Below are 121,896 nucleotides of genomic sequence, written 5' to 3'. Positions count from 1 at the left end.
CGACATCCAAGAAGAAGCGACGCTCGAAGCTGACTCACCACCTCAGAGGAGGAGGGGGGCGGGCGGCCCAAGGAAGGCCGCGCCTCCTTCGCGTGGGCCTTCCACCGCCCGCCTTCTGGGTGGAGCTGTTGTCTGGGCCCTCCTCGTCTTTCCCCGTCGCAGGTTTTCGAGCTCACGGGCTGCCTCGTCCTCTGAGCCGCGACGACGAGAGAGGTCAGCCCGGCAGAAGCGGCAAGCGGCTGGGTGAGTGGAGGTTGTTCTCCGTGTCTGGCGTAGCGGCAGGCTGGGTTCTGTTTATTCCGCCACCCGTCGCCAGACCGTCCCAGGCGGTTGCTCTGCATCCTGCCCTCCGGCCCGTTGGAGGCTGTCGCTTCGGGCTGCCTAGTAGAGTGAAACCGCTTCGCAGCAGGCTCGCTGGGACGCCTTTATTCATTTCTTAGAATGGTGCTGTGCTCCCAAGTGCAGGTGATCGGGAAAGGTTTTCTGTGCATTTAACCTGTGGTGTTCCTTAGGCCACGGATGGACATAAGTGCTCACTGATTGGTAAAAGCCATTTCATTGCACCTACAAAGTATATGCCGCAATAAAGGAATCACAAAAGTAAAGAATCCCTTTGCACAGTTTCCAAGAGGATTTCTAGCTCACTGTTGGATTAAAAACATATGAGACCAAGCACTTTCCTGGGAGCGTTTCCCATTTAATAATATGAGACTTACTGCATAGATCTGCTTAGGGGTTGCTCCCTTAACCAATTAACGGTGCAGTTCCATGCAGAGTTTCTCCAGTCTAAGACTGGAACAACGCCACACAGGGCTGCACATGAAGCTACCTTATAGTGAGGCAGACCATAATTTCTGGGGCTTGGTCACATGTGGAATTGTTTTCTCATTGATAAACAGTGCAGAGAGAAGAGAGTTGGCAAGAAATAGGAAGCATTGGCAATGGAAAAGATTTCTCTTTTGACTGGTTTGCTTGCTCACACCTGTACTCCAAACATTACATTTTGGCTTTAGTAGATCACCGAAAAGGATTTTAGTTTTAGCTCTGCTTCCTATATTGCAGTTGGAAAGACCTGTGACTCCTGTGGTGGAGGAAATGCTGAGTCTTTTTTAGTTCTGGAAGTCTTGAATGCTGGTCATTTTTACAACTGTAGTTGTCACGAATGTTTCTGATAGTCATAAACAAAGAAAAATCGTTTCCCCTTCTCACCAAGGTGCACTAGAAAAATAAAGTCTGCATCATGTGGCATTGAATAACTAATGCCCTTTTCTTTAGATGAGGACATGTCTGTTCTTTCTGGGCTGCAGAGCAAGTTTTTTTCTCTTCCCCCGCAGTAGCTGTGGGGTTACAAGCCAGTGGCAGCATTTTGCTACAATGAAGTTGCAGTCTCCAGAATTCCACTCTCTCTTCACACCAGGACTGAAGAGTGTAGCAGGTAAGAGCATCATTGCTTCATTTTTTCAGTCCTGAAAAAGCAGATTGCATAAAAATGACCGAATAAGAGAGAGTATTCGTATTAGCTGTGAATCTGAAAATATTTGTGTGTCTGCTCTGATGGGGGCTTAAAATCTGTATATGTTTGCATAGCTCTTTGCTTAGAAAATCTTTCAAACTCACTGCAATCGGGATGTTGGTTTTTATGTAGGTGAGACAATAGAATCCTCTAGCACAACATCTGATCCTCCTCTGAGCTGCTTACTGCAATGGATGCAGGCAGGATCCTGGGATCTGTGAAGGCCGCTGTTTGTGTATTAGATGCATGCCCATCCTGGATACTTAAAGCATATAAAGATCACATCAATCAGTCCCTTATGTCCATTTTAAATCAATTACTGAGCCAGGGTTTCTTGCCTCCTGCCCTAAAATAGGTGGTCATCTGTCCATTGCTAAACGAACGATTGCTAGAGAAGAATGATGAGGCCAGTTATTACCCTTCCTAGGCAAAATGATAGAAAAAGCAGTTGCAGAGCAACTTCACACCTTCCTGAATAAATCAGCTGCCCTAGACCCTTTTCAGTCTGATTTCAGACTATGGGATGGAGACAGTGCTGGTGGCTCCAGTGGATGAGCTATATCTAAATGTAGATATTCTCACTAGTCTTATTAGCAGCCTTTGATACAGTGGACTGTGTTATCCTGTTGCAGCACTTGGAGGCCGAAGTGGGCTGTGCTTTGAATTGCTTCAAAATATTCCTTACAGCAGGACTCAGAAGGTTCTACAGGCTTGTCCCCCGTGTTCTTTGGTTTCTATATAAATACTTCAGGAGAAATCATTTCTGGTGTTGGAATAGGGTGTCATCAGTCTGCTGATACCTAGCTCTACTTTCCTTATCCGAATCACTTAGTGATGCAGTAGAGACTCTCAACCAATGTCTGACTGCTTTAGTTAAATGACTAAAGGTAAACTAGTTAAAACTAAATCTTGACAAGATGGAGGTAATATTGGTTAGGAATGCTGAGATCCTGAAGGACTTAGTGCTCTCCACTGACTCGGTTAGATTTATTGCTGGAGAAGCAAGCTTGTGCAGCTGCAAAAAAAAAAAAGGCATTCTACCAACTCCACTTAGCTTGGAAGATGGGCCTCCTATCTTGACTCTGCTGACCTGGCCATGTGGATCCATAGTATAGTTACCTTGGAACTGGACTACTGTAATCCACTATATGTGGGTCTGTTCTTAAAGACAACTTGAAAACTACAGTTGGTACAGAATGTAGCAGCCCAGCAATTACCCAGTGCCAAGCAGAATTGGCATATCGCTCCCTTTCTGTAAACATTCCATTGGTTACCAATCAGTTGTTCAATTCAAGGCACTAGTTATCATCTGCAGAGCTCTTAAACGAACAGGTTCCACATACCTGCAGGACCATTTCTCCTATTAAATTCTGCTGCAACAGCTCTGCTCATCTGACCGAAGCCTTCTGAAGGTGCCACCCTACAAACAATCTGCAATTGCTCATTTATGCACGTTGCCTGTGATGGCTCTTGCATTGTGATCAGTATACTGGAGGCTATTAGGAAGGCCCTCACACTTCTGTGGTTTCACAAAATATATGAAACAGTATTGTTCAGGAGGGCATTCTTGTAGGAGTAAGCAAATCTGTATAAGGTTTAGTTCAGGAGGCAACTTTTATTAAGGATAAAGTCTTTCTTACACTGATTGTCTCATTCCCTTAAAGAGAGAAGTTTGTATGTGTTCTGGTATTCCCCCCCCCCCCTTTCCCACTGTTCTACCGTCCAAACCCAACAATATTATTTTGTCTGACTAGGTACCTTTTCTGTTAGATTTAGATATTTCCATACTTTCTGATTGACAGAAAGTTTTTTTATCATACTTGTAATCCATTTTAGTGAGAACTATACATGAAAATAATAAATAAATGGCTTCAATAGTAACCTCAACAGTAAAGTCACCTTGATAATTGTGGGCACACCAAAGGGAACCAGCGTAATTTCCTCCCTTCTGCGTTAGTATTGCAATAGTAGAGAAGAAATAGTTTCTTGCTAAACTAAATTGCTTCAGCAAAGGTGCACTTAATATATCTGGGTTTGTTAATCTGTTGCAGTAAATTTCTTGTGTAAATGTAATTTCTCTAGTGCAAGTTTGTCCATCTCAGTGAAAAGAATATGTGCTTCAACCAGGCTTAAAACTTCTGTATAGAGTAAAAGTTTCATGGATTATGAGCATTGTGTATCTGTTATGATGACTATACATGTAGAACTACTTTAATCATTTTCATCAAATGAAAAGGTAACTTTTCATTTGAAAAGTCAAATTAGATTCCTCTGTAAGTCTCATCTAAAAGACATTCTGTTAGTATTCTGGAAGCTCAGAAGGAATTTTGTGCGTATTTTTAAAAAGAAGTATCTTTTTAAGTCTCTGCCACAGACTGTGCTTCTTCCACTAAAACTTTTGTTTGTGCAAGATCAGTGGTTTTCAGTGGGCCCTTGTGCAAATTGAACTTTTGGAGGCGATATTGCTCTTGGATGGATAGGTAGAGAACTATGAACTTTTGCCTGTTTAAATATAATTTGGCCAATTATGTATGAAGCTGCTTTAATAATATCTATACTTATCAGACTTTGAACTGCATCCCGGGGTTTTAAATTCTGACACTACCTTGAAATAATAGGACATTCAAGTAAAAGTGTTGAACTTCGGAGCATTATCACTTTGGACCAATGTAGACTACAGAATCCATAGTAAATCATGCAAGAATGGACATTGCTGAATGTTTTCTAGGCTGCTTATTAATTTTCTAGCTTGGCTGTTCCTGCTAGAGGAAATTGATCAACTTTAATTGGTCTGAGGCTGTCCAAGTGAGCAGGGAGTTACTACTGGCACAAGAACCTTTAAAAGTTTCCTCTATAACTATTTTATTTTTGCCCTCTATCCTCCTGCCAGAATTATTTGACGAAGCAAAGCATGAATTAAGAATAGCAGGAGGTGCTGTAAGGGACTTGCTCAATGGGATGATGCCACAAGATGTTGACTTTGCCACCACTGCTACTCCGACTCAAATGAAAGAAATGTTCCAGAGTGCAGGTGTTCGTATGATCAACAACCGAGGAGAAAAACATGGAACCATTACTGCAAGGGTAAAAACGGTTTATAGGTTCCTTAAGCTGAGGGTAGCTGGTCGAAAAAGCATGCTGGAAAGTGTATCTTCCTCTATAGTATGCCCTCTTTGTTGTTGTTTAATGGAGTGGGAGTTTCAGGCCCACTGGCTGGAACCTACTTACAGTTCCAAATGCTTTTTTTCCCCTTTCCAGCATTATATTGCCTGCTCCATGCCTCAGAAACATAGAGGGAAACTCAGCCCAAAGATTAGGAAAGCAGCATATGTATGTAGCACACATTACAATATATAGTGGTGGTTCGGGTTTGACTTCTGGCTTCCTTGCCAAAGAAGTCATCCAGAGACAGAGAGGGCTATGTGCTGTTGGCAGAAAATGACATAAAGGTAGGACAGCAAACAGCTGGGCTGTTAAGTGAGAAAAGGTCTTAGGTAGTAGAGAAGCTGAAGGATAGGACAGAATAAGCAAAATGTGGATATGTGGATAATACAGAGGCTTAAGAATGTTAGGAATATTATCCTAAGAAAACCACCATGTAGGCCCTTCTGTGAATTTAATTGGGGGAATCTCCAGCCCAACTTGCTTTTCAATTGTGACCCAGGAATCGCCTAAAAAGGGGAGGAGGCATCGGTTACAGACCGTAGTGGCAAGAGGGGCTTTAGCATTTCCTCTCTTCCACTTTGTATGCTTTTACCACAATAAAGTGGCCTGCTGTTTGTTTTGCTACCAGTTCCACATATCTTCCAAGCATGGAAGGGAGGGAATGCTGAAGCCCCTCCTGCCGTTGTGCTGCACTATGGCACTAATTTGGCCCTCTACACTTTTTAAGGTGAGTCATAAGTCAAACATGAAACTCAAGGTGGGCTGAAGGTTCCCCCAACCCAAATAATATTTTATGTATCATGTAATGGGAGCCTTACTTTTAAGTCAGTGGGTGTCTTTTTAGGAGAAAGGTCAAATGAGCCAGTTTGGTGTAGAGGTTAAGAACGGCAGAACTCTAATCTGGAGAGCCGGGTTTGATTCCCCGCTCCTCTGCTTGAAGCCAGCTGGGTGATCTTGGGTCAATCACAGTTTCCTGGAGCTCTTTCAGCCCCACCCACCCCACAGGGTGATTACTTTGTAAACCACTATGAGTGGGTGTTAAGTTGTCCTGAAGGATGGTATATAAATCATATATTATTATTATCATTCAGTGGTAGAGCATTTGCTTTACATAGAGAAAGACTTTGGTTAATTCCCCAACATCTTCAGTTAAAAGGATCAGGTCAGGTAATAAGTGATCTGAAAGACCTCTAAGACCTGGGAACGCTACTACCAGTCAAGAGAACACAAAACTGACTTTTGATAAGGCAGCTTCATGTGTATATGAGGGGTGTGTGTGTTCTGGTTAATTATTATTTCTTTATTCTTTCTTTATGTAGCCAAGAGCTGTTTAAATGAAGAAGTCAGGCAGCCTCACATCAAGGAGTAAGCTGATCCCTGTTTGGGTTTAACTGTGACTGTCTGCAGACGGTCCTCTAGGTCTGCAGGGTAGTTTGCTGTTAAAGGAGGGGAAAGACCGGAGTGTCCCTTTGTGTGGCCAAGACAGGAACTTATTTTGATATATATGATATCTGCAAACAGTCTATACAAAAAATATATTGTCTTCCCAAACGAAGAAGAGTTATATTGTACAAAAACTCATTTAACAGTTTAAAAAACAAATCTTTTATAGCTCCATGAGCAGAACTTTGAAATTACCACACTGAGAATCGATCTGATTACCGATGGACGACATGCAGAAGTAGAGTTCACAACTGACTGGGGAAAAGATGCTGAGAGGAGAGATCTCACAATCAATTCAATGTTTCTTGGTAACTCTCCCCCCTCCCTGAAATTAAATAGTAACTGTTTAAATTCTAATGATTTGCATTCACTTGCATGTACCTTCATGTAATTTCAGTGCCCACAGTTAGTGTATATTGGTCTAGAGTATGTTGATGAAGCAGCAATCTTACTGAAGTCTAGCAGGTTGGGTGTGGTCGGTGCCTAGATGGAGAGATCTTGAACACACATACATGACAGCCTGCTCCCCAAAGAGGAAACAGAATATATGCCCCACATGTCTTCCATCATGGTGGTTGGGTTCATAAGTTTCCTAGGAAGTCCTGCATCTGGGTACTGGCTACACCCAAGACCACCTCATCTTCAGCACAGTTGCTGTATCATGTGCCTTCAGATCATATCCTGCTACCTGACATTGATTTCTGTTTGATCAGGAGGTATTTGACATGGATGTCACCATACTAGCTCATTCTAGTATTCTGTCCAGTACCAGGATACTTCACTAGGATTATAGTTAAAGTAAAGGTTATCACAATCCCTTTAGGAAGCATGCTTTTTTAAAAAAGTGACCGTTTCTCATTGTGGCTCTTCATTGGGCAGAAATTGTCTCCAGGTGCAATAGTAGAGGTTGTATCACTTGTCTTTTATGTTAATCACCTGAGCTGGAAACAATGGCTGCAAGAATCTCTCTCTTTCATGGGAATCTGTAATCTTTATGCAGAGATAAAATCTTTCCTCTTTAAATGTGTGTGCTTGTGATAGGGAAAGGATACTCAATAGCTCAGGAACCACATGTGGCTTTTCTGAGCTTAATTCTCCCATGTGGCAGTAGGCAGGGCTCTTGCCTAGTAGTACTGTGCTTGGTGGTTGGTTCCCACCTTGAAACAGCTGCCCCCAAAGGAATAGAAAGGTGCAGGCCTCACACTAATGATGTAAGTAAATGTTGTTCATTTGGTTGATGATAATTGTGAATATGACTCTCTGACCCATAGAGTGAGTACTACTGCATTAGGAGAACCTGAAAAGTCTTCTCTTCCTAAGGAGACTCACTATAATATATTTTGATTGTCACAAAAGATGTTTACCTTGAGGATGTCACATGTAAAAAATGTACACTTACTGATTGTTAATGGTTATTATAAAATAAAACTGAAATCTGCTTGTATCTTACCAAGTGTATGCTACGAAGTGAACCACTGTTGGAATAGATTTCAGGTTGGGTAAAGTGAATAGAACAAATTCATGGAATGTATCTTTCCTTTTCCCCCTGCAGCTTTCTGTGTCCCTCACCAGTGAAAAGCTGTTTCTAAGGGTTGAGTGCTACCTAGGGAATAGAGTAAGATTCAAAGCAAAGGGCCTACAGCAAGGGCATCAGAAGAAATAACCCTGTCACCATTTGTGCATGACCACTTGCTCTATTTGCAAAAGGTGTGCACATGTGTGTCAGAGAGTGATTTCTGCCAGTGTTTCACCTTGAGCAGTGTCCAATAGTTCCTGAAGGTTCCCTTATCACAGCAACATTTTTGAAGAGGCGGGATATATTCTTGTGAACTTGTTCTGTTCATAGATTGGTGGATCCAAACCATTGCACTTATATTTGCCTTGATCAAATGCTGAAGATAAACATGGGTGCATTTGCTGTGTTCTCAACAGGATTGGATGGCACACTTTATGATTATTTCAATGGCTATGATGATTTAAAAAACAAAAAAGTCAGATTTGTAGGACATGCAAACCAGAGAATACAAGAGGATTACTTACGAATTCTACGATACTTCAGGTAGTAACTTTGGATTACTAAATATTAAAGGTTCAAACTGACACTACATAGAGAGATTCCCTTCAGGTTCATTAGAACTCTGTATCTTCATGTCTCCCACAATGGTCTGTGCATGGAGAAGCACTGTGTCGGGGCATTCATGTATTCCCCCATCCATGCCAGCAGGTGAAGATTTTTTTGCTTTGTTTGTCATACCCCCAATACCTGTTATTGGTCCTCCTTCCTGTTTTTTGTGTTGCATGTTTGTGTGTCTGTTGAATTATTTTAAATATTGAATATTGTTTGTTTCAAATTTAAATTGTTTTAAACTGTTGTTTTACATTGTTTTTAGTGTTTTAGTGTTCATCACCTTGGGGTAGAAAGGTGACATACAAATGTTTTAAATAAAAAAATCTCTCCCTGATCACCTTGTTCAGATTAATCAGAATTCAGATCTGCTTTTGTTACTTTCATATCAAACATCAACGTTTTCAAACCAATGGCATTCACCATTCGTAAGTGCTATAAAATAAGTTGGTTCTGGCTACTAATGCTGAGAAATCTTCTTTAAGGTTTTATGGAAGGATAGCCGAGAAGCCTGGTGGTGACCATGACTGCAAAACATTGGAGGCAATCAGAGAAAATGCCAAAGGTTTGGCCGGAATATCAGGGGAGAGGATTTGGATGGAGCTGAAGAAAATTCTTGCTGGGAATCATGTTAATCATCTGGTTCGGCTGATGTATGAACTTGATGTGGCTGGCTATTTGGGTAAAGCTCAGTCATAGTATAAGATTAATTCTGGAAAACTTTAGCAAAGTAATTGGGCACTGTCACGGACACAATGCAGTGAATATCAGAATCCATTTACGTTTTGGGGAGGTAGATTCAGAAAAAGAACAATTTCTTCATATTATGCATAATAACCACTGGTCTTATCCAGCAGAGTTCCTCTTAGTTTTTTTCCACGTGGGGAGGATTTATGTGGTTTCCTTTTGCTGTTGTAATTGCCAATACAGCATAGGAGCAATGGGGCTTCCGTGTGGCAGCTTTTCCTAAATTTTTCCCACCCCAGCTCCCATTGCAGCCATTACACACCCATGCCATGAGGGGGAGGGGGGTCATTTAAATCTGCAGTTGGCATTGTTACAGCATTATAACAAACTTTCAGGTTCTCTGAAACTCCAGCTTTCATTTAGAAAAATGAAGGAAGTATTTCATTGCAGAACAAAATTTTAGTTTTTTCTAAATGAAAGTTGGGGATTTCAAGAATCTGATAATCAGCCTGTTATAATGTCCCTATGCTATAATGATATATCAATTGCCAATTTTTAAAAAAGCCTTTTGGTGACCGGGGGCGGGGGCGGGGCGTGATCCTACTGTGTAATGTTTAAGGGAACAGCACTGGGGTACCAGTACCAGTGGTGGCTCTGGTCCCAATGTTTGTGCAAGTGGGCCAGGTATGTTCTCAGACTAGAGTGGACATGTGATCCTGTTGTAGGTGCAGCAAGCTTGGAATGCAGAGTTGTTTCACGAATGTACTTAGTGCTTGATAGAGTGTCTCATAATGGCATTCTGATTTCTTGGTTACACTATTCTCATGTTCCTTTTTTTGTGTGTATCCCTCAGGATTACCTGTTAATGGGAACTTAAAGGAATTTGACACAGTCTGTAAAAATGTTCAGAATCACTTTCCAAAACCAATGACCGTTCTAACATCACTGTTCAAGGTTCCAGATGATGTCTTGAAACTGGATCTGAGGCTGAAAATTTCAAAAGATGAAAAAAATCTTGGGCTGTTTCTACTGAAGCACAGGAAGGATTTGGTCAAAGCATCCGATGCTGCCGCACCACTTAAACCGTATCAGGAGTTCATTATAGATGTAAGTACTATTTCACATTGCAACTTCATATTTTAAAGCTACTGAGCTTGATCGCTAAAAGCACTAGTTAACTTTACAATTGGGCTTGAGTCCACTGGTGATATCTGTGGACCCAAGAGATTTCTGGCTGGAGAGCTGGACTTTCCTGCCTCCTGCTGCGGCCTCAAATTGCCACTGTAATGTTATTCCTATTGGATTATATTATAAGAAAATTAGCAGTGATATCATTTGCCATGTGGCCTGTGTCATAGACTATTTTAAGGAATGCAAGGTTAATACGGAAAAACCATTTTATGTTATGAAAACGCTATATAAATCCTCAGTTGTTGTTATGTGACAGAGTTCAAATCTGTATTGTTTGGGGGTGGAGTAGAAGAGGCAATGTGAGGAACCAGACTGTTCGTTGAACTAAACTCGTATATTCAGATTTGTCAAGATATATCCATTTAAATACATGTTCACAGAATTGCATAGGTTTCTTAAGTAGGGTTTTGGTCACACTTAAAATTTTCTGAAGAGCGTGGGGTATGTTTCTTCTTTTTTAAAAAAGCTGTTAATAGAGGAAATGTTTTTAAACCTGAATTTCTGGTTACTTGTTAAATGTTATCTGGCATTCTAATTAGTCTGGAGCCTAAAAGTGAGGAAGGGGAGAGACTGCAGACCAAAAAGTTAGATTACTGCTTCACATCTCCCAGGAAAACAGAATCGTGCTAACTGAGGCTTGTTGGTATTTTAAAGAGACTAACTGTAAACACTACGTGCAAAATTGTCCGTTAACACAAAAGCAATTTTAGCAATGTTTCTGCCATGCAGTAAGCATTGCCTGCTATAACAGGACTTTTGAATTTGGCTTCTTGACATTTGACAGGCTTGAGGCAGCTGCTCCAAAATAGTAGATTAAACATATAATTCTAAGCAACCTTAGCAGATTGTAAATTGCATTGAACTTTTTGGTACTTAATTTATGGGAAAAAATACGTAGGATCAGGTTAAATTTATGACTTCAGTTTTTTGGCAAGTTGTTTGAAGCCAGCATAACTGTTTTCTAATAAACATTTAAAAAATAAGTACGCTTCCCCCACATTTAGTATGCTCATGTCCCTCTCCTTCAAGATCCTTTGATAGAGGCTGAGAAAAATACTAACTTGTATATGGAATAAGGAAATTGAACCAGGAATCACTGTGCTGTTGGTAATTTCTTTCATTTATGTTAGGTGGATAGCTGTGTTGGTCTGCAGTAGAACAGCAGGATTTTAGTCCAGTGGCGCCTTAGAGACCAACAAGATTTTCAGAGTATAAGCTTTTGAGAGTCAGAGCTCCTTTCTTCAGACACCCCTTGTTTCATTTATGTTGTATGTAGTGGTGTGCACTATAATTTGGCTTAGGTCTTTATGTTGTGGTATGTTTTTGTAAAGTCAAGGGAACCTGATGCAACATCCAAAATCTGTGAGCTTCTGAAGTACCAAGGTGAAGAACATCTTCTGAAAGAAATACAAGGCTGGTCTATACCCACTTTTCCAATAAGTGGTCATGACATAAGAAAAATGGGATTTTCTTCTGGGAAAGAAATTGGGACACTCTTACAACAACTGCGGGACCAGTGGAAAAAGAGTGGCTACCAAATGGATAAAGAAGAACTCTTAAGCTATATAAAGAAGGCATAAAACGAATTGGGGGTAAGGTGTAAAATAACACAATGCATAAAGTTATATCAAACTTTTTGTAAATATTTTACTCTTAGCCAATGTGGTAATTTGGTTTTGAGAGTATTCAGAAGAGTCATCTTTTTTTGTTTAACTAGCATATTATGTTCAAAAACAACCTTTATGTCCTCATAGTAATGTATGACTTTATTTTCCAGACTAAGGAATGTATTTTTGGTAATGTGGTATTTGTTTTCTAAAGTTCTCTCATAGTGGTAAATGCAAGCAGACATAACGGAGATCCACTAGTTTCTATTTTTACTTGAGAGTGCTTCAAATAAACACTTTTTCAGAGTTTGACTTCGGCTGGTGAAATTGACATCTAAGTCAGACTAATATCTGAAATGATTTTGAACTCAGAGCTGAGTAGCAGTGAAATTCTTATTTCGCCGATTCTCAAATAAGCTGTTGTATCTTGGATAACACTAGTAGGTCTTTTGCAAAGAAGTAACTGGGAATCTGCAAAAAAAAAAAAAAACCCTCCCCGAGCATCTTGACCCATAGATTGAACACAGCTGCTCTAAGTGCAAGCGTCCTGAGTCTTGGGATGGTGCACCTTGATTGATAGTTGCAAATCAGTGAACTTTTGCCCATTCAGTGTTGAAAAGCAGTAAGTAGGTATTCACCGCCACTGCATACTATTACAGGCTGCTCTAAATGTTTAATCTTCAGTATTGTCCCATTCCACCTTCCTCAGAGATCTTGACCTCTTTGTTCCTCCTTCCACAAAACTTATACATACCTTCCTGTCACCAGTCTGGCATATTGCTCCTGGATTTCTCTTTTGCTCCTTCTTTCTTCTCTGTTGGCTCTCATTTATTTTTCTGAGATTTTCTAGCGGAGCTCCAGAGACTTCATGCTGTCTCTGCTCTTTCATCTCCAAGCAAATTAGAATAAGAGAGGTGGTATGGTCGGAAGCAGCTCACAGGCAGAAAATGCTTGTTCAATTTGCACAATGATCCACTCTGCCCTGGTATGTGCCCATTGACTTAGGAGATGGACACATTGGTTAAGTTGTTTGGCTGCGAATCAGCACTCTACTGGTTTGAATCCCACTATTGCCATGAGCTCAGTAGGTGACCTTGGGTAAGCCACTCAGCCTCAGCTCCCCAGCTGTATTGTGGGGATAATAATAGCACTAATTTGTTCACTGCTCTGAGAAGAGTGGTATATAAGCGCTGTTGTTGTTGTTAAGTACAAAGTAAAATCACAATCACAACCCCGGCTATAGGATACAATATTTTAATTAAAAAAAAAAAAAGTACAAAGTAAAATTATCCAAAAGTATACTATCAAAAAAGAATTGTAATTTGTACTTGCATATTATAGCACTAGACTACCCACAATCTGCCTAATACTCGGTGCCCTGATTATTAGTGTTGATTACTGGCGTGGTCTCAAATAGTGTCCAAGTTGACTTGGTATTGTGTGTCTTTACATAGCGGGTTTAGTTCAAGTTTGGAGACCGATGGAGGATGGCTTCTGCCCACAAGATGGCAGCACAGCAGAGCCATTTATAGCAAGCAGCAGGAGACATGGTAAACCTTTGTGTTAATTGCCTGTGCAGTTGTTTTCAGCTGTCTAGTTCTTTTTCAGGGAAGGTAGAAGGGCGGAATCTTTTGGTTCCCTAGAGAAACATTCAGTAGGTGATGAAGTCTTTACGCTTCCAGAAATTATTCAGCCATTGGAGTTTTTCAGTACATTCCAGCTTTTAAACAAAATATGCAACCACAGTTTGTCTTCTCGATGTTTTCAATATCTCATGGAACTTAAACAGCTCTTTACGTTTTTAGTGTGTGATTTCCTGTAAGCCACTGACGTGCTCAGAGCTTGAATGTAAAGGATTTAATAAGGCAGCCAAACAAGCGCAGCTGTTCTTTTCACAGCAGTTTGCATTTCATTACTTCTCTTGTTGTTTCCTTTATGTGGCAAACAAGTTTGCTGAGAGCATTCTGGGGCTCTACTAGTTAAAAACATTTCCTTCTGCCATTTCCTTTTAGTAAATTCATTGTCAATGCAGTAGCTTTCTGATTGTGTTTCTTTGTATGCCTCAGTGTTGATTGGCATTATTTAATGTTCACTATTACAATAAATCATGAAACAAAGCTACCAGGTAAGTTGCAGACCCCACTTCTCAGTCTTGAAAGTGTGTGTTATTGTTTCATGGCAAAGCAGTGGACTCAGGCCAAAGGGACATTACAAGAATGGAAAGTAAAAGAAGACTCAACTACTTGTGTTCCCATACAACTCTTCTATATTTCAATGTACTTTTGAGGTGTCCCATTCTAATTATGAAGCATTAGAGACTTGCTTTCATAGAAAAGCTTTTTAAGGAAAGGCTGGGTTTCACTTTTGGTGCCCTGTTCTGTAGTACAGCTGTAGACATCTCTTCTGCCATAACCTCTGCATAAAGTAGCGTTGGCAAATTGGGAGCTGCATTGATTTAGTTTGTCTTAAATTGCATTCTGCTGAACTGTCCCCACCTACCTTCATATTCAGGAAGTGATAACCTTAGTACAAAACAAACAAGCCGGAGATATCACAAATTAAGGTCTGTGACAACCCAATTTATACAACTCTGTGTGGCATTCTGCACAGGATTCATATACATGAAGGCCAGGGGCAATATGCAGCTTGAAGAATTCTGGAAAACTCAAAAGCGTGTACTATTTTGTGTTACTTTGGTTCAGAAAAATCCCAATCTTTGCAAACTTGGATGAAGAGTGTGTTACAATACTAACTTCCTGATTGGTTTGGTTCTAATTGGATGTTACAGAAATGACACAGGACCACTAGAGGCTCAGAAGACCTATAAAAGTCAATGGAACTTACCTCCTTTAGTAAATGTAATCATAATGGGCAAAAGAAGGTGACTGCCTTTGTAAGGAATACCTTGAAGAACAAACAACTTATTAAATTTGCCTAACAATCTGCCAGTGAACAGAAGTTAACCCCATACCTAGATTTGTGATAGCTAATGTGCTCAAGCTGATCTGAAATGATACATAATCAATGTCTGTCACACATGGCCCCCATCTCCTGATTTCTATTACAGTACATCAAGAGGATATTTCTGTACTAAGAATGCAATAATGAAAATTTAGTATCTTCCTCTGAAGGTGGTAGGAATTCTGCGTGTACCCATGCAGTCTTCCTCAAGGTGAATAGCATTTCTCTTAATTAGCATTTGCATTCTTTTCTAGAATAAAGCATCAGGAAAAGAGGTTAATTTCAAGCAATTGCCTCATTTCTACACTCTGTTGATCATGAAAATGCACTTAGCTAGAGATGATTTTGTGGCTGAACAATCTTCAGCCAAGTGTCTTAGTGTAGCATAACTGGAGGGGGGGGGGGATTCAGCTACCATACCCCATGCTCGCACTATTCAGAACTGTTTAATACTGACAGCTCCACTTTGCTCACCTCTGTAAAAGGATGTGCAGATCAGAATGTCCACTGATGAAAGGGATTTCCATCACTATAACAAGTCTTCCTCACTGCCCCCTCCCTCCTGCTGTTCCAGATGCTTCTTGAGTTGCTGCTCCTGTGGCATATGGGACTACTCCCCAGGAACAGTATAAAGGAGGAGTTGGTAGGCTGCAGCAAGAGAGAAATCGAACTTCATTGTGGGTTTGGTAAAAGGGAAATAGATTTAACAGACAAAACCACTAGAGGGGCTAATAATTTTTGGATAAAATTGTACATGTGAAAGAGTGGACAAGAAAAGAGATTATTGTTGGACTCAATAGAACCTTAGTCTGCCTCCCATCCATATGTTCAGGCAGCACAACAAACCATTACAAACAATGGGTGGTTTGGGCCTGTCATAGGAATCCTCTTCCTGGACTGGAAACAGGCACATAGCATAACTGGATTATGCTGTGGTCTATGGATTATGCTATAGTCTATTCAAGTCTATTCAAGAATAAAAAGATTCCTTCTAGCTCACAGGATTTCAGTCAATGACTGAAAAAGTGGGCCTTCTGTTCTTCCAATCTCAGGAGCATTATCTGTGTTCCTAGAAGAGGACTGAGCAGCAAATATAAAGAGCTCTTGATTTATGAAAGCACTTCTGCACTGGCAACAAAAGGAGAGCACTTTTAAAAGACAAAGACAAATTGGTTGCCTTTATATAAAAAATGATTACTCTTAAAAACCTAATTTACTGACACAGAGATCCTATTCACCATGGGCTCACAGAGCACAATGGTTATATTTCAGGCGATGCTCCTAAAATAAATTTGACAACCAAATATTTCTAATTTGACTGCCTGTCAATAAAGAGTATTGTGTGTAAATTAACTGAACTTTCTCTTGGGTGTCAGCAGTTAGTTCCTTTTGGTTTAAAGAGCAAGATTCATGCAGCCGTTAAGGTCATGTGTGTATGTATAGGTATCTGCATATTATACTGGATTTTGAAAGACATTCCTGTGTTCTTCAGCCTAAGAAATTGAAAAGGTGGTTGTGCTGGACCTGTTGAAAGGTCCAACATTAAGGATGGTTAGAATGGCTAGAGAAGGAACAAGGGGCTTGGAGCCACAACCTTTTCATGGGCAAGGAAGTCATACTCCATGGAGAGAAATCCTTTCAGCTATAGGAATGCTTAGGTGGATTCCAAAACAGGAATCTTTCAGAAGAGATTCAGACATCCTGTAATATTGCCTGAGGAGATGGATCATTTTGTTTCTTGCTTACATAGTGCATTGGAAGACTTGGGTGATTCCTCCATCTTGCTTTTCTTTAGCAGATGGATACTGTAGCAGATAGTAGTTACTAAATTGCTACTTAATCTTCTTATTGTGTCTTTGAGATTACATGATTTTTGTGTTTTGGATAGAATTTTATAGTTTTAGCAAGTGTTATGTCACTATTTTTTTATTTTTGAAGAGGCAGCTGAAAATACTCAGGGAACAGTCCCTTCACACCATCAACAGCTGGCAAGGAAAAAAGCCCTCTTCCAGCTCAGAACTTTAGATCATGCCGTTCTTCTGATAGAGACCAAAACTGGAACCCCAAGCAGATATCTATCTTTGCACCACCCCATCAGATGTGTTTTATACATGTCTTGTTGATTTGTGTCAGCCAGTTGACGTTTCGTATGATTTCAATAAATACTTTGTCATACGTGTAGCGGTATGATTTTGCACAGCTCATTTTCTTGACTCAAATGAAAGAGCAGGAATTAGTTTTATGCTGTGTGTGTTTAAGGTGGCAAACTGTCCATTGTGACTGCAGTAAGGCACAATAATCCAAAGTGATATTTTTCTGTACTTTACTTATAATGTGATGAGACCACTGCTTTGTCTCAAATTTAATTCTCTTTTCTGCCTTGAACGTACTACACCTCTACTTCCTAGAGTGTTTTTTACAAATGCGGGGAAAATACCTCTGCCTGCTCTGAACTCTCACAGCTGTGAACATGCTGAGGTTTTTTTTATATATAACAGCATTAGGATACTTGTTTCAGTAGTTTCTCATTACTGTGCTTCAGGAAAACACACAGTTGTACTTACCTGTATCTGATGTTCATCAAGCTATCATCACGGTTAGCCCACATGGGGAAGTGTGCATGCATTGGCTAGCTGCTGGCCTGCCCATACACAGTTCCACTTAAGACCAGAAAGAGCATGAAGCTTCCTGGGGCTGAAGATCAGCAATAGCTGTCCCTGACAAACATGTTGGCTGAAGTTTGTAAGTGTTGGGGGAGCCACGGGAGCACTGTAAATATAGTCTAGAGCAAAGTTAGATGTGTATTATTTTGTTCATAATTACATTCATTCATATTAATTATCCTCATTTTTTAAAAAAAAATCTGGATTTTCCTTTGCTTCAGTGGGAAACAGTTCAGGATGTGCTTCACATTCCCAGGGATTGTGCATCTCACCTATGGATCTTCTGTGCCCCATTTTTTTCATAGACAGGAAAAAGGTGACCCTATTTTACAGGCAATCAACATTTCCATTTATTAAAATGTTAGAATGCATATGAAGACATTCGACAAGCCAAAAAGTGGCCAGTATGAAAGAGTGGACAACTGGGATTTCTAAGACTGGTTTGATCCCACTTCCAGAAAGAGGCAGGCAACCCAACGAGAAGGAAGTGACTCCCCATTACATAATTGATCTGCAGTATTCAACCTTTAACATCATCAAAATTATGCACATGGTACTAATACATTTTAATAGTAATCTATTGATCTAGCTGAACAAAGCTTTAGACTACAGGGTTTCAAAAAAAAAGTTCTACCTGTGCAGTTCTACTGCGCAATTTCCATTTATTTCAATGGGTCTTGTGTGGTAGTCTTACAAAGCCATGTTGAATACAGTGATTGCTATTCATCAAGCACAGAATATTTTTGATGTTCCTTTTAAAAAGAGGGCACTTTAGCATTATTTTAATCATCTGCAGATGTTCAGCAATTTAAGAAATAAAAATTCAAAATCACTTATAGAACCTTTTTAGAACAAACCAGGATTTTTTTGTAATAACTCCAATTTCATGTTTCCCTCAAAGCACTTCAGTTGTCTTTAATGTGCCATTAACAACACAGCCAAGATAATTTCCAATCAAAATGAAGCTTACTTAATTTGGAGACAAAGTATTTTGCAGATATTTTTAACTTCCAAGATGGAAAAAAGAAGAGGGCTGTCCACCTTAGCGTGCTTTAAAGCAAAGGACTTTTGGACATATGAAAACCAAATAAAGAAATACTCATTTTGATTTCTCTCTCTCTCTCTCTCTGAAAGAGAACAATGATTACTCCTACAGAAGTTTAAAAAACCACAACAAATTTAGACCTAGAGTTCTTGACTAAAGGTTAAGATCTATAGGTACACTTTACAAAAATATAATACCACAAAACTCTTTGGCAAAGTAAAGTGTTGGAGATTAAAAGTACAATATAGAAAACTTGTAAAGTAGATCAGAGTCTAAATGTGGACAAGAAGTGGTGCTGTTCAAAAATGTTACTAATTTGGAACAAATGTTACTAGTTTGGAACAGAGCAAATGTGATGCATTTAAGACATGTAAAATTATATAATCTACCCATGTTTGGCACGATTAGGCCCTATCTAAGGTAAAGTTTATATTAAGAATTCTGAAAGGCTCAGTGTAACTGAAAAAATCAGATTATTCTGGCATAATTTGCTTTTGGAATGCTAGAAAATTAAAGTAGAAGTTTAAAAGCTGGGGGCCTGCAAGAAATCACAGGATGGGGGGACTTCCTGTTTGGGATCCATGGAGGTCTAACGCAGCTCCACTTGCGGAGCTGACCGGACTGCCGTTTTAACCGGCCGGCGGGGTGAAAATAGCCCGCGGCCGACTGCTCTCAGGCGGGGAGCAGGCAAAGAACGCTCAAGACCCTAGGGTGAGCTAGATCTCGGACGAGGGGGGGCTCTATACAACGAGTCTCCCCCCGATCCTTGAGGTCCCACCTTGCGACGGGTCGGCTATAATCTCTGCGGCAGTTTTGGGGCCAATTCGGCTGGCATAAGACCTACATACCCAAGCATCGATTGGGGGAAGAAGCTGAGAGGGGAACTTAAAATCGAAACAGCGATTACAACCCGAGAAAAGTGAAGAGAAGGTAAAGATCATTATCTTCTGAGACGGGACAGATTGATAAAAACAGAGAGGAAAAAAAGTAGATTTTTAAACTGCAACAGACTAGTGAAAAGGAGGGGAAGACTCGGCAGGAATCGAATTTAAAAAGAGACTAAGTTTAAAGAAGTTATTAAAGAAATTGGACTATTGTTTTGAATACCTGTGGCTTTGGAGCTGTGAGAAAAAGACACCATCGCGAGATCTGCTGTGGGAAGACGGGAGACAGGAAGTGCGTAATAACAATAGAGTGGCTGGAGAGAAGCGGCCCTTGCTGGAGGGCAGGAAGTAGGGAATCGCCATTTTTGAAAGGGGAAGGGTCGCGGCTTCAGCGGAAGAGGAAGTAGGCCATCTTGGATTACAAAATCATAGAGAAACCATAGAGAAAAGACGCCCGACATTTTGGACTCTTTAAAATTTAATTTCTATAAGAAGACCGGGACATTTAAAATAGAAAAACGTTAAATTTTACGCCACGGAGTTAAGGAAGAGAGCGGATTCGTGGGAGCGAGCTAAAGCAAGCCCCACGATGTCAAAAAAAGAGTGGCAATCGGCAATAGAAAACCTGGATAAAAACCTGGACAAAAAACTTTTAGATATGATTAAAGAACTTAAGGACACGAAATTGGAGCTGATAAAAGAGGTTAAAGAGGTTACACAGACAGTAAAATCGGAGCTGTCAGAAGTGAAAAAAGGTATGGAAACAATACGAAGTGAATTACAAGGAACGCAGCAGAGAGTTAAAACAGTAGAAGACGCGATGGAGAATTTAGCAGACACGCAACAAACAGAGATGAGATTGGTGAAGGGGAGAATGTCAGTTGCAGAAACTAAACATATGGAGAAGCAGCTACGTTTTCGTGGCTTGCCAGAAGTGGAAGGAAAGTCAGCGCAAGAACAGATGACTGAGGTGTTGGCTGAGTACCTGGGGAAGGAGGAGGAGGAAGTTGTGGCTATCCTAGATGTGGCATACCGTGTGAATTCGAGAATAGCAACCCAGAGGAAACTACCAAGAGATGTGATTGTGCAGTTTACAACACGAAATATGAAAGAGAGGATTGTGACAAAACAGTTTCAAGATCCATTGGAGATTGATGGCAAGACGATTATTATAATGAAGGAACTGCCCAGATCAGTGTTACTGGACCGGAAAAAATATAAAGTGCTAATTCAGATTTTGAAGGACATGAAAATCAGGTACAGATGGGAGTTACCGGAAGGAGTGTCCTTTGAGTTTGGAGGGGCCAAAAAACGCATCAGATCTGAGCGAGAGATGGAGCGATTTATTAAGGACAATGAAAAAGACTTACCAACAAGATCATGAGTATGGAGTGTAAAGTATTATCTTGGAATGTAAATGGACTAAACTCACCGAATAAGAGGAAAAATACTTTTCACTGGCTACTAAAACAAAAATGTGACATTGTTTGTTTGCAAGAGACCCATATCAGAAAGCAGGATGCAAAATATTTAAAATCTGGAAAATTGGGCAAAGAATATGTAGCGGCCTCCAACAAGAAAAAAAGAGGAGTGGTGTTGTACATAAAAGAGGAGCTACAGCCAAAATTTGTTATGAGAGATGTGGAAGCTAGATTTGTAGCAGTGGAATGTATTTGGAATTTAAAGAGAGTGTTGGTAGTCGGACTTTATGCACCTAACGGTGCAAAAGAAAGCTTCTTTGAGGATTTAAGGAAGCATTTAGACGATCTTGCATACGACCAGATAATTCTTGCTGGAGACTTCAATGGAGTGACAGACTTGGAACTAGACAAAAAGACTACAACGGCACAAAAGAAAAGAGGACTATTACCAAAGCTTTTTTTTGAGTTGATTCAACAAGAGACTCTTGAAGATGTATGGAGGAGAGAATATCCTAAAAGCAGACAGTTTACTTTTTATTCTGCAAGGCATTCTACATTATCAAGAATTGATATGATCTGGGCCTCAAAAGACTTAGCATTATGGACTAAGGAGGTAGAAATAATGCCTATGGTAGGCTCAGATCACAACCCAATTATGTGGAAATTTGGAAAAAAGAGAAAAAGGAAAGCATGGAGAATAAATGAGGACTTGTTACAGGAAAGAGAGAATATGGAAATACTGAGAAGAGAGACAAAGTTTTTTATACAATACAACGTGAATAAAGAAGTACCAACCAATAAAGTTTGGGATGCTTACAAGGCGGTTGTAAGGGGCATACTAATGGACTTAAATGGTAGAGCAAGAAAGAAGAAAGAGGAGAAAAGACAAGAGATTGAGGAGAAAATAAAAGCCAAAGAAATACAGCTAAAAAAGAGACCAGGGAAAAAGAAGGTATACCAGGAAATTAAAATACTTCAAGAACAGCTAACAGCAATGAGCAATAAAGAATTGGAGTGGAATCTCAAAAGACTGAATCAAAAAGCGTTTGAGGGTGCTAATAAACCTGGGAAGTACCTGGCATGGCAATTGAAGAAGAAAAGGGAAAAGAAGATAATAAATAAAATTTGCGAAGATAACAAAACGTATTTGGAGCAGGCTACCATTAGTAGAGCCTTTTATAAATTTTACGCTAAACTGTATAATAAAAAAGAAGTAAACAAAGAATCAATAGCGTCATATTTGGAGAAAACCAAACTTCCAGAAATCTCGGAAGCTTGGAGAAATAAGTTGAATAGTGAAGTAACTGACGAGGAAATAAGTAAGGCAATACAATCTGCAAATCTAGGAAAGGCGCCAGGGCCAGATGGACTTACAGCTAAATTCTATAAGACAATGGCTAATGAACTGGCACCATTCCTAAAAAAGGTGATGAATGGGGTTTTAAGGGATCAAAGGATTCCAGAAACTTGGAGTGAAGCGAATATATCATTGATCCCAAAAGAGGGCCAAGACCTGACTAATGTGAAAAATTATAGACCTATATCGCTACTCAACAATGACTATAAAATTTTTGCGAAGATATTGGCGGAGAGATTGAAGGGGTGGCTCTCGGAAGTCATAGAGGAGGAACAAGCAGGCTTTTTGCCAGACAGACAAATAAGAGACAACTTAAGGACAGTGATCAATGCTATTGAATATTATGACAAGCGTTGTGACAAAGAGGTTGGTTTCTTCTTTGTTGACGCTGAAAAAGCGTTTGACAATTTAAACTGGGACTTTATGTTTGCCACTATGGAAAAGCTACAATTGGGAGAAAGATTCATCAGAGCAATTAAGGAAATTTATAGAGACCAGACTGCAGCAATTGTGGTGAATGATGAATTGACCAAGAAATTGACGATAAGTAAAGGAACAAGACAAGGTTGCCCGTTATCTCCATTGTTGTTCATTTTAGTATTGGAGATTCTGATGATACAAATACGTCAAGATGATGAAATTCGTGGAATAAAAATAAAGGACTATTCATACAAGGTCAGAGCATTTGCGGATGACATAATGTTAATTGTAGAGGACCCATTGGAGAACATGCCAAGAGTGATAGATAAGATCAAGGAGTTTGGAGACTTGGCAGGTTTCTTCATTAACAAAAAGAAGTCAAAGATATTATGCAAAAATATGACTAAGCAGAAACAACAATTGTTAATGGAAACAACGGATTGTGAAGTAACAAGTAAAGTGAAATATTTGGGAGTCGAATTAACTGCAAAGAACATAGATCTATTCAAAAACAATTATGAAAAACTATGGACTCAGATAGAGAGAGACTTGATTAAATGGAATAGATTGAATTTGTCATGGTTGGGCAGGATTGCAGCAGTTAAGATGAATGTGTTACCAAGAGTAATGTTTTTGCTACAGACAATACCAATCATCAGAGACTCCAAACAATTTGAAAAATGGCAGAGGAAAATATCAGATTTTGTTTGGGCAGGCAAGAAGCCTCGAGTGAAAGTGAAAGTTTTACAAGATGCAAAGGAAAGAGGCGGAATGCAACTGCCCAATCTGAGACTTTATCATGATGCAATCTGCCTAGTTTGGTTGAAAGAATGGATGACATTAAAGAACAAGAAACTATTAGCCCTAGAGGGATATAAAAAAATATTTGGATGGCACGCATATTTATGGCATGACAAAGTAAAGGTCAACTCGATGTTCCTGCATCACTTTGTTCGGAGAAGTCTATACATAATCTGGAAGAAGTACAGAATTTATCTACAAGAAGGAACCCCTTTGTGGGTGGTTCCATATGAGGTGATAGACCCGAGAGCTGTTGATAATGAACAACAATGTTTAACGTATAAAGAAATAACTAAAACTGAAGCATCCAAACTTAGAATAAAGACACAAGAGGAACTATCACCTAACTACGATTGGTTCCAGTATGGACAGATCAGAGACTTATATAATTCGGACTCTGTAAAGGGAGGTATACGAATAGAGAATTCGGAACTAGAGCAGACCCTTCTTAAAGAAGATAAGAAAAGAATATCCAAGGTATACCAAGTACTGTTGAAGTGGTATACCGAGGATGAGATAGTTAAAACACAAATGGTGAAATGGGCTATAAACTTTAATAAAGAAATAACAATGGAGGCATGGGAATACTTGTGGAAAACTACAATGAAGACAACGACATGTATTAATATCAAAGAGAACATTTATAAAATGATCTATCGTTGGTACATGACACCAAAGAAGATTGCGCTAGGGAATTTGAATACTTCTAATAAATGCTGGAAATGTAAGAAGCATGAGGGCTCCCTCTATCATATGTGGTGGTCGTGTGAGGTAGCCAGGCAGTACTGGGGGGAAATAATAAGAGAAATGAGTGAAATTTTACAATTTCAAATTAATAAGAACCCAGAACTCCTGCTACTGAACTTGGGAATGGAGGGAATTCCAGCCCAACACAGGACGTTGATATTTTATATGACAGCAGCAGCTAGACTTTTGTATGCGCAAAAATGGAAAGTACAAGAAGTGCCAACTATTGAAGATTGGACTTACAAATTGCTGTATATGGCTGAAATGGACAAGATGACAAGAAAATTGAGAGATCTGGACTCAGGGCAGTTCAACACAGACTGGGAGAAGCTGAAACAATACCTGGAGAAGAAATGGGAGGTGGGAGGAAAACTGTGGCAGTTTGAGAACTACTGAAGTATTGAAGTAGAGGGGGGAGACTTTACCGGGGGGAGAAGAGATAAATGTGAATTAATAAGCAGTCAGATTAATAGATTGACATATATATAGATATATATAGGTTAACAAACAGAACATAGAGAAAATAATTAATTATAAGGACTAAATATAAGGAGCGATTAACTAACAATATTTTCTTTTTTTTCTGACAAGTTTTGTACCAAACTGAATGTCTGAAGATATAGATGGGTCAAATTGATTGACTACGTGAGGAGAGATATATAGAACTATTATAAAAAGATAGAATGAGTAATATATATAGAGAATAAGTCAAATTGTTTGATATAAACGAATGTATGATCTATATGGTTTATGATATATAGAAATACCTGAAATTGAAAAATTGGGATAAATTGTTTATCTAAGATGGAAACAAAGGCTTACAGTTTGGGCATATAATGTTAAAAATAGTTAAGGATGTATTGCTTAGAATAATGGAGAATATATATTTGTTTTAGATAGAGGAAGCTAATAAAAGTAAGGGAAAGGGGACAAAGGGTTGGAAAGCTGTTGGAAGTCAACAAAAAGGGGGGGGAAAGGGAGGGGGTTAGAGATGAAAAAATTGGGGAAAATTGAATGTAAATGTGGAAATAATGGATTCTAACCCAATAAAAATTTTTCAAAAAAAAAAAAAGAAATCACAGGATGGGGGAACAATTTGGTAAGTCCTCCTCACTGCCTAGGATTCCATAATGTCACAAAAGTTTAGCTGAGCTAATACCCTGCTCCCTTCATTAATACTCAATTGCTCTCAATGCCACTGGAACATAATTCTGTTCTCATCAGGCCCTTTGGTGGTAGGGGTTTTTCACCTTTTTGTATGATTAATTTGCAGTTATTGAGATGGAGTCTACCTGTCCTTGACAAAGTACGCCACCTCTTCTGTCAGAGGACAACTTTTCACTTAGTTGACCGGAGAAACAATCCAACCTTTTAATCCTTCTTACGAGGGGATTCCTCCTAGTATGAAGAGGCCCCAACTGTATATTCTTAATATATTGCAAATAAACTTGACCTTAGATAGGGCCTAATTGTACCAAACATGGATAGATTATATAATTTTACATATCTTAAATGCATCACATTTCTCTGTTCCAAACTAGTAACATTTGTTCCAAATTTGCTGATTTGTGATTGGCACCAGAGGCATCCAGTTTACCATTAGATGTAGCATCTCAAAGATAGGATTTGTTTCCAAAAATATACTGGGAGACCCTAGGTAATTCTCCAATTCAGATCATCCAGTCCGAGTCTCCAATCCAAATCCAATACTAATAGGGGTTGATGTAACCATTTGGAAGTTAAAAGTTATGTCTATGATCCTCTGGACTAAAAGAAAAACATTAAGGAAACTGATACTGATGTATTGTCGAAGGCTTTCACGGCCGGAGAACGATGGTTGTTGTTGTGGGTTTTCCGGGCTGTATTGCCGTGGTCTTGGCATTGTAGTTCCTGACGTTTCGCCAGCAGCTGTGGCTGGCGAAACGTCAGGAACTACAATGCCAAGACCACGGCAATACAGCCCGGAAAACCCACAACAACAACCATCGAAACTGATACTGTTTCAGAAAGTCAGGAGGCAAGTAAAAACTTTCCAACAAACTCAAAAGTTCTCTTGTAACAGATAATATTTTTCCTCCTTCAAAAGCCCATACCAGAGTAGGCTATCAAAAACATTAACAATGGGTACTGGTTTATTAACAATTAAAATATATTCTCACTTATATAATATGTCAGCATAAAAATAAGCTCAGTACCAGCATTGTTAATAGAGAACAAATCAGGAAAGGTCATACACAATAGAAAGGCCAGCACTGGTTGCTTGTTCCCTTACCTCTTAGCAGAAGTCAACAGCTGATATTTTCAATGTAGGAATCTAGCTGAGCTTTAAAGCAGACCTATTTACTTAAATCAAGCCATCTGCTTTGGTTCTTTTTCTGTTCTCCACAACAAGTTTCTAGTTCTCCTGTTGGCATTTTAGATCTGTGCTGGGCCCTCAGGAGTGACACGATTGCCAAGATAGGAGGGCACCTATGTCCAAGAAAGGGGCAGTGCACGTTCCCCCTTAGTGCTTGTGAATACAATATATTTTCAAAGACATGGAAGCACCCCTCTTGTTGATCATGCTTTCTGTAATGGACAAATATTTTCCAGGGGTGGAGGGGACTGGCCTCTCAAAAGTTGTTTAGTCTTAAAGGTGCTACTGGACTCTTTACTGTTTTGTTACTACAGACTAACATGGTTAACTCTTGTGGATTTTTGATCAAGAAGCACTATGTGATTTTTTTGCTTAACTTTCAGTAACTTCTGTCAATTTGATAACTCATCCCACCCCCAACTCAATGACAGTGACCTTAACCCAGGATTGTCTACCTTCCATAGGATGCCTGTCTCTCAAGTAAGGTACAAGTTTTCCCAGCACCTTGGAAACTGCTTCCTGATGACTTGAACTATGCATTCTTTGGGTGCACGCCATAGTTCGAACAGGACCTGGATGCTATTGGTATTTCAGTTTCATTTATACCCTGCCTTTCTCCTCAGCAGGGACCCAAAGCAGCTTTTATCATTCTTCTCTCCATTTTATCCTCACAACACCCTTCTGAGGTAGGTTAGGCTGAGAGTGTGTGACTGGTCCAAGATCACCTCAGTTTCCATGGCGGAATGGGAATTCGAACCTGGGTCTCCCAGCTCCTAGTCCAACACTGACAATTATTACCACTGGTAATAATTCCATGGCTTTCCATGGTGTGAAGCCATGGAAGAGAAAGTTAAAACGCAAATGGATCTGATAAAAACTAGATAACATAGGTTCCCAGAAACCAATGGGAAAATAGGAAATAATAATTTTTTACTGAACTAATTGACCTTTTTAAGCCTTTCTTGGTAACAGCAAAGCCTATGGGGCAGGGCATACCCAACAGAAATAACTCGTATGATTCTGACTATAAGGCAATAAAAAGATAAATTAGAAGCCTTTATAGAAATTTTAAAAAATTCAAACAGAACAAACATATTGCTAAGTATTTTGAAATTGAAAAAAAGAATATAAAAGAATATTGAAATTTAAAACGTTTGAGGCCTGGAAAAGCAAATGGGAATGTTTATTTTGCACTGTAAAAGCAAAAACTGAAAAAAAATTCTGGACTCTTAATAGCAAAAGAATTAAACACAAGGTTCCCTGTACCTTGACACATTTCTGCAGCTGTTTGGGAAGCTTTTTTAACTTCTACTTTTGCAAATAGAAATAGAGATAGATATACCAGGTGGCAGACAGAAGCTGCCACCAGGCTTGAAGGGATGGATGGCCCCCAGTAATGGCCAGTGAGGACATGATCTTAATCAAGCAACATACAAAAAAAAGGAAAAGCACCTGCCCTGACCTAATAACAGTGGAATTATTTAAAATTGACCCAGATTGGTGGGCACAGATTCTGGCTTCAGTTTTTACTGACATAAATACGACAGGAAATATGCCCAAAGTCTGGCGCAGTGCAATAATCATCCTGATCTATAAAAAGGGGGGTCCGATGGACCTGACAAATTATCATCCAGTAAGTTTGTTATCCACCATAGGAAAACTTTATGCGTCAATGCTTTTTGAAAAGCTTAGATCCTGGGTCAAAGGAAATAATATTCAGGGAAAGGAGCAAGTACCATCAATCATTGCCACACACTTTAATTTCTCCAGTGGGACATCCCAAAAGTTGATAGGGAATTGGATAAAGTATACAGAGTCTCTACCAGGTATGTGATACAGAACAAGCTATCAAAGATATCATAGTTTATTTTGTCAAAAAGTTGATAAAAGATCAAGTTTTACAACAACATAAGAACAAATTGAGAATACAGAAAATTGGAGTTATTAATTTAAAGGAGATACCACTCAGAATCTTGAGGAAACAAAGAGACTATGTATTTTAAACTGAAAAACTGATATAGAAAAAAATCCCATTCAGATGGGACAAGTTAGAAGGAGTGGTTTTTACTTTCAAACAGACTGAATTTGGTTCCAAAAGCAAGAGATTTTTTTGAAAAATACAAGATTTAGAAGAGTTTTCAGAAGATCCACAACAGTCCTCATTGGAACAGAAAGATAAGGAAGAACAAGATATGGACTCTGATAATAATTAAAACCCAAGTATGGATTACAAATGCATAACATGGAATAAAAATGGGGTGAATGCTCCTCAAAAACGATGGGAAATATTTCATTATTTTAAAAAAATGAGAGCTGCTATCATTGACTTACAAGAAACTCATATGAGAGAAAAGGACATCAAGTCTTTGGATTACAAACTTTTGGGAGGGGGATTTAACTCTTCAGATAATAAAAAGAAAAATGGGGTGGTATTGAATCTAAAACAGCACTGAATCCAGAACTTGCAATATCTGACAATCATGACAGATTTGTGGGGGTGGACGTGACATTAAATGGAAGCAAAATTTTGGTGGTGGGAATCTGCATCAAATGAGGAAAGGGTGTGGTTCTACAAATATCTTTTGGAAAAATTGGTGGATTTGTCCTATGAAAATTTTTGGTTGATGGGTGATTGGAATGGTGTAGTTTCTCCAGAAATAGATAGGTGCTCTGAGAAAAACATAAAAGATATGCAAGGCAAATTGCCAAAGGTTTATTTTTACATGACTGATAATATGGGTTTGGTGGATGTTTGGAGACAAAAAAATGGGGATTCAAGAGAATATACATTCTTTTCTGAGATGCATAAATCTTTGTCACGTATAGATATGGTCTGGGTATCGAAAAATTTGGTAACCAAAATTGTGGAGATATTGCCAAAGTCCTTTTTAGATTATAATCCTATAAGTTTTAGAATCAAATCTAATACATTTAGGTGGCAACTAAATGACTCTTTACTACAGAAAGAGGCAATTGTAGAGGACTGTAAAAAAAAGGCTAAAAGAATTTTTTGAATTAAATTTGAACAAGGGTACAGGTTTGAGAATGGTCTTGGATGCAAGCAAAGCATTTATAAGAGGCCACTTCATACATCATAACTTGGAATTAGAGGAGGGGGAAGCAGGAAAAAATGCAAGGAATCCTGCAAGAAATTTTTTAAAAGGAAAAAGAATTAAAAACGGTGCCAGGGAATGTTAAGGTGCAACAAGAAATAAAATGCTTGCAACAACGGCTATCAGTGTTAACAGTAAGAAATTTAGAGAAAAAACTGAAATATGCTAAGCAGAGAAATTTTGAATTTGCTAATAAACTGGGAAGGTCGTTGGCGTATAGACTGATAAAAGAGAGAAAAATGATCTTAAAATTGCAAGATGAGAATACTATATAAAAAAAAGGTAGTCCCCTGTGCAAGCACCAAGTCATTACTGACCCATGGGGGACGTTGCATCACAACATTTTCTTGGCAGACTTTTTACAGGGTGGTTTGTCATTGCCTTCCCCAGTCATCTACACTTTACCCCCAGGAAACTGGGTACTCATTTTACCGACCTTGGAAGGATGAAAGGCTGAGTCAACCTTGAGCCAGCTACCTGAACCTGGCTTCCGCCAGGATCAAACTCAGGTCATGAGTAGAGCTTGGATTACAATACTGCAGCTTACAACTCTGCACCACGGGGCTCTCTACGCTAACAGAAAAGGGAGCCATCTTAAAGACCCTTTTTAAGTATTATTCAAACTAGGGGTATGTGATTTGAGTTTCCAATTCGGGAAAAATAACCGTATCAGAACCGATTCACAAAGATTGGGGATTTCCAAAACAGCTCCGAAGCAGGAAATCTAAATTATTTATTTATTTATTTATTTTATTCGATTTATACCCCGCCCTCCCCACAGATGGGCTCAGGGCGGCTTGCATACCCCTAATTCAAACTTGTACAGAAGACAGGATATTTCTTTAAAGAAATTGAATGATTATTTATCAAAACAGAAGCGACCTAAAATTATGGAGGAATAACAACATGATGAACAACCCAATAATGATTCAAGAAGTGGTAGAAGCAATTAAAAAGATAAAAACTGGGATGTCACCAGGTCTTAATGGACTATTTGGTCGCTATTATAAATGCTTTGAAGATGAGATCTTAGTACCCTTGCAAAATGCAATGAATTCAATTTTATTGGGAGGAAAGATACTAACATTACACTGATGCCCAAAGACGGGCAAGCTTTGATGCTAGCAAAAAACTATAGACCTATATCGTTGCTGACTAATGACTACAAACTATTTACCATGATTTTAGCAAAAAGACTCAAGTATATTCTCAAAGAGTTTATTCATGAAGGTCAAAGTGGTTTCTTACCCAAAAGAGAGATGAAAGACGATGTCAGAATTGTATTAGATATAGTGGAATTGTGGCAAAACGGGGCCTTTCCTCCCACTGGTAGACCCCGCTCTGCCTACCCCTCCCTTTTCCGCCTCTGGCCAGGCACCTGAAGGGGCTGTCTCCCTTTCCTGTCTCCGGGTAGTTGCTGTCACCACTGTCCCTGTGTGGGGTCCTGGTTAGGCAGGACAACCTCCTAACCTCCCTCCTCTGCTAGTGGGCCCAAGCAGTTGGGGGACTATGTGGAAGAGAACAGATTTCTTCCTTCATAAATTCCAAAAATCATTTATTTAACTTCTAACTATACACAGGCAAATATACAGTGAACAGAAGGAATAATAAAACGTAAACAGAAACCCCTACTCTCTCTCCCTCTGCTTCCCTATACTCATGCCCTAATTAGATGTAGTGTAGGGCAGGCCTGATACTTTGATACCTGGGGTTACATTAGATCTACATCTCCCCTCAGAGCCATCTCTCCCTCAACTCTTCAGCCACTGTCAACTTCCAACTCCCCTCTACCAACTGACTCGCTCTCCCTCCAATCACATTCTACTCCAGAACTGGCCCCTCTCCTCTGCAGCCCATAGAAAGTTAACTCCACAAACATAATGGTGTTTCTCCACAGGAATATTTGGATAAACCCAATGAATAACAAGCAGCTCTAATTTTCTTGGATGGTGAGAAGGCCTTTGACAATTTGAACTGGATTTTCCTGTTTGAAGTTTTAGAAAAGATGAATTTTTGGGAAAATTTTATAAAATGGGTGAAATCAATCTACACTTAACAGAATGCTAAAGTTATTGTTAATGAAGAATTAACTAAGCCATGTGAGATTCAAAAAGGAACACATCAAGGATGTCCGTTATTGCTCCTTTTCATGTTAGTGTTTGAGGTTTTGAATAGAGACATTAGACAGGAGGAAAGGACTAGAGCTGTTAAAATTAAAAAAAAAGTCATACAAATTAAGAGCCTTCGCAGATGATTTGGTTATAATCCTGGAAGACCTGGAATCCTGAGTATTACTGTAACTCTGAAGGCTTGTCTATTAATGTAGTAAAATGCCAAAGTCATGATATTTAATAAAAGGAAAAGGGGAAAAATCTTCAGATGTCAAACAAATGGTGGAAATGTGAGCAGCATGAAGGAGCATTTAATCATCTTTTGTGGACTTGCCCTAAAGCAAAAAATTTTGGTCACAAATTCATATCTTAATACAAAAAATGTTGAAGATCAAAATACAATTTAAACCAGAAGCCTTTTTGTTGGGACTAATGGATAAATAGTTGGAAAATAAACATGGCATCTTACTTCTATATACCACGGCAGCTAGGCTTTTATATGCACAAAAATGAAAAAGTACAGTATTGCCTTCAATCAAGGACTAGATTGTGAAAATGATAGTTAGTGGAGATGGCTAAAACTTACAGCCTTGATCAGAGATAAAACATTGTCTACCTTGATGGTTAACAGGAAATGTTTGTTAAAATATAGGTGCTGTAGAGAAAAATGGAAAATGGTTGTTATTTTCAATCTTTGGGCCTTTTCTCACTGATAAAATACTGAGTATTACTGTAACTCTGAAGGCTTGTGTATTAATGTAGTAAAATGCCAAAGACATTATATTTAGTAAAAGGAAAAGGGGAAAAATCTTCAGATGGTATATAGTAGGTCCATCTATGGAACAGGTTAACCAATTTAAATACCTGATAATCCATTTTGAAGCATCCCTTGCATGGAAAAAACATTTGGATTTGGTGAGGAATATTGCCTTGAGAGTAGGGAGGACAATTTTAAAATACTTTTATACAGTGGGAGGTGAATTTGTCTCCTTGGCCTTAAAGGTATATAATACCAAAGTTTTAAATCAATTTGTGTGTGGTATGGAAATCTGGATTCTGAGAGAATGGATTACATTCAGTATGATTTTTTCCAGCACTTATTGACTACTCCCAGATGTGTTTCAGAAATAGCTCTTAGAGCCAAATTGGGTGAAATACCAACAGAAGCTAAGGCATGGATAAAGTAAAGATTTTAAAATCTGAGGAACAGCCCACTCTATTGGACTCATCTGGGCAGATAAATATAATAGTCCATGGGATCAACTATTGGGAAAGAAAATGAAATGCCAAGGAATAATGAACAATATGGTCAAGAAGACTACAGAGAACAAAATATAATTAGGCAAATAAAATTATGTGTCAGGGAGTTGGACATTACTAGTACATCTGTTACGGCTCGGAGGGTATGTTCAACTCTTTACTTAGGTATTGCCCTCCTGATGCAACTGATGAAGTATTTTTATCATTTGACAGTACCAAAGCTTAGAAGAGCTTTTATTCTGGCAAGAATGAATGCTCTTCCCTCTGCGATTTTGGAGGGTAGATATAAGAAACTACCATATGCTAACAGAACATGCAGATACCTATATGATAAAACTGAAATCATTGAACATATGGTTATAGAGTGTCCCATATTTAATGAAATGAGGGCTAGCTAAATTACCCCTCTACTTAAAAGAATGGAAGCATCTAATATGAGAGCGCAGGTGACATGGTTCCTTTTGGATACAAATGATACCATTACTCTTTATATGGCAAAATATATAAGGGCTAAAATTAAATATCATATAAATATTACGTTTCCCATTTTAATTTCTGCTCAAGGTGATAGTCATATGTGCTGGTAGAGAGGGGGGGCACGGGCAATGACATGAGAGCAGGAGCGACCCCCCACTGGTAATAATTTAGATGGCTTTGGTAATCTCTATGTTGTACTCAAGGTATTAACATAACAACTGTGGTTGCCCTCACTTGTCTGTCTCCAGTGCTGGCCCACAAACCACTGATAACAAATACTTTAATAAGATTCCATGGGAAGCTACAATACCAAATACTACTGCTTAATTAGCCTTTGAGCCTCTTCAGACTGCATAGATAATCACTGTACTTTCTCCACATATGAACTAGTCTTCCTATGGCTGCATGACAATATGAACAGAAAATGCTGCAGAACAAAACCAACTCTGCTCCTTTCTTTTCTTCCATCAGTCAAAAACCAAACCTTGTTTTGAAATATAGCAGAAAGTTTTTTATTCTTCACAACGTTTTTCCAATGGAAAACAGAATTATTTCAAACAGCAGACAAAGCAGCAGTTTAAAGCACAGTGTATTTTTCTAACTGCAGCTTTCACAAGCAGTCTGAACAACTGTCAGGTAAAAGGAGCCCAACACTGGTGTAACAAAGTTTTTCCCATTCAATAACAGCACTACAGGATGATATGCATGTGGATGCTCTCAAAACAATAGTGATAAGCAATAGGAAAAGTTTGTAAGATTATTTGTGTGAAACTTTTAAAAAAGTTTAGCAATCCAATGATATTTAGACTAACTTCCTAGCTTAAATTTATATGAACGGACATGGTTTAAACTCATTTCCGATTAAGTGGTTATAATGGCCATGCTGATTTCTGCATTTTAGTGTCTGCCCCATCACTAAGTTATTCAGCTTAATGCCCAGGATGCTTCTCTTTCTCACTATTGCAAGTACAACCCACATTGTGTAGGCAAAGGAAAATCAAGCCAGACAACATGGAAGCAATAATGGTTGTATATTGGTACTATAAACCATAAACTCTACATAATGGTTTTTTCACTGATGGTACTTTTAACAGCCAGTTGCACAACAGGAAGATATACTGTCTTTGCAATTATTTAAAATTATACTACTTGGGGAGTTAGAAAATTTTACGAATTTGGTAATCTCAAAGCAATAAAACAGACTGGAGCAACTGGGGAAGCAACAGTAACTATGAAATTAAAGGAACACTTGCTTTTTGCTAATCTCATTTGAGAATGATTCTATTGACTTCTCCACACCTTATTTCCAACTTTGTTTTTGTTTCTCATTCACACCAAATCAAAAATAGGCATAATTCATGCCTTCCTTTTCATCTGAGGCAACTGAATAGCAGAGTTGTAGTACAAACATAAGCATAGTTATACTCTTCTAAGGCTATCCAAGTAATTGGGTTCAGAAGGGTGTTAACTTTGCTCAAGATTGCACTTGTAGTCAAACATGTTAGGGATCAGTTCATCAAGCACAGCTGATACAAAACCTCCTTTGTTTTCAAGGGTCCTGGGGGAAAAAGCAGTGGATTTAAAAGTGGTAGTTTCTTTAGGCAAAAACTGTTAGAAGAAGCCTAATTAGACACTACTTCTGCCACTTCAGATTCATGGCACAGCAAGATTTAAGAGCAGTTTGTTATCTCCTACACTTCATTTATCCCATGTGAAATTAAAAATTGAGCCAGCGTGTTTTCTTACTTGTGGGACCGCCCTGATCATGTAGTATAATGATACTAACGGGTGGGTGTTGAGTGGAGGTAGAGAAAAGATTCCATATTCAAAAAGTGGGATCCCTCAACACAACTGCTTTCTACGTACATTAAGGAGATCAAATGTGTGACCGTGAGACACTCTTCCTGATTTCATCATCCTTGAATTAGTACTAATCACAAAGCCTGTTTAAATGCCACTTTTGGTCCTCTCAGATCAAAGAGCACATTTATCACATGGAAGTTTAATTTCAATGTCTGCAATATATTAGAATGGATTAAAAACTTATCTCAAACACCACAACCATCCCAGCCTCTTGTGCAGTCATTTTCCATGAAATTTGAAAAATGAGGCCTTCCTGACATCCTAGATATCTGCAAATCCCACTAATGAGAATGAAAACCACTGGAGTCTAGGCCCTTCAAAAACTGACAGCACAGTACTTTTATTATACATATTTTACTCATTTAAGAAAAAAGCTCTCTAGGTTTCTGAATGAGTTTCGTACAGGATAACTTTCACTTTTCCTGTGCTTTCAACAATATAGCTTCATATTGCAAGCTAGAAAAATCTAAAATGCTTTTTTCTAATAAAATGGCCTATATGTCATTCCATTTGATCAAAATGAAGTTTCAGCTAATATTGCTTTTCACAGCTCAATGAAAGGACAAAGTTGGAGCACAAACCAAGGTAAACAGCAACCGTGGCTGGGGTAACAATGAAAAAGTTGGTAACAAAGAGGTAGATGTCAAGGAACAACATGAACTATAAGGATTTTTGCCTGCATATAAATTTTTCAGTATTAAATATCACTTTCTCCCAGAAATTAATTTCTACCTGCAAAATGCAGAAACCATGGTGTTATAACTGAAGGCTAGATTTACTGAGGTTATAAAACAATCTCTCATGGACTAGATAAATACATTGGTATTTACAAAACCACTGATTTTTACAGTGTTTTACTTCAACAAAATTATTATTAACATTTAACAAGATCTCTACAATGTACAATGAACAGATGAAGAGGGAAAGAAACAGTGCTGGGGGCAACCATAATCATATATCTGCAAGAAAGACCTGCCATTTGCAAACACTGTCAAAGTGCATTCTGGGAAAATAAATCAGCAAAAAAAAATACTATTTTGGCAACCTTTTTCATAGCATGGACAATGTTAGAAGATAGTTAAGACAGCTGCTTTCTTCCAATGCCAAACATATGTTATTGAGCAGCAACTCTACCAAGGGCTCCACAAATCTTAAGCATGTATACAAAGACACATAATGCCTCGGGTATGAGTGATCAAGTGGAAATATTTATGACTGACTGAAATGCACTAAATGTATTAATAAACAAAACCCATGTACTTTATCCTGGGGTCTTGGATTAATAACTTGTATTTCCATTTTTTTTTTAAATTAATACATCAAAACATGTCAACCAAGTGGAATCAGATAAAAGGATAGAACAAGAACAATTCTATAGCAATTCTTTACAAAGGAGTTGCATATAATAGCTCCTTCAGCAGGTGGTTTCAGCACTTGCTTTTCAAGTAACATCCATCTGAGTCAAATGTTACTATCCCATGAGCCCCAAAAGGAGGTTTAGATCTCACCATTATTTAAGGCTTATTCAGGCAGAACCCTAACACCTGTAAGCTATTTCACTCCATTAGGAAATGGGGATTCATATACATTCACTACGTTCTATAAGCAAATACCTCAGAACAGCAGGCAATCGGGCATGTCTATCATTATACACAAGTTGAATTACACATTGTCCTCACTCCCAATCAAGAAATTTTAAACAGTCTTATCTCCTCATCAGCAATTTGTGTCTTCTTACATAATTACAGAGCAGGTATAAGCTGCCCAATCGTCAACGCCTGCCAGAAATTCTGAAAGCTATCTGCTTTTCTTGTATGTACTCTCACATTTAGTGCTTTTTTCATTCAGAAGTCCAAATTCAAATATTAAACTTTTCATTGCCTTTGGAAACAATAGTATCTTTCCGCTGCTGAAGCTCAAATATACTGATTTTTTTAAATATATAATCAAACATATGCAGCACTTAGCAGATTAATTTAGGAGACGTCATCTGCTTCTAGTTCATCCAAAAATACGGAGTCATAAGCAAAGCAAGGGTGATTTTTCTTGGCCTGATTCATCTTCTGTTTCTGGAATCCTTGGCACCAGGGCAGAACGGGTCAGTCCCCAGAATCTTTGAGGTGACATATCCTTCCTTGTTGCAGTAAACTTCCAACCAATATGGCTTCTACAGATCCTACACTGGGCAATTGTCCACGCATACCTACAAGATGACACCATCATGTTAGCTTTTATGAATGGCACATACACAGTCACTCAGGAAAAACAACGCACACTCACTCTTAAGGTCACTAAAACAGTAAAACCATTGCAATAAGAGGATACACATGTACAGAGCATGAACTATAACAATCTAAAAGTGTAGTTAGTGACCTAAGAGCATTTGTTATCAAGACTCGCTTAGAAGGCTCAAACGGCTAAATACTTCTCCCTGACACATAAGCGTTCCACATGCAAAGTGATTTTGGCATGGGAGTCCTTCTACACATAAATACCATAGAATATAATCTGGAGTGGTACGTTTGCATGAAGGGCTTTAATCATATGCTCCCTAGACATCTCAGCTTGTCAAGGCCCATACATACCATGTGCAATAGCAGCTGCAGTAAAAAACAAAGCACTGATATGGCATGTTACCTGCTAGTATTAACAAGAAACATTTCATTACCCAGGAAACCAGCTGTGTTCTGTGGAAGATCTGCCACTCAGATTCAGGTTGCAGGCTTTGTATACAGTAAGGGTCTCATGCACGTAGCCATGTGGATTCACATATGCAGCCATAGGTCCACACAAGGACAAACTGTAACAAATAATTGCAATGTCAATTAAGAAGATACAGGATCCAAGAGAGATCCAACACAAACTGGCAACAATCCAGCTATCCATAAATATATGCAGGCTCAGCAGTGCGTTCTCCATGTCGATTCATTATCCCCTCTCGTTCCAACTGACCTAATTTATACCCTAGGCTAGTTGTTTCTACAGAGAGCTCTCAAGCTATCTCAGAAATGGAAGCAGATAAGGACATTTCTGCTTTGAATGTGTGCCAGCAAAATCCATGTAGTGACAAAAAGCCATATTCTTACAGAGCTACCCATTTAACATGTAGATACTATTTGAGTCCACTAACAAACAATTACTTACGGAAGTATAATGCATGACATTTATTTGCTATATTTATAGACCACCTCTTAATCTTAAAAGCTCCTGATAAAAATAAATTGTATTTTTAGATCTGAACAGCAATTCATCGAAAAAACCAATATGCAAAATATATAACCAGACACCAGGACACTACAAATATTGTTGGAGTAAGCAAGAAAATGCAAAAACAAATGTAATTTATGTAATTGTAGAAGACAGTGGAAAAACTGAATTTTCACTCCCCTCTAAAAGAGGAGATTATGCCTACCACAGTGTAAGGATGCCAGGCAACCCTCAAGAGACTTCATGAGTAAAAGTTCTCTATTGATAAGATGCCAGTATCATGCATTTATGTCATCCGTGCTAGGATTGGCGGCTACAGCCATGTATCAAGCAGAAATAGGTTCCCAAGGCTACTCCTAATCCCCTACCCTTTCTCCTAACAGTCCTCTAATTCTGCAGACAGGAAAACAGGTTGTGTGATTCATGGACTGCTTAAGGTCAAGTAGGCTCTCAGGCTCGGGAGAGATTACAACAGGAACAAATACTTCCCGTTCTCATCCTAATTTCAAGCAACAGAATCACCCCAACAGCATCACCTTCAGCTGCAGAAGGGTATTGTATATGACAGGTGATCCTGAGCAGCTGATACACAGGGGCTCCAAGGGGAAAGAGTTTCAGAGAACAGAAGCAACCCCAGGGGAAAAAAAAACCCAGCTCCTTGGGGATTCTCTAGCATCTACAACAGATGGTAAATGCTTCATTAGCAGGTTTGTATGGAAAAAGTCAGTCCCCAAAATACTTGACACTCATTGTTTAAGGATGAATGCCATTTGGAAGCAAAGATGACACACATGTATCTGTTCTATGGATACATTCAGATGTCACAAACCCCAGTTCTATTAAACCATAGTTAGTTGTGATGTCCAAATGCAGACAAACAAACCAGAGTTGTTGCTGACCTCTAAGAACAAGGGTTAACTAAAGCCTGTAACTAATTTATTATCCATAGCCTATAGCAATTGCCAGAATGCATAACTCCCAATTTGATTAACAGTGCTTTCCCTCAAGGCTAGCAGCACTGACGGCCTGAAAAACTGAGCTGCTCAAGCACCATTCAGCTTTTGCTGCTGGCTTCTCAGGCCACATCTTCCATCTGCCTACAAAGCAAACTTCATAATCACTCAGCCTGACTGGATGAATTTGAGCCACTCACTCTCCTTCAGCCTAACCTACCTCACAGGGTTGTTGAGAGAATAAAATGGAGGAACTGAGAACTATGTAAGATACCTTAAGCTCTTTGGATAAAAAGGGTGGGATAGAAGTTCCCAGAGGAGAGACAAGGACAACAGGACAAAATTCAATTATATGGTTTTAGTCACACCTACTAGAAATTGCTCCAAAAGAAAACTGTATAATCACAAGTATCTCCCCTAGTGAGATAACAGGTTTTATTTGGATTGTAACAGGAATATAATTTTTGGAGGGAGGGAGAAAAACAAATACCAATTATTCTGCAATTTGCCACTTTTATAAGCACAAAGAATTTACAACTCCCTATCTGGGATCTTTTGCACCCCATAAACCATTTTTTTCTGCACAAGAAATAATTGGTGGCCAGGGCAGGGGGTGGGGGAGAATCAAGGATAAAAAGAACAATTTTAAAGTTTTGCAAAATCATCACTACTTCACAATCACCACAGCATGACATCTTACTTCCATGGAAGCAGATGCTGTGTTATGGCTACACCTGAAGTGTAGTGGAAACGGGAGAAGAGAGAAAGCAAACACGACCAGTTGCTTAAACAGAAATTACCTGTCCAACCTGAAGACAGGCATCTTACCAGAAGTCATTCAGAAGGCTTCCTTTATGAGAGTGAAATTGCAGTGCTGCTTTGTCTTGGATCCAATGGAAGATTTCCACAAAGGGAAGGGGGACAATTTTTGCCAATTGCCCCCTTGTGCAGCAGAGTTCCAATTCCCCTGTCAAGCAGTTCCTGGAGGCTTCCAATCCTCCAAGGGGAATTTTAGGTTGCTTCAGAAACTAACTAGCACTGGCTACTAGCACTAGTTACAAACCTACCTGGGTTTGTACAAACACTGCTATACCATGACACTGGAACACTGCCCAGGTCAAAAGCTTAAGATGTAATCAATTATAAACTCACCTGAATATTTCATTTTTTGTTGTTATTTCTGTGTCCAGACAGCTCTTACAACATAGGGATGTACACTATAACAAAGCAAACAATGAGAAAAGCTTAACTTAAGCTTTCAGCCAAACTATGTACAAAAAACATTTTGATCATTACTTTTAAAAACGTTAAATTATGGCTATTTGGCTTCCATTTTTCTATGCCTTTTTGGGGACCACAGGCAAGTATATTTTCAGAAAAGGCACCAAAAAAACAGAAGCCAAACAGCCTACTACCATTTTGAAATCGGAGACACGTGAAGAGGAAAAGCTGGCAGTGTTCGGTGAGTGGGCTATCTCTTTAAGAACGTGTGGAAATGGCCCATATTTAATCAGGATTTGGTCCTAATTATATTCTACTATGTTGAATACTCTGATCATATAAATGGAATTACTTTCCATATAAGTTGCACAATAACACTCTTCATAACAGGGATATCAGGCTGAAATACCTATATAATTCTTGCAAGTGCTCTAGTGGGGGAAATGCTATTACTGTAATATATGCGTAACACTATATTGAAACTAAGCTCATTTAATACATTTAAAACTAAGCTCATTTAATACATGCAAAGATTTACTTTTGAAGTTGGGTAAAAGTGGACTTTATTTTCCTTTCAAAGGGTGTTTTGAGACAGAAAAATGTATTAATTCTCTCATCAAATGATGAACCAATAAAGTAACAATACATTACCAACCTCTCCCCCCCCCCCCAATAATGTATCAGTTACCATTTTTGGAAAATATAAAAAGAATCACCACCACAGCACAGAAGAGAAACATTTCAAGTCATTATATTCAACTTGAAACTCGTCTGAATGCATAAGAGGCAAAATAAACTAACTACTTTAGGAATTGTCAGTTTTAAAGAGTTAGAACAACAGAATGACTTGGAATCATATTAAATGAAACTGCACCTTCAAGCAATATGGGAATTCTACCTCACCATTTAGAGTCTCAAATATTATATATTTGGCCTTAGAAAATTGTGTAGAATCACATTTCTTTCAAATGTTTTTTATTCCATATTCATTTACAGATTGATTAAGATTTCAGTTTACATTTTTACATTTTTTAAAATGTATTTTTAAACACAATACATCCCCTGAAGCCAAATATATGAGGACAATATAAAGTCGGGTCCTAAGCACTATGAGTTGCCACTGTGTTCATGGAACAGAATTTTCCTATAATCTTTAAGATTATAAACTCATAGGGGGTGAATCAAAAGGGACAGGGGGTGAATCAAAGGAAGTCCTGCACCAGCAGAAAGAAGCTTAAGATCTATAGAATTCCAGGCACCCGTTTTACTGGACAGTTAATTAATATATTCTAGTTTTAAAAATAATCACATTTGTAATTATCAAGGGGCATACTCTTCCATCTCATCTCTAAATATTAGCAAAGTTTATGCCAGAAAACCTGATTCTTGAATATAAAATGGGAGGGGGATGCATAGGAGAAAGCATGTTAATGATTTTACTTGTCTGAAAATACCAAAATCACTGATGAATACTGAATGGATTCAGCTTAATAAAGTTGTTTAGTATACTTACTTTGTTCATAATATCTAGCTCACATCGAAGTCGTTGAATAGCACTACCAATTTTAAGGAGCTGAATTCGTAATGCATCATCAATGGGCAGACAAGCTGCAACCCTGTATGAAAAATCTGGGGAGAGAGAAGGCACCTCAACTTACAATTTTTTAAAAAATTCAAAATGCTGAATCAGATTCTTGATACTAGATCAATTTTATCTTGCTATTAATCAGTGCATATTTTAAATTAATGTACCAACAGTCAACAGTTGCTGTGTGGCAACTCTAGTGTAAAAGATGGGGGGAGGGGTAATAGATATGTCTTATGTGCTTTTAGTATGTGTTCATAAGTTGAGCTCTCATGCAGTTTACCTTTAGAGTTTTTGTCTTATAATGACATTTGTGACATGGCAAAGGATGCTTCTCTATGTTATTTGGGGTGGAGACACCCTGGAACTGGTTTCAAAAGAGTGACAATATTACTATGAAAAGAGCAAGTGTCCAGTAGCACCTATAAGACCAACAAAATTTGTGGTAGGGTAGTCACAGCTCACTTCTTCAGTTACCACCAGTATTGCTATGCTGAATACTGCTATGCTGACACATGACCTCTGGCTGCATTACACAAATGACAGGAACAAGGTGAGCAAGAAACAACTACACTCAGCACAGAGGCAGCGCTCCACTTTTGCCTCTCCCCCTGGCTTTTTCCCCACCCACTTAGTTGTACAACAGCTTTGGAACTGCAGTGTGACAAAGATTTACCATAGCATTGCCTGAAGGATCTGATGATAGTGGTGGGGTGATCTCATTAGATGGCAAAAATTCACATAGCAAGTTGTATGGAGTAAGGACCACATAAAAGCCCTTTCCAGTATCTTCCATATAAGGCCTCTCTATGCAAAGGGGCCCAACTGCTATAGATGTACAGACAAGAGCAGTGTACATCTTAAAAGCAAATGATCTGCTCTGGCACTTTGAAGAGTAACATACTGTAGTGAAGAAACAACCAATTTATACAGCTCCTACCATTGGACCACTACTGGCGAAGAAGCAAGGTGATGCATAGAGTGATATATGAAGGAATTTTCTGAATTTAGTTAAGTATCTTAGAGTACCTATTGGATTTGATGGAAGCGATTCATCTTTAAGATTTTCATCCCACTCGTGCAGTTGCTGTTTGACTCTCTCCATCAAGGTTTCCTTGTGTTAGAAGAAAAACCTAATTTAAACATAAAAACTTCTTTTTTCTTTATTAAAGAAGAAGAATGAAGAATAAGCATAAGCAAACCTCCTTTGATGATTGTTTTATTACAGAGGCAAAAATGTAATATTCTGAACAGGGCAAGGATATTCCCTAGGCATCTGCCTTTACACAAATGAAAATAAAGTAAACTTTGAGCAAAACAGAAACACAATTTACTATGCTTGTACCAAAGATATGTATGTCAGCTAAATAGCTGTAAGAGGCTAAAGAAAGAATAAAGGAATATATATATATATATATATCATATTTCAGTAGTTAAACTGATCAAAGCCACCCCATTTCTACAACAAACTCAGTAGGTAACATTATCTCTTCATCTCCAATCTGCAATATGGGATAGTATCACTGGTCTACTTATTGCAAGACAACAATGTGTGTGAACAATATTGCAAGTGCTGTATAAATATTACTACTCAATGTCATTTGCAGACATCAGTCAACAGTCACTTCACAGGCTTAGGCTATCAGAATACTAACTTTTACATTTAATTTAATTTATTGTATTTATATTCCGCCCTCCCCGCTTTCGCAGGCTCAGGGCGGATAACAGAATACAAATATACACATCATTAAAAACACCTTAAAAACACAATCATCTCATCTACATCTATTACATATAAATAATTTAAAAAAATTTTTTAAAGCAGCACATAGCAAAAGTTTAGTGTATTTACCAAACAAGCAACTACCTATAATACATAAACCTAGTAATTCTCTGTCGTGCAGGAAAGGAAATGGTTCTGCATTCACAACATAACTCTTAATTTAGCTTTCTTTATTGTTAATGTAAGCTTACATAAGCATAACAGGAGTGAAGCATGAACATATGAGACATATCAAACCTAGTTCTGCTAAAGACAAATATATTAATTGAAATTATTCTATACTAGCAATTAAGAAAAGTGCTGTGGGCAGCATACTAAAAAGGAAACTAAATGGTAGAAGTATTAAAATAAAAAAATAAAGAAAATACTATTTTCACTGCACTCGGGGTCCAAATGAGCACAATACTAGTACACAAGTTATTCAAAATCATCATACCAATGTAAGTTCAAAGCTTATCAGTAGATCAGTTATTAAAATTGTGGCAAATTAAAATATACATTTGTGTAGCTCATGAGATGCTAAAAATGTATTTTAAGATCATGTTAGTTAATTCAAAACAAAGTCAGCAAGAGAACTTCTTGAAGTACAAAGACAATTAGATTAAAAATAAGAGCAGGTCATAATTAATCCACAGGAGACTATACCAACTTTGTGGGAGGAATACAGCAATGATTCATTAGTAGGACAAAAGAAAACAGTCCAAGCTATGGAAAGCACATTGTGTTGGATTCCATGTTTCTTTCTACTAAGAAAACAACAGCCTTCCTTGTTTAGCAGAAGGGAGTTATAAGATCTATTTGTTATTTATTTAAAAAATATAAAATAAAATGTTTTTGAAGACTAACAAACCATTAAGGTGTATGAATTTAAATGTAATAAAATTTAAGATCTTAATAATACTCACCGCATCATATAAGGAATACAGCCAAGGTGGCCAAGAAGTCAGACTAGCACAGTGGAACTTGCGCTGGAAACACAAATATATTTTCATTTTTACTTCAGAATAAGCTAGTTTTTATTTACAAAATTTATATCCTACCTTTCTTCTTTGATCAGGGTCACCAAGGCAGGATAATACTATTAGGAAGTACTGGCTTATTTAAAAATATTTAATCAATGACCCCATTCCAGCACCCCACTCCATCCTGTATTTGTATCACTGTTCTTTTCAGTCCCTCATACTAAGTGTAATGCTTTGCATCTAAGGAGTTTAGATTTTATTTCTGTTTGCTAATGTGGGATTTAAAAAAAAATTGTTACTGTTGGTTTAAATACAGGACTCTGAGGAAAGGGGAAAGGGGGCTGGATGGGTGAATGGCATCTGCTCTGACTGGATGGTAACAATACCCCAGGGGGTGAAGAGAACTGCAGTTCTTAGTCAGTGAGCTGAGAGAAAGTGTTCTAGTTGAGTCAGACACACTGTGCATAGCTTGAGAGACAAGAGTGTTTCTGAAAGAAAGTTAATCAGCCAGGAGATTCTGGCTAAGTCAGAGAAAGGATTCTGACTACAGCAGCCAAACTGTGTGGAAGCCCGAGAGCCTAAGTCAGGCAAACTGTGTGAGTGCCTGAGTCAATCTGATTGAGAAATTATTCTATCTAGGTCAGGGAAGCTATGTGGGAATTATGTCTGTGGGAATGAGATGAGAGCTTAGCCTTTTAGTGAAGATCTGCATGGAAAACTATTCTGTGTGACTGAGTCTATGGATATACTTTTAAGAAGATAATTGTTTTTGAAATTATCAAGCTTAAGAACTGTTCTGAATAACTTTTGTTTAAACAAGAAAGATCCTTTTATTCCATCATAACTACCTTCACATGCTGACCATTCAGTCATTGATAGCTGACAGCTTTGCTCAGGTCTTGCAATCTAAAGGCCTTCCTATATTTCCAGTTAAGCTAAGGAGGTGACAGCAAAATCCTTTTGGCTGGGTCAGGGAGCCAGCAATATAAAGGTCACACAAACACAAAAGGGAAGGTGTTCTCAAGGTAAAAGCTTACATAAAGTAGTGAACCCCTAAAGCTCTATGCAAGTGGAAATAAAAAGGATGTGACCAGAGCCCTCTTGAAGTACAAGTTTAAGGTAAAGTAAGGAGGAGCTGGATTAAAGGTCCAAAGGCAAAGGTTTAAAAACCAACAGCAAATCATTACACTAAGGAATACAAAATTCCTTTGGAACCTCAGGATATCTGATGATGAAACAAAAGCAACAAGGACTCACATTTCTGAACACTGACTCGAGCTCCATAGAGGAACGTGTCGGGTAGAAAGGATAAAATGTAACTAACACATGTTGTCATTTGCATTTGTGTGCTTGAAATGGCCCATTCAAATTGGAAATCGCTTGTCCCATGAAGCTGATCTTATGCTGCTGTACATTAAGCAGTTTACTGTACAACATAGCATGCAAATAAACCTGGTCACTGTTGTATCGTTTTTAGGACTTCGTTTATTCTTTATTGAAGCTATTAAACTGAAATACAATACCTTTGACGAAAATTAAGCCTAAATGAAGAAAGGGGCAGGGAAGGAAAGAAAGCTGGAGACAGAGGGGTAAATAAGTTCACTGGTGGGTGGGAAGGATAAAAGGAAACAGGAAAAGGGAAGAAGATACGGGGGGGGGGCTTTTGGGGAAAGGAAAAAGGAAATAGTGAAAATGGAATGCTCCCCCTCCCACAAGTTCTTTCAGGTCCCTCACTTGTAGTGGGCCACAGATTATATGATCACTACATCTGCAAAATGGTGCTAGGGACAGACTGGGGGGACTGCTCTATAAACCTCAAGGTTGCAGATTTGCAGAAAGATTTGAAATTAAAAAAAACTTTGGAAGGATTAAAAGGCCCCCCCAATAATAGAAGCGCACATGCAGCTTTAAGCAGAGAATGTCCAGTGAGGTCTCAGCAGCCATTTGGGGGGGCTGCAAGGCAGCCACAACACTTGCTCAGTGTCCCAAGCCTTAGTTTTTGTAAAGCACAGATGTGGGGGTGGGGTAGATGGACTGGGAAGCCAAGCTCAGCCCTGGAAAAAGTCCCATCTTCTCCCTGGTATCCTCTGAGAGAGGAGCTGGACCCAGTGGCCACTGTGCAAACTGTGCAACTTAGCCATACTTTTCCTGAGGGAAAGTAAGCTAGAGAGAGGCAAAGAGTGAATGCTAACATTGGGAGGAGGGGAGCAGCCAGTGGGTGGGAAAGAGAAATATAGCAGAATAGGAAAGGCTATAAGGGCTGGAGAGGAAAAGAAAAATTGTGAGAGGGGGAGAAACAGATTAAAATGAGATATCTACCTGCAAATCCTTACGGGTCCCCTGCTTGCAAAACACCTAACATATCTCAGGTGCTTTTGGAAATGAGCAATAACTGATAATGACACCTAATCAGATCAATTTCATTTTCTCTAAAATAGAGATGGCGCCGTAATGAACTTAATACGCCCTGTCTTTTAACAAGGTCATATTTAACCTCCTATTAGCCATTTTCTCCCAGCGACCCTGACTTGCACATGAACTCCCTTTCAGCCTGAACAATGGCTACAGTTACATGGGCAATAGACTACAGCTAACAGTAACCAGGTTTTGAACCTTGAATTAGTGTTAAACTTGGTTATGGCTCGCATTGAACTAATTCTGTGTGGAATGATAAGACTGAAAGGGTGGGGGTTGGGGAGAAGAAGGTTTGAAAAAATGTGCATTGGGACTGGTTGCAAAATGTGCTACACTACAGTTTGGTCCTTTCACCAAGATTAAACAATTAGGAAGGACAGAATTTAAGAATTTATAATCTGCACTTTCTATTAAAGAAGAAGAATCCTAGTTCAGATGGTTCCCACAGCAAAGACCAATCAGCTCTGATTCATTGGACTTCCACACTAAAACACCTGTAAGTATACAGGCCAAAAAGATGAAAAGGTAAAAGTATGATAAAGACTGTAAACTATAGGAGTACACAGATAATCCCAGATACAAGAGAGTATGTTAATAGTACAAGACTCTATCCAGAACTCCTGATCCAATTATTCTGTGAACACAAAGTGGTGACTTTGGCTGAACTTGCACTAGAAAACCTTCAGTACGAATGGCACTTTAATTGTGTAAATCCACACGTTACACTCTCATAAGAGAACGAGGCAAGAAGGTCAAAGATTAAAAGAATAAGATTTAGGTCCAGTAGCATCCACCTAAAACTATCTTTAAATATTAAAGGCAGCACCATCTACTAGCCTGCCCACAAATCTACCCATACAATCCATATGGAGGAAATCACATACTGCATTTAGGTAAAAATCTTGCACAGCCAAACTGACCTAAACTAAACTTTTCTCAAGGTTAACATTACAAACAACAAAATGGATGCCTAAGCTTGACCTGACTACTGACTGTGCCTATTACATCTCTACATGGATGTAAGCCTGACCTACTTCTAGAAGGCAGAGGAACTAAAGCATTTACCTTCATAGGCATACAGACTTTGGCCTTTCAGCTTGGTCTCTATTCCCCTCCCTTCTCAACCAAGAGCAGTCAACAGGTAATTAGAATCAGCTGTGACTTATCTAACAAACTTGCAGCTTCCCATTGCAATGAACTGATAAGCCACCAAAACAAACAGCAGCAATAGAAAGAGTCTGACAGATACCATCCCAGTTTGCACATCTCTTTTTAAAAAAAGACAGATGGGATTTATATTGATTTTTGAAATGTCATATAAAAATACAATTAACTTCTGACCTTTTGATATTTCTGTCGCCATTGATGTACATGCTGATCCTGCCACGCTGTAGGCTTGGAAGAAGGGAATATGTGGCATCTGTTGCGAGATTCCAGCTGCACTGCCAACATCGTTGAAGGCAGTACTCGCTCAGGAAGGATTTGTACTTTTGCCTGCTGGATTCTGATAAAAAGATTTTATATAGGTATGAAAATCACACCCATCTGGCTTTTATGGATTGAATAAATATGGCTATTTATTCAGCCCCTTTATCCATGTAAACAAGACATCTCAAAGAAAGCATAACACAAAAGTTTAAGCTATTTCACATTATTTTCTGCATTTTATTTTTACGGTTTATGAATACTCCCTCATCCATTTTTGACATCATTGATGGTCAAATATTCCATTTCTATCATGGCTATGTTTTAGTTAACTCAATTTTGTAAGGTACCTTGACATTTAAAAAGGAGGAAATGATATTAAAACCAAACACAAGCTTACACTCTTTTCTGCCATCACAGCAAAATTCAAAACTGGATTTGGAATTTTTGAATATAATTATTTTCTCTAACAGAAAGCTTCATAGCAATGCTATGGCACTCTTTGCTATATGACTCTTGTTGGGAGTGAAAGAGGTACTATAGATGAACTGCCCCACAACTCTGTACAGATGGGTGGAAGGGGTAAGTAAAGTACAAGTTGCTTATATGCCCTTCAAAAAAAAAAAAGCTCTGTAGGAGCTATCTTTGAACTTCACAGACAAGATTGTTTTAAAAGATCCACTTTCAGCAATGCTGAGCTACATATGACAATCTCTCCACATTATTGATGGTAGTAAGTAAGCCCCCTGCCCTTAGCACCACAGAAGACTAGCAGAGAAGGATCAGGCGCTGGATCAGTGGGCTCTCAGCCGAGAGACAAGCGCCCACTGCCAGAACTGCACAGTCAAAAACAATCCCCGTATTATCAATCAGTAGAGTGGTGGGCACAGGGAGGGCACAGCAAACCAACTGGATGGGGCAGGTAATGTGTTCTGTGGCTCGAATGAGGCTCACATCCCACCACACCACCCAAATGCTTTGGGAGACTGGGAGGCATGTTTTGCCCCCACCCTCCCACTCCAGTATCACCAATCAGCTGTGTAGTGGGGCAGTGATGTTCAACAGCATGGGATCCCACAAACCGCTGGAAGGGACTTTGAGCCCGTTGTCACTGCCTGCTCTACCTAGAGAACAGAGAGTGGCAGCTAGCATGCCAGTTAACCGAGCCCCAACTAACACATTTTTTACTGTACATATGCATCTATTTAGTAAATCTATAGTCTGTCCTGCTTCATCTTACTTCACAATATGAATATCACACTGAAAATCTGTATAAGAATAAACAGAATTGCAAGCCCTTTATAATGAAGTACTGAATTGACTGCAACAATTCACTGGAAATGAAGCCAAGCTCAAGTCCTATTTAGGTAATTAATAACCAGGTTGTTTATTTTTCCAGCTACACAGTGATGTTCTTTATGTAAATGTAATTATTTTTGTATTGTTTTAGACTATACTCTCAACAAGTATTCAAGATGACTTGCAGAAGAAGAAATTTATACCCTAATTTATAACATTCAATAAAACCTATTACAAAAAAGCAGAACAAATATGTATAACATTCAATAAATTAGCACTGTAATAAAAATGGATTAATAATTGCTTAGAAATAAAATCAGTGAACTATTAAATGCAAAAATTAAATTATGAAAAGATGCAAACAAAACAAAAACCCAGCCTGCTAAACAAACATCAACAGTCCACAGCTGCCTAGGTAAAAAGGAAAAAAAATAACCTGGTGCAAAAAGGCTAGCTTTTCTGACACTAGGTGCCAGGATCATTATAGATATTACAAAGGTCATGACAAAAGTTTTTTAAAGAACAAATCAGTCTTTCATTGTATCAAAATATTTTTACAGATGCAACAGCTGCTGGCCTTAACATGTGCTGCCATCTTGTGTTCAAATACCTAAAAGTCCAGATAATTTGTTTTATTATTGAAGATGGAGCCCTAACCTGGATAGTCTGGGCAAGCCTAGTCTCTTCATATCTTAGAAGCAAAGCAGGGTCAGCCTTGGTTAGTAATTGGATGGGAGACCTCCAACAAAGATCAGGATTGCAGAGACAGGCAACAGCAAACTACTTCTGTTAATCTCTTGCCATAAAACCCCCATCAGGGGGTCGCCCTAAGCAGGGGCGGCGGGCCTATTGAGGCCAGGTAGGCGGTGGCCGCAGGCGCGGGGTGCCGGACGGAGCGCCGGAGGAGGTGCGGCGCACGGGAGCGCGCGCACCACAAAGCACCAGCCTCCTATCCCTCCCACCCCGCGCCGCTGCCGCCGCCAGCACAAGCCCCCGGCCAGGCGCAGCCACCGCGGGCAGGCATCTGCGGCGGCGCAGGCAACCGAGCGGGAGAGCTCGGAGGCCGCCCGCCACAGCAATCGGGCCGGCGGCGGCGCGTGCGCTCCCGTGATGACGTCACACGTGATGTCATCACGCAGGCTGGTGCGCACGCATGCAGGGGTGCCCGGCCAGCCAGCCGGCCGCGAGCGTGGTAAACCCTTGTGCCGCCCCTGGCCCTAAGTCAGCTACAACGTGAAAGCACTCTCCATCACTGAAGATGAAAGAGAACTGCCAAGACTTTTTTATTACATGCAACTGAACTCTCAGACAGACATCCCGCCCACCTGCGTCCCTTCCAAAGTGTGCCTCATGTTGACTCTCATACCAAATCCTCAAATTTCTTTTTGAGTAAAAATCTGAAAGATCAGAGACAGAGATGCAGAAAGAAAGAGAGAAACAGAGAAGAGCCTCAAAGGATATGGAAAGGAAAAAAGTGAAAAATGGAAAAGATTCTTAAAAACTTTAAGAATACAAAGCTATATTTGTAAACAATTTTGAACAAGAGATCTGAAGTGCTAGTAAAATAACTAAAAAAGGAAACCTGTTAAAAAAGGTTAAAAATAAAACGTTATTCTGTTTTCAAAAAGCTATCTAGAAAATATCAATACCTTACGCTGATTTCTGTTATGCATCTAGTTATGCTCTATAATAAGATTTTTCCATTCATAAAACTAGTTCTTTCTTTTAAAATAATAAAAATAATGTCTGATTTATATACCACCCTTCAGGAGAACTTAACACCCACTCAGAGCAGTTTACATAGTGTGTTATTATTATCCTCATGACAATCTCCCTGTGAGATGGATGGAGGTGAGAGAGCGCCAAGAAGCTGTGACTGACCCAAGGTCACCCAGCCGGCTTCAAGAGGAGGAGTAAGGAACAAACCTGGTTCTCCAGATTAGAATCCTGCCGCTCTTAACCGCTATACCAAACTGGTTCTCTTTAATGAAATCTAAAGATGAAAGTGTCTTCCAAACAACATGCCATAAAATCATAAAATCCCAAGTTCAGTTTACTCTAATATTAAACACCTAATGAAGTCACGTCAACTACGTTGTGCAATGTGAGTTATAATAACTTTAGTAAATAATTCCCTGAATAGACATATTACAACTTATTCCCTTCTTTAAACTAACTTGTCACAACTCATTCCAGCCTACAGTGGGGAGATACATGGAATGGGTACTGTTCATGGCAGGACTGTCTAGAGAACTCACCAGATACATGATACAAAGAATCTTAAGAAGATAAACACTCAAAAAAGTGAGTTTCAGGTGGCTAGCCACGTTGGTCTGCAGCAGAAGAGCAAAATTCAAGTTCAATAACACGTTAAAAACCAGCAAGATTCCCAAGGTATAAAATTTTGAGAGTCAAAGCTCCCTTCAAAAGAGTTTTGACTCTCGAAAGCTTATACCCCAGAAATCTTGTTGGTCTTTAAAGGAGCTGCTGGACTTCAATCTTGCTCAAAAAAGTGAGGTGACTGGACATGCAAGATTTCCTTGTTTCACATGGAATGCTATTTTTTCTGGGATAGTTTTGGTTTCTGAATCTAGAGTGCAACTTTAGCATGTCATGTTTTAATTATTCTAAGTTATTCATCGTTTAAATTACAGTTCATTGCTCTGAATCTTTCAGACAGAGAATGGCAACAAAGTTAATCCCCAGTCACATTTTCTAACTTCTATAAATGTCCTTTATAGAGTGCTACCATCAATATTCTTCCACACTAGATTTTGTTGTTTGTTTAAATCAATTCCTGGATAGGACAACTTGGAAATATTCTCTAGTTATCCTTCCCTCAGTGTTTAGGAAGGGAAGTGTGTGAGCACAAGGACATAATTTAAGCATCAATAAATAATATTTTGAGTTCTCTTGCCAGAAACTTCCACAAGTTGTTCACACATTTATATATGTAGGAGGCTTCTCCATAATCAGGAAAAAAGTAAATTTTCAAGTTCCTAGAAATAAAACTAATGCAAGTCAAGTACAAATAGTAGTATAAGCCAAGTAGACTGATCAGCTACCGGCAGTCTAATTTTACCAGGGGTTCCCAGCTTTGATGAACCTATGGGTACTTTTGGAATTCTGAACAGGTAGTAGTTGCAACAACAAAATGGCTGCCATAGGGGGGCAGATCCAATCATAAAGTGGCTTTCCTGGCAGCTGGGACCAATCACAAAAGATTAGGAATTTCCACAAAACATTAAGAGTTTCAAAGTCAAGTATCTTACTATGACACAGGCAGCCATTTCCAAATAGATGCTCCCTGCACTCACAAAAGTGGGGCCTCCTGAGTCTTCTAAAGTCCATCATACGCAAATGATTGGAATAAACCAGCATTTGCTTTGGAGACTAAGGGCCAGAAAACACAGCAGCAGGCATCATGGTGTCCAAAGGAATCATTGTGCTGCACCATCACAAACTACACTTTTATAGCTCGCTTCTAATTTGAGAAATCATATTTAAAAATGAAGCTGGCACATTTATGTGGATCACTACTGGCCAACGATTTGGTACTTTTGTGTTATGTATTTTACAGGACATAGCTATCAGTGATTTCTAGACTTTGTACCTGGTTTGTGAATAGCAATTTTAAAATATACCTGCAAAAAGGACAGCTGACAGTTTGTACGGACAAGATTATAAAAACCTGTTATCTATAACTGGTTTCCTCATTCACCAATGGAATATACATATTTTCTTACCCATCTGATTGAGTTCTTATTTCGAGCACCTTGAACCTCTGTCTTCCTATTGCTTTTACTTTAACAGTTTCAATTCCATACTCCCGTTCCTCACAGTAGGCATAAATTTCAGCAGTTGTTCCAAAATGTGCTTCTCTTTCAAGTACATTGCTTAGAAAGACAAAATAGTTATTTTTAACTACCTTCTCAACCATTTCCTTTTATCAACAATTTTCTACCAATTTTTCCATAAAATAAAATTCCAGCCTATTTTACAATCTAAAAAAATAGTAAATCTGGTAAAAGAAATATAAAAATTCATTTTATGACATTCTAGATTTGATAATGTAGACACAAAAACAATGTGTCAAACATTCAAACCAATATCAAAGATGAGGCTGATACATCATGGGATAGGCTTCCACCTTCCCCATGAATCAACTTCCGTAAGATGACGACCACTAATTTCACAGTAAGGAGCTTTAAGATGCAACCCCATGAAAATAATCACAACAGACATACATGCATGTCCTCCCACTGTATACCACTATCTTCAACACACTTTGGCTCCATTTGTCTTCTCTGTCTCAAGTTTTAGACAGTAACCTTCTAGGGATGAGGAGCCCCTCATTCTTGTACTCTGTAAAGCACCATGTATGGTGCTACATAAACAATAATAACCAAAAAACTCCTTCTCTTATATTGAAGAGAGCATATTTGTGGTTCCCTGTTTCAGCTGTTTGAGCACCAAACTAAGGGCTCTGTATGAGGATGGATTCTAACTCACTCAGGGGCTGGTAAAAAGTTTTATGTTTATAATCCACTGGGGGTTTAAATCATTTTTGATACTGAAGCATACAGAGTAACTCTTGCTCACATGGCAGAGAGTACACTGCAGCCACCAAAGAGCTTTGGACTGCAGTCAGTGAATCCTGTACCACCAATAATCTTCCATTTCCTGTTTCCCCAAATGTAGCATCAATCCCACACATCTACAAATCCTTTGAACTCTTTTACCTGTATGCAAGAACAGCAAAGGTTCTGTCTTTCTGTATTAAATTCCGCACCATGCTGACCTCTTGTGGGTGAAACAGCTGCAGAGGCAACGTCTGTCCAGGAATCAACATCACCATCACATGGGGCAAGACTGGAATCGTCTGGCAACTGTCATCATCATGAACAGTCCTCCCATGAAACTCTTCCATGTTAGATCCTAAATACTTTCAAAATTTAAAAATTAAAATGGAAATATTAAAATACAAAAAGAGAAGTCTGGGATTTGTTAACATTTTATAAATGTAAGCATTTAAGACAACAGACATAGGATGAAGAAAATAGCTAATGCTGTTCCACAAACATCTAAAAAAATACTTGTGGAAGTTTCTACAGGCCTATAATATGCAAGACTGATATGCATTCTACAGCTTGTGCTACTGCTTGGCAAAGTGTAGTTCAAAGAAGTCCAAAAAGCAGAAGAGCACCTTCCTACTTGGGTTTCATTTTTCTGCACAAGGCATAGAACTGACCCTCTATAAGTGGAAGGGTACCTCTGGCCCAACCTTGAATTATAACCATCTACAATTATAGTAACATATTCAGAATATTTAATGAAGAACCAGGCTAGAGGAAGATATGACAGGAATTTTCAAATGTGTAATGTACATTTAAGATATAGAGATAGTTAGATACAGACCACTCTTCTACATAATTTGAGGCTTGAGAAGTACTAGTACTACTAAGTTTCTGGGGAAACTGTGGGTAAATGGGAAGGTGCTATTGCCTATACCTTGCAACCTGAAAGAAGTCAGATTGTGGTAGTATAGAGCACAGAGTAACCCAAGATGCTAGGGATTATGTTCCCTACCTAATCATGAATGCTAGTACAGTCAAATTATCCAGAAGAAGCTCTTCTGGAGGGAATAAAAGCTATTAGCAGACATAAGGTTAAGTAAGTTAGACACTAAACAGAGGCTGGCTGAATTATTAGGAAAATGGTATTTAAAATATATTAAAAAGCCAGTGCTCGGCTCTTGAGGCCCTTTCTTATGGCCCCAGGAAGATACTGATTGTCTCTTTGGGGTCAGGAAGAAATTTTCCTCCAGGCCAGATTGGCCAGGTTTTTTTCACTTCCTCTGGGCATTGGGCAGGGGTCACTGGGGGACTGTAGGGGGTATAGCTGTGAATGTCCTCTATTGTGTAGGGAAATGGAGTAGATGGCCCTTGGGGTCCCTTCCAGGTCTATGTTTCTAAATTTATTTAGCAATACAAATTTGGGTGAGTTGGTCCCAGTACAGTGTTTTTCATATCAGCCCCAGATCACTGACATTTACAACCCTGCCACAGATAACAATGATGTTAATAAAAGGGTAATGCTGCAGTGCACATACCACGTGTGACGTTGGCAGACTAGTGTCAAAATTAATGATGTTTGGCTTTTCAGCGTCAGTGCTGTCTGGATCTTCAACTTCCATGTCAATATCATCTTCTTCCTCACTCTCTGCTAGAAAGGCAAAATAGAATTCATATATTTGTGTAATAAAAAAAGAAGCATTTAGCTGCCTGAAATGGTCAACACAAGTACTTTGCAGGGAAAGATAGCAAATTTCCTGCCTGCGTAGTTACTGTGATGAGTTAGGTTTTCAGTTTTTCTTCTGATAGAATATAAATAGCTCCCTTATACCAATAATATTCCTAAACTAATTGTTTATATTGGCTAAAGAAAACATTTTAACTAGAAATCTTTTGAACTAGAAATTCCTAGGGCTGAGCATGCAACTTTACTCCAAAGCACGCATAACTGAGTTTATAGCCTGTTGATTCCTCACAGTGGGTATCATCCATGGGCATTTTTATTTGCACGTTGAGCCTTTTCCTTTTAAGAGAAAATGACAAGGATTGCTGTGTACAACAGGACCCTAATAAAACAACTGGGATCTTGACACAAGCCATCCTGGCATACAGGCTCAAAATGCCATGGCTAAGACCTTTAAAAAAAAAAAGCCTAAATTAAGATTTTTAACTTTCATAAATTCAAAATTCATCAACATTTTTCAAAGTTTTCTACACAAGGGAAGCAATATCAGAACATAAGGCTGAATACAAAATGTATCTACTACTTTTTGAGATTTGTTAAAAATATCAATATATCTAATTCTCAACATGGCAAAATCTGTGAAAATGGACCAAGAACAGACAAAGCAGCTCGTTCTACGTCAGGTTTGCAGAAAAATCTGCCCCCGAATGATAGAAGTGGCACCTGCAGCTTTAAGAAACAAGTACCCTCAGTGGTCACTACTAGGCAACTATACAATATTGCAAGCCTTTAAGTCTTGGTTTCTGTCAGCAAATGGCAAGGGGAGGAAGCAGCCCTTTCCAGGGCTGTTTTTACCTTTGAAGGAGAACTTGGTGAGAATAGGGCCACCAGCAACCATTGGATTACTCACTACCACCTGACGCATAACTCACACAGGCCCAGCAGCTTGCTAACTATTCCATAGCATCTCCCACCCACACAAAATCAGTATGTATAGTGGTTAGAGTTTCAGAATAGAATATGGGAGATCCAGGTTGAAATACCCACTCTTTTGTGGAAGCTCACTGGGTTACCTTGGGCCAGCCATACATTCAGTCTTAATGTACCTCACAGGATTGTTGTGAGGAAAAAGGAGAGGAGAATGAGGTCAGCTCCTTTGGGCTCCATAGTGGAGAAAGGTGGGATATAAATGAAATAATAAATACAGCAGAAGATGGGGGGCAGACAAAAGTTTGGTTAGTGGTTGGGCAAGGAGATGGAAGCATGGAAAGGTGAGGAATAGTGTGGGGAGGAAAACACAGGGAAAAGTGAGGTAACCTCCCCCCACATGTCCTTGTGGGTTTCCCACCATGTAACAGGACCTGGCTGCCGGGAAGAATGAAGGAGGGAATGTTGAAGGGGGGGAGGAGATAAAGGTAGGTTGGCTGGTGGGTAACAAGGAAGCAGGAAAAGGAAAGAAGCTATGGGGATTTTCAGTGGAAGAAACAGACAAAATACTGGGGGAGGGGGAAATAAGTTATCCCCCGCAAGCCCTTAAATGTCCCCCACTTGCAGATGTAAACTGAAAGTAGCCTCTATAAGGATTGTTCAAAAAGTTTTGCAGAATCTATTTGAAAACATGTAAAACTGTGAACAATACAAATTAACATTTACTTTAGTCATTCTGCGAAGTCTCATTTTCTTACCCTTCAAAATTTTCTCTTTGTAGAAGTCATTTTTTTGGCCTTAAACCATATTTCATCAGCTTTCAGAGTCTCATTCTCATCATAAAAATACTTGTTATGCAGATGAGCTTTTAATTTTCTGGGCCTGTACAACTACGATGGTGCCAAGTCAGATGAATAAGGTAGATGTAGCAAGGTGTATTCATTTTGACAGCAATTGCAGTTTGAATTGCCAATCCCCTTGTAGCGATTTTCTGTTCTATTGCCGTGGAACAGAAAATCACTAACACATACAAGGGAACATTTAACAATGTTCTCCTTTTGTAATCTTCCTGCAACTATAGGTTCTTTTTAAAAAACAATAATAAAACCTTGTATATTTGTCCACCCCTATATGTACCATTCTCAGACAATCTCTTGACCTTGCATTTTTTTTGTTGGGGTGAGTCAGCATTGTTACACTCCATATTGAGTTCATCTTTGAATTACAGTGATGAACCTAGCATTCTTTCATACTAGTGATTTTGCTAAAAAATAATCTGAATATTTTGCAGCCTGTTTCATAACAGATGTCTTGTTGGTTGTTGTGGATTTTCCAGGCTGTATAGCTGTGGTCTTGGCATTGTAGTTCCTGACATTTCACCAGCATAGCATCCAGACAAGAATAAAAGAACATGAAAGACACTGCAGACTTGGCCATCTGGAAAAATCAGCAGTGGCTGAACATAGCCTAACTTAAACAGGACACAATATCCTATTCCAGGACACTAAAATACTGGACAACACTTCCAACTACTTCATCAAATTGCACAGGGAAGCCATTGAAATTCATAAGCACAATTTCAACAGGAAAGAAGAGACTTTAAGAATGAATAGAGCATGGTTTCCAGTCCTCAAAAACACCAGACTAACAAAATACTCTACATCCAACAATAGCCCTGCAGAGATTAGCATATCAAGCACCAATCCATATGCAAAAGAACCTCCTCAGGATACAGTGAAGCCTCCCTCCATTAGCATGCCACACCCTGGGAAACTCTTACAAGATGACTCAGCCCAAACCCACCTTCCTGAGTAGATATAAATTACCTGTCAACAACATCTCCACACTGTGAAACTGAGAGATCTCTGTCTTTTGGTGCTACAGCTCTGAAGATGCCAGTCACAGCTGCTGGTGAAACATCAGGAACTACAATGCCAAGACCATGGCTATACAGCCCGGAAAATCCACAACCACCATTGTTCTCCGGCCGTGAAAGCCTTTGACAATATATAGATGTCTTGTTGCACTCATTTTTATTGGTGTGTGCATTTGGAAACCCAGTGAGTTTACGCCTTACTTTTGAGAAGCTAGTCATGTAAAATTGAAACAACAGAACCAAGTCTAATGAACTCTATGTAAAAACAGAAAGTTGGTGAATCCATTCCACAGCATCATCACCATCACCATCTATTTTTGCCGCCACTGTTTCAGTTTGGGAAGCTGCAGGCCTATTCCTTCTTGGATCATCTTCAATACTATTCCTGCCAAATCAACTTCCCATCATTCATCTATCCAGCACAATAAATGATACAGCAGGTTGTAGTATATGTCTCTTATATTTAAACTTTTATAAAAATGCTTTTGACTTTTCTTTAAATGTTATTTTTTAAATTTCAGCTTCTTTCACATTAGAATTAATACAATGAAATATTATAGGAATATTTTAAAGAGATGTGCCATTTAAGAGATGTGCCAATATACCTATAATATGTATTGTGCTACCACCAGAGAAATTAGCATTGCAACAAAGCTCTTTGGCTAACACCACGTGACCTATTCTTAGTGTGGACCAGTGTTTCCCAACCTTTTTGGTCTGAAGTAACCCCTAAATTAATTTGTCAAATCCTGAGGAACCCCTACCTATAAAAATGTTTACAGGCCAGAAAAAGTTGATGTAGGGAACACAATTCAATTACTGCTAAATTATTGTCAAGAAAATGTACTGGTAAAGAATTGCTATACATATTTTGGTTTACATCGTAAGAAAAAAGTGAAGCATTTTCTTTTTTGTATTATCTATTTTGTATTATTTATTCTTTTGAAGTATCAAAATAAAGTATACTTAAACATCAAGTGAAAGTTCACATACAAAAATAAATATAACTAGAAGTTGCTTCCATTCCCTAGTATTCATTTTTTAGTTTGTCCTCTCTCATTTGCCCTGGTTTGTTACATCCATGCCCCACAAAACAAACAAAAACAAAAAACAAAAACAAAACTACACTGGAAGCAAGATGTGTCTGTGGTTACTGGGAAGAGCCATTTTTTCCATTTGATGGCATGTTAGTGTCCATGTTCTTTGATAGGTAGGTGCCACTATAAATATTCTGGCAAAAAAAATCATCTAGTTATTGTACTAGGCATAAAAGAAGAGTTACCCAAGATTAATCAATCAACTATATCAGCAGTGACTTGCCAGGTTCTGGGTCCCACGATCAAACTATAAGTACATGAACTACTGTGTTATTTGGTGACCTGTGAATATGTTTCCCCAACAACTCTTTCTTTATAGAGAAAAGTAGTATTTCTTAAGTTCATAAAAGGATAATAAATTCAGTTATAAGGAATCCCATGCCTGAATTAAGTTCAGATTAAATTTAAACCAGATGGTTTTTTTAAAAAAGAGAACATTTTTGATATAAATAAGAAAGATTTTTATTTATTTTAAAAAAATATGTCACTTCTGTTAAAGCAGTTTACAACTAAAGCATGAACAATTATCCCAAAGTCAGTGCATGCAACAAACACTAAAATGACATAATCCTCAGGCCAGAAGCAGATCATAAAACCCTAAAAGACAGAACCTTTAGTTAAAAGCCTAGGGAAAAACAAATGTTTTGGCCTGCCATAAAGGAAAGTAAAGCAGGCACCAGGTGAGTCTGCCTCCCTAGGCACCAGGGGGAGGAAATACCAAAGGCAAAGCACCACCACTGAAAAAGCCCCATCTCTAGTTGCCACCTGCCTCAACTCTGAAGGCAAAGGCACAGAGAACAGGAATTGAAAGGCAGATTTTAACAGGTGGACTGTATAGTATGGGAGGAGATGGTCATTCTGGTACCCAGGTCCCAAGCTATTCCAGTTCTTAAAGGTAAGAACCAGTGTTCTGAACTGTGCCCAGAGCCAGATGGAGAGCCAGTACAGATCTTTCAGCCCAAGGATGACATGATCCCACTATAATAACCTTGGCCTCCCTACTAAGATATGACACTTTTCAATTTGAAATATCTTGTTTTGGATTAAAGAAAAATTGCCCACTGTCTGTGTGGATGTACACACACACATACACAGAGTACTACTGGGGCTTGCTTTCACTTAACAAGGTTCAGGCAACCAATTGCTTTTGAATTACATACTTCAACAGCACAATGACCGCTGTAACAGCTGTAACTCTGCCCACACTGTAGTTCACTGCAATTACATCACAAAATATATATGGACCTTTTAAATTAAGGTAGGCACACTTTTTTCATTACATGACACAGTTCTATCACTGCTTGAAATGGCAGTCCTGCAACAGTCACTTGTCCCTTCTGCCAAGGCTCTCCACCACTGACCTCAAGAGATTTTCTAACCCATGATGATGCTTAACTTGCTTTGGTACCTCTCTATCTATAAACATGAATGGTATTAGCACACAGCAGGATATACTGTATTTGGTTTAAAGAATTACAACAATCAAACTGACATTTCTTTACTATCCTGCTACAACTACATTCCTAGTTCTCCTTCGGTTTCTATAAATGCTCTTCTAATACAATCTGGATAGTGTTTTTCATAGGAGTTACAATACAGCTGATCATTATCAGTTTTTCACTTTCCCATGAATATTTTATCAAGCTGTGTCAGCTTTTACTACATTTTCTTGCACAATGTCCACTTAGAGGCAGAAATCTTGTTCTATTTTACCTACAATCAATTGTAAAGCTTTTTTTCCCTCTCTCTCTCCATTACCTATTTTTTTAAAAAATAGCTGTTATTTACTTTTAGCACTAGCCTTCATTTTTAAGTCCAACTCATGACTACTCCATTTTCACTTATTTCTGCAAGAAAAGAAAACAGCCAAACTGTGCTGAATGTTGGTTGAGAGAGCCTAAAAGCCGTGAAGAGTGATGACTCATTTTACTGCAGTGGCACAATGGAAAAAACCAAGAGACCATTGTTCTAGTCTTATTAATCCGCGATACAAATACATATTGAGAAAGCCATAACATACTTTTCCCATTTGAAGATGGAAATTGCATACATTTGTGGTTTCTTAATTCAAAGCAACCATACAAAATAATGCATTTTATTTACATTTGTCACATTTATCTTTTCAGGCCAAGGAATTCATTAGCTGACATTCTAGCAATACGAAAGTGCTATAATAATAAAGTCTTTCATTTACATTCTTTACTGGACGTATATGATAACCTTGACTTAAAGCCAGGACCATTAATGAATGGCATTAAATTAACATTCTAGTTTTCTAGTCTATAGTCATGTCATGGTTTTGTCTGAGAGAGAGCAAAAAGTTTTTGTCCAGTCCAGTGGCTTTCAGTTTGGGGGGTTCTAATCTTTAACTGGGATGCATACCTAAAATAAGTAACACTAACACTATCATTTGCTTTCTTTTTTTTAAAAGAAAGGAAAAACAAACGAACATGGGAAAGAGAAGGGAGAAAAATAAAGAGATGGAGGTGCGGGGAGGAAAACTTAAAAATGGTTTCCATTGATTGCTATGAATCTAGTACAGCTCTATGCCCCAAGACTGAATCCATCCACATATTTACTCCACACAGATTGACTTGAACAATTTAACAATCAGCAGTGAGATAACAAAGTGCACGTCACATAAGGTGATTGCAAGCAAAACATAACACAAGACTGAAAAATAAACTCAGTAAGAAAGGGAGATTATAAAATAAATAAATAAAACAATCCAGAGAAAGCCAGCCTCCCACATCCCTTACTCCCATCCAAATGGATTTATAAAATCATGTTATTTAATAAAGGTACATGAACATTTCTTCTAAATCATTACACCAATATTAAGGAGTTTCACTTTACATAAATCCTGACTTAACCTGCTAGCATTTTACAAGAAAATGTTTGCAGTTGCCATCTTATTTCTTTCAGTTTCCCTCAGGATCCCTTATCCCACAGTATCTATGCAAGTCAGCCTACTGCTGTTGATTAAAGAGTTAACACAAAATCCATTCATCCTGCTCATTTCATCTCCAATTTCCCTTTCAATAAACAGAGGCCAGCCATTTCTAATCTATAATGCTTGCAGTCACCAAAATAGCTAGTTCACAATTTTGTCTGAACCACTCCTATATACTGGAAAATTGATCATAGAATATATTATCGCTAACTCCGATAAACATGCAGTAAGGCATTGTTCTGAGAAGCAGACACTTGATTTTCAACCTAATCATGTTATTTTAACTTCTGGGAGTATTTTGATCTACATTTTTAATTTAATTACATCAGATAATCCATTAAGGCGTTATAACTCTGCAATACATAGGTAAGCATATTTATCATGTGTTTTAAGGAGGAGAACAAACAAGGTGTTATGTCAAAAGACAAATATGCCCTTAAGTGCTAAGGAATGAACAATGATTTGTTTTTGCAGTTTTAAGTGAGAAAACAAAGGATGATCCAAAAACACTTACAACAGAGGCATTATCACAGTGACCCTGCTGTAGATCCACAGCCAACTATGGCATAACACGGGTGATGCTTTCTGAAGAAAGTTGGCAGAACAAGCAAAGCAAAAAAAGTCAGGAGACAGCCCTGCCCAAGAGCAGCTGCAAATCCCACACAGATTGTATCAAACGTATTTTATTTATTTACATCCCACTTTTCTCCCCAAAGGGGATGCAAAACCGCTTTCATAAATATCCTTGCCTTCATTTTATGCTCACAACAACCCTGTGAGCTTTCATGGCAGAGTGAAGGTTCAAACCTGGATCTCTCAGATCCTATCCCAACACTCTAACCACTACACCACAAGGGCTTTCAATTATAGTATATATTCTTGTCTTAACAAAGATAATTTGTTCAGGCATTCAAATACATGAATTCCACTTCTTTTCCAACAGCCATACTCTACCATATTTGTATAAACAGATAATGCTCTATTTTCCAATTAGAGGCAGACAAAACCATCTATTTGCCCCATTTCCTATTCTGAATGATGCAAGAATCTAGCTTATCCCTATTTTTTATCTGCATTCATTTTTTTAGCTGCCCCATGTTCAAAAAACACCCACTACTCTATAGCTCCATAGGACACCATTTGTTCTGTGCCACTACAAGGTTCTGTACATATAACTGAATACCCTATTTTATATAAAAGGCCAATTTTAGCAAATTTACACATTCTTTTCCTTCTGTGTCCTATTCTCAAGTCTACTTTGACTGCCTAGAAACCTTTTGTGAGGCTACAGTTTAACTGTAGAGACTGAACAGTTATCAGTGAACCACCAAGACAAACAATCACCAAAGAATTACCACTGCTTCCATTAAATTAAATATGGCCATTGCTTGACATGATTAATGTTATTATATAATTGAGTGTGAGTAGCGAGTTCCATAAAAGGCAGGCGGGGGGTGTTTGTCCACACTCTCACCTTGCTTCTTGCAATAACCAGACAGAGGCCATCAGGTATAACTGTAGCAGTATTTAATTCACAAGACAACTCAGCTGATAGAGAGAATTTCCCAGCTTGTTTGGTTTTCACTCAGTCATCCCCCCTTCTGCCTCACTTTATGCCCCTTTTATCTGCTAGCTTTGCCGACAGGCTGAGATTGCCCTATCCTTCAACAACCATGCCCTATCCTCTGAGAAGGCGGGGCTCCTCTTCCCACTCTCACACCTGTGAATCCTCAGCAGCCTTAGTCTGCCTGATTTCATGGCTACCTGTTAGCTTTCCCTTGCTCCAGAGTGTGAATTAATTCTTTAGACTCTCTTGCTGATACAGACTCCCTTCCCACTGATGATATTCCATCTGGGGTCCTGATGGCTTTGCTAATCCTGTTCCCCTCTGCCAGCCTCTCTGCTATACTGAGAAAAAACAAAGTTACCTCCACAGGAAAGAAATAATCACAGCTTTAAACTTTATTTTCTTCCCACTATTTATTTACAGGACCCCATCTGCTCTAGTATCTGTAGATACATTGTTTTCATTGTTGAGTGGTCCTGTATCGCAAACCAATCATTTCCTACCATGAAAAATCAATAATCCCTTTTAATGTTATATATTGAAACACTTCCCAATGCATGGATTTTTTTTCAAAGTGCAGCAAGATGTTGCTATTGAAAGGATAGCTCAAGGCATAAGTATAAAAAACTGTACTATCTGGTTATATACAAAGAGTGTTGGATAGTGGTTACAGTGTCAGATTAAGATCTGGGAGACTCAAATTCAAATCACCACTCTGTCAAGAAAGCTTGCTGGATGTTCTTGGGCCAGTCACACACACTCAGTCTGATTTAGCTCACAGAGCTGTGAGGATAAACTGCAGGAGAGGATAATAATGTAAGGAGAAACAGTATAAATAAAATGAAGGAAAGAGAACAATGGTTGTTGTGGGTTTTCCGGGCTGTATTGCCGTGGTCTTGGCATTGTAGTTCCTGACGTTTTGCCAGCAGCTGTGGCTGGCATCTTCAGAGGGGTAGCACCAAAAGACAGAGATCTTTCAGTGTCACCTCTGAGAGACACTGAGAGATCTCTGTCTTTTGGTGCTACCCCTCTGAAGATGCCAGCCACAGCTGCTGGCGAAACGTCAGGAACTACAATGCCAAGACCACGGCAATACAGCCCGGAAAACCCACAACAACCATCGTTCTCCGGCCGTGAAAGCCTTCGACAATACATCGAAAGAGAACAATGTAAGCCATTTTGGGTATATAAGGTATGCCATCAACACAGCAGAGGAAGAAATTCCATTGGCAAAGCCTTCCCATCACCACATTTCCATTCTAGGATGAGATGTCATTTTCCCAAGTGCTGATAAATACCTAGGATCCATGCCCCAAAAGTGGCAATGCTTGCTAATTCCCCTAGAATTTGTGCTGCTGTCCATATTCAACTTCCTTTTCTTATCTGTCCTGCTTTTGTCGTCGGTATGCCATGTTCCAGTGACATTCACCACAAATCCTAGTCCTTGTTTTTCTCCCACTCCATGCCTTTAATGTTCCACGTTCCCGACATACCCTTTCTGACGGGTTGTAATGTATGTACCATCCATGCCCCTATTGTGGAACAATACGTGATCCACTGTTCCCACAAATGCCTCCCTTCCCTACCGTTTTTGTTTCTTGTCAAATATCACTCCCCCATCTCCCGGGCCCCTCTGCCCCCATTCGCTTCTCTCCCTTTGCCCCACAGCCCACCTCATCACCATAACTCCCCGGTCCTGTCAACCTAACTCCGTTCCCATTTCTCCCGCCTACCCCTCCCCTTCCTCAGGAGCCCCATTTCTTTCTCGGCGCCTCGCCACAGCGCGGCCGGTCCACCAGACGGGGCCCCTCCGCCTTTCAGCTCCTGCTTCTTGCCAGCCCCCCATGTGCCTGCCCGGTTCTCTTAATGTCATCCATTCGCCTCTCCGGTTGCGCCTTCAGGTCGCCTCTTCGTTGGTCGAGAGGCTGCGTAGGAGCGGCCATTACCGGGAATAAGCTGCAAGTGGTTCCCCATGTTGTTCTCCTGTTCTCCGCCTCCTTCGTCTGCGGCCATCGCTGTTTACCCGGAGAGGAGCCTGGGAAGGCGCCGCCGGGGGAGGGAAAAGGAGGTGCCACTTTGAAGAGACTCTCAGCCGGCCGAGGCTGCTACCCCGCAGCGGCTTCTAGTGGCCAGAGAGACAGCTCCACATCGGTCCTTCCTGGGACATGACAGAAGAAAAGTTTCTTGCTCATTCTTCTGCGCTTTTAATAGCTGCCTCACAGGCGAAGAAATGTAACTAGGGAAGCCTTCCCTCCCGCCTGCCCGTGAATTCCGACAATCGCACGCGTCTCTCAGAAGGCACTGAAGCCTTCTTAACCGTTGGTGATATTTGGGATTTCTAGTCCCCACCCCCTTCCTCTCGTTACTTTCTATACAACTTCTGAAGCGCACAAAGTGAGTTATAAATTAGGGTTCTAGTTCCAGGTTGGAAAATTCTTGGAGATTTGGGGTAGAGCCTGGGTTTGGGGAAGGGGTAATGCCCTAGAGTTCATATTCCAAAGTTGCCATTTTCTCCAGGGGAACTGATCTCTGTAGTTTAGAGAACCTCAGACCCCACTTGGAGGATGATAACCCTACAACCAGTGCCATCGCCGGCTGGGACTGGTGGTCAATAGGTGGCTCCAACCTTGAAAAAGTTATTGCTAGAGGGACTGGAGATCGAGTAAGCTGTTAGCCTCCCTAAGGTGTGTGTCTCATGCTGGGGTGGAAGTAAAGGGCCCGACCTTTCAGTCAACCCTCCACCCTTCTCTGCAACCTCCTTGCTCTCATCCCACTACATGTGCAACTGTCAGGAAGAGACCAAGCTGTATGTGCAGAAATGACTGAAACTATCACCATTACAGCTACCAAGAAGAAGAGCAAGCTGGCCATATTGGGGTGGAGGGTTGTTTCTCCCTAACCAGCTTATTCTTCTCCAGGAGCTGTCAGACTCTGATATCAGCCTGGGCCGCTGTTAACTATGCTGGAGGGAGAGCAAGAAGGCAGAGAGGTGTGCCCTTCCCATCACTCCAGATACTCTAGGACTGGTTAAGGTTCAACTGTGGTGGGAAGGAGAACTCTCCATGCTCAGAAGTAATCTTAATATGTTATTTTAAAAGGTTATAGTTATATATTTAATGCCAATAGTATATTTTTCTGTTATTGTATGTGGGTGTTTTGAGGGAAGGCACACAGGACATGCAGTACTCGTGTGGTACTTCGGGGCTGATTGTAACTGCCAATGTGGCTCTCCACTTAATAAAATGGAATAAACTGAATTTATCATGGCTGGGAAAAATTGCAGCAGTAAAAATGAATGTCTTACCACATGTGATGTTCTTGTTGCAAACTATACCAATTATCCGAGACTCCAAACAATTTGATAAATGGCAAAGGAAAATTTCAGATTTTGTGTGGGCAGGCAAGAAACCACGAGTGAAAATGAAGGTTTTACAAGATGCAAAAGAAAGAGGAGGCTTGCAACTGCCCAACATAAGACTGTACCATGAGGCAGTATGTCTTGTATGGCTGAAAGACTGGATAACGCTAAAAAATCGCAAGTTGCTGGCCCTGGAGGGACATAAAAGAATATTTGGATGGCATGCATACATGTGGTATGACAAAGTGAAAGCGGACTCTATGTTCTTGCATTATTATATTCGGAGAAGCCTCTTCACGGTCTGGAAAAAATATAAGGTGTACATGGAAGATGGAATTCCTTCATGGGTGGTTCCGTATGAAGTAATAGATCCGAGAACTGTTGATAACGAACAGCAATGCCTAACTTACAAGGAGATTACACAAATACAATATTCAAAGCTGAGAATAAAGACAGAAGAAGAATTGTCTCCTTGTTATGGATGGTTTCAGTATAGACAGATCAGAGATCTTTACAATGCGGACTGCCTGAGAGGAGGTATAAGACTAGAAAATTGGGAGTTAGAGGAAGTGATATTACAAGAAGGCAAGAAAGAAATATCTAAGATTTACAAATTACTTTTAAAATGGTTTCCAGTGGACGAAACAGTAAAAGTCCAGATGGTGAAGTGGGCAATAAATTTTCATAAAGAAATAACAATGGAGGCATGGGAGTACTTATGGAAAAATACAGTGAAGATTTCAACTTGTACGAACATTAAAGAAAATGTGTACAAAATGATTTACAGATGGTATTTAACACCAAAGAAAATTGCGCTAGGCAATACTAATATGTCAGACAAATGCTGGAAATGTAAAAAGCATGAAGGATCATTATATCATATGTGGTGGACATGTGAGGTAGCCAAACAGTACTGGGGTGAAATAATTGTTGCAATTAATGAGATTTTACAAATACAAATAAACCAGAACCCAGAACTGTTGTTACTGAACTTGGGAATGGAGGCAGTTCCAGCGCAGTATAGGACATTGTTATTTTACATGACTGTAGCGGCAAGACTTTTGTATGTGCAGAAATGGAAGACACAAGAAATACCAACTGTAGAAGATTGGATCTATAAATTGCTGTACATGGCGGAAATGGACAAATTGACAAGGAAACTTAAAGATCTTGACCTAGGACAATATATTGTTGACTGGGGGAAATTGAAACAATTTTGGGGGGGAAAAAGGGATATAAAAGGAGAACTGTGGCAGTTTGAAATTTTTTAAAAGAATAATGTTGTAATGGGAAGAGAGAAGGGATCTTACCACTTAGGGGGAATGTAATTATAATCTAAGCAAATATAATATTTAAGGGAATTTTACATTGAACATATGGGACAACGAAAATGGTTAAACAGATATATTAATGTGGTATACAGTGCGTAGTATATAGTATAAAACAATAAGGTAGCGTATCAGACATAATATTATAATATATTATGTGGTTGGGTTATATTGGGTTGTGTGCTGTGCTACATTGGTGGCATAGCATACAATCTAAGTTTTGTGATATATACTATATTGATAGTATATATATATATTTTTTTACTATTTATTTTTCATTTTACAGTTTACAATATTCATAAATACATATAACAATAATACAAGAAACAAACCTTGGAACGGTCAATAACAATAACAAAGCCAATGTAATAGACTACAAAAACAGTGCAAGGGGGAACAGTGAGGAGATATTCTCATAATATAGCTAAGAAGCTAAAAGTATTGATGTCAGCATTAGGCAGTTGATTAGTATTGTATAAGTAATTCAAAAAGGGCAACCATTGCGTAAAGAATGATGACTGATACTGTGGTTTATCAATAGAATGAAGGTGGTCTGCTATTTTTTCCATAATAAAAATATCCCATACTTTCTGAACCCACTGTTGTAGCTTCGGAAGCTTGTCTGATTTCCAGTGTGCTGCTAGAAGCATTTTTGCAGCAGCAAGTAACATAAATATTAAATTTTTCCGCACCTTTGGTATGACAGGGTCTTCCCAAAGACCCAGCAAAATTGATTCTGGAGTCATGAGCAGTTCATAATCTGTAATCTCCTTAATTTTCCTTGAAATTAAGTCCCAGAATGATTGGATCTTGGGGCAAGACCACCACAAATGGATATAGTCACCAATTTGACCACACTTTTTCCAACAGAGCGGTGTTAAATTGGGATTAATTTGGTGTAGTAATTGAGGAGTCATGTACCATCTCGACAACAATTTAAAAGAAGACATTTTGATATTGATTGCGTTCGAATTTAGGGTCTTGCCAGACCATATTGTGGACCATTGCTCCTCTGTTAAGGGGGTACTGCAGTCCGTATTCCATTTCAATTGGTACCTTAATGAGGATTGATCATTCTGTGAGTTTAAATTAGAATAGATGCTAGTTATGAGGCTTTTACGATGAGGTTCTATTTTTTTAATAAACGTTCAAAATATGTAAACTCCCGTTTCCAGGAGTCGACAAATAATTGGCTGCCTATAAGGTGAGATAATTGTAAGTATTGATACCAAGGGACCACAACCTCTGTATCCCCTTCTATTTGCTCCTTAGTTAGGATGGCCCCATGTTTGGTGATGTCAATGATCCTAGATTTCTTAATTACCTTCCATTGCTGAAATGAAATTAAATCCTGACCTGGTGGAAACCACGATTGGTCCAGGAAGGATGATAGTGGTGACGGTGTAGGAGCTAGATAGTTTCTTACCCTGTCCCATACAGATATAGTAGATTTCAAAAATGGATTGGCAAGAGTTTGGGTAGGCCTGTGTTTAGGGTCTGTCCAAATTATATCCTTTATATCATGGGGAAGAAGATGTGCAGTTTCAGCATATGTCCAGTCTGAACTATCTGAGGAATGCAAAAGAAGCACTATGTTTGCTAGCTGTGCTGCCATATAATAACATTTTAGGTCTGGAATAGCCAAGCCACCTTTTTTGGTTGAACGTTTCATGGTTGAAAAATTAAGTCTAGGACGTTTATTAGCCCAAATAAATTTATTTATAAGAGTTTGCCACTTTTAGATATCTTGATCAGTGAGATTAATAGGCAGCATACGAAAATTAAATAAGAAAAGTGGTAAAATCATGGTTTTGACCAGTTGTATTCTTTCAGCCCAGGATAAAGTCAACTTGCTCCATTCTTTAAATTCACCTATAACTTTGAGTTCTAGGGTTTTAAAATTAGATTCCTTTAAATTTGCTAGGTTGACAGGGATCGTGATTCCTAAATAGACCCAGTTCTTGCTGATCCATTGGTATTCATAATTGGAGGCTATCTGAGCTTGTGTGTCTGGGGATAAATTAATAGGATAAATTTCAGATTTAGATTTATTAATTTTAAGACCTGATAGTTGACCAAAGGTATGTAACTTGTCTTCCAAGGGAGGTAATGAAGCAGAAGGGTGAGAGATATACAGAACCATATCATCAGCAAAGAGAGAAATTTTATATTCATGACTTTTTATTCTAATGCCTTTGATCTCAGCTGATTGTCTTATGGATTCCGCCAGAGGTTCTATAGCAAGGGCGAACAGTAGTGGTGACAAGGGGCAGCCCTGCCTGGTCCCTCTTGTAAGTTTAATATCCTTTGAGTTTATACCATTTATTTTTAACCGGGCCGTAGGGTTGGCATAAAGTAAGCTGATTGATCGTATAAAAGTTTGGCCAAAACCCATTTTTGACAGGAGTCTCAGAAGGTAATTAGTTTCCAAGCTGTCAAACGCTTTTTCTGCATCAAGTGACAACAAGAGAGCCTCCATTTGATAGGTAATGCAATGATTGATTATATTAAGAGATTTACGCACATTGTCTGCCATGTTTCTGTGTGGAATGAAGCCGGTTTGGTCAGGGTGAACGTAATGATTAATGATTTTGTTTAATCCGTTGGCCAATATAGCTGTAAAGATTTTAGCATCCTGATTCAGCAAAGAAATCGGACGATAGGATGATGGGAGGGTGACATCTTTACCTTTTTTGGGGATCACAATGACCGAGGCTTCATTCCATGACTGAGGGAAGATGCCCTGGGTAAGAATTGCATTGCAAGTCAGCTTGAGTGGTTCTGCTAAGCTATGTGTGAAGCTTTTATAAAATTCGGCAGGAAAACCGTCCCTGCCGGGAGTTTTGTTAAGTTTAAGCTTCTTGATAATCTCTGTGATTTCTTGGAGAGAAATGGGCGACTCCAAGAATTCCCTATGCGCTGGCGTAAGACTTTTTAGGGAGGTGCAGGATGCTAAGAAGTTGTCAATATCAGATATAAATGGGTTTGTGGTTCTATAGAGCTTAGAGTAGAAGTTGTAAAATACTTCCAACATTTCCCTGTTATTGGATGTATAATCCTTATTGCCTTTTTTAATCAGATTAATTTGGTGGGCTGAGATCTTTTTTTTCACTTTCCAAGCAAGCAAGCGAAGTGTTCCAGGACCTCTGTGCCAAAATTTCTGTTTTAAGAAAAGTAAGTTCTTCTTGATTTTAGAGGACTCTAGAGATTCCAACTTCTTTCTTTCAAGCAGAAGTTGTTTGTAAACTTTTTTATTATTAAATTTTTTATGCTTAATTTCTAGTGCTTGGATTTTGCTTAAAATGTCCAATCTGAATTTCTCTCTTTCTTTCTTGTAGAAGGAGGCTACTGAGATGATTTTCCCTCTGACCACTGCCTTCATAGCATCCCAAATTGTTGCCTGGGAGACCTCCCCTGCAACGTTCTCTTTAAAATAATTTTCAAGTACTTTCTCTATTTCTTTATGTATAGATGGGTTTAATAAAAGAGATTTATTTAATAGCCAATGAGTTTCATGGTTTATTTTATCATCTAAATTCAAGTGACTTTCCACCCAGGCATGATCTGACCAGATTTTACTCCCAATATTAGAAGAAATTAAATTTTGATAAAGTTTACTGGAGGCCAGAATAAAATCGATTCTGGTATGAACTTGATGCCGGGCTGAAAAATAAGTGAAATCTTTCTCTACTCCATGGTGAGCTCGCCAGACATCCTTAAAAGCAAATTTATCGAACAACATTTGTAGTTTCAGTTGACGTGGTATTTTCTTGCAATGTCTCCCATCCCTCTGGGACCGATCCAGATTTAAATCAGCTATACAATTAAAGTCCCCCCCAATCAGAATCTCACCTTCAGCAAACATACATAGGTTGGAAAAGGTTTCATGCAAAAAATCAAGTTGCTTATCATTAGGCACATAAATCGAAGCTAGGGTTACCCTTGTCCCCTCCAGGTTCCCTTTGATAAATATGAACCTTCCTCTAGGGTCCACTTCAGAGTCTACCCATTGAAATTTGATATTTTTCGAAAATACAATTGCAACCCCCCTTGCGTTTGAGGAGCCAGGAGCTTGGAACTGCAAATTAAATCTATTAGATTTCAGTATCTGAGGCATTTCCTTTTTATAATGGGTCTCCTGTAAAAATAATATATCTGCATTCTGCTGTGCTAAAGCTGTGGAAACACGTTTGAGCTTAATGGGGTTATTTAAGCCTCTGCAGTTGAAAGTAACAATTTTAATTTTCCCTGTCATGACCTAACATTGTGAAGAGGCTAAGCTGATGCAGAGTACAAGTAATAAACTCAGACAAAAGAAATACAGCTCTAGAATGAAGAATTGCTTCTTCCTTTACCTTGCACGGCTTACCATAGGAAGCTAAGAATGACCAGACCTTCCAGGGGAAAACATTAACAGTACCAACTAACCCAAAACACCCCCCAACCAGTAACAACTTAGACATAACTAACCTAAACTATAGCTCCTTGAAACCAAAGAGCTAACCCCTCCAGAAGCACAGAAAGAAATTTCCTGTACTACTAATAGGGAGGAAAGAAATCTTTACCTCCCTATATCTGGAGGTCCCTAAGAAATTTGGGAACTAGAATGAAAAACAGGTAACTCCCACTCCCCCCCCCCGACCACAGATTGGCAAGAAAAAGATGAAATAGCTGGAGATGAAAGGGTGAAGGGCAGCGAGAGAAAGAAAGAAAAAAGATAAGGGTAGCGACAGAAGAGAACAGTCAGTTCTCAGACAAAAAAGAAACAAGCCAAAATTTCCCCCCTCTTTTCCTTCCCCCCCTCCCCCACCCCCCTTATTCCTTGCAAGCTCTTCGCATCAAAAGCCGAGTCAAACAGGAGACATTGGTGAACAATCTCTAGCTCAAGAAGATGATTTCGTGGGGATTGTGATCCATCTCTCTTGAGTGGGAAGGTTTTGAGCCGAGATGTTTTCTGCTGGGTTGACGATCAAGTCTTGGGTTGGCAAGTTCAAATCGGTGAGAAGTTTCAGGCCAGAGACTATATCCACTGCATGAAGAACTCTGCCTTGATGTGCAACCTGTAGCTTAGTCGATGACACCCACTTGTATCTGATATTTGCTTTAGTTAGCGTTGAGGTGACAGGCTTAAGCTCTTTCCTATGCAGCAGCGTTTCATTCGACAGGTCCTGGAAGACTTGTATTTTTTCCCTTGAAAAGAAAACGTGCCTCTTTTCCTTGCTTCTTGAATGATTTTTTCTTTGGTACGGGAATCCAAAAAGCGGACAACAATGTCTCTGTTAGCATTTGCTCTCAGATTTCGAGGGGAACCCAGCCTGTAAGCAGACAATATGGTTGGTGCCACCCCCTTCTCCAACTGCAGCTCATGAGCAAGCCAGCCTGATAAGAACGCAGTTAAATCTGCTGTGCCTTCGTCTGACTCTGTAAATCCGCGGAATTTCAAATTATTGTATTTTATTTTATTCTCTAGATCCATGATTTTATTTTTCAGCCAGTATTCATTTGCTTGCATTATGCGCGCGTCTTTTTGCAAAGACAGGCTGAGGTCTAACGCTGAGTCAGCTGTTTTAGTAACTTGCTGAAGAGTTTCATTAATGAGGGTTAGCTGCTCATTCATAGGCGTAAGCAACTTTTCCATCCGATTAGCAAATTTCTCCTCAAGTTGATCTAGTTTAAGATTAATATGAGCTTCCAGTACCTGGATTTCTTTGTAATCTGCCTTCTGACTGGCAGGGGCAGCAGCCATCTTGGTTGCAGCATGCAGCTCCATCTCAGCCCCGTTCTTTGATTCAGATGGTGAGAAAAAGGTTTTAACCGTTTGTACGGTCAATTCTGAAGTCTTATTTTTATTACCTCCTGTTTTGCCCATGATTTGTTATGAAGAGCTCGGGTTAAAAGCTGATTAAATCAGTCGGGAGGGAGTTTGAGTCAGGAGCCTGAACTTCACGCGTCTGGCATGCACGCTCACGACGCCCCGCCCCCCGATAGTATATTTGATGGAATATATATTTAAAAGAAGAGAAATAGAAAATGTCTAAAGTAAGAGACACTGAGAATCTGGCTATATATTATACCATACTGTTGTGTTATATTGTTATGATATATACTATATTGATAGTATGCTTGATAGAATTTATGTAAAAAAATAAGAATGTGCTTAGAGTAAGAGATATTATGATCTAGAGGTGGTAGGAAAATATAAATGAATTAGATTTAATCAATAAGAAGGGTTAAGGGTTGGAAAGCTGTTGGAAGTCAATAGGGAGGGGGGAGGAAAAGGGTGGGGGGATAGAGCAAGGGGAATAATGAGATTATATGTGTCAAACTTGGGAAAAATTTCTTTTGTTTATTCGCTCACCAATAAAATTTTATTTAAAAAAAAAAGCAAATGTGGCTCTCCATGAACTGTAGAGTGAGTTCCACTACTATAAGATAATAGTGCTTGTCTGTGGCAGAAAACCAAACAGGAATCTTGTGGAACCTTAAAAAAACATTTTTATTGTAGCATAAGTTTTTTTATGGTTTTTAGGCCAATTAAATAACAAGAGTCATGCTAGATAAGACCGATGATCCAATGATCCAGATGGACTAGCATCTTGAGAGCCGGTTTGGTGTAATGGTTAAGAGCGTGGGACTCTAATCTGGAGAGTCGGGTTTGATTCCCCACTCCTACACTTGAAGCCAGCTGGGTGACCTTGGGCTAGTCATAGTTCTCTGGAGCTCTCTCAGCCCCACTCACCTCACAGGGTGTTTTGTTGTGGGGATAATAATGGCATGCTTTGTAAACTGCTCTGAGTGGGCATTAAGTTGTCCTGAAGGGCGGTATATAAATCGAATGTTATTATTATTATTGTTTTCGCATTGCTAATCACCAAATACCCTGGAAGGCCCACAGGCCGAAACTTCCCTCTCTTGATTCTTGTTAAGGTAGGAAGGGGGAAAGGTGACTTGCTAGGAATTCCTTGCTAGGTATCTCCCTTAGACCAAGAGTTCCTTGGAAAGCACCCTGGTCATTTATTGCCACCACTCAGGTACACCCTATGTGTCAGAATGCCTGGGCACTACATAGTTCTCTGTAAAGTATTTTGCATGGTTTCCACCCAGTTCCTTTGTTATTGTGCTAGGACTGAGCTGGAAGGGCACCTTCTCAGCAGTTTGTCAGTTACTGAGCCCAATTCAGAGTATTGGCTATCATCTACAAAATTCTCTATGGCCTTGGTCCATCATATACAGGACTACCTCTCTCCCTATATTCCATCACAGCAACTTTGCTCATCTGAACAGGGCCTTCTGCAGGTGCCACCCTTCACATGGACAAAATCAACAGCTGCCTGTACACCTTCTTGAACAATTAGGTTGTGCCAGAATGGTTTACTGCTTTTTAAAGGTGTGCAGTAGATCTGAATTGAAATGCAGCATTTCATTCTAGATCCAATCCTGTATAATGGTTAACAGAAGAGTTAAAAGAAAAGAAATAGGGTGCATATTCCTTTGGAATACTGTAGGCTGCACCACCTAAAAAAATGGTATAAAGAATCTGCAGAATAAACAAAAAAAAGCCATTACAATGTTGAGAGCTCTGTGTGTGTATAAGACATAAAGGAAGTCATACATAGATAAGATGTTCTTGCTTTTAAAAATAATGACTGAGGTAGACATGGCAGCAATTGATAAAATAATGTCCTGTGGAAAGAAAAATGAGAAAAGCATACCGTTGCACAATAGCATAATAGGGAGCAAGTTTAAGATGAATGAAATGAAACATTTCTTTATATAACCCATTATAATAGCAATAACAACATTATCAATACTACTAGAAAGAAGTACTTCTTTGAATAATGCATAATTAACTTATGGTACACACGATGTAGCTTAGACGGTTCTGGAAGGATTTTGACACAGGAGCCCCCCACCCCACCCCCCACCCACGGTGGCTGACGCATGGAGGAGTTCTAAATGAGACAGGTTCAACAAAATCTCTGTTCACCTTTGAATACCAATTCCTGCGAGACAAACTCAGGGGAGATTTTGACCTCTATGCTGCTGCTTGTGGTTCTTCTGGAGTATCTGAGGACCATACTACATGTTTGTGTTTTTAAAAAGTTGGGTCTGAGTTTCCTGGACCCAACGTGGGTTCCCTGCAGCCCCACAGCAGCTGCGAGGACTGGCTTAAAAAATAAAGGAGAGTCCAGATAGGCTTGTAACATGGTTACGAGGGGAGGAAGAACTGTCTTCCCCGCCCCAGCCAATTTCCCATGCTGAAATAGTGTTGGGGAAAGTTATTTCCCTGCTTTTGCTGCTCCACATAAATAACTCCATCTGTGCTCTTCTAGTGTGGGGAAAAGCTTGAGGGGAAAGACAGGAGCCCTCACCTCACTCTCATAGTGGCTGCTTTGAGAAACCAGATTCCGGGTTATATGATCTATTAATGTTATCCAGCAGGCTTCCTGTGTTCTTATGTAATAAAATGTAGTGGTAGTAATAGCAGTGGTAGCAATGCTAATCATATTTTACAGCACCATCAATGCAAACAGCCCACTGGACGATAAGCAAAAAAAAACAAGCCAAAACAAACAAAAAGATCAGATTGCTGCACCAAGTGAAGAAAACAACAGAGCAACACTTAGTCGCTATCCTAAGTCCTTCGGAGATGGGGCTTAGAATGTTGCTCTAAGACAACTATGCTTTCATATAAATATGCCAAAATATATATGCTAATTATGCCAAATGGCATATTTTATGTTGTTAAGTCTAGGCTTGATAAGAAAGTAAGTATTATTTATATTTCATTTTTATATTTTATATTTCATTTTTCTCTCAAAATTTCTGGTTGTTTCTCCCTTCCTCACAAACGAAAAATAACCCGTCTTAGAAATCTATCACCTACTATGCAACTCATTGCATTTTCTTTGTTTTTAAGCCATGATGTTTTCTGAGGCATTACCACAAAATAGTCATCCTATGCCCCTGATAATGTGGCAGCATCTTTGGCATGTGGATTTGGATCGTGATTTTTAAAAAAATACTTCATTTCTTGTACACTTATCTCATTGAGACTTCAGCAGTGGAACTCCAGTGGTGTCGGCTATGCTCTCTGTTTCTTCCATGATGATTTCTCCCCCCCCCCCCATCTTTCACTGCCAGGAGTGCATAGGATGCCAGCTAAAGGAAGTACTTTTTTACACACTGTGTAATTAAATTGTGAATTCACTGCCACAGGACATAGTGATGGCTGCCAATTTGGAAGGCAGAATGGAAAAATTCATGGAGGACCGGGCTATAAATGGCTACTAGTCATGATGGATATCTACTTGTCCACTGTGAACAGAATGCTGGATTGGATGGGCCTTTGGTCTGATCCAGCATGTTTGTTCTTATGATCTTAGACAATGCTAATATTACAGCAGTGGGCTGCTTGTGTAGGATTGCTCTGTAAATATAAAATGAGCTGGTTATCTGAGTTCACTTAGAGGTAAAGGGATTCTCTGGTACTTTTAAATCAAAAAGAGTCCAGTAGCACCTTTAAGACTAACCAACTTTATTGTAGCATAAGTTTATGCCACAATAAAGTTGGTTAGTCTTAAAGGTGCTACTGGACTCTTTTTGATTTTGCTACTACAGACTAACACGGCTAACTCCTCTGCATCTGGTACATTTACCATTTCTATCACATATTGAGGACACATGTTGTTATAGAAAAAGAGATGAAGAGGTAAATCCTTCTTGATTTCTCCAAAATTTAGCACTGTGTTCAAGAACAGAGGAGAAAAAATGTATTATATATTCTGACAATATAACTTCTACGAATAAAAAGGTACAGTTTCATAACCGTTCCATTTTTTTTTCTTTCCTACTCAGAAGGAAACAGATTTATAAGTTGCTTAAGCAGGATGTGAAAGAAAAATGATGAGACCATATTTTTTTATCTTTAAAAAAATAAAGAATTGTTTTATAGCTGAACAAAGATGCTATTGAATCTAATAAAGCTTGCACCAAAATGTGATAAAGCCATGAACTAGTTTTTTTATTTTTAAGTTTTAAAGCTCTCAAGAGCCCCAGATTTGATGATGGCATAAGGAATAGGGTTTTGCCATCCCCTTTTCCCAACCATGTGTGTGAAGCGCTGTCAAGTTGCAATCAATTTATGGTGACCCCAGCAAAAGGCTTTCAAGGCAAGTGAGTAGCAGAGATGGTTTGCCATTGCCTTCCTCTGCAGTCTTCCTTGGTGGTCTCCCATCCAAGTATCAACTCTGCTTAGCTTCGTTCTGAGATCTGTTGCCTTCCCTCCCTTCCAGCCATATTGATACTATTTAACCCTTATGTATCACCAACAGTGCAGCTGTGTGCTGATAGGGCTGGTTGTGAACTAGATTTAACCCTTATGTATCTGTCCTTGCTGATTGTTAATTGCTGCTAAATTGTTTTTTTGTCTCCTGTTGATTGTAAATTGTTGTTAGGGTTAGACTGATTGGGTATAGGGTTTTTCCATGTTTAAATTTGTCAGTGGTGGTGGTTACTCTAGGAATAGTCCTGTTACTGTTGGGTAGATAAGCCACCCTGATGTGGGATTTTTTTGGCAGTTCAGATTATATTGTTTAGATTTAAAGGGGCAGGAGATTTGGATAGTCAACCTGCTATGCTAGGGATTGTTGTTTTATGCTCTTGGACTGCAGCGTGGCTGTTCTTGGGGTGGCTATCATGGATAGTTGGCATGGCATCGGCGATCCCAGTGCTTATGGGTCATGGGAAGTATGGCAGTGGGTCTAGGTTTTGTAAGTGAAGGAACTCATGATATAGATATGCTCGAGTTCCTTTCAACCTATGCCCCATCCTGAGAGGCAGGTCCATAAATATATAAATATGCCAGGTCCATAAATAGTAAGACCGTGATCCTCCAGCAATACTTTACAATAGAGAGGATGGGCCTGGCATGCATGACTGAGACCTGGGTGCAGGATGGTGAAACAGTTACTTTGAATGAGCTAACCTCCTGGGTTTCTCTGTCCTCCATTTATAAATTTGATATAGCCTGTTTTATGTATGGTGCCTATCTAGTATTTGCATTATATTTTACTGATCTTAAATATGGGTTTTAGAAGATTGATGATGATTTTAATGTTTTCTTGTTGTTAGCCACCCTGACCCCACTTGTGGGGAGGGCGGGTATAAATGTGATATATAAATAAATAAATAAATTTGGCTCACTAATCTGTTGTCAACAAGAGGACTGTATGATTTGTTTGCCAGTTTTCTGTACCGTGTAAGTTTAGCCAGCTCTAACACTGGAAAAAACAACAGCTAAGAGCCCAGGGTGATGTGAGTGTAAAGTAGACATTCAGAGGTGGTTTGCTGTTGCCTGCCTCTGTTTAGTGACCCTGGACTTCCTTGGTGGTCTCCCATCCAAGTACTAAGCAGGGCCAACCCAGCTAAAGCTTGTACCTCTAAGAGCCAAGCTACAAGTGACGCCTGACACAGGTTGGACACTTGTCAGCTTCCCTCAAGTTTTGATGGGAAATGTAGGTGTCCCAGTCTTTTAGCTTGGCTCTCCATTTAATTGAAGTTTACAGAGCGGCAGTCTATGGGAGGCAGAAGATGTGGTCAGGAGGGGAGTGCAGGCATCAGGATCTTCTCCGCTGGGTATGGGCGGGTTCTGTAAACTTCAATTAAATTGAGAGCCAAGCTATAAGACCAGGATGCCTACATTTCCCATCAAAATTTGAGGTAAGATGACAAGTGTCTAACCTGTGTCAGGTGTCACTTGTAGCTTGGCTCTAAGATCTGATGAGACTGGGCAAGCCTGGGCTATTCAGGTCAAGGCAGTGTTGTATAGTGGTTAGCATTTTGATAACAGTTTAGAGAGACCTGGCTTCAAATCCCTACTCTGCCATGAACATCTCTGGGTGACCTTGAGCCAGGTGTTCTTTTTTAGACCATCCTACTTCACAGAGTTATTGTGAGGGAAAACTATAGTAAATCCCTTTAAATTCCTTGGGATTAAGAGTGGGATTGTATAGAGACATGCACCTCATGTTGCCAACATAGTCTGAATAACACCTGCTAGGGAAGACAGCAGTGCCTTGTGTAATAATACAGTTTGGAGTAAAATGATGGTGTTTAAAGCTTCTCAACATTTATAGCCTTGTGTACAAGTTAAATCTCTAGGAAGGAGATTATTGGCAGTTTGATTCAGAATAACAATATTTCTTCATTTATTACATGTATAGCTTACCTTTCTTAATCATAAGACTTTCTAAACAGGGGAGCTCCCACCTAAACACTGACCAGCCCCAGACCTCATTACCTTCAGCAACGATGCTGCATCATGTCCTTTCCAACCATGCCCATTGACCCATGTGCAGTAATTGTCACTCAGAGCTTAGCCAAGAAAATAATTCTTCTATGAAAGGATAAAGGCTGTCGCTCGGGGGCCAAAAAGAATGAAGAGCTGCTTTATATCCCAGTGGAAAAGTCCGCTTAATTGGTGGTGAAACAGAAATTCACAACAGGTTGTGACTGGCTCTGCTCGATTGCTCACATGGTCCCTGAACAAATTTTTGTCAATGGAACCAATCCAAAACCTGCTGGGCCTGAGAAAGAAAATGTCATGGTTCGTATATTCTAGAGCAATGGAGAAGTCAATGTACAGTTCCTCAGTGGGCTGACCTTTATGTAATGATGTAACGTTTTCTATGATGAGTTTAACAGGATAATAGCAATATATGATTAGTAAAGCATTTATCTGGCTGTTGGCCCAGCTTTCATTCCTGACAGGAGGATTTTTCTTCTTTCTTTTTTGACTGAAACCATGCTGTCAATTGCCACTTGAAAGATAGCTTTGCATCCTTTTTCGAAAATAGCATGGATAGAAATAACTCATTAGCATGTGTCATCATTTTCTGTTGGCCACAGACATCAATGGGAGGGTTTCTGGCCAACAGATAAATATATCAGCATTTTGCACACATAACTGCCTGGCCAAACAGCAGCTAGATCTGTAGCTCTGTTGATGTGAGCAGGAATGTGATGTCTGATCATTGGTATTTTCAGATCACTGTAATTTCTGAATGGATTTATGTGCATATTTCCAGGGGTATAGTGTTGTTTCTGCTAAGCAGTAACTGGAGGATGTCACTGGTACAAATGTGGTGTGAACACACGTGAACAAAGGAAACTGCCTTATGCGAAGTTCAGACCAGACCAAACCATAGATAGTCCAAGAACATTGGCTTTGTCTACTCTGCTAAATACCTTCCAGTATCCAGGACAGCCTCTTCAAAACCTACTTTCCCCCAATACAGTTACATCTTCTGTGTTTGATTTATAGAGAAAATGGGTATTCTATATAATTAGTCAGCAGGAATAATTCTAGTACCCTAGTCAAAGGCTTTTGCTTGAAAAGAGTACAGGAATGGTGAGCTAGGTTCCTTTCTTACACCGCACTGCTGGCAGGATGTCTTTTGTCTCTGAACTGAAAACCTGGAACTAGATTTGATCATTTTCTGATCCTTTGTCTAGTTCAGAGGTCCCCAACGTTTTTAAGCCTGTAAGCACCTTTGAAACTCTGAGAAAGGATGGTGGGCACAAGTACAAAATGGTTGCCTCAAGAGGTGGAGCCAATAACAAAATGGCTGCTATGGGAGATGGAGCCACACACACAGGAAGCCCAAGAGCAGGGAAGAAGGGGAGTAATTTAAAATATACTGGAAAGAGGAGTGAGAGGAAATAAAATCAGCACTGTGGTGGCAGCTGCAGCTGGAAAACATGTTATTTTATTTTGCACAACCAATCAGATCTCTAGTGGCCAGAACCCCAGCAGGGCAAATAATACCATCAAAGCCCTTTTGGACTGGGAAAATGGCACAGGAGGGAGGCTGAAACACACATACACCCTTCCCATGCTGTGGTCCTGATCTGAATCAGGGCTTTGTGTGCTTAGGAAATTAGTTCCCAGCAGCATGATGTGTGATGGACTGGTTGGGGCAACCCCAACAGAGTAAGTCAAATAGTGTAATGTGTGGTTTGGCCCTTCATACATGAAGTTTAGATGTTCATTCAACATCCATTTTCTTTTAGTAATAAATCAGTTATCACTGCAAAGAAAATATGCCTTGCTCATAATTAGCAATTATAGTTTTTGTGTGTGCATGTATACAAACACCAAACAAATTATAACAGTAAATAGATCTAAAGATAACAGATAGTATTATAAGACAGAAGGTATCCCTAAAGCTTTGCTGTCTAATTTATAAATGTGTAACAAAGCTCCCAAATTTGTTAATGCTTTTCTTTGTGGCTAGATTAGATGATAGGCATGTTTATAATGTAACTAATTACAGAAAAGCTCAACAATGCTGTTCTACAGAAGCACTGAAGTGAATTATTGTAATGCATCCCCACAGGTCACATTAGTTGAAACTGCTGATCACATTTTAAGAGAGAGAACAAAACTGAGAACAGAGCAAATTCACACACACTTCATGCTTGAGGTGACCTAATCTGGGCCGATTCCAGACGGCCAGAAATAGCGTTTTTTTCCGTGGGAATAATCACTTACCGGCCACGCGTGTATTTTCGCCTCCATCCACTTTGTCTTGTCTCCATCCGCTTTGTGCCGTGCCGTCCCGCTTCCGGATGTTCGCACGGCCAACTGAGGGACCCGGGATTGGTTCTTTCCTCCCCGCCACAACTGACGTCGGGGGCCTTCATTGGTTCACATCTCAGGGGGGGGGTTGGTCTTTTTTCTTGTTTTGCGCAAATGCGCATGTGTGCGAAAACGCGGCGTCGACGATGCTCTTGATGATTGGTCGGGAGCTTCTTGCGAGGTACATTGGTTGACGATGTGGCCCCTCTCAGCCATCTGCCTCTAGATTTTTTGGAAGTAGTCCAGGTTCCTATGGGTGCTTCGGAGAGCTTCCTGTATCTTCTCCTCCCCCCAAAAGTGTAGCAGATCCATTATCTCTCTATGCCGCCAGGACACCCCCCGCTTCCCAGCCACTTCCCCTCCGCCGGCCATGCTGCTCCTGACAAGCCGATATTGCACGAGCACAAGCGTGTGTGCCTGTGCTTGCGTGCTGTGATTTCTCGGCAACCGAGATTGCCCCCCCCCAAACGCCCCTGCAATCGGCACACAAGTCTGCAGGGCAAAGGTCAGCGATACATCTCAGGGTTGGATTCTCTGAGGGTGACAAAATGGCGGCCGATAGTAAAGCCTCAAGTGCGCATTTCAGGAGGGCCACACCAATGCAATTGCGTACATGCGGAAAATGGATCGAAAAAAAACTTGGCCACGCGTCCTGATGCTGATTATGGATCTGTGCGCATTTGCGCAGTTCTATGTTCACAGACGCGCGAGTGCGCAAATGGCGCCTGTTTTTTTTTTTTTTTTAAAGGCGATATTGTGGCCGGCCACCCGGCAAAGGTCTGGAAAGGGGAGTGCCTCTCCGCCGCAATGAATCGTCATGAAGTGGCCAAACCCGCCATTCCATGTTCACACCGTCCGCTTTTATAGCGCGACTGAGTGCCATGGACCGCAGGTAAGCCGGGACGGGAAATTGTGGGTTTTTACGAGTGCTGTTGCTTGAAAAGCGAAAGCACTCACTTTATTTGTGCCCGTCTGGAATCGGCCCTGCTTTCTGTCCATCCACCAAATGGCTCACAGAGGCACTAGCCATGCAAGCAACCAGTTGGGCTACAAAAACAAAATACATTAAATGGTGACATGCAACCAGGGCCTAAACAATTTTTTTCAGACCCAGTACAAATATGGTCTACATGTTGGTTCTCATAAATTCTGGAATAATAATATTTAATAATTACAGTATTATGGCTGTTCAAAGCACTTCACATATGTTATCTCAGTAATCTCCACAACGACCCTGTAAATCAGGTCACTGTTATTATCCCCATATTTTAAACAGAAGATGGAGGGGGTCAGTTGAGGCTGAATGTATAATGGTTTGCCTAGTGAGTTAATGGCTTACACAAAAGGCAAACCAGGGATTTCCCATCTCATACTTTTTGCTACTGCTCTGCACTGCACAATCTTTTCAGACTCGTGTGATACTCTAGGAATTTCCCAAATCTCTATGGTAAAAGCCACAGAGCTTGGGAAATTTCCAGAGCACCGCATGACACCATGATGTCACTTCAAGGAATGAAACTGGAAGTGACATTGTGGTATCACTATTTTCCCTCCTTATTTTGCTCCCACTTGTCTATGCAATAGCAGTAGGAGCCCAGAGTCCATGGCAGGAGGTTTTTTGAGAGCCAACTAGAAACTTTTCAGGCAGCACATTAGTGAGTTTTGTGGCATACCATTAGAGCCTACAGAACAGAGAAACAAGAGGCTGCATTGTCTCTCAAGTCCCAGCATTGCACCTCTCCCAAGTAACCCATCAATTCTTTTTGATTTACAGTCTCCTCCTGCCTCTCATATGCATAGTCTGTTTTTACAGTTTCACCATCAGCACAAGAACCAGCCAATTTACTAGTGGTGCAGCACCAGCAATTGGAGAAAGGGAAATATTGTACCCTGGTCATGAGGAAGCGAGAGAAGGCACAGAGTTATTTGGTATCATAAAATCTAAAATGCTATTGAACATGTCATCTAAAATTGCAAGATGGGGGGATTCGGTTTCGCTTTCTCAGCCATGCCGGACGCTCCTCTCGGCAGGTCCGGGAGGAAACGACCGGGCACCCTGACCGGGCGGCTGATCTGCAAGGATTAGCCCCCAGGACTCCCAGTTAGGGAGGCAGGGTCCGGGACGCTGCGGGAAGAACCTCCCGGAATCAATGCGGGGGGGGAATTTCCCGTTTGTCCCTATGGAGGCCGGCAGACGTGCGCGGCGCCTTGAGTGCCGCCGGGCAACGAGAAACGGCAAATAAAAGAAACGGGCGGAAGCCTGTAAACAAGCGAATCCCTTCTGTTCTACAAGCGTTTGTGAAGGAGAGGTTGATCTGAAGAAGACTCGCTCTTCCCCTTCGGTGAGTTCCAGGATCTGGCTGGTGCCCCCCCCCCCCAAAATGGCAGCAAAGAAGCAAAGTCCCGCTCTCGGTAAGTCAATCTCGGCTACCTTACAGAAGGGAGAGTCGCTCGAAGAGTTGGTGCGCAGGGCGGTGGTGGAAGCCATAAAACCCTTTGTTGACAAGCTGAACGAAACTGATCAAAGGGTGGGCTCAATTGAAAGCGAAGTGAAAACATTAAGGAAGTAGCGGGGGGGGCAGAGAAGTCTGCTCTGGAAAGTGCGTCACTTGTGAAGGCTACGAAAAAAGAGCTGAAGTTGGTGGAGAACCAGCTGATCGGGCTACAGGTGGAACGAATGCAGACAACTTTGCGTCTCCAAAATGTGAAAGAGGAGGAAAATGAGGATCTGTGGGATTTGGTCTCGGAACTACTGGCGACACCCGCGAGGACAACTAAAGAAGAGGTTAAAAGCGCCATTTTGGAGGTCCGTCGGGCTTCTTCAAAATATGCAACAAAGCAACAGTTGCCTCGCGAGATCATTATTGACTTTTCATTTAAAAAGATTCGGGACACTATCCTATATAACTCATACAATGCGGATTTGGACTTTATGGGTCTTAAAGTCAAGATTTTAAAGGACGTTCCATTTCTAGTCCGGAAAAGACGTTTTAAGTACAAAAAGTTCGCAGCTCTTCTGAGGGACCATGGAATAAAGTATAAATGGTTACTTCCAGAAGGAATATGGTTTAGACATAAAGATCAAGCCTATAAGATACTATTAGAAGATCAACTAAAGGATTTTGAGGATAAAAACCCGGAATTCCAGTGTACCAAGAACGAAGAAAAGGAGAAGCCTGAGGGGCGGGGGGAGGAGGAGAGCACCGCAGCTGCGGTTGCACAGAGAGAATTGCGTCCGGGACCCAGAAGGGGGAGGAAAGTTTAATTAGAATTTGAAATGTGTAATCTGTATGATTAACCACCCCATCATCATTTTATTGAGCTATTTTTTTCTATTATGGCAGTATGAAGGGAAAACATTGAAGTGTAGTGTTGAATGTAGTTTATCCTTCCCTTTATGTCCCCTTTTCCCCGCCCCTTCCCTTTCTCTTCATCCTTTTCCTTTCCTTGTGATAGTCTTGTGTAGTGTTATTGTAGTGTTGTGTAGTATACTGAAAAAAAAATAAAATAAAATTGCAAGATGGGCAACCTTTGGTTCAAGTTGAGGAATGTCCAGGAGTTCTGTATCCAAAGTTAATAATAATAATTGCACTTATATAACACTCTTCTAGACAGATTAGTGCCCCACTCAGAGAGGTGAACAAAGTCATTATTATTATTCCCACAATGAAGTTGTGAGCTGGGGCTGAGAGGAGTGAATTACCCTAGGCCACTTGCTGAGCTCATGGCAGTAGTGGGATTCAAACCAGCGGACTGCCCATCCACTTAACCACAATATTACAGCAGCTCGGGAATTCATATTCCCAATTAAGCATTGTCTAAAAATAACTGCTAGAAGCAAGTTAAGTCTATAGAAGCCAAGTATAATTTTTTTTAAAAAAATGCAGTGGTTTCTGTGTTATTGATTCAAACTGGAGTGATTAAAGCCCAATTATGAGTATAATAAAACTGTATTAAATGCCATCTTCCACCTTCTTGTGAGCCAATGCAACTCAAAAATATTGATTTCTTTAAAAGTTCCTAACATTTCAAGATGTATTGATTTTTTACTTATGTATTATTTGTTGTAATCCTCCACAGATTTTACAGTAAATCTTATTATGTCATATATTAAACATCTTAGGGTTGAGATATTTCCTGTACTTCTTTTCCATGATAGATCAGCGCTGGCAATTTTATCTGTCAGCATTTTGTAGAACAACAATGAGAGAAGCTACAATAGGTAAACACACACAAACACACGCACACAGAATCGTTTAATTCTGTGATACCTTTTAGAGTCCAGTCTTGTGTCAGAAATTTTGCAGAATCCTGATGCACCATAGAGAATAACACATTTGTTATGGCATGAACATTCAAAGGCAAGAGAACTCTGTTTCATGGAGTATACAATAAAAGTGAGCAACCCATGCCTATGAAGCCAGAGTATCAAGACATTTTCCTGATGGGGAAGGTAGATATGTGAACATCAATGTTTAGCCCTAGGATGTGTTTTCGGTAGATATGATACAGAAATTAGGGACAGCCAGTGTTATACAGTGAGGGTTGTGTTTTGTAAGAAACTTAAATGCACATCTCTGCTTAGTCATGAAGCTCATTGGATGCTCTTTAACTAGTACTGATAGTGATGCTGACTTATCCGTCTGCCACACCAGTATAACATCCCAGCTTCCCAAGCGCATTGCCTTATTCAAGCTAGTTACTCTCAACGTACCCTAATTCAGAGCAGATTGTGAGGATAAAAGGAAAAGTTTGTCTATGGTGTCTGAGGGAGGGATGGGGGTTAGGAAGATACAAGTGTGAAAAAAATTAAGTGACAGATTTCTTCATTTTTTATCTATTGTAGCCCTTCCAAAATATAATGAATGTAACATTCTCTTCAATGAAGTGGTTAATTTTACATTTTATGTCTATTGCTGCAGTCTAGATGTAGTTGTGAGTCTGCTCACATTTATATACAAATGAGTAGCAGGGGAGCATGTCATTTCCCCCTCAACCACTATTACCTGTTTCTCTTCCCTCCTCACCCATCAGCCAACCTACCTTTATCTGCCCCTGATTTCAACTTTTTCTCCTTCCCTCCTTGTGGCAGCCTCTCCCTGGGCTGCCTGTACAGTTCCAGGCCTAAATGCATGGTACAGAACTAGGGTTGCCAAGGGCATGGGGGGCACTTACATTGTGCATGGTCTGAAGCTCCCCACATTGCACCAGGAATAGGGTTGCCAGGTCCCCTTACCCCCCCCAACCGTGTGAGGGGGGGTCACAGCACTCACCTTTTCCCTTGCCTTCACATGTGTGCGAAGCACATGCATGCTCCCGGGGCAGCTCAATGATGTCACTTATGGGAGAGATGTCATTGCACAAGCCCCAGGAGCACTCCTGCACTTCTCACTGGGTCAATCTGGGTCCCAAATAGGCCCAATTTAGCCCGTTTGGGGCCAAAATCAGCCTGGTGCAAAGTGCAGGAGCACTCCTGGGAAGCCTGTTCCCCTACCTTTTCCCCAGCCAAGTGAGTGGTTGCAGGGGGGGGGAGGTGGGAGTAGGTGATCCCCCACTCCCATCAGGCAATCTGGCAGCCCTATCCAGGAATGACATTGTTCCTGGCATGACATGGAAGTAATGGGTTGTACCAGTGGCTGACTGAATAAAAATTGGCCCTAAACACTAAATTGGGGGCTGATTTTTACTCAGTTGGCCCTTGGTGCAACTCATTACTCCAGTTAAGACATAATTCCAGGCACAACATGGGGCTCATGAGGGCACTCAGGAGCATGTGAGAGCACACTTTGTCGTCGTCCCCCCAGCATTCCTATAGCTTCTATCCCCTTGCGAGCCAGGTGAGATGTGGCAGGGGGTGGAGGCTGGAGGCGGGGAATCCTCTAACCCCACCAGGGAAATGACAAGATCTATGATGGGGACACCTCACTTTCTACTATATTTCCCAATCCACATTATTTCCTCTTTTCTTCCTCCTGGATATTGGAATAGAGGTGACTCAGCATGCCTGGACACTAGGGTTGCTAACCCCCCAGTGGGGCCTGGGAATTGGAATTACAACTGATCTCATGACTATAGATTCCTCTGGAGAAAATAGCTGCTTTGGAGGATGGACTCTATTGCATTATACCCTGCTGAGTTCCTTCTCCTCCCCAAACATGCCTTTCCCAAACTCCGGTTCCCAAATCTCCAGGAATTTTCCAGTTAACAACCGTACTGGCACTGTGAAAATGGGTGGAGCTTCTCTTTGTCTGAGCCAGAAGTTAGTTTCTGACTCCTCTTTCTCTTTCAGTGCCTTTTGTTCTCTCTCTCCTTATGATCTTGCAAGACGCAAGTTATGACTGCAGACCTCTCTTGAGCAAGGCTCACCCATAATCTCATACTCCACCCACTTGCAGCTGAATTAGCTAGCCATTTGTAACAGGGAATACTGTTATTTAGATATTTGTTTGTTTCTTCTTCTACTGCAAAAATGGAAGTGAATGTGAATCAGCTCCAATAAAAGTAAGTTTTATCTATTGCAATATAATGCAAGACTGTTTCACCAAATGATCACATGCTTTCCTGACCGTATAACTTTGTTAGATTAGCTAACAAATATCCCCAGTACTAGCAACCCCCATATCCTCACCTTTCCATGTTTCCTTTTTCCTTCCTACTCAATCACCAATCTTTTATCTTCAGCTATATTTATTATTTATTTCACTGACACCCCACCTTTCTCCACAATGGAGACTCAAAGCAGCTTACAGCATTTTCCTTTCCACCATTTTATCCTCACAACAACTCTGTGAGGTAGATTAGTCTTAGAATGTGTAACTGGCCCAAGGTCAGCCAATGAGCTTCCATGGCAGAATGGTCCAAAACTCTAACCACTACACCACTGACTTTTGTGGGGTGGCTGCTGTTGCACAGTAGCAAACAGCTGGGCCTGGGTGAGTCATGCAAGTTGCATGGTAGCATATTGTCTTCTTACTGCTACCAGGCCTGGCCCTGATGAGTCCTCCCTTAGAGGCCAAAACACCCTGAAAACGGCCCTGCTCTCTACCCCTGCCTGTTACTGACAGAGATCCACGTTTCAGGTGGCAATATTGTTGTGGTTACCTAGCAACAGCCACTGTGGGTATTTGTTTCTTAAAGCTACTAGCCCTGCTTCTATCATTTTGTAGAGGTTTAAACTTCTCAATGCATTTTTTTTTTTTAGAGTTCAGGTTTTTCTGCAACCCTGGAGCTTTTTCAGTTTTGTAGAAAGATCTGTCTTGTCTGCCCATAGTTCCAGTCTCCAGATTTAAGTATCCCTAGAGGGGGCCACATTGAGAATTAGATAGATTGATGGCTGATGATGGCAGAAAGTGCTGTCAACTTGCAGCCAACTTATGATGACCACTGATGGGGTTTTCAAGGCGAGAGGATAACAGAGGTGGTTTGCCTTTGCCTGCCTCTGCATAGCAATCCTGGTCTTCCTTGATGGTCTTCCCATTCAATTACTAACCAAGGATAACCTGCTTAGCTTCCTAGATCTGACAAGATTGGGCTAGCCTAGGCTATCTACCTCTCACTTATTTCAGTGGAGCATGTGACGGTAGGCAGAATAAAATCTTAGAATGTTAAGACTTGCCATACTTCAATGGCAAGATTTTGAGTTGAAAGCCAACTACAAGATGCGGCTGATGCTGTGTATAGAAGCTGAGTCACATTTTTCCTACCAAACAACAATAAAACCAATAAAAATGCATCCCATATAACACAAAGACCCAAACTAAGAATTGAAGCACTTCATTCTAAGAATAATAACAATAACATTGAATTTATATACCGCCCTTCAGGACAACTTAACAGCCACTCAGAGTGGCTTACAAAGTATATTATTATTATCCCCACAACAGTCACCCTGTGAGGTGGGTGGAGCTGAGAGAGCTCTGGAAGAGCTATGACTGTTTTAAAACAATGCACAGTCTGTAATTACTCTGTCTTGCAAGACAGCATTTTCAAACTGCAGCAGAAACAAGCATACAATGAAGGGGATACATAGATATTCCCCTTAGAGATCTATGTTCTATTATTATTACTATCTCAATATTGTAAAGACCAAAATGTGAAACAAAGCTTTATCAGTGGATATTAATAACTGGAGAGGGGCTTTTTTTCTGGGAAAAGAGGTGGTGGAATTCAGTGGTGGAACTCAAGACCGCACTATGACTTCACTTTGGGTCAGCTGGAACAAAGGGGGAGTTTTTAAAGTTTAAATTGCCCTCGGCGAAAATGATCACATGGCTGGTGGCCCCACCCCCTGATCTCCAGAGTGGCGCAGAGGGCAATCTAAACTCCCCTCTGTCTGGAGATCAGGGGGCGGGGCCACCGGCCATGTGACCATTTTAAGAGGTGCCACCATGTTCCAGCTGAAAAAAAGCCCTGGTAGTGAGTAAGTGGCAACCCACACAACTTATATTGGCAAAATATAGACACCTGAAATAATAGGACACATGAAATAATAGGCCATTCTTGGGAAAGGTTACAACACAATAAACCAATTACTTTTTCAACTATATCTTTTTTGTTATTACAGACTAATATAGCCCTTCATATGCATTTAACATACTTTCTTGCAAATAATTATATCTCTGTGCAGCTGAAGAAGAGAAAATGCTGTGATTATGACCATTTTTCAAATAGCAGATATTATCTTGGGCTGTTAAACTCAAAAACCGAAGTGACTTGTGCTCTTTTGGTCTTCTTTTAATATGTAAAATACAGTACATTTGCACATTCCTTTGTGATTCAGAAATTAAAAAAAAGAATTTCTCTGAATTAACAACAATATTAAATCAAATAAATTGAAAGTTGTCTTCATGAGTAAGCCATAAGCCATGATGACTTAGTAAAATCTAAGGTATCAAATGATGTTTTTGAGTAAATAAAAGTTAAGTAGAATTTGGACTCAACTGTGGAAAATGGAAACAGCTTATCTTGGCTATAATTCCAGCCCAAGTGCTTCTGCAAATTAGTTTGCTCTTGAATCACAGCAAGATTCTTACCGCAGCTTCATTTATTGAGTGGTGTCTTTTTTAAATATCTTGGAAGATATTTTAAATATGGCAATTTCAATCACTTTTTATCTTAGAACACTTGATAATTTTTGAATTTTTCAAAGTAATTGCATAGAGATTATAGCTATGGCAACTTGGAGATTGACTGCAGTAGCTGTTGTTGCACAGCTCAAGAGTAACAAGTAATAGGACAGGCAGTTGCAATAACTTGGAAAGATCAACAGGAGCAGTACAGACCCCATCCACGATACTGAAATTACACAATAATAAAAAAGCAAAAAATTGCTCCTGAAAACGTAACGGGAAGAATAGAAAAACTGCAGATAGCTACTGACAGCATCCAGAACTACCATTTTAACTGGTTTTTAATGTTGTTTGGGAAACTATTGACTAGTATGAAGTACACCCGAAGCAAACTCTCTCAAAACACACTTGACTGGGTAAGGTCAGGCCTCATCTTATGCCTCATCAAGCAGCTGCTTTATACGCCTTCAGTGAGGTCCATTTTCCCCTTTGAGAATTATGGTGAATGCTGGAGCATGTTGCTTGTCAGTCGTTTTTACAGTCAGAATAAAAACAAAGTGGGGATACATTTGTGATACAATATGTTTGGCAAACAGAGCAATTAATTGTTGCATCATTCCAGGTAGAAGAGGTGTTCCTGCAATCCAGGTGTCTACTGGGATTGTCTAGAAGGGGCCTGAGCCTGAATGGCAGCAGAAGGTAGAGAATAAATACATTCAATGAAACAGTGACAGTTTTGGGGAGGAATTAGTCAAACATGTTTTGGCTCTGCTGTACCATGCTTAAACAAAAGAAGCAATGGGAGGAAAAGTAGGATGGAGATGTGGGAAAGTTATGCATTTGAATGTTAGGTTTACCTCCACCCACTCTGCCACTTGTCTCTCTGTCAGCCTCACCTGTTTGGGTTTTCTGTAGACATCAGGTTGCCTAGATCTCTGAGAGGAAGAGGAAAGAGGAAGTGGTACAAAGATCCTGTGCTCTGGATTTCCCAGGCTATGCGCTTACTGAAGCACTAATAAACAGCCACACACGGGAGCCTTATAAAGGTCACCGAAAACACAATATAACACATTTTGTTTTTAAAGAATGTGGGGAAAATAGAATTTTTAAAGCTCCTTGTGGGGAAAAATAGCATTTTGCTATTCTGAAAACCAAGACCATTTTAAGTACAATATAAATTTCCATGATTTAGGATCATTGCTTAAAACCAGTCACTAGACACTTTGTAATTCTTGGCAGAGGCATAATTCAGGAACTGACACTATACAGAGTGAATTCCTTGAGGTTTTATTGGAGGGGGGGAGTGGAGTGATTTGCATGTAAATGTCAACACTGTAACTGGAGAAAACTCAGCCATTGGAGTGCATTTAAAGTCCTCTGAAACTAAGTGCAGAGCAGTGCATGGAGCAACAGACCGGATTGTTCTTTGTTTCTTTTGAGATTATTATACTTTGTGGTTCAGATAATACTTGTGCAATGCAGCTTATTCCTGTCCTTCCACCTGGCATGAGTCTTCAGCCCACGTTGCTCTCTTATTTGTTCAGGTGCTTTACGGAGGAACCAGAAGGATTAGTGGTGGTTGTGTATTTTGCACAGCCAGTTTTCTGCTGTCATCATTCAATGGGAATCACCTCAGAAGACAGGGATGGGTATAGTTCAGGCTAAAACAGTATTCAAATCACATTCACATCCACATAGTTCAATGTGCAGTGACACCTAATCAATTCTTGAGCACTTTGTCATCCATTTTTGTTGTACTGCAAGTGACCTTGGTCATGAGTGATGCAAGCAAGTCAGGAACCATTTACAACACATAAGCAGATACAAATAAATCATTTAGGGCAAAATTTGAGTCTCACAAGTGCCGTATTAAGACAACATACATATGCTACAAGCAGCCAACCATGAATACAGGAATATTTGTGGACATGACTACCATCACTACTTTCTTCTTCCAGTGAATGAATGCATAGTCAGTCTAAAAGTGAAGCGGTCACAACTTCCAGAAAAATGGGATGCAAACTATGAGGTGTTGAAAAGAACACACAGAGAGACAAAATAGAGGAGAACCCGTGAGAAAAATGAAACCAATGCTAGCTTATATGGTGCATTATCTGCAAAAAACCCCTATGTACTAAATGCCACATTAAAAATTATAGTGATCTATATCATGAGTGAAAGCAGTCTATAAAAATATCCATAGGGAGCATTTGCAGGATTTGGGTGGTATTTGCAGGAGTAAGATTTCTTCTACTGCTAGACACCCACTTCCCAAAAGCTCCACCTGCTTCCTTCTATCTCAGAGAGCCCTGTCTCTACCCATTGCAAAAGATAGTGTACTGATGCAGAATAGCAATCTGCCCAAGGGAAGATGTAAGTTTTAAGATCCACCTTCCCCAGTTTAGGAAGTTTCCCTTGTTTAATTCCTGTTTGTAGAAGATAGCCATAGGGACCGGTTGCTACTCCTGGAGCCACTCTGCTAAATAACAACGACAACAACAATATTTGATTTTTATACCACCCTTCAGGACAATTTAATGCCCACTCAGAGCAGTTTACAAAGTATGTTAATTATCCCCACAACAAAACACCCTGTGAGGTGGGTGGGGCTGAGAGAGCTCTAGAGAGCTGTGACTAGCCCAAGGTCACCCAGCTGGCTTCAAGTGGAGGAGCAGGGAATCAAACCCGGCTCTCCAGATTAGAGTCCTGCTCTCTTAACCACTACATCAAACTGGCTCCTAATGAGGGCTCACTGCCTCGTTTCAAAGTTCTTTCTCAAGAGCCTCCCACATGAAGCACAATTCTTCAAACAATGCATAGTTTCATTCTGGAACCTAGTAAATGCTGCAATGTGTTCTTCAAAATGACCGCCCAGGCTGAACATCAAGAACATCTGCAGCAGAACCTAATGGCTTTTTCCTTCCTGCAAAGAAAAATAATTTTCATAATTTCTGCACTTGAACACTTTATGGACTTACCTATATGACGTTTGAAATTAGGAACTAGAGTGTTTGATGATTATATGTATTGGATTCTTTAATGGTACATTATTGTTACTATAGTCATCCTTATTGCTGCATGTGTCACTTTATGAACTATCGATAGGATAAGCTTGTTTGGACTTGAGAGATTATATATTTGAGAATGCTACAACATTTCCTATCAAGTTCAACTTTATTATTACGATCTAGCAACAGAATTTGAGTCAGCATATACAATAATATATAACAAATACATTGATTACATGTCTAAGCATATCTAGGAAACTGAACAATATATTTAAATAAATACAATTGTTAAATATTGGTTAAAATTTCTTAGAGGAAGTTATGATAGTCTATCTAATTAAACCAGTCAGGGTGCAGAATCTTGCTACCTCAGCAGTGATTTCATTACAGCAAACAGCTAAAAGAATAACAGAATAAAATTAACTGTAAGAGTACATTAATTTTAAGTTTACACCTGTCTAAAAATTAAGTACATCAGTGTGCTAAAATGGGTAAAATCATTAAAATCTTAACATTTCCTATCTATTCTGTATTATATTATTTTAATTAAAGCACATCACTTTATTAAATATTGGTAGGATGATGCTTGAACTTGTGAAATTATAATTTCAACTTGTATGTCTTAAGGATGTTGTTTACTGAAGTATTGCAGTTTATGTTTCTACTTAAATAGTTGCTGGGTATTTCTCTATCCAATATTGGTTACTCATTCCGCAACTCTCTTTTTCTTGTCATGCATAATCCTGAATACAGAGAAGAAACATTGCTGAAACAACTACTCAGTAGTATAGTCAGGGCTTTTTTTCAGCTGGAATGCAGTGGAATGGAGTTCCGGAACCTCTTGAAAATGGTCACATGGCTGGTGGCCCCGCCCCCTGATCTCCAGACAGAGGGGAGTTTAGATTGCCCTCCGCACCATGGCATGGAGGGCAATCTAAATTCCCTTCTTTCTGGAGATCAGGGGGCAAGGCCATCAGCCATGTGACCATTTTCTCCAAGGGCAACCTACTGAGTTCCTCCACCTCTTTTCCCAGAAAAAAAGCCCTGAGTGTAGTCCATAGTCCTTGCCCCTTGACCAAAGGATCTCTCTGAGTTACTTGCCACAGCATGGGCCTATTAGCTAAGTGAAAAAGCGCTCCTGAATAATTCAGCTTTGCAAAGTTTGTGGAAAGCCAAGAGAATGGTCTGCCTGATCTCTTCATGAAGGCCATTCCACTAGGTGGGGTGCACCACAGAGAATGGTTCTATAATCCGATGAATGAAGCTACCAAAAATTCTATTTACTCTGGTTGTTGGAACATATATGACATCTTGTACAATAGAATTCGGATTCCCAGCGTGAGGCTATGAAAAGGAAATATTGATGCACTTGAGTTGCTTTAATCTCAGAAGTTTAAAATGTTTGCAGTTAGTAAAAGATAAAGCCAGTGCCCACTTAGCCACCAGGTGGTGCTCATGCTGCTTGACTAAGTCTGCACTGCTGCTGTTTCTTTGGGAAAAGCCTTTCAAATAAAGCATTTTTTACAAAGTGCCCCTCCAATCTACAAAGTTTCTAACAAAGCAATGTGTTGTCCAGTGTCTCTGCCTTCCGTAGGTTACTCTACAGATGATGAACTCTCGAAAGCTCATACCCCGGAAATCTAGTCGGTCTTTAAAGTGCTACCAGAACCAAATTTTGCTCTTCTACTACATACCAACACAGCTACCCACCTGAAACTACTACATCTCATGTTACTTGCGTAGCTTCACCTGAGGGGGATCCTGGTAGAGCCATATACTATAACTTTTTCATAGTTTTTTTTAAAGTAAAAATTGCTTGTTGAAAAAACAGAGCAGTCAAAGCAGCAGCATGCAATGTAAGGCCCACAAATTTAATCCATCCCAATCTCAAACGAGTTTACCCCAGCTTTCCTCCCTGCCTGACAGAAAAAAAATACCATGTTATGACTCCTCCAAGGATTTCAACTTGTAGCAAGAAGTTTTTGGCATTGAGCTCCTAAAGTATTTTGAGCCTGTACAATTAATCTATATCAGTTTTCTCTAGCTGTACATCCAGTCTTTGTGATGTCCTTATAGTAAAACTGTATGAGGTTCCCTTTAGGTAGTCACCAAGGGTCTAACTAGACAGGCAGGTTATTAAAGAGCCCCCAAAAGTATCAGTTAAAGGGAAGATTGTTTAGCTGTTCAGCACTTTGATTTACTGTTTTTATGGTGGTGTCAGGGTCAAACTAGACATGGAGATTTTTAAAGAGTTAGGTCGGAGTTCCCCAGGCCCAATTTAGGTTTCCACAGCCACACAGCAGCTGTGGGGAATGGCTGTTAAAAAACAAAGGAGAACTCAAACATCCTTAGAACACCATCATGGGGGGAGGAAGAGCTCCTCCCTCAAGCTGTTTTCCAAAATAGTGTGTGTGTGTGTGTGTGTGGGGGGGGGGGTATATCTGTTGCTGCTGCTCCACATGGAATATTCTGTGTATGTAGAGAAGTAAAAACAAGAAAATACCCTCCCCTGTGCAATTTTGACTTGAGAAATGGCTTGAGGGGAGAGGAGGAGCCCTTCTTCCCACCCCACCCCCCAGGAGAGGCGTTTTGGCCTCTCCTTTATTTGGGCTCTCCTTTATTTTTTTAACAGCCATTCAGTACTACTGCTGAATGCCTTTTAAATTAAGGCTGTTAGAAACATAAAAATAATATTTTTAAGATTCTGAAAATATTCTTTATTTTTTCATCTTCTTCTGTTGGCACCACCATTGCCCAGTATAGATTCTAAGCTGATGTCACTTACTCAAGAAGTCAACAAATCTGGTCCAGCCACTTATTTATAAGGGAGGTTGTAAACTGGCCCATCTTCCCTACCTAAAGAAAGAAGTCCCCATCCTTCTAAAGTGAATCTGGTAATTGCTGTAATAGTTCAGCAAGAGGTAATTTAGGCAACCTATCCCACCGCATACTGACAAACATGGCTTAAATCCTATATGGCATGAGCAGAGCTGCAGTGCATAAATGGTAGCTTTCCTACCTTCCCCACCCCTGCTGCGGTCTACCCTGGAAATTGTACTCCTGTGTATCAGGGAACCCACCGGAACATCACTGTGGTTGAAGGGGGGGGGTTGCAGTGAGAGGGGAGAATTGACAAAAACTGCCTTCCTCCTCTTATGTGAGCAGAAGCACTTCACCTGAGCAGAAAGGAAGTTTAGGATCCAAGTCATGAAAATGTGTACCCATTTGAAAAATGGATGTGGGGAAGCCTACTTTCTCCCTGTTGTTCAGATTCTGATTCTCTGCTACTCTGTTCTTCAGAGAATATGACATTATTTTCTTAGTGTTAAAACTTCCTCATGCTGCCTAAAGGCAGAGGCTCTATAGTGGGCGCTTAACATTTACTGCTGTTTGTGCAGCACTTTTCACTTTTCTTTTTCCTTCAAGTGATCATGACAAATTCTTTTGTTAGTTGCTAAAACATATTTCTTCTGCTTCAGGGTTGTCTGTGTCCGGTTTTGCAAGTTGACTATGTAGAGCTACTGGTTTTATTGTAGCTACCTAAGGACAATCTGCAGACTGGCTCTCTCAGCGTTCTTGACAACATTTTGTTTCCCTCAGATTTATCTCAATTTCCTTTATACTGTTGGTCTCTTAATCCCCCTCCACAGGAGATTATTTACCATTTTCCAAACACTCATTTTATAGTCCTTTGCTGTCATGAATAAAGAAAGTATGTCTATAATATATATCCATTTTGGTACAAAGAGCGTAGGCCTTCTTTAAATGACTGCTTATTGATGAGAAAATCGCACCATATGTACAACCAGAAAGGATTCATTGTCACTATGTTCATTCACTTCTGTAGAAATATTTATTCTTTGGACTGAAGAGTCTTTACTTACTATGTATGGAAACAATTATTGTATGACCATTGGCAACAATACCTTTACCTTTATCTATTTTCTATGCTAACCACTGATGCTATTTATGTTATTTCTTATTAGGGGTGTGCACTTCGGGTTTCTGATTTGGGAAAAGTACCCCGCCTGCCAGCTGGCTGCTGTGGGCCCCGGAGGCGGTGGCGTGGCAGAATCCCCCTGCCTGTCAGCTGAAGTTTAAAGCTCCACCAGCTCCCCATGCCCAGCTCCCAACCACCCCCACCACCCCACTTACCTTGGGATGGCAGGGCCACTGCAATGGTGCAGGAGGTGGCTCCAGGCCATCCCGCCTCCCCACTGGCCTCTGCAGTGGCGGAGGTGGCAGCTCCGGCCTTCCCCACCACCTCGTTGGCTGCAGCAGGCCCTAGCGGTGGTGGCATGGCAGTAGAGCCGGCTCCAGGCCACCCTGCCCCTCAAATGGCTGCAGTGGTGGCGGAGACAGCAGAGGCTATTTGAGGGGGAAGAAGTGCCAGAGAAGGCAGCTCCAGCCTTCCCCACTGCCTAGCTGGCCACTGCAGCCCTGGAGGTGGCAGCATGGCAGCAGAGGAGCCGGCTCTGGGCAGTCTTGCCCCTAAAATGGCTGCTGTGGAGGTGGTAGAGGCAGCAGAGCCCCTTCCTGCCCCTCAAATGGCCACTGCAGCGGAGGCATGGTGGCAGAGGAGCTGGTTCTAGCCCATTCTGCCTCTCAAATGGCTGTTGCAGTGGCTATTTGAGGAGCAGGAAGGGCTGGAGGAGGCAGCTCTGGCCTTCCCTGCCAGCCAGCTGGCTGCTGTGGGCCCCAGTGTTGGTGGTGCAGTGGCGGCAGCAGCAGCTCCAGCCTTCCCCGCTGCTGGCCTCTGCGGGCCCCAGGGGCAGTGGCAGGTAGCAGCAGCGGTGGCTCCAGCCTTCTCCGCTGCCCAGCTGGCCACTGCAGGTCTTCCAGGTAAGTGGAGGGGGCAGGGGGCTAAGTGGGGGAAGGGGTCTGGGACAAAGCTTCCCTCCTCACTTCGGTATGCTCCAAATCTTTATGGAGCATACTGAAGTGATTGAAATACCCAACTCCTGAAGCGGCTTGCTGCTTTAGGGTTCCGGGTTCCCCCCCAAATTTTTCCCACTTCAGGTAAACCCGAAGCAGAAAAATGAATCTTTTGGCCATGCACACCCCTATTTCTCATTAAAGCTACATGCACCCCATGGTAGCCTTCAGCCATGGACTGTTTTGTCCACATATGGCTTTAAAGGTAAGAAACAACACTTTGAAATGTGCCTGGAAATTAACTGGAAGCCAGCAAAGTTCTGGAATTTGTGAGATGTTATCTCCATAAGCTTCTCCAATGTATTTTGAAGGTTGAAAGACTCCTAATAGGCAGCCCCACATAAAGTGCATTTATGTATTAGGCTAAGAGAATTTATGTATGTAGGCTAAGAGAATACACATTTAGTAAATAGTTTAATCTAGATGTGGTAAAAATATGGATAGCCATTTGCAGATCTTGCTTTTCCCAGGAGTCGTGCAGCTGATGAACCAACTGGACTTTCAGTTCTTAAGTATCACAAACCTGAACCTCCACCTATGGTCAGGAATCTAGTTGGGCCATCTTGCTTTTTAAAGGAGGACATTACCTAGTCTAGGACAGACACTTCAGTCTCTGGTTAGCTACCTTGTTAATCAATACATCAGTTTTACCTGAATTAAGTTTTATTTCAATGAGCTTCAGTTTATTATCAGTTATTTAGCAAGTAAACTGAATAAATGTATCAGAGCTCCAACTTTAGAACTAGAATTACTGTGGAAGGAAGCACAGGTGGCTTCTTGGAGCCAGTCCCCACCAAGCTGTTAGAATTTGTGTGTGAGTAGCATGTAAAGCAGCACTGCATCAGATAAGTTGCCTGGCTGATTCTTACATTGAACTTTAGAAAAATAAACTCTGTTGATGACACATGAATGGCTTTTGTTAAATTTTGATTGAAATTAATGTTTTATGCATGTCTCTGTGTGGGGATAAACATATTTATCCGTTCTTTGATCAAAAGTGGTGGATTGTATTCACAGTTTCTGAATCTTGTATTTATTTATTTATTTATTTATTTAACTTCTATACTGCCTCTCCACAATTTTTAGTGCTCGAGGTAATTTACAACATAGATATACAATACAATATTAAAATAATATAAATGTCGTATGTTGATCTCTTGCAGTTTGTCTTGTAAATATTATCATTCATTGTTCAAACCAGATAGTTATATATTAATAACATATTTACTCCTCTATATAATATACAGCACTGATTAACTGATTATACAGCACTGCTCCTTTTGTGGAGGAGCAGTTGCTGTGCTTCTCTGTTGGAAGGGATTCTTCCCGACTTTCTTTTTTGGCTGCCCCTTCCCTGCACTACCCAGAAAGCTGCACTGTGATACAATGTGATGATACAATGTAGTGGATCTTAAACAGAAGAGCTGTGGAAATTTCGTATGCCCTTTTGCTTGAGAAGGCATGCACAAGAGCACCTTAGGATCTGCCTGTCTTTGATAAAACTGCCGTACCTTATCTGGACCCGATTCTATTTCAATATGTAAATATGTCATGCATTCCATCTTTGGTGGTACTTGTTTACCAAAGATATGTGTTGACTGACTTCCTGAAAGCAGCTAAAAAGACCAAAGAATAAACAGCAGGTTGATTTTTCTTTAGACTGCTGTAATAAAAAACGGTGGGGTGTTTTTACACAAGTGACTCTAAAGATTGTATTTGAATTTCTCCTGCCTGTAAATCAAATGAAAGTGCCATATTGATCATCTATCACTGGGTGCAATATTTTGTTTCATTCCTCATTTAGAGATCATACCATTCAAACACACACAGAGAGAATAGGTTTAGAAGAATATGCTATCATTCAATAGATTTTTCTGTGTTGGACAGAAGACTGTGCTTATTACTCCATTTCTCATAGCACCCCAAAGTGCAAATACTGTTATTTACGCAATCAATTCCTTTCCAATCTACAGCTCTATTTTTCCCTTTTCAATTTACAGTGGTAAGTCTTCTTGGCAGAAGTCATGTGTCCAAGTTCAACATAAAAACAAAAAATGACAGAGTGGCCCCAATCAAATTGTACTGCCAGTGAATTGCAAGTATATGGGTGATTTCCCACTAGTGGTTTTCTGCGGTTCAGCTTCCAAATGTCCTCGATTTTTTTTTTTGCGTTTCCACACGTGGGAAGGCGATCCTAGCAGCAGCTTCAAAGTCACTGCAGGTTTTGTCCAGTTTTTTTCCTTCCTGCTTTTCCCCGACTTATTTTTCCATTCGCTGCAGATTAGGGATTTTAATCGTGCGAAATTCTTTATCCAATGTTGTCCCCACCCTTGCCCTTTTCTCCCGCCCTTTGAATCAACTAAATTTGATTGGTTGATCATGTTTTCCAAGCCCCACCCATTACCCTTTTCCTTCCCCTCTTGTTTCTCTCTCTTTAAAATATATATATATATATATATATATATATATATATATATATATATATATATATATATATAACATTGCAACGTTTCTACATGTCTATGCAGAAATATGTCCTATGTCACGTGACAACAGCTGCCCAATAACAGGTCCATTTTTCAATGCACCAAATTTGTTACTTGTTGCTCACTGACAGCTGACAGCTTCTGAGGCGGAAGAAAAGTGGGGTCATCGGTAACAATTTTCCCTCCAAATGTCAATAACCAATACTCATTCCACGATATTGGCGGGAAATGCTCTGACCTATCAGATGTGTTTGTTTGATGCAACATTTATATGTAGCAATGTGTGTTTTGAGAAAATTTTTGATGTGTTTGTTTGATGCAATGTTTTTATGTTAGGTAATGTTGCAATGTTAGGTAGCAACGTTTTTTTGGAAAAAAAAATTAAAAATGAAGAAGACGCACATCTGTTGACAATTCCCCCGGAAAAAGCAATGAGGAATCAATTTTTATACTGGCAAATTCCGCACAATGGACTTTGAGCATGATGAAATGAAATGTCAATGTGAAACAAAAGCCTTAATGTGGAATTGGGGAGCGGTGGATTTGTACAACTCCACTGCAGCACAACTGCTCAGAAAGTCTGATCAAAGTCGATCATGCAGAATCCCCCCTAGTCTTCAGAATAACGTTGTGAGGCTTCCCCCTACCCCTTATTACCCAGATAGAGAATGCTTTCATGCCATTTCTTTGAACAGCAAGCAGATGGAGACCCTAGGTTGACCCTTCGTGACCAGTTGATCTATTGGTGAAGAAGACCCCATAAGATGCTATACTGAGAATCATGGGATCCACATGGACAACAACTATATGTGCTGGAGCTGTAGTAGAGAGGGGAAATGAGTATGATTCAGTAGAAAAACTGGCTGGATCAAACCCATTATAATCATATGCATTCTATGGCTGAATCCTTTGAAAGATGTCATGTATTCATAATTTATTAGGTTGCTGATCTAGAATATGATCCTTAGCACAAGTATGTTCCATTTTTATTCAATGGGGCTTACTCTCAGGTAAGTGTCCTTAGGACCGCAGGCCTGGTGAAAGACCAGTTAACAACACTGGTCGTCTTCCTCACTCTTCAGCCACATATACAGCCTCCCATTTCTTTCTTCATGACTTTTACTGTCAAAGATTGCTTTAGGTTAGATTCCAGCCCCACTTCTGTTGAGGATATCAGCTACATTGATGGGGATTCTTTATTAAGGGAGATTCATTTTACTCTGAGGATTGAGCAGCTACTTGGCAGATTGCAAGAGCTGATACAGACTTGTCTACTGGGGCAGAGTATGGGGATATTGCCTTATGTTGCACAATGGCATAAAGATCTTATTGGGGGCATTTTTTTAAAAAAAAGTATCCATTTATATACTGTAATATTGCACCTTTTACTTGCTATGTGCTGTCATGATTTTTCAAAAAAACCCTTCTTTTCAAATAAGGAGATTGCTCCATAAGGGCTATATGAACTGTCTGTCCTCTTCCCTGAGGGGAGGGAAAAAAAATTTAAAGAATGGTTTGTTAATAGTCACTACCCTAACCGATGGATTTATTTTTCCCATACCATTTTCAAAATCCAAATCCATCTCTACCCTAAAATCTCTGTAAACTGTGGCAAACTCACAAGAACGCAGCAGGCATGCCACACTGTGACAGCTCTTTCATACCCATAATTGAGATGTATAAAATCTACTAAAATCTGCCTTAACACATATTTCCACACGCAAACATATTTCACTTTGCACTCTTTTTATAATGGGGAAAGAGTTATGTATATGCATAACTGTCCTCTTTAAATCAGTGCAAAAAATAACGAAGATACAGTGAACTTAGACATTAAAGCATAAAGAGAGAATTTGTTCAGAAGTTTTTCAGAAAGAGAGGTACTTTGAAGAACCCTAAGAATTATTGTGTAATGTTCCTGTGTTCTACAATTTGTATTCAATGTCACTAAAATGTCATACTTCTAGTGTTCAAACTTTCATTGGCTTTCAATCTGAATTTAATCATTCTTGGTCCCTTGCTTGAATGTCATGTGTCTAATTTGTGTCTGCCAGGTAGGATATAGTATTTTTTTTGACATACACTATTACGTAAAAACACTGTGTCTTATTTTGTAAAATGTCAGCTATCTGAAGTTAACATTCACTGTATGAAGTAGACTACAGAACTCACTCCCCGCCCCTTGCCAATGCTGAAGGATATTTTAGGTGTTAAGTACATACTGAGTGTTCCTGATAGCCACCATGCACACAGGTTGTTCTGATTCATGTTATAATAACAATAATTATTATTACACATAACATTATCCATGTACCTTATCCGTATCAGAAGTAAAAGGAGCAAGATAATAGGTCCTTGGCCCAAGGAACTTGCAGTCCAAGTGTAGACAATGACTCACTTTATATATAATGCCAAGCCATAGTTCAGCAATTGGGGATGTTCTTGGAGGCTCATATGGTCCCTTCTTCACCCCACTCTCTAAATTACATGGGTAGTTGTGTTGGTCTGAAGTAGCAGGATTTTCATCCAGTGTAGAGACCAACAAGATTTTCAGAGTGTAAGCTTTCGAGATTCAGAACTCCTTTCTGCAGACAAATGTAGGAATTGAGATCCTTAAGCTTTTATATCACAGCCAGATGTGGATGGGGTGTTATAAGGAAGGGCAGCAGGATGTAAAAGTACAAGGCAGCTGATTAGAGCAGCATCTGTAGTGAGATAAGAATCCTAAGTCTTTGTTTAGCCCTGGAGGTGGGTCCGTTGTTCTGAATTTGAGAATAAATTCCATTTGATCTACTTTCTAATTTTCACAAACCATGAACTCTAAATAGGACCCCTATGGTTTGCAAATTATGCTTTGGAAGCAAGTAGCAAACCATAGTTGCTAATTTGTACACCATGGCAAACTAGAGTCAGTGAAACCCCAGTTAGTGGAAGAATAAGTTTATCCATGAGGGAGAAAAGAGAATGCCCTGCTAATCACCAAGTCATGCTTTGGCATTTCTGAACTGAAAGAGGAGTCTAAACAATGGGAAGGGAAAGAGACTCAATGGTAACAAGTGATGATTGCAAGCAAAAACAAGTCACATGCACTGTACTATCCTACGGATGTTGATTTGGAAGTAATTCCTGTTGTACACATCAGAGAGACTTGCTGCCAGGTAAGGCAGTAGGATTGCCTTTTTCTGAGAGAAATGTTTGTATCTCTCTTCCTTCATACCTATAGTAACCAATCTCAGGTTGGGTCCTGGAGCTCTCAGAATTACAGTTGATCTGTTGACTACACAGGTCAGTTTCCCTGGAAGAAATGGTAGCTTCTGAAGGATTGGAATACTATGAATTCTAAACTCTGTTCACATTCTTGTTGGCCTTATTCCCCTCTTTAAGCACTGCCCCCAAATCTCCCAGAATTTCCAAGCTGGAATTGGCAGCTCTCTTAATGCCATATGACTATATATAGTATAGTAGTGTATGAAACTGTGATCTGGGCATTGCCCAAGATTTGCTTGCACCTACAGATAGTGCAAAGTATCTTGGCTAAGAGAATCAGCAAGCCCATGTTTCAAATCTCATCTCAACCAAAAACTCCCTAGGTGGCTTTAAACTAGTCCCTCTTTCTGCAATATAGGGATAATAACTGTTCACCTATTTTATTGGGTTGTTTTAAAGATTACAAAAAAGATAATGTGCATGAAGCACTTGTTTGAACACTCAAAAACACTACATTATGGCCTCCTGTGTCGTGTTAACCCCAGTAGGATTTCAGTGGGCAGAAACACACATCAGTCCCAGTAGTCTGTTTAATATCAAGCCATTTGAGACAGATAAAAAACTATTCCAGTTAAACTGATCAATGAGAAACCAAGGAAAAACATGGCCCATGTATTCAGGTTTCTACCAATTACTCTTCCTTCTCTGAGAATTGCAGTTTATCTCCCTCTTCAGGGTTAGAAAAACAGAGTATGATAACATACTAATGAATGATTTCTGTTACTTTATTGGCAACCTAAAGGCCATTATTCAGCAAGTTAGAAGTAAATTTGTTGTACAAATGGAGAAGGTCTATAATCTAGTAAGTGCATTTAGCATATTTATAAAGGATTGATTTCTGTAGGGGTAAGAAAGGAGTCGATTGGTGAATTGTCAGATAATTATAGCAAAGATAAGAATAGTTAATCTATTGCTTATAGCCAAAGACTGTTTATTTATTTAGATATTTATACTCTACTATCCTCCCCAACAACATTCTCCCCTCCTCCATTTCATCCTTAGAACAAAAATCTTGCAAGGTTGGTTAGGCTGAGAAAGACAGTCCAATTATTATAATTCAAATTACACGCAACACAATTAATAATAAATAAAGATAGCATGTTATCATTGATTGGCCTTGCTGAACTGACACAAGTCTCCACTAGAGACCCAAGTATCAGCCAGGTATCAGTGTAATATGTACGCAGTTCCAAGTAATGCCATCTTTTGCAGTTCTGTAGGTGTTATATCAGAAAGCTGCAGTTTTTCCATATAAGTTGCAAAATTTTTCGAGATAGTTCCAAGGGGACTACTATTGTAGTCTTCATTCATAGTTGGGTGGTTTCTATTGCCAGATCTCTATGTTTAATCATTTTTTCTTGTTCTTTTTCTTTGACTCTGGCATCCCCCGGAATTGCAATATCTAGTATCCAAACTTTTCGATTTCCCACAACTGTTATGTCTGGTGTATTATATTCTGGTGTATTATATTCTGGTGTATTATATACCGCCCAGAGCCCCTGGGGATGGGCGGTATATAAATTGAATAAATAAATAAATTCAAGGTGTCGATCAGTTTGTATCCTAAAATCCCACAATATCTTGACTTGATCATTTTCTAGCACCTTTTCCACTTGATGTTCCCATGAGTTCTTTGATACTGGCAAATTATACTTTTTACTCAATGACCAATGAATCAGCTTTGCTACCTTGTCATGTCTAGCTTTGTAATCCGTCTGTGCAATTTTGCTGCATTCACAAATAAGGTGGGCCACAGTTTCATCTTTTTCTTGGCAAAGTTGACATTTTGAGTTTTCACTGATTTTCTGAATTTTGGCTTTCATAACATTCGTTTGCAATGCTTGTTCTTGTGCTGCAAAGATCAGACCTTCAGACCTTGTTGTTGTGCTGTGAAGATCAGCTCTTATTATTGTTGTTATTGTTGTTATTTCTAATCCGCTCTCCCCGCGAATGTATCTGTATTTCTAATCTGTTCTTCCCGTGAATGTATCTGTATAAAATACATAAACGTATTACTTTAAAATCAGATAAAAATATCAATAAATATATTAAATAATTTCTACAAGACAACAGCACACATATTGCACAACCCAAACAGCAATCCGTGGGGCTGGATAGCCAGCTATTAGATGTTGACAGAAGAGGGAATAACACCCCCCCCCCATTTCTAATCTGTTCTTCCCGTGAATGTATCTGTATAAAATACATAAACGTATTACTTTAAAATCAGATAAAAATATCAATAAATATATTAAATAATTTCTACAAGACAACAGCACACATATTGCACAACCCAAACAGCAATCCGTGGGGCTGGATAGCCAGCTATTAGATGTTGACAGAAGAGGGAATAACACCCCCCCCCCCATGGCAGGAGGCCAGTTTCATGGCTCACCCGCCTCAACCACCATATGCCTGGCAGAACATCTTTATCTTACAGGCCCAGCAGAAAGATAACAATTCCTGCTGAGCCCAGGTCTCCACAGACAAAGAGTTCCACCAGGTGGAAGCCAGGGCTGAGAAGGCCCTGGTCCTGGTTGAGGTAAGGTGGATCTCTTTGGGGCTGGGGACCACCAAGAGATGTTTATCCATTGTTCTAAGTGTCCTCTGTGGAACATAGGGTGAGAAGTGGTCCCATAGATATGCTGGTCCCAGTCCGCTAAGGGCTTTAAAGGTTAAGACCAAGACCTTGAACCTGATCCAGAATTCCACTGGGAGCCAGTGCAGCTGGTGCAATACTGATTGTATATATGATTAGAATGGAGTTCTGGTCAAAACATGTGCAGCTGCATTCTAGACCAGCTATAACTTCCAGAGCAGGCCCAGGGGGAGCTCAGCATACAGCAAGTTACAGTAGTCCAACCTGGAGGTGACAGTTGTATGAATTACTGTAGTGAGGTCATGGGTTGAGAGATAAGGAGAAAGTTACTGAACTTGGCAGAGATAGAAAAACCCCGATCTGGTAACTGCTGTGACCTGGGCCTCTATATATAAGGGGGCATCCAGGACCATCCAAGATCACCCAGCAAGTTTCCATGGTAGAGTGGGAATTGAAATCTGACATTCTAACCACAACACCACCATACTAACTTGTCCTGGGAAATTTAAAATCTGAATCATCATTTTAAAAAAATGCCATTCAGAGAGCTAGTTGGAGATTTCCTTATGTTAGAAAAAGCAAAGATTAGGAAATTACAGTTAAGTCACCCTTACCCAGATATTTAAAAAAAATAGTTTGTTTTGAATGAGAATGTATTGCTCTTCAACAAAGTCATACAATCTTCTAGCTACTTTGAAATTCAGCACAGTTTATCTGTCACATCACAAATATAGTAGATTCACATCACAAATACTTTCGTATGGTATGAAGGCCTGTGCTTTAAAATGGTATTCCGGTCTAGACATGGAGCAAATGCTGTCCAAGATCAGGAGCTTATTTAGCACTCTGTCATTTTATCATCATCATCATCATCATCATCATCATCATCATCATCATCATCATCATCATCATCATCATTTTATCATATTTGTATTCTGCCCTCCCCGCAAGCAGGCTCAGGGCAGATAACAGCATTAAAAACATTTAAAACATTCCATATAAAACATTTAAAAGCACCATACAAAATAGCAGCACTCTTTTTCTTGATGGAGGCAATAACAAACAGTGCAACAGTACAGTGGAACATAGCAGCAGCTTAAGAACAGTGGTGGGCAGCTCTCATAGGGAGGGGGGTAGATGTTGTATCCTCCAGCCAGCGAAGGCCTAGCCTCAGCCATAAGCCTGGTGGAACAACTCTGTCTTACAGGCCTGGCGGAAAGATAGTAGATCCTGCCGGGCCTTGGTCTTGGTAGACAGAGCGTTCCACCAGGTAGGAGCCAGGGCTGAGAAAGCTCTGACTCTAGTTGAGGCCGGGCAGGCCTCCTTGGAGCTAGGGACTGATAACAATTTCTTTTCTCCCAATGGGAGGCTCCTCTGGGGAATATACGGGGAGAGACGGTCCCTCAGGTACGCTGACCCCAGTCCACACAGGGCCTTATAGGTCAATACCAAGACCTTGAACCTGATCCGATACTCCACTGGCAACCAATGCAGCTCGCACAATATTGGTGTAATATACACCCTATTTGGTGCTTTCATAATGATGTGCGCCGCTGCATTTTGCACCAGCTGTAATCTTCGGGTCAGGCTCAAGGGTAGGCCCGTGTAGAGTGAGTTACACTGCCCGAATGTCTAAATTCTGGATTTGGTGGCCTCCCCCTGGCACAGTTCTCATGCTGTTCATTTATTTCTGTGGTATCTGTAATGCACAAACACATTATTAGTTTAATGAGCATTGATATAAATTTCCCATGAATAAAACATGGAAGATCAGGCAGATGGCAGCCTGAGAGACGGCCTTCTTGATCTCAACACCAAAAACTCTAACTTTCTCCTTAGACAGATTCTTCAGTCCCGTTCTCTCAGCATCTTCCACTAGTGGGTGAAAACTTCTGTTTCATCTGGTGTTTGCTCAGTGGTCCTTGTATTAATTGTTGTTTTATGCATGTGAATTTTATTGTGTTTTATATGTATTTTAAGATGGTTTAAATTGTTTGAATGATGTGTTATCTTTGGTTTTAATGGTTTTTATTATGTATGTTTTAATCTATTAGCTGCCTTCAGCTAAAATACAGTGATTTTATATCTTTCATCCCATTGTATATTATCAGGTAGAAGTCTTCCATTTCTTTTTTTTCTTCAGAATTTTTTATTTTATTAATAAGATTAAAAGCCCAGTAAAAAGGGCAAAGAAATAGAAGAAAAAAGTAAAGAAAAAAGAATACAAAGAGAAAAAGAACAAAGATTGAAAATAATAAAGAAAAATAATACATTTCATTTTCCATTTTTCTCCACAACATCTATCATATTTTTACAAACATACTTCTAGTTTTACTATCTCCAGAATTTACCTTTTCAATACTGCCCCCCTTCTATTTATTTTTCCCAAATTTATCTTCTTAAAAATCAGACTCACAAATCATCAGTTCATTTTTCTTCATCTAATGCAGACAGTCAATAAGGTGTTTCCAGTTAACCATAAAAGTAAACAATATTTTATCTCTGATCAGAGCTGTAAGTTTAGCCATCTCGACTAACTCTGTTATTTCACAATTCAGTCCTTGATTGAAGGCAATACTGTACTTTTCCGTTTTTGCACATATAAAAGTTTAGCTGCCATGTTCATATATAGAAATAAAATGCCATGTTTCCAACTGTTTATCCATTAGCCCCAACAAAAAGTTTCTTGGTTTAAATTGTATATTGATCTTCAACATTTTTTGTATCATATGAATTTGTGACAAAAAATTTTTACTTTAGGGCAAGTCCACCATAGATGATAAAATGTTCCTTCATGTTGCTCACATTTCCAATATTTGTTTGACTCATTTTTGTTTTACTAATTTTTGTTAATTTATCAGGAGTGATATACCACTGATACATCATTTTATAGAAATTTTCTTTAAGTGTGGAACTCAAAGTGAATTCGAGCCCCTTTACCCAAATATTTTCCCACTGGTCCATTTGTATATTATACTCAACATTTTTAGTCCATTTCACCATACAATCTTTCACATGTTCTTTTTACATTTCAAATTTCAACAAAGGTTTGTACATTTTGGAAAGACCGTGTTCGTCATTTGTACAAAGCTGTTTTTCAAACTCTGTCTTTTCATAACCAAAGCCCCATAATTTTTTATCTGATTTAAACCTTTCTAGAAGCTGGGCATAGAAAAACCACTGACATTTATAACCTTTAGCTATTAAATCTTCCCTTGTCTTCAATTTACAATCTTCTTGTGAGAATTCTAGTAAGTCTCCGTAAGTCAGCTATCCCTGTTTAGTAATCATTTCACCTCTATAAAACACTTCCTGTTTGGAAATCCAAAGTGGTGTCTTCTGTGATAATCTCAGTTTGTATTTATTCCAAATTCTCAAGATGGCTCTCCTAATACAATGATTTTTGAAGTCTGCATTGTCTTTTAATTTATCATACCACAAATAAGCATGCCATCCAAATCTCAGGTCATTATGACCTTCCAATGTCAAGAGATCAGGCAGAAGTCTTCAAGTGATTTCCAAAGTGGGCTATTTGGGGATCCTGCACACACCTTCCTGTAAATTCTCTCCAAGTCAATACAAGATAATCAATTTAACTGTGTGTAGGATTACTGCTTAAATGCTCCCATTTACCTCAATCCCCCATAGGCAGCTAAAGGAAAAAGGACAAACACAAAGTTTTGAATGACCATTTAAAATGTTTCAGAATGCATGCTGTTGATTTTGAAGGCAGTATTGTTGTTTAAATAGCAATAAGAAGAACACAAGAAGTTTTACTGTTGATGGGATTGATTAATGCTTTTCATTCACCCAGGCACTTTACCTAAAGGAATAAAAACTTATGTGGCTATTACTGCATGGGAGATTTGGTGAAAAAAAACAACCACTGTCAACTTACCACTGATCAAATACAGATCTTTGAATAAGCGAACTCAGAATATGCTTTGAGCACTGATGGGGAACTTTGCATTCCCATAAAAATTTAAACATTAGACATCCATATAGCAATATCTTTATTATAATGACATTACAGCCCATTTGGGCAGCTGCTAATATAAAGCGGTGATTTATGAAAGGGCACACTTGACATTTTTATGATGAAATAAAACTGCATTAATTTTTTTTCACATTTATTGTCTTATGATGGCACTATCAAAGTAAATCTCACTGAGAGCACATCTAAAATGCATATATATTGCATGACCTCTCCTGATCAAAGATAATATTGCTAAAGTATCTCTCGATAAAACTATAACTCTGCTGTTCATGGCAATTTCACTCACAATTTTTCAAGCCTGTAACCAGTCAGGGAAGTTGTGGTTTCAGTACTGTGGTTAAATACAATGCTAGAAAATAAATAATAGATGAAAATTAGGAATTTGCATAGAGCATGACAGATAGGAGATATTTGGGTTGGCTTTTTAATGGATTCCTTATAGTCTGTAATCATATTAACCTTTCTTGGAATTTCATCACATCTGACAACCTGAACTGGAAGAAAACCTATTCAGAACGTCAGTAATAATGTAGGTAAGAAGTAATGCATAGGGAAGAAGTCTTTAGGAAATAAATTCTAGAGGTGACTATGTTCATCTGTTACAGCAACAAATACAAGCTGTAGCTACAGACATACTGTAAGTGCCTTCACCAGTCTACTACACAATACTGGGCAGTAGGGGATTTCATGCTACGTGGACCCCATTCTTTGCCATAAAAGAAGGCCAGTGGTTTTAGGGACAGCACTAACTTCCTGAGGAAACTACATTTCATTGACAGCCTCCCAGAGAACACAATTATGACTTCTATTAATGTAGAAGTTTTATACACAAATATCTCCCATAAAGGCTATAACCCGCCCCCCCCCAGGTCTCTCGGGCATTCTTTCTGATGCATCTGGCACATGATGCCTGGGGACACTCGGGGAAATGTAGCCCCATGGTGCTTAAGCAAGCAGACTAAACCATGTTTTGTTAGTCTTAGAAAGGCTATTTCCTCCATTTTGCTGTAAAAAGGCTGCAAGTTTAGCGACCAAGGACTCCACCCCATAACTATGTCAAAACTTGGCTAAGGAATTAAAAGTTCAAAGGCTACAGCTGAAATGAAACATGTGCATGGTTGTGTGTACCAGCTAGGATTCCCTGCCTAACCTATTGTTTCCCACCACCACTCTGAGTGGTGGTGGGAGAAAAATTTAAAAATGGCCATCAAACTGATGAGTATGCCATCAGTTCCTGGAAAACATGGAAGTGCTGTCGTACCTCTCTAGAACTGCTGGAGACTATGGTAAAAGGATAGAGTTTTTGGCAAATTCCTAGAGAAGTGGGCCATTACTTCAGGGTTTTCCCCCCAGAAGTGATGTTGTTGATGGCTGCACCTCATGTTTCCCACTGGTCTCATTGTTCCCAGGCTGAGCCTGGCAACTCTACTACAAGCTGAGAAGCTTTGCTAAATTGGGGATAAACTGGCCAGAGCCAGTGGAAGACCCACTGGTAAGTATTTGGAAGCAAGAGGTAAGTTACATTTTGTGGTTTTATTAAGCAGAATCCAGAGGGTCATTCTTGGGGGTCCCTCTGCATTAAGAATGCCAACCTCCAGGTCAGATTTTGAGATCTCTTAGAATTGCAACAGATCTCCAGATTTCAGAGATCAGTTCCCTGGAAACTATGGCAGCTTTGGAGGGTGAACACTATGGTATCACATCCCTGCTGCATTCCCTCCCTTCCCCAAACTCCACCCTCCCCAGGATCTGCCCCCAAATCTCTAGGACTTTCCCAACCTAGAGTTGTCAACCCAACTCTGCTTTCACATCTTGAAAACTGGGGCACAGTTCATACAAAGTAATAATTAAAACAGAAGCTGCTGCTTAAAGCAACACGCAAAGACTGGTGGATAAAACAGGAGTGGCTAGGAATTGCTATATCCTGTTTAAGCTTTTGCCTTATATGTATACAGGAAAACAGACTCATCTCTGACAAAATTTGGTCAGAATATGCAAGGAAGATACAGGGACATTATGTAATTGAACTTTTGGTTCACCCATTATAAGTAATAGGAACAAGTTCTTTTAAATGTCGATCATCTAGCCCATGAGGACACAAATCAATTCAGAGATGGAGAAGGCCAGAGAGATGAAGATAGCCATGCTAAGAAACCCAGCTTGTTTCTTTGTCCAAAAGGGCTGCCAGCTTCTGTAACTGGTAACTACTTAGCTGGTAATAACCACCACTGTTGTTATTATCTAATCAATATATTGATATATACATTAAAAGGCGTGTTAGAACATTACAAAAGGAGATGTTGGGACAGAAGGAATTGTGTGAAATATGAAAGTAAAATAAGCTCAAAATGTTGACATTCCTTGGAATTTACAATGATGTAGAAACAAATGGACAAAACCCCCTGAAAGATCATGAATGGGGTAACAATAAACAGCAAGAGGAGCAAATAAAGTGAAAAGAAGAAATAACAGAAATAACATGTTGATTAATAAGATTGAAGACTGTGGCCAAGTGGCTAAAAGCAGGAATATTTATCAAGTTATAATGGAAGACAGAGCAGACTAGAGGGTTAAAAGCAGTTCCTGTTGAAAAGGAGAAGTTCCTTCAGGCAAACAAAGATTTTGAAAATTGAAATTTCATATAGGGATCATGGAATATGAAATAAATAGAGGATTCTACCTGGTCTACCTGACACAGTTGATGTACCAGTTACCACTTATGTCTTCAGCAACAACTAGACTTTTTCCTTGCCTCATATGGAATAATCTTATACATCACAAAGTTTTATTCAAACTGACTTCCTTCTGGGGTGGTGGAAAGTATCATCAAGTCATAGCTGGGGTTTTCAAGGCAAGAGACTAACAGAGGTGTTTTGCCATTGCCTGCCTCTACAATCCTGGTCTTCTTTTGAGGTGTCCCATGAAATTCCTAACCCTGTTTAGTTTCTGAGATCTGTTGCAATAGGGCTTCCCTGAACTATCCAGGTCAAGGCATGACATTTATTATTCCCTAATAAATGTTACATGCATGGTGAAGTAAACTAAAAATCACATGTGGTCCTCTCAGTCATTTTTTTACCTAAAAGTTGCCTTAATTTATGACACCCTCAGGTGGGGCCTGGAGATCACTCAGAATTACAACTGATCTCCAGAGAGCAGAGATCATTTCCTCTGGAGAAAACAGCTGCTTTTTTAGGGTGAACTATAAGCTTATATTCTGTTGACATCCTTCCCCTTCTCAAACACAGTTCTCCTCAGGCTCCACTCCCAAATCTCCAGGAGTTTCTCAAACCAGAGTTGGCAATCCTATGCTCCAGTCCCAGTAGGAGCAAAGCTATGAGGTCTGCTTCCTCTTTGCAATCCAATCCCTGAGAGGATCAGAGGTAGTCTTTGTTAGGAAATGACACTTCACTCAAATATCTATGCAAGAATTTTCTATTTTGCCCTGTGAATTTGCTTTCTGTGGATGCTCAGAGTCTATGCTCAAACTGCCCTTAGAGGTAGTCTGTAGCACCTTCCTCCCCTCAATTCCTTCTGAATTCCAAAGTGCCAAGTTTGGTCAATAAAACTATTATTATGATAATGAAAGCAACCTAAGAGACAGGAGGAATAGGCTTTATGTACTTAAGAACTGGACCCAAAGTGACCAAATGTTTATATTACTTCTTTCCCCTCTCTGGTGGTTTTATAGTGTGGAAGCAGAAGAAATGCTCTTGAGGAGAGGAGGCCATTCTTTGAAAACAGCAATTCTTGGAGAGAGATAGCCATTCTAGAGAGGGGAGACATGTTTTCAAGAACAGTCATACCTGAGGGGCAAGATTTTTGCAGATTTTTCAACAGTTGGATCTTGGTTCCCCATATTCAACTCCCCCACAGCCACATAGCAGCTTTGGGGAATGGCTATTAAAAATAAAGGAAAGCCCAAATGTCCTCAGAATGCCATAACAGGAAAAGGAGGGGATCCTCCCTCCCCCATCAAGCTATTTCCCTAAGTCAAAATAGCATGAGGAGAAGGTTTTGCCCCTGTCTTTTCTGCATCATGTGGAGTATTTTGTGCACGTGGAACAGTAAAAACACGGGGGTGGGGGATGGGGGGGAGGCGATGACAATGACTCCCCCTGTGCCAGACCCAACTCTTTAAAAACCTACACTTCTAGCTTGACCCCGAGACACATTGAGACATGCTAGAGACTTCTTGGGGACTCTGAAGGACACACAAATAGGCCCACGGTCTGCAGAGTTATGAACAGTCAGATGGAAAAAGACGGTAAAACTGAGATTAACAGAGCATGAACAACAAATCTGGAACCATCAAGATATTTTTGCTTATTTTTATAACATTACAGAGGATTGCAGGTGTAACTATTTAATTTTTATTCTGATTTTTACAGAATGTCTCAATGCAAACTATCAGGCTGTAATTCTATCAGTGGCCTGCTAGTGACATTGGAAAGAAAACCCTATTTGTGAAAGGGAATAAGTGGGATAAAGCTGGAGGGGCAGGCCCCTCATTGTGATCTAGCAGCTTGAGACCTGGGCCAGGTAAGTAAATCTCTTGTTCTCTGTGGTTTAAAAAAAATAGTCTGGTGTGAGGGGGTGACTGAGGGAAGTGAATGACTACTGCCTGGCCCATAGTTTCAGTTGGTATATTTAATTACTGTGGGTGTGGTAATATGCTTTTACTTGTTATTTGCTGTTGCTAGTGGAGTCTGTTATTATGCTTATCAAACCAGTTTGATTTGTGTTTGGTCTTGCTGGAATCCTGAGAAGAATCTGCTGCTTGTGATCTATTCAGTGGTGTTGATCACAGTGTAACACTGAAAAAGTGGGTTAAAGATAGTCCCCTAAATATAGTGCTGATTTTCTCATGAAGCTCATTGCCTCTCCTAGGCACTGGATTTCTCTCAATTTCTTTGTCCTTCATGACTAGATGGATTTATCACCTATGACAAATACTCACACACCACTAAATCATTCCTTTCCATCTCAATGAGCTCTACAATAGTTGTCATACCCACTATCAGTTTCAAGATACCTTCTTGTATCTCATTCTAAAATCCCTGCAAGTTCTAGACTGTTTTAAGTGAGCAAGAAAGGGCAGTATTGAATTCAAAATATGGGAAAAGGCAGGGTGACTGGGCTACTGGAAATCTCACAAGACTGTTCCTGATTTTAACTACAGATGGGCACGAACTGTAATACGAACCAAAATTAAGCACGAACCAGGCCGGTTTGTGGTTTGCGAACAATGGTTCGTCAGATCCCATTTCTGACGAACCGCCATGAACTTTTAGGCTCGTTCGTTTGGTTCATTTTTTGGTTCATTTCGTTTGGTTCATTGTCCTGCAGACAGCCTGGTGCCAATCAATCAGTTTCCTAGGCAACAGGGGATGGACTTCCTGCAGACCTTCTGCTGACCTGGAAGTGAACTTCTGCTGGCCTGGAAGTAACCTCCTGCTGACCCGGAAGTGATTATTTTCTGACCTGGGTGTGACATTTTCACAAACCAAATGAACCGGTTTGCGAACCAGGGGCAGGTTTGTGAAAGTTTGTGGTTCATGGTTCATGAAATTTGATGAACCACAAACCACATGGTTCAGTGTATTGTCGAAGGCTTTCACGGCCGGAGAACGATGGTTGTTGTGGGTTTTCCGGGCTGTATTGCCGTGGTCTTGGCATTGTAGTTCCTGACGTTTCGCCAGCAGCTGTGGCTGGCATCTTCAGAGGTGTAGCACCAAAAGACAGAGATCTCTCAGTGTCTCAGTGTCACTGAGAGATCTCTGTCTTTTGGTGCTACACCTCTGAAGATGCCAGCCACAGCTGCTGGCGAAACGTCAGGAACTACAATGCCAAGACCACGGCAATACAGCCCGGAAAACCCACAACAACCACATGGTTCAGGTTTTTTTTCGGTTCGTGCCCATCTCTAATTTTAACTCATGAATTTAAATAGGGGAGAAGGCTGGGTCTCTACCACTTCAGATAAAGGGCATTGGGGCTGAGGAGCCAGGCATTCTCATTTGCAGTTGCAGCATTATAAAATGGTCTCTCCACAGAAGCCATCATCAGAAAATTCTGATGTTTGGTAGGCAAATAAAAATTTTACTTCAGCAAGTTTTATTGGGATTGAGAAGTATTTTAAAAAGTAATTACAACTAAGGTTGCCATCTCCAAGTTGGGAAATTCCTGGAGATTTTGGAGGTGAAGCCTGGAGATAGCAGTGTTTGGGGAGGGAAAGGACCTCAGCATGGCATAATTCCATACAGTCCATCTTCCAAAGCAGCCATTTTCTCCAGGTGAACTGATCTCTGTGGCCTGGAGGTCAGTTGTAATTCCAAGAGATCTCCAGCCACCACTTAGAGGCTGGCAACCATAAAATAAGTACTCTTAAAACATGCAGTGTTATTAACCTCAATTTAACCTTGAATTATAGGTCTTTGGGGTCTTGCTGATTGTCACTTTCTCAACAAAATTTCTCCCCCTGCCCTCAGCTAGAATCTGAAATGGTGATCTGCAACTGGGCCATTCTGTATTCTCATCACCAAAGCTCTAAATGTATTAGCAGGATCAGCATGGAGAAAAAAGCAACTGTTCTATACTGCTGAGTTACTTTTTGAAGGAAGTACATTTGCTTTTCTTCTGGTTATATATCAAGGGGTATTCTAGCTCTCTTTGTACAGGCCTAAATGTTCTTGTATACAATGATGGACTCACCTATACATGTTGATCTTCAGTGTGCTGATTTGCACTGATAAATTGTCAAAATTCCAACTTTTAATATTACAGTTTATGAACTGATGCTATACTGAGACTACTGGCTCACCTAGCTCAGTAGAGTCTATTTCGATTGGCAACTGCTCTCTTTTCATGGACTTTCTGAATATCTGCTACTTAGATGTGTGTGTGTTATGTGCTGTCAAGTCGCCTCCTACCTATATATTTTATTTATGTTATTTATATTCTGCCTTTCTCACTGAGACTCAAGTCGGATTACATAGTGTGAGATTAGTAAAATTAGTGGCAAGGACAAGGGCAGGCATTTCCATACAGTGTCAAGAACATTTCCATAAACAATGTCAAGGGGGAAAAGAATATAAGTTTACAAAGATATAGTATTAGCAAGGATCCAGTATGGGGTTGAAGAATTGCTGAAACAGAACATAATCAATTCTAGGACTTACACCGAACAACATAAAGCACAGGTAGGATACAGGAGTACATATTTAAAGCAACAGATAATATGTAAGGCAACATAATGGTGAAATCTATAGTTTCTAACTCATTAGCGAAACATCTGGGATCCCTTTCCTACAATACCATCTCTTAGCTGAGAAAAAAGGCCTTTTTGAATAATTCAGTTTTGCATTGTTTGTGGAAAGCCAGGAGGGTGGGTGCTCTCCTCTTCAGTCAGGCCGATCCATAGGGTGGGGGCCACCACAGAGAAAGCCCGTGTATGGGCTGCTGTTGATTTCGCCCATGTATAGGCTGGCACCTGCAAGAGACCCTGCTCAGATGAGCAAAGCTGCCGTGGAGGGACAGAGGGAGAGAGGCGGTCCCATAGGTAGGCTGAACCAAGGCCATGAAGGGCTTTGTATGTAATAGCCATTACCTTGAACTGAGCATGGTAACTGATAGATAGCCAATGGAGTGACTGTAGGATGGGAGTGATGTTCAAGCTCCTGCTCACTCCTGATAATAGTCGAGCTGCAGCATTTTGCACCAATTGGAGCCTCCTAGTTAACTTAGATGGGAGACCAATGTAGAATGCATTACAATAGTCAAGTTTTGATGTTACCATAGCATGGATCCAGGTGGCCAGGTCGGCCATGTCAAGATAAGAAGCCATTTTCCAGGCTAGAGTGAGATTGTAGTAAATGTTTTTTGCAGCTGTCTTAACTTGTTTTTCTAGTAGTAGCGCTGGATCCAGTATAACCCCTAGGCTCTTAACCGAGTCTGCAAGGGTCGAACGAACTCCATGGAAGGTGGGGAGTACAATGTTTTTCAAGATCTCTGACTTCCCAACAAGCAACAGTCTTGTCTGGGTTCAATTTTAATTTGTTATTTTTCAGTCAGGCAGCGATCTATTTCTACTCCATCCTGTGGGGACCTGGATAGCGAGATATAGAGTTGGGTATCATCTGCATATTGATGACATCCAACTCCATAGCTGCGAATGAGTTCTCCTAAAAGTTTTACGTAGAGGTTGAATAAGATGGGAGATTAGATTGCACCCTGCGGGACACCACAAGATAATTCCCATTCTGGAGATAGCCGATTACCGATGGCAACCTTTTGAGTCCGTTCCATGAGAAACGATTTAAACCAGTCCAAGGCACATCTTTTGATGCCCACTTCTGTTTCTAAATGCCTATGAAGGAAAGGGCTCCAAAATGTCCTATATCATTAACAAACTTACTCAGATCCTGCAAACTGGATGATGTGGCTTCTTTTATTGAGTCGTTTTAGGTCTT

General features: G+C 39.8%; 2 protein-coding genes across 4 annotated transcripts; one reads left to right on the top strand and one right to left on the bottom strand.

Moving 5' to 3' along the window:
- Window positions 1–423: 423 nt before the first annotated feature.
- TRNT1 (tRNA nucleotidyl transferase 1) lies at window positions 424–27,560 on the top strand. Of its 2 annotated transcripts, XM_054979015.1 has the most exons (9): window positions 424–465; window positions 1,276–1,435; window positions 4,404–4,597; window positions 6,291–6,429; window positions 8,054–8,180; window positions 8,732–8,928; window positions 9,787–10,040; window positions 11,456–11,716; window positions 26,770–27,560. In XM_054979015.1, exons 1-8 carry the CDS (start codon window positions 442–444, stop codon window positions 11,702–11,704), a joined length of 1,344 nt encoding a protein of 447 aa, XP_054834990.1. In that variant the 5' UTR covers window positions 424–441; the 3' UTR covers window positions 11,705–11,716; window positions 26,770–27,560. The 2 variants fall into 2 exon arrangements, with proteins under 2 accessions (XP_054834990.1, XP_054834988.1); XM_054979013.1 differs by lacking the exon at window positions 26,770–27,560 and having other exon boundaries at window positions 11,456–12,143.
- Window positions 27,561–36,048: 8,488 nt separating this feature from the next.
- On the bottom strand, window positions 36,049–66,757 carry CRBN (cereblon). 2 transcript variants are annotated; one of them, XM_054978492.1, is made up of 11 exons: window positions 66,685–66,757; window positions 56,173–56,285; window positions 54,803–55,005; window positions 53,807–53,956; window positions 48,678–48,840; window positions 44,865–44,927; window positions 43,206–43,290; window positions 42,105–42,220; window positions 40,523–40,587; window positions 37,879–38,010; window positions 36,049–37,413 (listed from the first exon to the last, which is right to left on the bottom strand). In XM_054978492.1, the coding sequence occupies exons 1-11, from the start codon at window positions 66,749–66,751 to the stop codon at window positions 37,230–37,232; spliced, it is 1,341 nt and encodes a 446-aa protein (XP_054834467.1). In that variant the 5' UTR covers window positions 66,752–66,757; the 3' UTR covers window positions 36,049–37,229. The 2 variants fall into 2 exon arrangements, with proteins under 2 accessions (XP_054834467.1, XP_054834468.1); XM_054978493.1 differs by having other exon boundaries at window positions 56,173–56,282; window positions 66,685–66,733.
- Window positions 66,758–121,896: the final 55,139 nt, after the last annotated feature.

Source organism: Eublepharis macularius, chromosome 4, assembly GCF_028583425.1.
Source record: "Eublepharis macularius isolate TG4126 chromosome 4, MPM_Emac_v1.0, whole genome shotgun sequence".
NCBI classification, from domain to species: domain Eukaryota; kingdom Metazoa; phylum Chordata; class Lepidosauria; order Squamata; family Eublepharidae; genus Eublepharis; species Eublepharis macularius.
This window is presented reverse-complemented; position numbering and strand designations above follow the sequence as displayed.

Coding starts and splice junctions, on each gene's coding strand:
- TRNT1 (XM_054979015.1), top strand. CDS start 442: ATGGTGCTGTGCTCCCAAGTGCAG. Junction 466..1,275: donor TGCTGTGCTCCCAAGTGCAG/GTGATCGGGAAA, acceptor CCTTTTCTTTAG/ATGAGGACATGTCTGTTCTT. Junction 6,430..8,053: donor AATCAATTCAATGTTTCTTG/GTAACTCTCCCC, acceptor TGTTCTCAACAG/GATTGGATGGCACACTTTAT.
- CRBN (XM_054978492.1), bottom strand. CDS start 66,751: ATGGCCGCAGACGAAGGAGGCGGAGAACAGGAGAACAACATGGGGAAC. Junction 56,286..66,684: donor CCACTTGCAGCTTATTCCCG/GTAATGGCCGCT, acceptor TTGCCTTTCTAG/CAGAGAGTGAGGAAGAAGAT. Junction 37,414..37,878: donor GAACACAGCTGGTTTCCTGG/GTAATGAAATGT, acceptor GTCATCTTGTAG/GTATGCGTGGACAATTGCCC.